The 144,179-nt window shown below is 43.1% G+C and overlaps 1 protein-coding gene across 1 annotated transcript; it reads right to left on the minus strand.

The window, feature by feature from the left end:
* Window positions 1-39,714: 39,714 nt before the first annotated feature.
* Window positions 39,715-111,531, minus strand: CD28 (CD28 molecule). Its single transcript, XM_030209668.1, has 4 exons — window positions 111,274-111,531; window positions 62,064-62,411; window positions 55,258-55,364; window positions 39,715-41,235 (listed from the first exon to the last, which is right to left on the minus strand). Exons 1-4 carry the CDS (start codon window positions 111,326-111,328, stop codon window positions 41,119-41,121), a joined length of 627 nt encoding a protein of 208 aa, XP_030065528.1. The 5' UTR covers window positions 111,329-111,531; the 3' UTR covers window positions 39,715-41,118.
* Between the last annotated feature and the right edge of the window lie 32,648 nt (window positions 111,532-144,179).

The raw sequence follows: 144,179 nt of genomic DNA on the forward strand, positions 1-144,179 counted from the left end.
TTCACAGGATAAATCCCTCCTCTCAGTACCCTTCTCCACCACCGCCAACTCCAGGCTCCGCTCATTCTGCCTCGCCTCACCCTATGCTTGGAACAACCTTCCTGAGCCCTTACGCCAAGCCCCCTCCCTGCCCGTCTTCAAGTCTTTGCTTAAAGTCCACCTCTTCAATGCTGCGTTCGGCACCTAACCCTTACCGTTCAGTGAATCCAGACTGCCCCAATTTGACTGCCCCTATCGGACCGACCGTTCACTTATCTATTAGGTTGTAAGCTCTTTGAGCAGGGATTGTCTCTCTTTGTTAAATTGTACAGCGCTGCGTAACCCTAGTAGCGCTCTAGAAATGTTAAGTAGTAGTAGTAGTATTTGTCCTTTGTGCTTGATCAATCCCACCAAAGTGGCCCTAAACTGTTTAATAAAGCTTTTTCTGATGACCTTTGAGATGGCAAGCTGTCCAACCGGACAGCAGATTTCATAACAAATTCTTATTCTTTTATTTCCTTAACTTTTCTTTAATTCTCTTTTAAATTTTAAGTTGTAGTTCTTTTCCAGTGTTTTATATTTAGAACAATTGTAAATTGTTTTGATTTTATGAAGGGCAGTATATTAAGAAAAGAACACAGCGAAGTTGACAAGATGGATGACGCCAAACAAACTTCTACTGGACTCAGAAAAAAGTTCACAGCAAGAGTTTATTCTTAAAAAATTGGACTCGGCCAGTATATTAAACCATAATAAACTAGACTAAAAATCAAAAACAAAGTAGTAAAGGACAAGATGTCTGGAGACAATACCTAATACATTAAAATAAATTACAATAACAAAGGAAAAATCAAGAGGCAAAAAGAAACCACAAACTGACGATACAGAAACTGTTAAAAGCGTATATGAAAGTGCCAAAGAGAAGTAACCACAGACAGCAGCACAACAAATTCAAACACAGCAGTGATGGGAGATGCTCCTGGCTTTTTACTTTCCCTTCTACCCTCAAGCTCAGCCCCAGCAGTTCTCAAAGAGGGGATAAAGCATAAGCATGCCGCTCGCTGCCAACAAGAGGCTCCCTAGCCCTCGTTGGCAGCTTTTATGCTTCCCCTGTAGCCCTGCCCCTTCCGGCTTCCCAACCAATGGCAAGCGGGTCTCCTGCCGCGTCACCTCGATCGCCGATGGGGAAGCCGGAAAGGAAGGGCCGCTCTGACGCAGGAGCTGCCGGGCAGCAGCCGCCATGTTATGTGCAGCTGCTCGGCATGCCCCTCACCGGCCTACCTTAAGCATGTAGGCACTTCCTCAACACAGAAAATCAGCAGTTTGCTCAGTGCCTTCACATACAGAAAATCATCATCCATGAAAGATGATAGGTCACTCAGCTTAACCCATAGCTGTGAGTTCCAAATGGGAAGGAACAATTCCCAGTCACTTCTGTACTGATGGTCCCACTCTTCATAATGGCACCAGCCACTTTTTGTCTTGTACATTGTACCTTGGAACATTGTTGCCTCAGCTGCCTTTTCCCTGTTCCTCTTTTGGTGTCTTAAGGTTATTTCTACCCCCACTCCTGCTTCTTTGGTCCTTGCATAATCTTTTGGCATGTTGATTCCATAGTTGCTGGGGGGGGGGGGGTTGCCTTCATTAAGTGCATCAGCATGTTAATGCTACTGCTCCACTTACTCCACTTCTCTTTTTTTGGAGGGGGAGGGTGTGGAGATGAGTCTAGCATACTAAGCATCCCATTCCCTACTAGAAGCAGCAGCTTCAGAAAAGTCACAGGAAAGGGAAGTCAGTCTCCAAGCCTGACATACAACCCCTTCACACTTTGATACAGCAGATAAGCAGTCCCTCATTTAGAGCCTTGGAATATTCATGCCATTGCTTCTGATTCTTTGCTCTTCTCTTTACATCATGGGTTGTTTTTGTTTTCTACCTTGACCATCACTCTGAATGCCTAGAGCGTGAAGATTGGTTACACATGACAAAAGTAATCCACTGTTCCAATCTGATTGTTTGTGCAGTCAGGATGGAATCCTCCAGCTGGACTCTGTGAACCTTATTCCTTTACTTCTAATGGCTTCACACTCTTGAACTCAAAGTTCTTATCTGATTCCCTTATAAAAACTTACTTACTATTAATTTATTTCAGTATTTAGGATTTGGTGGAGTATATCACCAATTTTGGGCTTCATTGCCAAACACCTGTGAAGCTGGTGCCTGTTGGGCCACTACTGGCATAAAAGTAACATAGTAGATGATGGCAGATAAAGACTTGTACGGTCCAGTCTGCCCAACAAGATAAACTCATAGCATGGAGAGAGAGGAAGCTTGCCTGACTTGGAGACCAGAGGCTGGGAGTGAGAGGAGCAGTGTCCCAGTACAGTGCGGCCCGCTGATGTCATCGACACGGGCTTGGAGGTATAATATCTGCCTAGCCCCTGTGGAGAGTGGAGAGAAAGCTTGCCTGACTTGGAGACCAGAGGCTGGGAGTGAGAGAGCGTGGCCCGCTGATGTCATTGACATGGGCCAAGAGGTATAAGACCCGCCAAGCTCCTGTGGAGCGGCCGCAGAGTGTGGCCAAAGATGCATGCCCTAAGGAGCATGCCCTAAGGGGCATGCCAGGCCCCTTGATAGCCCCTTTGGAGCCCCAGTGGGGTCTCGGTGAAGCCCAGGGCTATTTGTAAGCTGTCCTTAGCTTTTCTTCCAGAAATTTGCCTCTTCTATTCATATGGACTGTGATGGGGAAACATAAAGCTAAGATCAAATTTCCAGTTGTGAGTACTCCTTCAGCCTTGGATTCCATAGATAGATGTTTGGTGCCTCTTAATAAAGGAAGCTCTCGCACCTTGACTGATGACTCTGGAGCCTCCTTAAGTTCAGGGGAATGGCAATCCACTATGCCACCTAGTGCCTCACTTTTCCTTTCTATATCGGGTTTATCCCAGTAAGGTTTTTGTCCTGAGGAGGAAGGACCTGGTTTACAACTACCATCATTAGGATTATCATCTTATAGTTCTTTGAAGCCAGATAAGTTTCTTTGGGACCCTTTTACTAAGGCGCACTAGCGTATTCAGCTGGCACTAGATATTGAGTCACCCATACGAATATAGTGGGCATCTCAGCATTTAGCGCCAGCTGATTTGTAGCATGAGCTAAAATTGCTAGTGCACCTTAGTAAAACACCCCTTTAGTTTGTGAAGAAATATTGAATGATTTATAGTATCAAAAGCAGCTGATACGTTGAATTGCAAAAGCACAGTCTGCTGCCCCTTACTTAGAAAGTATCTAATCTTTAATGTAAAAACTAAACGTAGGGTCTGTACTGTGTTTGGATCTGAATCCATGTTGTCAACTATGCAGAATATTGAATGATTCTATAAAATGCTGAAGTTGTTTATTTACTGAAAATTCTAGCAATTTTGCCATCCAGGGTATGCTTGCAACAGGGTGATAATTTTCAACCTTTGTCAAATCCTCTCTTGTGGATTTTGCTAAAGGAGTTAAAACCATTTCAGATAAAGATCCTGGGTAGCAACCTGAATGCAATTTTTCATTCACAAACTCAGTTAGCCAGTGTAGCACCCCTGATGGAACTTCCTTCAACAGTTGATGGACATTTATCTTTAAAACAATGATTTCTTCACCTGGGCAGCGGCACTCATAGGCTGCCTGCGCCCTGAACCAGGGATTTCTCTCTGAACCATCCTGCCCTTCAGAAAACAGGAAATTGTGTCAGAATGGGCCGGGATGGTTCAGAGAGAAAGCCCCATGCTGGCCGCAGTTAGCCTGTGAGTGCCGACTGGAAATTATTTTAAGGCACAGGGGGAGGGAAGGAATTACAAATCTTTGTGGGGCTGGGCCAGAAAGGGAAGGGAGAGATGCAGTGGGAGGATGAAGGGAGGGACTGACAAGGGGTGCATATGCAACACAAGCACCTTGATTGGATATGCCACTGATATTAAATCCCATCCTTTGTAAGAACTGGCTTGCAGGGAAGATGTGGAGGCAAGCTGAATTGGTCCCCACTGTTCAGTACCAGGCCTAATCCAGGTACCAGTACTGAATATTCAGGACCTTTACAGCAACCAGCAGTTTATTTATTTATTTGGATTTTGCTCACAGTTTTTTAGTAGTAGCTCAAGTTGAGTTACATTTGGGCATACTGGCTATTTCTCTGTCCCTGGAGAGCTCACAATCTAATCTTGTACCTGAGGCAATAGAGGGTTAAGTGACTTGCCCAAGATCTAAAGGAGCAACAGTGGGATTTGAACCAGCCACCTCTGGACAACAAGACTGTTGCTCTAACCACTAGGCTACTCTTCCACTCCAAGTTCTGCAGGTGGTCCTGATATTCAGTGTTAGTATCTGATAACAAGCGAGCTAAGTTAGGACTGTGTTTTATAAGTCTTACTTTCCAGGTTAATAATCCAGACAATGGTAATGAATATCAGTGGTGCCTAGATAACTTTCAGGTTCCCCACACTTTAGCCCTCGTACCACCCCAGCACTAACTAGAGTGGGCTACAGTGATTAGTAGCATATATTCAGCAGCATTCTCTAGTTAAATGCCACTGAATATCTGCTCCTGACCTGCACAGAGCTAATTAACTGGGCAGGGGCCTTTCCTGCTCAGATACATAGTACTGGACATCAACCCGTGTAAATCTAAAAAGAGATTGTGGGTTAAAGTGATAAATTCTGTGTGTGTTTAAAAGATAAAATGGAGCTTAGCTTTAAAATTATTTGGGCTAGATTTACTAAAAGGCAGAACTAAATAAAGATGTACAGATGACAGGCACCCCAGAGACCTTGGGGAAGGAATTTACCAGTGGGACACTGTGAAACCCAGGTACAAGTTATTTCACAGTTATACGGTGGTGAATCAATGAGAGAGGAAACTACTTGAGATCTAGTCCTTACTGCAATGTAGGATCAGTGGAGGGGGGTTAAAAGTGGTGGAGCTGCTTGTCAATAGTGGTCATAACATGACCAAATTTGTCACAATCATTGGAAGGAGGACATTAAAGAAAAATGTAGCATTTAATTTTAAAAAGTGAGACTATAATAAAATGAGGACATTAATAAACTAAAAAGCAACAAATCACCAAGACTTGATGGTATTCTTCCCAGAGTTCTGAAAGAGCTCAATCATAAAATTGCTAACCAGCCACTAATAATCTCTAGCATCAAGTTTTAAAAAGGGATCCAGCAGTGGTTTTGGAAACTATAAACTCGTGAACATGTATTCCATCCCTTTTATTTTTGTTTCCCTTCCCTGAACCTTCCCCAGCTCTTCTTATATCCTTTCTGAGATGGGGTGACCAACACTGGACCCACCAGGGGCGTAGCTACGGGTGGGCCTGGGTGGGCCCAGGCCCACCCAATTTCAGCCCAGGCCCGCCCAGCGCCAGCGCCAGCGCCAGCCCCCATTGCCGGCCACTGCTGCTTTTCCTGTTGAGCAGCAGGGCCGGCGCTACAAAAAAAGAAGAAGCGCTAACGGCGCTAAGGACGAGAAATGTTTTTTTAAAAAAAAGCGCGGCACCGGCAGGCACTGTCTCGGCAGCCTTAAGGCATGGGCTGCTGAGGCATTGGCTGCTGGCTCGCAGGCTCCTCCCGTCTGCGGGCATGCAGGGCGGGCCTCGTCGAAGAAAAGAGGGAAAACATGGAAGGATGGGGAGAAAAAGAGGAAAAACAGATGGAAGGATGGGGAGAAAGAGGGAAAACATGGAAGGATGGGGAGAAAAGAGGGAAAACAGATGGAAGGATGGCAGAGAATGAGGGAAAACATGGAAGGATGGGGAGAAAGAGGGAATCATGGAAGGATGGGGAGAATGAGGGAAAACATGGAAGGATGGGGAGAAAGAGGGAAAACTTGGAAGGATGGGGAGAAAAGAGGGAAAACAGATGGAAGGATGGCAGAGAATGAGGGAAAACATGGAAGGATGGGGAGAAAGAGGGAAACATGGAAGGATGGGGAGAATGAGGGAAAACATGGAAGGATGGGAAGAAAGAGGGAAAACTTGGAAGGATGGGGAGAAAAGAGGGAAAACAGATGGAAGGATGGCAGAGAATGAGGGAAAACATGGAAGGATGGGGAGAAAGAGGGAAAACTTGGAAGGATGGGGAGAAAGAGGGAAAACATGGAAGGATGGGGAGAAAAGATAGAAAACAGATGGAAGGATGGGGAGAGAAAGAGGGAAAACGGATGGATGGGGAGAGAGACTCTGGATGGAAGGATGGGGAGAGAAAGGGGAGAGACTGGAAGGATGCAGAGAAAGCTGAGAGACTGGAAGGATGTGGAGAGAGAAGGGACACTGAACAGAAAAGGGTAGAGTAATACAGAGACACTGGTTAGAAAGAGGGAGAGAGACATTAGATGGAAGGATCAGGAGAGAGGATAGATGGATGGAAGGATGGGGAGAGAAAGAGGGAAGACGCTGGATGGAAGGGTAGGGAGAAAGAGATGACACTGGACGGAAGGATGCAGAAAGAAAGAGGGGAGACTACTGGAAGGATGGGGAGAGAGAGGGGAGACTGGAAGGATGGGGAGAGAAAGAAGAGAGCTGCTGGATGGAAAAGGAGAGTAGTGAAAGACTGGAGAATAAGAGGAAGGGGCATGAGGAGAACAAGGGTGAGAAAAAGATGAAAAGCCATAAGTAGATGAAGGAAATTAAAGAATGGATAGTAAGAATGAATTAAATCAGGACAGAGAGAGAGAGGCAGAAAAATATTGAAGAAAGCAAAGAAAAAGGAGAGAAAAATGAGAAATGGCCAGGAAACCGTGGCAGAAGAGTTAAGCGAAAACGAAGGAAAGCAGAATCTAGAGACTGGGAGCGACACAATGAGAAAAAGTAAATGGCCATACAAGAAAGGTAAAGAAAATAATTTTATTTTTAATTTAGGATAAAGTAATATGGTACCTGTGTTAATGAAGTTTCAGAGACCAATACTTCCTTCCTTAGGTCAGGCGAGGATACCGTAACAGCATTATACTGACCTGAGGCAGGAGGTTTTGGCCTCTGAAAGCTCATTGAAAAGGGTGTTAGGCTATTAAATAAATTTTCTGAAATCTGATGCACTGAAAAGCAGCACTTTACCCTGTGTGACAAATGCATCTGATTAGCGTGACTAAATTTTGCTGGGAGAGGGGGGTAGAGAGAAAATTTTGTGCCCACCCACTTTGGGTTCAGGCCCATCCAAAATTGGCAGTCTGGCTACGCCACTGGGACCCACACAGGCATGTAATGATATCTTCAGTTTTGTTCTGCTTTCCTTTTCAAATAAACTCTTGATGTTCAGCTTGGCAACTTAATGAGTACTTTTAACATCTATGCACAGCTTTTGCTTCTGTCTGTAGTGACCTTATAACCTGTTTTCCTCTCCTTGTGTTAATGTGCAATAACCACATTCACTAAACCAGTTATCTTTCCTGACATTTCCCCTAGTGTTACTCATGAGGTTCAAACCTTTGCTGAATGTAAAACTATGAATACATTATTTGCGGTTTGCTTTACTAAGGTAAAATCATCAGACATTGTCTCAGAATCTATTATTGCGTTCACAGAGGGAGTAGCATTTTAGCCCACCAAAAATGAACCATTTGAAAGAAAACCAACAAGATTTTCTGTCAAAAATAAAACTTTTGGAAGATTAATGAATGTTTAAAAAATGCAAGCTTATGAAACTAGCATAGTGCTCTCCTTGGGCTACATCAAGGACTTTAGTAGCCCCAAAGCATGTGTTTTTAAAACGTTCCTTGAAAAGTTATCATATTTTCCCAAATAAAACTGAGGGTTGTCTCTCAGCTAATTGTATTTTAATTCCATGGCAATATGTGGGTAATTCTAGAACAGCTCCTCACTGTGGGCTGGCAACCTGCATACTAATGTTTGCCTCCTACAGCACCTGTATCATTTTCTGCTGGTTCAGCATGGTCATTTACGGACCAGGGTGGGTGAGATAAGCACATCTGCTTCTTCCTCTGTACCCTTCAAGTCTACTGTCATGTTTCAGCCTCCTCTTCCAGGTGCTTTTCAGGTAAAGGTAATGCATTTGATATACTGTCTTTCTGTGGTACAACCAAAGCACTTTACATATTATATTCAGGTACTTTCTCTGTCCCTAGTGGTCTTGCAATCTAAGTTTTTGTACCTGGGGCATGTACATGATGCTTCTTTGCTGTTGATGGATCTTCTCTGATGTCTTGGGATGGCTACTCACAACCCTTGGTCTCTTCTGCAGGTAAGAAAACAGTAACACACCATCAATATCGGCATGCCATTAGTCTCTACACTAATGTTTCTTAGTACTTTACTGGAGGCACACCTAGCCAGTTAGTTTTTCATGATTACCACAGTGAAGGCACATGAGATAGATTAGCATGTAATGAGTTTCCATCTTGTGCACATCTATCTCATCATAGTCATTGTTGTAATCCTGAAAACACAATTGGCTACCTAGGTATGCATCTAGTAGAGAGATGAGTAGCAATGCTCTACACACAACACAACCTGAAATGTGCACAGCCATAGACCCTTTCCTTTAACTATCCAGAATATGTAACTCAAGATGCATGTACCACATTAAATGATGGAGCACATGGCTCTAGGCTGGTGCCTGACAAGAAAACTTGTCCTGTGGTCTCCTTTCATCCCACACACCAGCATGGCCATTGGTCTCATGCCTGAGTCTTTAGTCAGTAACTTGGAATGCATTGTATGCATATGGTGACCAATTTGAGGGCCATAGAGACAGTCCTACAGTCATATTGTACAGATATTCAGATAGTTCCCATCACAAAGCAGAAGTGTGAAGTTTGCAACTCTAGTGGAACCACAAGTCTCTCACCTGGAAGTTATGAGGTGCTGTGCCATATGTTCTGCCTCCAAGGATTACCAGTTGGTGGCCTGTCAAGTGTTTTGGGATATGTAAGGTAGTGGCACAGCCACGGGTGGGCCTGGGTGGGCAGTGGCCCACCTAGTTTTGCTTTGGGCCCACCCAGTGGCAGCGCACATCATTAATGTAGCTGGCGGGGATCCCTGGGCCACGCCAGTGTCCTCCCTAGAGTTTCCTCCCCTGTCAGTCTCATCCCCAGAGCAGTCAGCAGTATATTTCCAGCTGCCTACACTAGCACTCTCCCCCCCACCCCACCCCCAGCGCGTGCTCAGTTCAATTGGCACTCCTGCACATGCGATCATGAGGGATGCTGGTTGAACTGAGCATGCACGGAAGGGGGGTAGTGCTGGTGTCAGTGGCTGTAAATGGGCTGCTAACAGCTGCAAGGGTGAGACTGCTTGGGATTCTTCAGCTGGTGGGTCCCGGGAATCCCCACCAGCCAAGGTATTTATTGTAATGCTGTGGGGGCGGGGGAATAGCAAGCTGATAAGGAAATATGGGTCATGCCTACCCGGTTCACCCCCTGGCCCACCCAATAACTGAGGTCTGGCTACTCTACGGATGCAAGGCAACATTGCTGTATAATCTACTGACTAGTGATTGAGACACACCAGCACCCAGGCACTTGACTTTACTCTGTATGGTTAATGGATTCAGCACAGAAAAGTATGGGTCTTGCCTATTGGGAACTAGCACAACTGCTGACACATTTGTCTAAATAGAGACCTTCCCTCCAGGCCAGCTAACAGGCCATCAAATGATGACATATGCTGTAATGTGAGGACGAACAGCATCATGATTGAGGAAAGAATACCTATGAAGAAAGCTCTAGATACATCTGTATAGCAGCCCCCACATGACACTAGAAGTGTCACCTTTCATTGTACAAGTCACAAGGCCTCTACCTTTTAAAGCTGTCATTGAGCTGCACGTGCCAGCCCCTGAGCCTTCCCTCGGCCCTTGTCCCGTCTATTCAGATACAGGAAAGAAGGAAGTCTCAAGGCTGATATGAACAGTGGATATGAGTTGCTGCTCACTGCCAGCAAAAAAATGAAGACTTTAAAAGGCATGGGGGTGCTGGGGGGAGTGAAAATGAGATGCTAGAATGTCTGTGGGGGAGGGGAGAGAGAGATGCCAGGAGTCTTCAGGTGGCGGGACTTGGAAAGCCCACCAGCCGCATTAGAGAAACACCACTGCTGGGTCAGCCTGAGCCCAAAGTGAGTGGATCGGGGCTGACCTGTGGCTACGCCACTGAATGGAAGATGAAGTTGACCTTGTTGCAGATCTCTATCCACAGCTTCTGCTTTGTGTAAGCATTTATTCACTGACCAGACTGGCCAAAGAACCTCTTGCACTATGACGACTACCTCTGATGCACTGAAATTGACCATTCTGGTCAGGGTATGCTTGGAGGCCAAGGTTCTCTGAATAGCTGCACAAATGTCTGGCCTTCTAAAATGGCTGGATGCACAACTATATATAGCCTCTTTTGGATGTCAGAAAGGCAGAGGTTGTACGGCACTATTTTCTACATGTTTCTTTCTGAAATCATTGGCAGCTGTGCATGTGGAAATACATCGCAACTCTATATGAATCATTTTGGAAAAGGGATGGACAGATTTATAGAATACCCTTCCATGTGTATCTCTATAGCATTTAACTACCAAATGATGGATCCTGTGCAGCACTCTTAGCTCCCTATTAGCACATTTGTGTTGGGACCAATTACCTATTTGATATGGCTCTTCGCCCATTACTGTGTCTCTCATGCATGAATTTGCTGGCAACCAATTATTGCAATGAGTGGGGTCATACATGTATCTCACTCTACCATAATATCACCTTGATATTACTCGCAACTTGTATTTGTTCATACCGGAATCGGTTAACGCCGATTATGGTACTATGTAAGCCACATTGAGCCTGCAAATGTGGGAAAATGGGGGATACAAATGCCACAAATAAATAAATAAAAACATGTACTGACCAATGTTTCTCTCTAGTTTGAATAACAGACCCATTTGCAGGATCATTTCTGTAACCACTCATTTGGTCCCCTCTTGCAGCCCCCTGGATTGTTTTATGGATGTAAATATGCTGGTGTGTGCTGTGCTTTTAATCTTGTATATGACCTTGGTTATATGGGGCGGGGCACTTAGGGCTGCTTTTAATCATATGCATAGGGGGATTGGAGCTGTGCATTTAATCTTGTACATATGGTAGCTTTTATTGTGGCCTCCAGGGCTGCTTTTCGCTGTCACGTGTTCAGTTTGTGTTTAGTATCTGGCTTTTATGAAGGGCTCAAAGTGAAAAATCAATATAGAGGAGAAAAGAGAAACAATATACAATTCTTCATAAAAACTCTGGTGACGCTTTTAATCTGACGATTCTACAATAACCTGAGATATTATTGGAACCTTGACAGAGCAATTTTGGGCGAAACTCTGGCCACAGTCGGTGTTGTAACAACTTAAGTTTGAATGTATTTTTGATTTTGTCACTGTATGTTGGAATAGGTTCCGCGATAGCTAGTTTGTTTGGAACTTTAACAAATTTCTCCCAGGGTTTTTTTATGCCGGTGATGTGAGAGTACCCTAAGTAATCCTACCAAACTTTTCTTCCATTATGTGGGAGAGGAGGACAGGGTTCTGAGGCTTTTTCCCCCTAAGGATTTTTTTCTAGTCTATCAAACAATGTGCCTGCTATTTGGATTCTGGAAAGAGTTTTTATGAAGAATTTTATGAAGGACTACCAGGATTATCTAAGACTATATATACAGGGGTGAGAAGGGGTGGCAACAGCTTTGTAAGTGTGGATCACATGAAAAGGTGTTCTGTTGAACGGCTACCTTCAATCTGTATATACAGTACCATCTTGTGCTGATGAATGGTCTTGTCGGGCCTGCCCTAAATATAGCAAGAGATCACCATCGTTCATTTCTCCTGCTGTACTGCTCTCACATGTGGCACTCCTTTTTAGTAGAGGAGGAGTTGAGGGGATGTACAAATGGCATATGCCTGTGCAGCCTAGAGAAGGGCATGCCAACATGGCAGCTACTGTCTGATGAAGGCCTGGAATGTGCATGGCTTCCCAACTATTTGTGTGTGGCTGACCTCTGTGGCTGTCTTATTGTACAACTATTCTATAATAAAGTTTGTTGCATCATAACCAAGCTGTACACTATGTGGTGTGTCAGATATCCCAGACTGGATATATTTTCAGTATAAATGTTTATATAGCCCCACTGGTGTAACCTGGAGTTTTTAGAAGAGTAAAAGTCACTTTGGTAATGCTGGGCTTTAATGTGACTGTGCTTTAATGTCACCAGGATGACAGCATGAGATTCTAAGCTACATTGTTGTGGCAGATGGGAGGGTAAGCCTAGTTAGGTAGGGTGTGTACCAGTGACATAGCTAGGTGGGGCCATGGAGGCCTGGGCCCCCCCCCCCCCCCCTGGTTGGCTGGCGGGGATCCCCACCCCCGCCAGCTGAAGACTTCGTCCAGCGCTGGTCTACGGCAGCACCACAGCATTGCCTGCCCTGCTCTCTCTTCCCCTCACTTTGGGCACGCTCCTTTTAGTGAAATTGAGTATGCTCAGTTTCACTAAAAGGAGCATGCCGGACATGAGGGGAAGAGAGAGCAGGGCAGGCAATGCGGCGGTGCTGGAGACCAGCACTGGGGGAAGTCTTCAGCTGGCAGGGGTTGGGGACCCCTGTCAGCCAAGATGTTACAGCGGTGGCAGTGGGTGGTGGAGGGGGGTGGCCGTGGGGCGGTGACCAAAATGTCCTCCCTCCTTGGACTCTGGCCCCCTCCCACCTTGAGGTCTGGCTACGCCCCTGGTGTGCACTGCTGGGTGTCTGTTCTGGGCATGATTTTTAATGAAAATAGCTTTAGTTAGCTAGTAAGTGTCTGAAAATATGAAAATGACAGTTGTATGACTGAGTGTGAATGCAAGTTGGTGCATTAGTTAGATGTTAGATAGCAAACTTGGTTGTTAGGATGCTCTACAGGGGAAAAAGTGTGTTTTTAAAAAATAACAGTTTATATGAGCACTGATATAAAACAACTTCTGCTAGAAATTATTAAATTAACTAGCAGAGAACAGTTTTAATCCAACCTGAGCTGCCAGTTTAAAAACAGATTAGCTCGGTGACTGAAGAACTGTTCAGTATTAACAGTTTGAAAAGGCTGAATTATTATTTCTCTTGTAGTCAGCTTAAGTCATGTTGGAGGAAGTTTAGCTAATGACGGTTTCCTCTGCTTGATAGAGATTTCTCTGCCATGAGGCAGCCCATAAAACTTTGAGAAGGCAATACTCCAAGCTACATAGCCAGAGAGCTATTACTGCAGTAGTAAAGAAAACTGCTCAGTCTCAGCAGTAGGAGCCACTGCTGCTGTAAAAAAGTACTGAGTTAGTAATGAGCTCACTTTCTAAAGTGAAACAGTGCTCAAGAAAACCTGAAGCGGTGATATTACCAGGCAGCATCATTGTGGGTGCTTAGCTTTCAGTAGGGACCCTGAATTATTGATTTCTTTTTTTTATTGGGCAGTTAATAATTATCTAGTAACTCATACTCATAGAGAGTACCTTCACAGTACAGAATTTATGTGTTAGTGTTAGGGTTTCTTTCCCTTTTAAGTTATTTAATGGTAGGGAGTAGCACTGCGAAGAGAAGAAAAGGATCACAGAGTACATGCACCAGGAGAGCTAGCCAAAGCATGCAAGCATCAAGTCAGTGAAGACAGGGATTTTTTTTTTTTAATTATTTTTAGAGACTGAGCAAAATGATTCACTTAGGACTCATTACTAATGCAAAGAAAAGATGTGAATACATGAGCACCAAAGTAACTTATATACCAAAGAGACTAATTTGTTAATGTGAAATGTTTAGACGTTTTATTTGATACTAGTAAAAAAGGCCCGTTTCTGACACAAATAAAACGAGCGCTAGCAAGGATTTCCTCGGAGTGTGTGAGAGAGAGAGTGAATGTGCGAGTGTGTGTGTGAGAGAGAGTGAGTCTGGGTGCGAGTGTGTCTGTAAGAGAGAAAGAGTGTGTGTGTGAGAATGAGAGTGTGTGCAAGTGCATATGTGAGACACAGTGTGAGAGAGAGAGAGAGTGTGTTTCAAATAGATACAGTGTGTGTGAGAGAGAGAGTGTGTGTGAGACACAGACTCTCTGTGAGACTGAGTGTATGAGACCAAGAGAGTGTATGAGTGACTGTGTGACACATAGAGAGTGAATGTCATACAGTGTGAGACATAGAGTGTGTGAGAGACAGTGTGTGAGAGTGAGAGAGAGAAAGACATTGACTGTGAGAGAGAGAGAGAGAGAGTGTGTGAGAGAGAGAGTGTGTGTGTGACAGAGATACCCCCCCCCCCTCTCTCTGGTGTCAGCACCCCCCCCCCCCCTCTCTCTGGTGTCAGCACCCCCCCCCCCCCCCCCCTCTCTCTGGTGTCTGAGCGTTACTGTGCAGGACGCTGAGCTCTGGCTGTGCTTCAAGGAATTGACCAATCCTATTTAATAGAATGTACCTCCAACATTCTGAAGCCGAGAAACCTCGTGTGGTTGGTCACTTCTGCTTGTGACGAACCCGGAAGTACGTGATGTCAATTCAGGAGATGGATACAGAGAGCAGGAATGCCTCAGCCATACAGTCAGCTTCAGAACATTGGAGGTGTGTTTTATTATATAGGATAGTTAGGTGAGATTTGTGCACAGATAAGAAACATGTATTAGAAGCTTTTGTGACTTAGTATGTAATTTAATAAAAGTCAATTATTTGTATGCATGACTAAGTTTTATTGCTAAAGGTTATTGTTTTTGTCACCTAGTAACCATTTGTTGACCCATCTACCATAATTCTAAAGCGAGATTGCCAAAAACATCACCTGGCATCACCATGACATTTATTAAGGGAAACCACAATCTTGCTACATAAGAGTTCTGGTGATCTCAGAAATCCTGTCCAGCCAACAGAAATGGGAGTATCTAAATGGTATATACACTAAAGTAAGGAGGAACCTAAATTCTGGAGGGAAGTTTGAGAAATGTAAAAGGAGAGCACAGATTCACACTTTGTCTGTTGGCTCTAGCCTCCTGGGTCCTGACCTCTGTGCAAGGGAGAGCTCTCCCATCTGATGCCATGACTTCCTAAGACACAGTATTTATTTATAGCAGTATTTACTAAATTGATTAAGATGGTCAGCTATATAATTTATAAAAGACAGATAGGCACCAGAAGTGTCATCCAGACTTCTGGCCCATATTGTGTGAGTATGTGGAAGCAGGGTATCCAGTTCCTCCCTTTTCAAAGGACTGAAGGAGAAGAGAAAATAATTTTCCAATGTGGCGTCATTTCTTAAAATCTATAGCTGCATGATTTGCCTGTACCCCTTTTAAGGATGAGAGATGAACTACCCACAGCATCCTAACCTCCAAGCATCAGCCTCTGAACTGGTATTGAACTCCCAAATTCCTACAGAGTTATAAGGGCTAGGCAGCTGCCTGTCCCATTCCACTGAGATCATCACAGCTGTAACTGTATCTTTCACATTGCTACTAAGTACAGCTGACTGGAGTGAATTTTGAGAAAGGATAGAACTTCACAGTTCTCAGGAAGGAAGTAATTCATATGAATATTGAACATGTAACCCTGGTCCCACTCACTCAGTTCACAGGCACCTCCCTGAAAGTCCTCCCACCTTCTGCCTGCAGCAGAGGCACTTTTCAGGGAGATCACAGTACATTTATACTGCCTCTGCCAATACTATCTCTGAAGTTAAGTGACGTGGAGGGGCATTTTCGATATGATGTCTAAGTCCGACTTTGGGCGTTTTGCAAAAAAACATCCAAAATCTGAATAGGAAAGAAGGTCATTTTCAAAAACGAAAAATGTCTATCTTTTTTTTCCAAAATAGTGTTTTGAACAAGGTTTTGTGATTTGGACGTTTTGTTTTTTGGTCCGTTTTTGAAAAAAAAAAAATATCCAAGTGCAAAACGCACAAAATCAAGCCATTGAGAAGTAGGAGGAGCTAGCATTTTTAGTACATTGGTCCCCCTGACATCCCAGGAAAGCAATAGGGCACCCTAGGGGTCACTGCAGTGGACTTCATAAAATGCTCCCAGGTACACATCTCACCACTGCTCCCTCATCTTGTCTGCTAAGCTCCCCAAACCCACTACCCCCAACTGTACACCACTACCATAGCCCTTACAGGTGAAGGGGGCACCTATATGTGGGTACAATGAATTTCTGGTGAGTTTTGGAGGGCTCACAGTTTCCTCCACAAGTGTAACAGGTCTGGGTCCACCTGTCTACAGTGCACTTCACCCACCTCCAGGAACCTGCATGCTGTTCTAATGGACCTGAGTATAACATCTGAGGCTGGCATAAAGGCTGGCAAGTAATGTTTGAAATCACATTATTGGGGTGTGGGAGGGGGTTAGTGATCACTGGGGGAGTAAAGAAAGGTCATCCCTCATTCCGTCCAGTGGTCATCTGGTAATTTAGGGCACCTTTTTGTGCCTTAATCATTATAAAAACAGGTCTACCTCAAAATGTCTTAGTTTTAGTCCTGGATGGTTTTGTTTTGTTCCATTATGGCTAAAAAAAATGTCCAAGTGTTAGGAATGCCCAGATCTCACCCTTAACATGCCCCTGACACTCCCCCTTGTGATTTGAATGCACTACTGATGGACATCATAGAAAAACATCTAAAAATTGGTTTTGGACTTTTTTGTGAGAAAAACATTCAAATGCAGATTTATGCCACTTTTTCAACATTTTTCTCTTTTGAAAATGAGCTCCTTAGTGGCCCTTTTACTAAGCTGCAGTAAGCACTAATATGTGCTTACCGCAAGCTAAAAGTTACTACCACTGGACATGCTCAGGCATTCCATGGTAGCTCTGGGATTGGCGCACGCTACCCACATGCTAAAAAATAGGATTTGTTTTTTAGTGCAGGGGGCGTGTTTGGAGGCAGAGAGTAGGCATGCTCTGCGCTAATCAGATAGTGTGGGTAAATCCTGACCGATTAGCTTGGGGTTAGCACATGAGCCCTTACCACCTAGTAAATAGGTGACGATAAGGGTTCATGCACTAATGGCCACAATGAGGAATTAGAAATTGCGGCCATTTTTCAGCCACGCTAAAAGTGGCCTCAGCACACAAGAAATCCACACACTAAAAATAGTGCAGGCCAAGTTTTTTAGCGCAGCTTTGTGAAAGAGCCCCTAAAGGATTTCTACTGCTTTTTGTCAGTTGCGTGTGCTGAGTAGGTTAAAGGGAATGATACCAGCAAGTGATTTTCATACAGTTCTGTAGTGACTAGAGTGGAGGAGTAGCCCAATGGATAGTGCAGTGGGCTTTGTGCCTGCTGACCTGAGTTTGAATCCCACTGCCGCTTCTTGTGAGCTTGGGCAAGTCGCTTAAACCTCCATCGTCCCAGGTACAAAAACATTAGATTGTGAGCCCTCTATAGACCGAGAAAGCACCTGCATATAAAGTGTACAGCACTGCATACATCTAGTAGCACTATAGAAATGATTAGTAGTAGTAACCTAATATTATTGCAATTAGATTATTGAGATGGGAAGGCGGTAGAACTAGAGGACATGAAATGAGATTGAAGGGGGGCAGACAAGAAAAATGTCAGGAAGTATTTTTTCACGGAGAGAGTGGTGGATACTTGGAATGCCCTCCCATGGGAGGTGGTGGAGATGAAAACGGTAACAGAATTCAAACATGCGTGGGATAAACATAAAGGAATCCTGTACAGAAGGAATGGATCCTCAGGAGCTTAGCCGAGATTGGATGGCAGAGCCGGTGGTGGGAGGTGGGGCTGGTGGTTGGGAGGCGGGGCAAATGCAGGGCAGACTTCTACTGTCTGTGCCCTGAAAAAGACAGATACAAATCAAGGTAAGGTATACACAAAAAGTAGCACATATGATTCAAAAACCTTCAACACCATAATCACACCATACTGTTCCCTTCTGGTCTCACAAAACTTGAAAATTCTTGGAATCACCATTGATCGAAACCTCACTCTTGACACCCACGTGAAAAACACGATGAAAAAGATATTCTACACCATGTGGAAACTTAAAAGAGTAAAACCTTTCTTCCCGAGATACATTTTCCGTACCCTGGTACAGTCAATGGTAATAAGTCATCTGGACTACTGCAATGCATTGTACGCCGGGTGCAAAGAACAGACAATCAAAAAACTCCAAACTGCCCAGAATACAGCTGCCAGACTCATATTTGGAAAAACTAAATATGAAAGTGCAAAACCCCTAAGAGAGAAACTTCACTGGCTCCCACTTAAGGAACGCATTGCGTTCAAGATCTGCACGATTGTACACAAAATCATTCATGCAGATGCACCAATTTACATGCTAAACCTCGTGGACCTACCTCCCAGAAACGCCACAAGATCATCCCGCAAATTTCTCAACCTGCACTACCCCAGCTGCAAAGGACTTAAATACAAGCTGGTGCATGCCACTACCTTCTCTTACAAGAGCACGCAGTTATGGAATGCATTACCTACAGACTTGAAAGCAATCAAAGAAACAACTATCTTTCGAAATCTCTGAAAACATTCTTCTTCAACAAGGCCTACAACGAGAACCTATAACCTCACTAAGTCACCTCACCATCCCACTCAACTATGAACACCAACCTCTATAACTACCCTAACAACTCTCTTCTTTCTTCCCTCTTCCCTTCCTTAATCGCTACACATTACTAACTGTATCTGATATCCTGATTCGACAATGTTAATAAATCTATGTAAGCCACATTGAGCCTGCAAATAGGTGGGGGAATGTGGGATACAAATGCAATAAAATAAAATAAAAATTATATTGTTGGGCAGACTGGATGGACCGTGCAGATCTTTTTCTGCCGTCATCTACTATGTTACCACGTTACTATGTAATTCCCTTTATATGGGTTTGAGTTCTGCTAAAATACAGGCTTTGCAGATTGTACAGAATGCAGCAGCTCGTGTGCTTGCAGGAACAAAGAGGTTTGAGCACATTTCTCCTACCTTGAAATGTTGATATTGGTTGCCAGTGAAAGTTTGTGTATAGTACAAAATATTGACTTTGATCCACAATATTTTATGGATTCTTTGACTATGTATGAAGCACAATGAGAACTTTGTTTCACTTTGAAGAAGCAGCTATCAGTGCCTGTTTGTCATTTTTCAGAAATGCAGAATCGCACTTTTTCAATAGCTGAGGGGAATTTGTGGAACGATCTTCCAGGTTATTTGAGATTTTGCACTGACTATCATAATTTAAGAAATTGTTAAAAACATTTTATTTTGTAAAAGCATTTATGGCATAGGGACAAGTCTATTTCTTTGGCAGTTCTCCCTATTTTATCTTTGATAGTTGAGATTTGTGATATTATCAGGCTTATTTTCGAAAGAGAAGGGCGTCCATCTTCCGACACAAATGGCAAATGGCGACAGCTGCCAGTTCACAGCTGTTCTTCATGTGGATCTGTTGCATCATGTGGACACAACGCACATGTAACTATAGACTATACACATGCAAATTGTGATTGGCTAGGGATACACATGTATCTCCATTTTGCTGCAACTTGCATGTCTTTTCCTCCACTATGATACACTGGCATTTTCCATGTGTAAAATCTCTCTATTTTGGAACACCTCCACATATATCTTCCGCTCAAGGTTTTTTTTTTGTTTTTTTTATTTATCTATTCCAGGGGACAGGTATATGTAAATTTTATATCAGATCTACACATGCATACCAGCTTTTCTGAAATGATGGCCACATTCACATTTATTTTCTCACATATACAACCTATCTAGAATGAGCTCCCCATGTGTGCATATATATTTTACAAAATATACACAAGCATTGCAACTCCACCCCTGCTCTTCCTAAAGTATATCCCTACAAATGCCTGATTTCAGCACACACATACAGTATGTTCCTGCCACTTTGTCAGCATGTACACTTACAAAATTGAGTGGCCAAATACACATGTATACGCGTATTTGGCCACTCAGTTTCAAAAGAGCCCTTTTCCAAGTGCAAAATATGTTCTAGATCCAGGAAATGCTTCATAAAATTATCCCATAACATTTATAGTAAAAATGGCAAAATTACTATAACTCATCTAGTTGCAACCAAGCTAATCAACAACTGTGTGAGTTGAAAGGAAGAGGGAAGGGAGTTATGACAACTGCACAGTGGTTAACACAGAGCCCTGTTTTTGGATTATTGGTAACTTTGATTGGCTCAGAAACAGAACATCCTGCCACAACACCTTCAACATTTCTTCATGTGCTTAATGAAATCATACCCATGTGAATGATTCAGCCACCTTTTCCAATCTCTCAGCGAATACTGTGAAAGTGGAAACATTCAACCTTTTCAAACAACAATCTAGTTTGATTATGTAGCAGGAATCAAACATTCTTGATGAGATTTTGTAATTTTTTGATCTCAGACTATCAGAAACTCCCTCTGCTGGGTGTTATACCAGCGCTGCTATTAAAATTTGGTGATAGCTGAAACAGTTTAACAAAGCCAGGGCCAGCACAACACAGTAAGCGGTGTAAGCATGGCAGGGGGACACCACAAGCTGGCCCCGCTTACCTGTTGTGCCAATCCTATATCGCAGCACCACTGGCATGTGCTGTGCTCTATCAAAATCATCTTCTGCAAACTGCAGCTGCTTCTTTTTCCACCTACTGCCCCCCCCCCCCACCACCACCACCATTCCAGCCCCCTTCTTCCACCTACCCTATATTAAAAATTGTCTGCAGAGCAATAGGAGCATGTCTTTCACTTCCACTGCTCTGCCTGCCTCCTATTGTGTCTGGCTGCCGGTGCTGCGGGGCAAATGATCAAAACTCTGGTGCAATTCTGAATAGCGCCATACAAATAGCACCAGAACAGCGCAGAAGAACAATGTCCTAATGCTCAAAGCTAATGAGATGCAAATATAAGTGCACTCATAGCTTTGAGCATTAGGGAGCTCAGCGGAGGATTGTCCTTTGGCATGGGAGGATTGTGCTTGGCGCATGCGCAGAAGAATTCAACGGTAAGCTCAGCTCCCGTGCGCATGCGCCTGGTAAAACCCGAACATGAAGCACACATTGGCGTCTGTTTTCTGTAGCCTAAATATAAGCTTTTAATTTTTTTTTTTTTAGCATGGATGCTTTAAATTTAGATGCAGGAAACAGATGCCAACGTGTGATTTCGCTTGGATCTGCTGTTTCTCACAACCAGCACTTAAGGGTTTCCACTGGCTTTCTTCTGTTGCCAAAAACAATCAAACTGGCATATTTTGCAGAAAGAATCATGAGTGAAGCATGAGAATCATGGGAAATCTTCTCTTCCAACACCTTAATGCCTGCTTGGACCTGGCGTTATTTTTTACAGTGGTAAGGCACCTTTATTTTGGCGCTCTTTTCTGATCATTGGGAAGGAATACAAAATGGCCTCATTTAAATGAGTTTGACTACATGCTATCTGCACTAAGACCTGATACACTCGCTGTTTGCTGCGCTAAACCCCTCTAATCATTCTGCGCTAGTAAATGCGGGCACTAGTACAGCACTAATGGCCTCTAGCACCAGCGTTTAATTTTGATCATCAGCACCTGTGTTAAAGATCAAGTAATTCCTGTTTAAACAGGAAGTAGTTAATCTTTCGTGGTACTGATAGCCAGATGAGATGGGCGGCAGGCAGAGCAGTAGCAGCAAAAGAGGTACTCTCATTGCTCTGCAGACAATTTTTAACTTCAGGGTAGGTGGAAGAAGGAGGTTGAAAAGGGGGGAATGGATGGACAAAGTGGGGTGGGAGGCTAAAAGGGAGCAGTTGGGAGAAGGAGCTGGGTGCTGAAAAGGGGGAACTGGAGCTGTGGACTGAAAAGGAAGGCAAGTGGAAGAAGGATGCTAGAGCTGGGTGCTGAAAACGGGGCAAGTGGGAGAATGGGGTAGAGCTGGAAACTGAAAAAGGGAGCAAATGAAATAAGAGGACTGGAGCTGGGGGCTGAAAAGGGGAAATCTAGCTGAAAAGGAGGGGCAGTTTAGAGAAGAGGGCTGAAACTGGGGGCTGAAGGAGGGGGTACGTGGAAGAAAGAGGCTGGAGCTGAAGCTGGGGACTGAAAAGGAGGGGCAAGTGGGAGAAGGGGGCTGGAGCTGAGGCTGAAAAGGAGGGGGCAAATAGGAGAAGGAGGGCAGGAGCTGGAGCTGGTGGCTAGAAATGAGGGGGCAAGTGGGAGAAGGGGGCTGAAAATGAGGGGCAACTGGGAGAAGGGGGCTGGAGCTGGGGACTGAAAAGGGGGGCAGGTGGGAGATAAATACTGGAAATAGGGGCTTAAAAGGAGGAAACAGGTGGGAGCAGGCCTGGACTGGGGTGGGGGCTGAAAAGGCGGAGGGAGGTTGTTGAAGGAGCTGGAGCTGGAGCCAGGGGCTGAAAATGGGGACAGGTGGGAGAAGGGGGCTGGGACTTGGAAACAGTATTGATTTAGGGACTTGGAGAAGGTGGCTGGAGATAGCAAAAGAGGGCTGATGCTGGCGATTGTAGTAGGAGTAACAGAAATGGTATGATACTGGGAGAAGATTCAAGAAGGGGATGATGCTTGGGCAGGGATAAAGGAAGGCTCAGCTATCAGACTGGGTTTGGGAATGGGGGCGGGAGAAAGGATCTAATGCATGAGCAAAGGGGGCTGGGGTCTAACAAGGGATACAAGGGTTAGGGGCTGATGCAGGGGCTGGACGAAAGAAGAGAAGGACAGATACTGAATGGAGGATGGGGAGAAGCAAGGAGATATGCACAGGAAGGTGAAGATGGAGAGGTAGAGGAAGTTAAGGTGAAGAAAAGACCTAACCTCTTCAGCCTTTCCTCATATGAGAGAAGTTCCATCCCCTTTATCATTTTGGTTGCTCTTCTTTGAACCTTTTCTAATTCCACTATATCTTTTTCTGAGATACGGTGACCAGAATTGAATGCAGTACTCAAGGTGAGGGCACACCATGGAGTGATACAGAGGCATTATAATATTACTGGTCTTATTTACCATCTCTTTCCTAATAATTCCCAGCATCCTGTTTGTTTGTTTTTTGCTGCTGCAGCACACTGAACAAAAGATTTTAGCATATTGTCTACAATGGCACATAGATATTTTTCTTGGGTGCTTACTCCTAAGATGAAGCCTAGCATCAGGTAGCTATGACTCGGAATATTCTTCCCAATGTGCATCACTTTGCATTTCTCCACATTAAATTTCATCTGCCATTTGGATGCCCAGTCTTCCAGTTTCCTAAGGTCTTCCTGCAAATTGTGTTTTGACAGCTTTGAATAGTTTTGTGTCATTTGTAAATTTAATTATCTCACTTGTTCAGATTTCCAGATCATCTATAAATATGTTAAATTGCACTGGTCCCAGACCGGGGGAATCTACTGCTTGCCCTGGGATTGGTAGCATGGAATGTTGCCACTTTTTGGGTTTCTGCCAGGTACTTGTGACCTGGCTTGGCCACTGTTGAAAACAGGATATTGGGCTAGATGAACCATTGGTATGATCCAGTATGGCTATTCTTATGTAGCACTCCACTATTCACCCTCCTCCATTGGGAAAAATGGCCATTTAACCCTACCCTCTGTTTTCTGTCCAATAACCAATTCCTAATCCACAGAAGGACATTGCTTCCTATCCCATAACTTTTTAATTTTCTCAGGAGTCTGAGGAACTTTGTTAAAAGCGTTCTGAAAACCAAGATACACCACATCAGCCAGCTGGCCTTTATCCAAATATTTATTCACGCCTTCAAAGAAATGAAGGAAATTGGTGAGGCAAGACTTCCTTTGACTGAATCCATTCTGACTCTGTCCCATTAAACCATGTTTGTCTATATGTTCAGTAATTTTATTCTTTACAATAGTTTCCACTATTTTGCCCAGCACTGAAGTCAGGCTTTCTGATCTGTAAATTCCCGGATCACCCCGGAACCCTTTTTAAACATCAGTGTTACATTGGCCACCCTCCAATTTTCAGGTACTGTGGAAGATATTAGCAACTTGCTACAGATCACTAACAGCAGATCAGCAATTTCATGTTTGAGTTCTTTCAATACCCTGGGGTGTATACCATCCAATCCAGGTGATTTATCACTCTTTAACTTTTCGATTTGGCTCAGTATCTAGCTTATTTTCAAAAGGGAAGGACGCCCATCTTCCGACACAAATCAGGAGATGGACGTCCTTTTTCCCGAGGTCGCCCAAATCGGCATAATCGAAAGCTGATTTTTTGCGTCCTCAACTGCTTTCCATCGCAGGGACAACCAAAGCTCACGGGGGCGTGTTGGCAGTGTACCAAAGGTGGGACAGGGCGTGGTTAAGAGATAGGTGTCCTCGGCCGATAATGGAAAAAAAGAAGGGCTTCCCTCACGAGCATTTGGTAGACTTTACTTGGTCCCTTTTTTTCCATGACCAAGCCTCGAAAAGGTGCCCGAACTGACCAGATGACCACCAGAAGGAATTGGGGATGACCTTCCCTTACTCCCCCAGTGGTCACCAACCCCCTCCCACACAAAATAAAATTAAAAAATATTTTTCCAGCTTCTATGCCAGCCTCAAATGTCATACCCAGCTCCATCACAGCAGTATGCAGGTCCCTGGAGCAGTTTTTAGTGTGTGCAGTGCACTTGAGGCAGGCGGACCCAGCCCCCCCCCCCCCCCACCTGTTACACTTGTGGTGGTAAATTTGAGCCCTCCAAAACCCACCCAAAACCCACTACCCATATGTAGGTGCCCCCCTTCATCCCTAAGGGCTATGGTAGTGGTGTACAGTTGTGGGGGTGGGTTTTAGGTGGGGTTGGGGGGCTCAGCACCCAAGGTAAGGGAGCTATGCACCTGGGAGCAATTTGTGAAGTCCACTGCAGTGCCCCCTAGGGTGCCAGGTTGGTGTCCTGGCATGTGAGGAGGACCAGTGCACTACAAATGCTGGCTCCTCCCACGACCAAAGGGCTTTGATTTGGTCATTTTTTAGATGGGCGTCCTCGGTTTCCATTAGCGCCAAAAACTGGGGATGACCATCTCTAAGGACGACCATCTCTAAGGTCAACCTAAATGTTGAGATTTGGGCGTCCCCGACCGTATTATCGAAACGAAAGATGGACGTCCATCTTGTTTCGATAATACGGGTTTTCCTGCCCCTTCGCCGGAACGTCCTTAGAGATGAACGCCCTTAGAGATGGTCGTCCCCGTTCGATTATGCCCCTCCATGTCTTCCAGGTTCACCGAGATTTCTTTCAATTCCTCCACTTCGTCGCCCTTGAAAACCATTCCTGGTAAAGGCAGATCTCTGTAAAGACTGCAGCAAAGAATTCATTCAATCTCTCTACTCTGGCCTTGTCCTCCCTGAGTGCCCCTTTTGTTCCTTCGTGATCTAATGGTCCCATGGATTTCCTTGCAGGTTTTCTGCTTCTGATGTATCTGGAAAAGGTGTTACTATGAGAAGGAGGAATAAAATCTAGCTACATGTAGGTAAAAAAGCAGATGAGAAAAATGGAGAATGAAACAGAAGGGTGACAGTCAGAGTCAGAGTTACATATAAGAGAAGAAGGGAAGAAGACAGACAGTGAAAAATAGACAATAGAAATTAGATCCTGGAAAAGGACTTGGGAGAAAACCAACAAGAGGATGTGATAAAAAGAGACCAGGACCAACCCAAGTGGAAAAACAAAATGGTCAGACAAAGGTACAAAAAATTTGATTTTCAACATTTAGAGAGTTAAGATGTCAGCTTTAAAAATGTGGATATCTTGTATTTTGTTTTTACAGGAAGAAACACTTTCCTGTTTCTTGGTTTTTTTGTTTGTTTGTTTTCAGTGTTCCGTTGCTCACAGTCTGGTTTCTTAGGTTTTTAATTTCCTTTTTTTTGTCTAGGTATTTGTTTCTAATCTGCAGTGGTGTACCAAGGGTGGGGGCGGTGGGGGCGGTGCGCCCCGGGTGCATGCCGCTGGGGGGGTGCCGCGCACCTGTCGGCTCTTTGTTTTCATGCTCCCTTTGCCCCGGAACAGGTTACTTCCTGTTCCGGGGCAGAGGGAGCATGAAAACGAAGAGCCGGCAGGCGCGCGGCACCCCCCCCCCCCCCAGTGGCGTGCACCCGGGGGGGGGTTCTTTTGCCGGGGGATCGGGGTTTTTTTTGCCGGGGAGGGCATCGCGCTGCTCCGGGGGGGGGGGCGCTGCACCCGGGGGCAGGGTGCATCGGCGATCCGCCCCGGGTGTTAGCCCCCTAGGAACGCCACTGCTAATCTGTAGTCTCTTATTTTTTTAGTAGGTGGCAGGTCTGTGTTTTCTTTTTGTAACTGTAGAGAAGGATTCTTTTGACATGTAGATTCTGTGTACAGTTATTCTCTTTCCAGCTGGAGGTCTTCTGATGTCATAGAATATTTGCAGTGCTGACTTTCATAGATAGGGTTAGTGCAGTTTATGTGTATTTGCAAGGTTTTGTGTTACTTCTCAGTGTCTGATAGTGGAGGAATTTGTGTTCCTCTCACTAATGTGACCTGAGTTTAAACAGAATGTTTTATACTAGGTAACCAAGATACAACCTCCTCATTGCAAACATTGGATCAGATTTGGGATGATAGTAAGATACTGTCTGTTGCTGAGTTAATATATGAATATGGTCTATCTGCTAAAGATGCATTTCATTATCAGCAATTAACAGATTTTATTACATGTAAGGCTATTAAGGAATTTTTCCTAATAGAGACCATATTAGAGCAAACATTGAAGACAGGATGTGGTAGAGGTGGGATCTCCAGATTATATGGGCTTTGCTGGCAGTGGTATCTCTACACAGAAATATTGGGGTGTCAACAGGGTACCAAGCTAGGTATTGTACTGGCTGTGTTTTTATTATGCTATTCTTAGAAATAAAGGAAAAGTCAGACTAAATTAGAAAGAAAAGTATCTCTATTACTCACCAGCAACAGCACAAGAAATACTATTGGCTCTTGGCATTAGTAGTTTTACAGAACAGAGTCTAACAATAGGAAGGAAGGTTTTATTCTTCACTGTCATACAAAGGTCACAGAACAGAGAGAAAGAAGAAAAAGAAGGGAAGAAAGAAAGAATGAATGAAAGAAAGATTTTTAGCTGTAAAGAATTAGTTCTTACAAGGAGGAGGGGAAGGACATACCCCCCCCCCCCCCCCCCCCAGAAATAGGCTGTGGCAAGGATATGAAACTTCTCTTGCCATCCGGACTATTTCAGAGTCTCTTTAGATGAGCAGTTACTTATATACCCTTCCCATCACAAAGGACTACCTCATATATCACCCAATCAGCAATCCTGCAAGTACATAGATCATTTATCTAGCTCTTAAAATCTCCTATTGTCACGATCTCTGGCTTCTCTGACAGTGAGATAAACGTGAGCCCTTGGGCTACTGCCGTAAAGCGGCAGCAGCAGGCAAACCCTCCCAACCAGAACTGGATTACCAAACAAACAAAGACAGGAGCTGCAGATGCAGACAAACAAGGCAAGAACACACAGGACTAGAGCTTGGAGTGGAACTAAGCTATAGGCAAGCAAAGCTGGAAAGACAGGACTGGACCAACTGGACTTTACCTGCGGTGGCCGCTGTTCCCCAGAGGTTGAGCCCCTGGGTGCGGGCAGCCTGCAGGACTTCAGGATTCCACACAAGACACACGGTACAGGAACAAGCTAGACTGAAGCAGTTAGGGTTCAGAGGGGAAAGGAATAAACATGAGAGGCAAGGCAGAATACTAGGCTAGGACTCACAGACAAATAACACAACACTAGGCAGAAAACAGACAGACTAAGGAACAGGGACTGAAAGCTCTCAAGCAGCCACTAGGAGAGATACAATCAAAATGCTAAAAGCTAAACTACACACAGACTGAACAGGAACCAGGCAAGACAAACAGACAAGAAACAAGACTAGGAAGTAATAAAACGTAAGCTAACCAACATAGACTGAACAAGAAATAGACAAGGAATTCAGACAAAAGCTAAACTAGGCAGAAGTGCAACAGAGCACACCAACTCACCCAGAGACCTTTGGCAATGCAAAGGCAAAGTAGCAAAGCCCACAGGTGCTTAATAAAGACCATCACCTGCTGAGGCTCACTGCAGGAATCCCAAGACAAGTACGGGTGCTGCTTATGGACAAACAAAGCAAGCAATTCTGGCAGACAGAAAGATCCGGACTGGACCAGCCTCTGACACAGGCTTGGGAAACAGCAACAGCTAGTCCATAGCAGTCACTGGTACTGACCACCAGAGGGCGAGGGGAGCACAAACCAGGAAAACAGTCATAATCACCTATTACCTCTCACCAACTTTTAACCCCATGTCCACTCTCACTCAACCCCTTCAGAGATGTGCCCTCTTCCTCTCATACCATCTACAGTCTTCCAGTCATTCACATTATGTCTCAACCTTTCCCCACACTTTATCACCTTTCTCTTTCACTCATTTTCCCAACCCATCAAAATACACCCACTCATACCAATTTCCAGATCTTTACTATCCCCTCAAAATTCCCTCTTCTCTTCCATTTATAATTCCCTGCTCTGCCCCCCCCCCCCCAACACTCTCCCACTCAATCACCAAGACCTAGTCATCTTCTGCTCTGTTCTCCTACCCCCTCCCCGAGTCCCATCCATCTTCTGCTTTTTCCAGGGTCTCCGGTCCATTTGATATTTCTTATCTCTCCGTGTCCACCCTCATTCCATCTGTGTCCCTAAATGTCCTAACATCTCCTCTTTGTGTATGTATACCTGCCCCTTTCCTTTCCCTCATGTTCAGCACCTGACCTCTTTGTCCACTTACACCCCCTCCCCAAGTGTTCATGTTCCTGTGACTTATCCCTGCACAGCAGACATTTGCTTATTGCATTTTAAGGCTCCAGCTGCAACATATACCATTCCTAAACTGGCTATTTACTTGTTTACTGCCAGCTAGCTTTTGCTAGCTCAATTTTAGAAGCAAATTAATGCACCGACACTGGACCTGGTTTACATAAATAAGATTTTATTTGCTTGATGTCGAAGTTAAAGGCACAAAAAATTACAAGGTAATAGCTTTTCATAAAATCTGGAACATTTATACAACCTGCCGAAGCATTGATTTGCTGTTAGATGTTTTTCAAGGCATGGTTATTCATCTTAACACTTAGTAGAGGAGATAATATTTGTGTTATCTTCCAAGTGGGAGAGGAAGGGGGGAGGGAATTATGAGTGGAGTAAAGTCAACAGTATTGCACATATTGAGGGGAGATTCTATATATGGCGCCTGGAAAATCCACATGGAAATCATTTTTGCCTAAGCGCATTCTATAAGATTTAGGCGCAGTATATAGAATAGGCTTAGTTGATATCCCAGTGCCTAAAACTACATGCATTCATTTACACCAGCAAAAACATGGCGTAAATCTCTGTGCGTAGATTTATGTAGACTGGGTCATATTCTATAACTATGTACCTAAATTTGGGAATGCCCATGAAACGCCCATTTTCCCGCCCATAGCCATGTCCCTTTTGAAATGCACGCTTTACAACTTAGACGCAGTTCATTACAGCATACGCTTAGCGAGTTATGTGTGTAAATTCTAATTAGTGCTCATTATTGCTTGTTTAGTGCTGTTAACAATGCTGATTGGCTTGTTAAGTCAATTAAGTTACGTGCATTGTTATGGAATATGCTTAGATTTAGGCACGGAACGCTAGGCACGATATATAGAATTCAGCAGATTGTGCTTGTTTTAATCATTGTAAAACTCAATAAAAAAAATTTTTTCAAAAGAAATGTGGTGCTAAATCAACCCCTTTTTGTGAAACATATTCTGGTAATGATGAGCTTGACTCATCCCTACTGAACCTAGATTATTCAACTCATTTACAGTCAGAAGTTATTCACTTCCTCAGATGAATGTTTATTCATGTACCCTGAAACAGGCAGTTGAAAAGACATGCCTATCTTAGTAAAGTGAAATAAACCCCTTTTAATTCCATTTGTTAATCTCGGCTTTGGTTTCTGGCATATAACACATTTTCACCTTTGTTAAAATTTGCACGAGGGTCATGATCCATTTTCAACCACTGGAACAGTAGGTCAGTGTCTGAGGGCCCACAGCAGTAGGGGGCCCAGTCTCTCCTAGCCTGCGGTAAACTGCTTAATTGTTTTTTTTGCCCGGGTCAGGAAGTCGTCCACTCTAATGTCACACTGCTACTGTAGTGCTGTGCTCTGCTGCTCTTTCTCCCGTCGGTCTCGCTCTCATTACTCCCAGTGCCCCTGTGGCAAGCAGTCTGGCGCCACACTGAAAAATGTGTGCCAGTGCCGCAGCTCAGCTGCCAGGTTTCCTCCACTGTAGCTGGCTGCAGGAGAAGATGTTATTGGGCCCTCGCTGCCTCAATCACCCTTCAGTTGAGCCCCCCAGACAGACCTCAGGTCTCCTCCACAGCCCCAAACAGGCACAGGAGCCAGCACATGGAGCACAGTCTGCAGTGCTCTCTAAATCTGTATCTGCCACCATGTGCACACAAGTTTGGGAAAATCAAGCACAGCTGTCCAGGTAATGTATAGTGAGTGTAATGCTGGTGGTGGGCTTCTGGGTGGAGGTGGGATCTTCACTGCATAGGGGAAAAAAAGGTATGTTTAATCATTAAAAACCTTTTTTCCTCCTAGGCAGTGAAGAGCCCACCCACACCCACAACCCCACCAACAATAAACGTTACTATTTGGTGGGTGGAGGTGGGCTTAGTGCCCAGGTTAAAATTTTTAAAAGGTTGTATATGATTTTATGTTGGTGGGTTTTTAGGTGGGGATGGTCTCTGTAGTGCCCATGTTAAAATTATTTTTTTTAAAAGCTTTATATTTAAAGTGGATGGGGTGGCGGCTCTGCAGTGCTCAGGTCATTAATAAACAAAAGGTTTTATATTTAATGCTGATGTGCCTCAGGATGGGGGAGATGCCAGACTATGGGGGGATGGGTAAGGGGTAGGACAGGGCTGACACTAGGCTACAGGGAGGGATGGAGGGGAGGGTAGAGAAGGGAAGGATTGATGCCAGGCTATGGAGATGGGGTTAGGGTAGAGAAGAGAAGGGCTGATACCAGGCTATGGGGATGGGGGTAGGGTAGAGAAGGGAAGGGAAGGGCTGATACCAGGCTATGGGGATGGGGGTAGGGTAGAGAAGGGAAGGGCTGATGATGTGCTACAGGGATGGATGGGGGGTAGGGTAGAGAAGGGAAGGGAAGGGCTGATGCCGGGCTACAGGGTTGAATGGGATAGGAAGGGGTAAGGTAGAGAAGGGAAAGACTGATGTTGGGCTACACGGATGGATGGATGGGAGGTAGGAAAGGATGGGTAGGGCTGATTCTGAGCTATATATATGGGGGAGGGTTAGGAAGGGAAGGGTAAAGCTAAAGCCGGGCTACAGGGATGGATGGGTGGTAAGAAGTAATGAGTAGGGCTGATGTCAGGCTACAGGGAGGGACGGGGGGAGTAGGGAAGAGTAGGGCTGATGCAGGACAATTTAAACATTTTGATCCTTTATTCTGTAATTGATGAGGGTTGATCTGTGTTCTGCATGTGACCTAGGTGAAAGATTCTTCTGGCATGTGGTTTGTGAGGGGATCTATATCAGTCTGACTTGTTTGGCTTTTCCAATGGGACACATATTGCTGTTGTGTATATTCACCGCTGCCTTTTTAAAGGTGCTGTTACTGATATTTGTGTGTTCAGAATTGGTGGTATTAAGGTTTGCAACATAGGCTCCAAGTATTTATGTGGTTTATGTTGATGCAGGACACTTGTTGAGCAGAATGTTCATTAGAAAGCCTTCATCAAGTGCACTCTAAGGCATTATTTAGGAGTATCCCAAGAAATGCTACTCACACCTATATATATAGTGCCCACCCATACTAGCTCTGGGCCCACCCAAAATGTCAGGTCTGGCTACGCCACTGGAACACTGTCAGTCCACCCCTAGTATGAAGTCACTCTCTTGTTGTCTGTAATATTAGGAAAGAGCAGAAACAGTGTTTCTCAACCCTAGCCAATTTGGCTGTCAAGATAGCCATAGCAAGTAAAGATGAGATAGATTTACATGTTCTACCTCTATTTCACACAAATCTCTGTCAGGCATATTCATTGCAGATATCCTGAAAACCATTCTGACTGGACCAGGCTTGTCCGAGTTCAGTCCTCAAGGGCCACAAACAAGCTAGATTTTCAGAATACTCTTACTGACTATGCATGAGAAAGATTTGTATGCCCACTATCTCTATTGTATGCAAATCTATCATGCATATTCTTTAGAGATATATTGAAAATCTGGCCTCCTTGTGGCCCTCGAGGACATAACTTGCACAAGCTTGTGCTAGAAAGGGGGTCCTTAAATTAGGACAACCATCTTGGGGACGCCCATGCTGCTCTTACTTGGGCGTCCTTCTCAGTATTTTCGAAGTTTTGCATCCCATTGTCAGAATGGCACCAAAACAGGCACCCACCCGCAAAGGTAATTTCACTGTATCCTCTGCACTCCTTCCACAGTTCTATGTGTACCCACCTGCCTGTGTGGCTCTCTTGCACATCACTCTCTAAAATGCACTGTACTCCTCTTCTCCAGCTCTGTACCATCTACAATCATAGTAACATAGTAGATGACGGCAGAAAAAGACCTGCATGGTCCATCCAGTCTGCCCAACAAGATAACTCACATGTGCCACATTTTGTGTATACCTTACCTTGATTTGTACCTGTCTTTTGATGCTGTTAAATAAAAGGGTATTTGGTGTCCACAGTTGATAGGTTTTAACACTGGCATGATACGCTATTGAATACGCTTGATATAATTGTTCCTGTGAACACAATAAATAAGCAAAAATCTAATTATGCTCCTTGGTTCTCTGTTTTTCTCTGATGTTATTAGACAGGCTAGGCAAGAATTAAGAAAGAAGAAATAATTGTGGAGAAATGATAGCACTGATTGTAGGTTGCATGAATATTGCTCATTCTAGCTAAGTATAAGGAACTTAATCTGTCAGCAAACAAGATAAGTTATTTCTTCTGCTCCATCTTGTCCGATTGAACAACACTACCTGATGGTTAACTTCTGAACAGCAAAAAGCTCAAAGTACTAGTTCAAAGTACTTATGTAAAAATAAATGTATATTTTAATACTTAAGCAAAAGTGAAAAACTGAAGAGAAGGTAAAATTATGTCTTACCTGATAATTTTCTTTCCATTAGTCCCGCAGATCAATCCAGAGACTTGTGGGTTTTGTCCCTCCACAAACCCTGGCATATGCTGTCAATGTTGACCGATTGCTGCCTTCCTGCAGGTGCACAATCACCTCCTCTGAATAACCCTTTCTTCTCAATCTTGACCTTTCAAGAGCAAGGCCATAATACCAAAGGGAGAGGGATCCTCCATTGTTACAGAACCCTGAGAGAGAAGGCCTCTGAGATGGAAACTGAAGCGAAGGAGCTATCTAAAGCCGAACCAAATTCACCATCTACAATCAGATCTGTGATTACCTGCTAATGCCATTCTTCACCATCTGTTTCCTGGGTCTTCACATGTGGGCCTATGTATATGAATGCTGCAAAACAAAACTGGGTTATTTTGACCAACACTCTTCCGCCCCTTTTGCTATGCAGGTGATGACACCAGTCAGACACAGAAGCTGGTCTTAGTGGGCACTAGCCCCAGCATGCTGAAGGGCAGATAGAGCAGCAAACCAGGGACACAGACAAAGGTAACAGGGCACTGAACCACTCTCAACTTTCTCTCCCAACAATGATCTCGCCACTCTCCAACTCACAAAATCGCTAATGGGTCTAAAGACGACTTCCCCCTTACCCTGGTCGCTTTTATTTTAGGTCTAACTAAGGACGCCCATGTTCCCGCCCATGCGAACCCATTTCGCTAGCTGTTATACATTAGAGGCTCCCATCTCATAATGCCGCCCATAACATGCCCCCTGTGGGGACATCCGTAGATGGGCATCCTCGTGCTGAGGACGTCCTTATGGCCCTGTTTCAATTATTGGAATTGGACGACCTTCTTTCACAGGGATGCCCATGTGCCTTTTCTGTTGCTTTTTGGATGCCCTTCTCTTTCTAAAATGAGCCTGATAGTTACAGAATACTGAATTTCCACACCCAACTTGGGCACCATCATTTACACCAGATTTCAGCAGGCATAAGTCTAACATGCAAAGTTAGGGCACTGGAATTCTATAAATGGCCATACCTTTTATAAAATCATGCATAGTGCTGATCTTTTCTGGCACTCATTTTTGAGCATGATTTATAGAATTCAGCCCACTCTATACTTTCTATTGTAATCTACATATATATATAAGTACATATAAGTATTGCCATACTGGGATAGACCATCAAGCCCAGCATCCTGTTTCCAACAGTAGCCAACCCAGGTCACAAGTACCTGGCAAGATCCCAAAACAGTACAATACATTTTATGCTGCTTATTGTAGAAATAAGCAGTGGATTTTCCCCATTTTAATAATGGTCTATGGACTTTTCCTTTAGGAAGCCATCTAAACCTTTTTTAAACCCTGCTTAGCTAACTGCTTTTACTACATTTTCTGGTAACGAATTCCAGAGTTTAATTACACGTTGAGTGAAGAAATATTTTCTCCGATTCATTTTAAATTTGCTACTTTGTAGCATGGCTCAACCATCTACACATTACAAATATGTTTTTGGAGTCCTGCCAATAGCTCTGACTATTATGCACATTTCTATGATGTCCTCATTCATGGGCAAAACATGCATTTGGCAAGATCATAATCTAGAACCCAAATGCTGCAGGGAGTGATTCATGTTCTTGTATTTTTCATAAGGTTTTAGAGGTTGGACATAACTTTACAGACAGTAATTAGTTATACTAATAGCTATGTCACAGTTATCTTGCAATAGTTAAAGTAAAGGATAGTTTCTTTCTACTCTCTCTGGAAAGCAGATGTGCAATGCCTACCTACACAGTACCTTTTCCTAAACTCAGTAATTTTGAGGGATATGAATCAGATGATGAAAGAAATTATTCACTAACTGAACACTTAAAAATTGACATTTATTCATCTTTCAAGCCTATAATCTTTCTTATTTATACAATAGCCTACTACATTGCATATTCAGATGACTTTCATGGTTGTAGGAGGATTTAGTCATGAACAGGAGTTGCCTACTCAGTTAGAAACATATTGGGCCCAAAAAAGCTGAGCTCCTACATTTAGGCTCCTAACTCAGACTCCTAAATTTGTACCCTATTTGTAGCCAAAGTTAGGAGCATAACTTTTTAAGCTGGAAATTCAGCTTAATTTAGGGGCTTCAGAGCTATGCTTATAAATTTAGGCCTCTCATTTATCAGTGTAGGAGGCAGTTCTATAACAGAATGCCTTCATGTAGGCAGCCTAATAATGCGGGTAATAAGCGTATTCTATAAGGACAATTGTGCATGCAAGTGTCCTTATAGAATACTAGTGCAACCCAGCATCAGCATGTTGAAATGTGAGTGTAAACATTTATGGGTCACATAAATGTTGGCACCTAAATGTCACATTTACATGTGCAACTTACAGTATTATATAAGTTGCCAGCATGTTAAGAACATAAGAATAGCCATACTGGGTCAAACCAATGGTCCATCTAGCCCAGTATCCTGTTTCCTACAGTGGCCAACCCAGGTCACAAGCACCTGGCAGAAACCCAAATAGTGGCAAGATTCTATGCTACCAATCCCAGGACAAGCAGTGGCTTCCCCATGTGTGTCTCAATAATGGACTTTTCCTCCAGGAACTTGTTCAAATCTTTTTTAAAACCCAGACACACTAACCGCTGTTGCCACATCCTCCAGCAAAGAGTTCCAGAGCTTAACTATTCATTGAGTGAAAAAATATGTCCTCTTATTTATTGTAAAAGTATTTTCATATAACTTCCTTGAGTGTCCCCTAGTAGAGAATGACACGGGGACAAACGGGGACAAAGTTTTTCCCCATCCCCATGGGTTCTGTCTCCATCCCCGCCCATCCCTGCAGGTTCTGTTCCTGTCCCCACCCCATCCCCACTCCGTTCCCATGGGATCTGTCCTCATTTGTAGAAGCCTCGAACAATTATGATTTTATATTTAAATCTTTTTATTAAAGTATAAAAAGGAACAATATGCTGTGCAACTGTTGTTTATAAATCACAAATAGAAAACAATAACAGCGAGCAGCTATAATAACCCTCCTCACCACCACCCTCTACCCTTCCAATCGCAACAATAGCTGATTTCTACTACCACAAGGAATCCTAATCCACCCTGTTAAAATGTCCAGGGGTGCAAAATACAACCCGTTCTGTATGCCCTAGAGGGGAGAAATATGCCCTATGAAGCACTGTTATGATTTTTTAGTCTGTGGATGAATAAGAAGTCATCAACAATCTCAGGATTCAGTCTAGCTCTCCTGTCTTCCACAGTCCTTCCTGAAATAGAAGATATCTTCTTAGAAGATATGCTGGTAGCAGGATGTGCAGGATCCCCATGCAAATTTTGCTAGTTGTGGCCAGCATGTTTGCTTGTTTTTTTCCAAAAAATCAAAATATTGTCTGCATCACTCAAACAAAAATAACAGTCCAGTTCATTAACAGGCTTCAAAGTAGAAAATGACACAGGGACAAAGTTTGTCCCCATCCTCATGGGCTCTGTCCCCGTGGGCTCTGTCCCTGTCTCTGCCCTTCCCCATGGGATCTATCCCTACCCCGTGCCCGCAAGCTATGTCCCTGTCCCCATCCCCGTGGTTACTGCAGGTCCCCGTCCCCGTGTCATTCTCTATCCCCTAGTCTTTGTACTCTTGAAACAAGTAAAAAATCAATTCACTTTTATTCGTTCTAAACCACTCAGGATTTTGTAGACCTCAATCATATCTCCCCTCATCTGTCTCTTCTCCAAGCTCAAGAGCCATAACCTCTTTAGCCTTTCCTCATCTGTCAAGAGTTCCATCCCCTTTATCCTGTTCTTCTCCTGTGAATGCCCTCTAACATTAATGCACTATAATATTTAAGCGCATAATTATAGGAAAGCAACTAGCTGTGATGCTGCTATTTACATGGGTAAGTGTACATCTACCTACATAAATGGCAATATTCTACAAATGTACACATGCAGTAATTGTGTAAATTTAAACTACTTGTTATGGATTGAGAGAGTTAGTACTGAAAATCAGTGCTAAGCTCCTTTTTCTCCAACCTAAGTCCACCCTCTCTCCACCCATTTTTTTACACTCTTACATTTAGGAGTTTAATGACATTTTGGGATATACATTTAGGTACTCAGCCTTAGTAAATTTTAAAAGAGGCTAATTTAAGGGCTTAAGTCTCTAATCTAGGAGCATAAATCCTTTGAATATAGGACCCATTCTAATTATCCCTAGTTATATGAAAGAAGTTAATCATATTAAGGGTCTGTTCATCAAGATCTTTTCTCCTCACTCAACCCTGTTTTTAATATACTACACTTTAATTAAAACCAAGGACCAGATGTACTATGTATTTTCTCCTTGGACATGAAAAGGCTGATAGTGGCATAACCAGACAGCCAATTTTGGGTGGGCCTGAACTTAAAGTGGGTGGGCACAATATTTTCTCTCTACCTCTACCCTCCCCCACCTCTCTCAACTCAAAATATAAATACTTTAGCTAATGAGGATTCCCAATTTCTGTCAGCTGAAGACTTGCTCTGAAGTTGGCCAGAACTCCCTTTTACCAAGCTTGGCAGACAGCAGAAATGTCCATGAGCCACCGATCCCAGAACCCCATGTGTGCTTAGTTGTGAATGGCTCAAGGATGCTGCCGACTGCAGAGCTTGGTAGAAGGGAGCTCTCGTTGCCTGTGGAAGAGGTCCTCAGCTGGTGATGCTTAGGGGTTCCCACCAAGTACAGCAAGGTTTAGGGCTGGTGTTAGACATGTTGGGGCCTAGGTCAGAAAATAAACAATGGGGCCCCTCCAAACCCCTCTCCTGTCTACCTCCCCTCGATCTCCCCACTTGTCAGTACTATCTCATCAAAAGACCCTCACCAAATATAAAATAAAGTATCACAATTTTAAAATAAAAATACATAGACAAAAAATGAACTAGGTACCCAAAGAAGTTAAACTCAACATGTACTGCAACACTGGAGAAATAAACATGGAAATGCTTTTCTTTTTCTAGTGAACACAATATAAAGACACCTGCTATGTACATTTCCTAAAGCTAACATATTTTAGTTAATAAATTAAAAATAAAATGTTTTTTTCTACCTTTGTTGTCTGGACATTTTATTTTTCCATCATGTTGTGATCTAGTTTGTCTTTTCTGCTTTTCTGTCTGTCCTCTGCTAATTCTCCTTCATTTGGCTTCTGTCCATATGTATTTTTTCCTCTCTCCTGTCTTGTCCCATTCCCTCACTAAACCTGCTTCAGACATATTGATCTTTCCTTTTTGGCTCTTTCCTCTCTTAGTTTCTTTTCTGTCTCTTTGTCCACTCAAATTTCACCTCTTTCTCACCCTTCTCCTTCTTTGCACTTTTCAGCTACCTATCAAATTTCTATCTCCTCTCACTCACTACTTCCCCAGTCTTCCATTCCCTCAGTGGTGTTCCTAGGGTGGCTGACACCCGGGGCAGATCGCCGATGCGCAACCCCCCACCCCCCACCCCACCCCCAGCGAAAGGACACCCAGCGCGACCTCCCACCCCCAGCGAAAGGTCACCTCCCCCCTGCGAAAGGACACCCCCCAGGTGCATTTTTACCTGCTGGGGGGTGCCGCGCGCCTGTCTGCTTCACTCGTTCCAAGCTCCCTCTGGCCCGGAACAGGAAGTAACCTGTTCCGGGGCAAAGGGAGCACGGAACGAACGGAGCAGACAGGCACGCGGCACCCCCCCCCCCCCCAGCGGCATGCACCCAGGGTGGACCGCTCCCCCCCTTGGTACGCCACTGCATTCCCTTTCATCTTTAATCTACTCCCCATTACCATATTTGTAAACCCTGTAATCATTGTTCTCCTCTCATTCATTCCCCCCCCCAAACACACACACACACTGCCCTCTCTCATAGGGCTCCACCATTCCCAGCTTCTTCCTCCCTCCACCCTTCTAGCTCAGCATCTGCTCCCTCTTTCTCCCCTCCCCACCCTCATAGCCTGATATCTCCCTGTCCTTTCCATTCCACCCCACCCCCAGCATCTTCCTTCCCTTTTCTCTTCCCTCCTGCCCCCCTTCCCCTGTGGTCCAGCATTTCTCCCTCTCTCTTCCCTCCCTCCCATTGTCCAGCATCTGTCCCTCAATCCCTTCTGCCCCTGAATCTAGCATTTCACTCGTTCTACCCCCCCCCCCCATATGCATCTCTCCTTCCCTCTTCTCCATCCCATGTCCAACATCTTCTTTTTCTCTTCCCTCCTCCCTTTCTCCCATTGTCCACTATTTCTCTTTTTTTCTCTTTCTCTCCCCCTATCCCTTGTAACCTAGTTCCAACATCTCCCCCCCCCCCCATGCAGCATCTCTCCCTCTGTCCCCTCCACTGCCATGTCCAACATTTCTCCCTCTCCACCCCCTATACAGTATCTCTCCTTCCCTCCTTCTACTGCCATGTCCAACATTTCTCCCTCTCTTGCCCCTCTCCCCCCCCATGCACCATCTTTCCCTCCCTTCCACTTGACCCCCTATGTCCAATTCTCCTTCTCTCCCACCCAGACCCACCCGAGACTACGCTACTGATGTAATAAAGTATAAGAGGCTTTGTGCACAGCTTAGAGCAGTTTCTATGCACAATTATCTGTGCACTTCGGCCAACTTATGCTTAAATGAGCTTTGTGCATGAGCAAACTGTACACCAAAACTCATTTAGACATTATTCACAACTTATTTAAATCCCACGATAATGAAGGTAGTAACTAATAAACCAAAGTTGCAAAGAAGTGCACAGAAGTTTTCTAAGCTCGTTCTTTTGTGGTAAGTATTGATAAGAACATGCCTGTTTCTTCTCTTTTATGAAAGTATGAAGGACTGTCAACTTTTTTCTTCTTTTATTAAGGGGTATGGGTAAAAAACAACACAGGGGAATGATGAACTGAGGTGATTCTTTTGCTGCATGCAAGGGTAAGTGGGGAGTGCCACAGCTGGTAAAGGTAAGCAATGTGTTCAGCTACAGATAGTTACTTGATATCTTTATGCATGATATATACCAGTGTTCTTCAGTGTAAAGCCAGGGGGCCAATGGCGGCACTTGGAGACCTCTGGAGTGGCCCTCATCATCATTCTGTCTTTTTTTTCTGCTACTCTCTGCCTCTCTAACCAAGTTCATGACAGAAAGAGGGATGTGGATGGGAGGCAGAGCCACATGCTTGAAGGACAAGGCATTTTTCAATAGGTGAATTGGAAATGCCCATTTCCTTGAGGATATGCTCAAGAAATAGTTTGAAGGCGAGCTGGTGGGGTAGATGTCATTGATATATACTGGTCAGTGTTGTGACCTCGCATGGGAAGATATTTGGTGGCTCTCCTTCAGCTCATTGGATCCAAAGTGGCACCAACTTAAAATTTAGTGAAGACCACTGGTATATTCATTTCTAACATTTCAGATTCACAAGTCTCTGTGCATGCATCTCCAGGTCCATATACAACCCTATGTAAACAAATGATTCTGTTGCTGATACATGACTGATGTATGCACTTTTCCATGCTGATTTCTTAACTTTCTTGTGTTTGTGCACATTTTTATGAACATAATATTTGCATATGATTTTTTTAAGTTGCATTAGGTGCAAGAATTATTTTCAAGCAATGGTCCCAACACACAGCTTATTACATCAGTTCCAAAATAAGAAAGATCTTTGAATACATCTGGCTATGGTCCACCTGTGAAACCATTTGTCTCTCCTCCCTGAAAATTAACCTATGGATACAGGTTCTTCAACAGCAAAATTTAGTCATCTAATAGCAAGCTAACATACATGGGTGTCAGATACAGTAACAAACATTATCCATTATTGTTCTTCCTGCCTAATCAGTTCAACCAGTTTCCAAGTGTTTCAATAAGATTTCATAGGATGAATTTAGCTTGTATTACAGGTTTTCTTTCTATGTAAATGAAATTGGTTGACAGTTAAGTATTGTAATGCTAGGAATACAGATTATACAAGAAGTCAATATTGTATGTAAGGCTCAATGGAATTTGGGATTTCCTCGAGTTGGTATGTAGGGCTGATAATATTTGTTAGGTCTCCGTGGTGTCGTGTTCATATAGTCACTTTGATGGAGCTTGGTTTTCTTGCTCTTCTGCTGTAGAATAAAAAAAAAGGAAAACTTGAAATAACATCCACAATTGGTAGCTCAATACAGAAGCAGAGATTGTATGAACAAGTGGAATGTTTATATAGCAAAACAAGACAAACGGGCCCTTCTACTAAAGTATGCTAGATCTGGGAAAACGTTATAATGCGGAACTTTCCTGAGAGCTAAGCCTAGATTTTATATAGAACTGTTTCTATTAGTGTGTAGTACCTGCAAAATGTTCACTCAGGGGCACATAGTGTCCATTTAGGAAGTGCTAAGCACTGTTCCCTCTAAGCTGAGTCGAGTCCTCCAACTAAATTCCTATCAATGGGGGGTGATGCTTCAATATTGTATTTTCCATCACTAGGGACAGGCAGGTTCCATGGTGTCCTGCAGAGCTTGCCTATCCATCACTATTAAAAATATGATGTAAACACCCCTCACCCTTTGATGTAGTCTAGGCAGCTGCCTAGATTAAGCCCAGTAGGAGGACAACAGGGGTGCACACTATTATTTATTTGATGGGACCAGGGCAGGACTAGGACATATCTAGGAGGTCAAGCAAGCTCTGCAGCAGACCTTACACTTCACACAATGATGGAGACCACACCAGTTCTTTTGCTGAAAACCAGAATTTTAACTGTCCTTCAACTGATGAGGGTACAGCTTCAACCATTTCTATACAGGTGGCCAACTACCCTGCTTATTTTCAAAGGAGAAGGGCGGCCATCTTCCGACACAAATCGGGAGATGGCCGGCCTTCTCCTAAAGCCGACCAAATCGGTATAATCGAAAGCTGATTTTGGCCGGCTTCAACTGCTTTCCATCGCAGGGCTAGCCAAAGTTAAAGGGGGCGTTTCGGCAAGGGTATAGAAGGCGGGACGGGGACATGGTTACGAGATGGCCGGCTTCGGCCAATAATGGAAAAAAGAAGGCCGGCTCTGACGGCTCTTTACTTGGTCCATTTATTTTTAGGACCAAGCCTCAAAAAAGTGCCACAACTGACCAGATGACCACCAGAGGAAATCGGGGATCACCTCCCCTTACTCCCCCAGTGGTCACCAACCCCCTCCCACCCAAAAAAAAACCAACATTTTTTTGCCAGCCTCTATGCCAGCCTCAAATGTCATACCCAGCTCCATCACAGCACTATGTAGGTCCCTGGAACAGTTTTTAGTGGGTACTGCAGTACACTTCAGGCAGGCGGACCCAGGCCCCCCCCCCCCCCCCCACCTATTACACTTGTGGTGGTAAATGGGAGCCCTCCAAAACTTACCTGAAACCCACTGTACCCACATGTAGGTGCCCCCTGTTACCTTTTAAGGGCTATGATAGTGTTGTACAGTTATGGGTAGTGGGTTTGGGGGGTTTTGGGGGGCTCAGCACCCCTAGGGTGCCCGGTTGGTGTCCTGGCATGTGAGGGGGACCAGTGCACTATAAATGCTGGCTCCTCCCATGACCAAATGGCTTGGATTTGGCCGGGTTTGAGATGGCCGCCATTAGTTTCCATTATTGGCAAAAACCAATGGCGGCCATCTCTAATGCCAGCAATCTCTAAGGCCGGCCCAAATGTTGAGATTTGGCCGACCCTGACCGTATTATCGAAATGAAAGATGGCCGGCCATCTTGTTTCGATAATACGGTTGGGTATGCCGCTCTACGGGGCCGGCCTTAGAGATGGCCGCCCATATAGATGGCCGGCCCCGTTCGATTATGCCCCTCCATATTAGCTTTCTCCTCTCCTCCAAAACACAAACATTACAAACAGCTCCTCCTTGTTCTCCTTGTTACACAAAACCCACTCCCCATCATGGTGAGGGCTTGGCTTGGCTTTCACAGTTCATTTGCTGTTATACATAAGCAGATGTTAACTGTTATCAAAAGCCAATTAGATAGTAATCACTTACAGGCTCCTTGGTATCTAGGTAATAGACACTCTGGTTCTGCAGCAAGGCTGTTTCAGATGTTAAACAGATCTTTTCTCCTCCTGCCTGCTATGGTTATAAGTTGCAGGGCAGGCTGCCTGGATGTCACCACAGGTACCCTGAATGAATTCCTCTCTCCTTCTTCCATGGACTAGAAAGGGGAGGAAGTTCCCCATACTTTCCCACTAAAACAAGCCAGCAACCGGGTTTCAGGTCTGTTACCTGTCCCTTGGTCCTTGAATCCTTCCTCCTTTAGCAAGTGCCTATTAATCCCAACTTGTGGGAGTATGACAAGCTGATTCTGCATTCAGGATTTCTACATCAGGCTGGACAGGAGGGATCTCCCTCTTGGCATGGGTCTGAATAGCTAACCAGAAATGTATTACCTCATAAATAGCAGTGCTAACTTTGCCCGGTTAGCTATGCGGGTGCCAGCTGTGCATATCAGCTGCCACTTACATAAATATGGAGTTACAGCTTATTGGAGCACCAGAATGAGGCTTGGAATTCACAGTGAGAGACAACTGGAAGAGCAGGCTGACACTTGGAAGAGTAGCCTAGTGGTTAGTGCAGTGGACTTTGATCCTGGGGAACTGAGTTTGATTCCCACTGCAGCTCCTCGTGACTCTGGGCAAGTCACTTAACCCTCCATTGCCCCTGGTACAAAATAAGTACCTGAATATATGTAAACCGCTTTGAATGTATATCAAGTCCCATTTCCCTTTCATTAGCCGAATAGTGAATACGACCCAAAAAACTGCACACACTGCAAGAAAGTAGCCCAAAAATCGACAAACCCGCCAACACCAAAACTTTCCTACCACTAGTCTTCATAACTAGCCCAGTTAGGCAGGAAACTTGCCCAACAGGCAACACTGGTATTCAGTATTGCTGTAACTTCCTGATTGTCCTTCCATCAGTGCCCCTAGTGACACGCACTGATCCTATTGGTCCCCTTCCTTGCCCTCCAGCCTTGTGGGCTATCTTTTTCTCTCCCCCACCCTGCAAGGCAGAATCTTCATTTTGACTTAGAGCATACAATACTGCACTGCCCTCTCTCCTCTAGGAAAGCAGATTCTATTTTCACCATTCACTTTCTCTTTTGCTCACCTCCTTTAGACCCAACTTCTCAGTGTCCTCAATTTATTACCCACATAGTTCTAGCTGTACAATAAATTAACCCATTCTTCATTCTATTAACCTCACTGAAATACTGTCAGCCTGTCAGCAACTATGAATATCCAGTTGAAAGACTCTTGCCCTGTGGGTGTTGGGGTCCAAGTTTAACTGGCAGATTATCAATGCATGTTCACATGTTGTGAGATCAGCACACAGTATATCCAGACCTACTGGCCTCAACACACAGGGTATCCGCTCACAGCATTACAACTTCAACTATTATGACTGCACATTCAAATTGTCTCTATTGTTAAAAAAATATCCTCTATATGTTTTGGTTTTGATTTAATTTAATGGTATTAATGTTTATTCCACTTATCACAAAAGGCATCTTAACATTTACATTAAAAAGGCAAGAAGGAGGAACAGAAAGATTAAAGGAAGAAAGAGAGAAAAATTACATTTCTTGGGAACAGAGGGAGGAAGATAAAGATTAAATGAAAGAAGGGGATGAGGAAACAGGGGAGAGTAAAGCAGAGAGAGAAGAAAAAAGAAAAAGGCAATGAAAAAGACTTCATTTCCTTTTCCAGTTACAGAAAATGCATTTTAGCTTTATATTTGTGAACATGAGCCTGAAAGGCATGCAAACTATAAAAAAAACTTTAGAGGGATCATCTGGTAGTAGTAGTCTGCCCCAGGTCCCATAGAAATAGAATGGACCTTGTGGCATATAGCACATGCTAACCATTAGTAAATGACCCCCTATTCATTTTATCAGTCCTGTTGGCTGAACATGGCTAGAGGTGCATGTAAATTTAATCATGTAGCCCTTTTACTGAAAGAGGGACATTGGTTGCTTATTTCATACAGAACTGCATATAAAATTTTGACTCCTCCACAGGGTATTTTATACACGTATGCCGATGGTTCTCTTTTGTCTCCTTATTCCCTATTGACCAACAAGAATATTCCATTCCTCACAGCAAAATTTCTTAGATATACCTTCAGACAGGTGGAAGTGGCCAAGATGGAGGCATGACTCCATTGAGCAGTGGCAATCATGGTTTCTCTCTACAACTCAATTTTTCTTAACATACCTTCTTCTTCGAAATGCCTCATACAAAGAGGAAGGGGATGGTGAGGGGTGTTCCTTTGTCAGCCCAGGCATCATCCCCATGTAGCAAAGAATGGACTGCTATATCACCAGAGCCCCGATGGTGAGGAGCGGAGAAGGTTTTCTGGCTGTGGGGCTGACTGAAGAAGAACCAGCCCACTTGTGCTCTAGGACCACTTTGTCCTCTCCGGAGATCAGTTCACCACTGTGTCCGGCTGAGTTGTCAATGAAGTCTATGGAGCAGCATGAGCTGAAAAATGCAGTACTAACTGCTTCAGGTTGGGGAGAGATGCTGGACCATTTCAGCCATAGTTCAATGAATGGAGGAGAGGCAGTGGTTATGCTTGCTACTACAGAATTGAATTCCACCATCAAGAAATCAGTTGAAGAAGTGGCTTCTTTATCTTCAAGAGTTGGAAGTCTGGCTAAGACAGTGGATGATTTCAATAATGATTTGTCAAGCAAAATCCAGAATATTCAAGGCGAAATTGTTCTGCTCCAAGATTTTAAACAGGAAGCAGTTAAAGATTAGACTCTGCTTCATAGAAAGATAGAACAATTAGACAATTTCAACAGATGGCTAAATCTCCAGATATTGAGTTTTCCAAAGGCCCAGGGCATTTCTTCTTTAGACATATTTAAAAAATACCTAATTGAAATTCTTAAGTATTCTTCTGACAATATTCCCCCAGTGAAAATGATTTTTCATATACCATCTTTGTCAAAAAATGCCCAGAGTGTAGTCATGACTATTCAAAATATTTCATCAATATTGGAGGACATATCTGACATAACTCAGAGATCTACTTTGATTGTGAGTTTTGCCTTTCAGCAAGATCTGAATGCATTAATGAAAATGAATTTCCTTAACATACAAGCTTTATTCCATAGGCAAAGGATGTAGACATATCCCTAATCAGTTAAAATCCTTCTTGGACATGAAGAAAATTGCTTCATTTGGTCCGTGTTAAAAAAGAGTTGGGTGTCTGCATTAATGCCTTTCCTCTAGATTGTTTTTTTTTGTTGTTGTTGTTTTTTTGCTTTCTATTTGACCTCCCTATCTTAGGAATAACTCCCCCCCCCCCTTAAAGTGGTATAAGAAAGAAATCGAGAGCCCCTTTTGCCAAATGGCAGTAAAAGGGGCCCTGCGGTGATGTCGGCGTGTGGGTTTGCCACGCACCAAGGCCCCCCCTTTTACCACCGCCCCGAGAAAGGAAATTCTGGGCAGGGGATAGAAATGGCCATACGGTCAGTGAAACACCTACTGGGCATCCATTTCCCCGGTGAGCCATTACCGCCACCTACTTAGGAGACGGTAAGGGCTCCCACACTCTTCAATGCTGCCTTCGGCACCTAACCGCTCGAGAAATATAAAATGCCCCAATCCATCCACCCTATCAGATTAACTGTTCACTCGTCCTCTAGATTGTTCACTTGTCTTTAGATTGTTCTCTTGTCTTTTAGATTGTAAGCTCTTTGAGCAGGGACTGTCCTTCTATGTTTGAATTGTACAGCGCTGCGTAACCCTAGTAGCGCTTTAGAAATGTTTGTTAGTAGTAGTAGGCTCCCACACTAACCCGGCACTAACCATGCCAGAAATGGTGCGTGGTGGGGGCAGTCACTACTGCTAGGCTCCTGTGGTAGCCCGGCAGTAGTGCCGAATCACCACGTAGCAAGCCTGCGGTGGGATTGTTGCACTTTAGTAAAAGGGCCCGTGAATGTTTTCTAGTAATATGATTTGATTGCTATGATGTTATTACTTATATGTATCTCTGTAGCAAGTGGATACTTGTGATTGTTAATCTTAAATTCCAATCAATAAAAGATGTTTTAAAAAAAAAAGAATTTCTTAGATATCTTCACAGAAACATATTGGGTTAAATATCATTCATAGTGCTATTTTAGTGTTTTGGGACCAACACTGGAAAAAACTCCAATCTCACTTATGTTTTTAATTTCTTTATAAATTTTTGATATAATAGTTCTAATCTTATTTCTATATAGAGGTACTTAGATCTTAGATTTATCTGTTGAAAGAGTTTGAACATAAAAAAGGGGCCCTAAATAAGGGGGTCTTTTACTTAAGCATGCTGGCGTTTTTAGCTAAAGACACCCATAGGAATACATGGGTGTCTTTATGGTTTAACATGTGCCTATTTTTAACTCATGATTAAAACGCCAACATGCCTAAGTAAATGACCCCCTTAGTTCCTTATTTTCTTACTCCTGTTACTCTATCTTATCTATCTATATGTTCCATCTATGCTGTCTATCAAAGTGTTTTATTGTGTTTTGTGTTGATATTGTACTATTATTTGAATATTTTTACTGCTGTAATTGTCTGTTGCTTATGTTTGACTTATTCTTGCTGTACACCGCCTTGAATGAATTCCTTCAAAAAGGCAGTAAATAAATCCTAATAAGTAAATAAAGACTAGGTTCAGAAGAATTATTCAATTTGCTGTTAGACCAAAGGTTCTGGGGGCAGCACAGGAGCTTGGACCCTCAGATTTCTTTGGACTTTTCTATCCTATTTTATTTTGATTTTATTTATATACTGCTAATGTGTTAATTTACGTGTATATTGTTATTATTTATTTCTGTTTTTCATTCTCTGGTTTGAGCTGATAAAGTATCTTGGTGGTACACCAGTTAGAGGTATAATAAGAATGTATTAAACTTGCAACTGGTGCCTTGTAATTTCTGTAATATCTCCCTTTGGAAAAGGATTGCATGCCATGTAATACAGTTCTCATTTCACTTTCCCCTCATATGAGTTTCAAATTGAATTGAAATAAGCCCATTGCTGCTTTGTCGTAGTTTGCTTCAAATGCCTTTCAAAAGGAAACGCACTTTGAACTTATTTTTCTGGATGTTGAATGAAGACTGTGTTGTGAGTTACCTGTTCTACCCCACCATCTAGTATTAACGGTACAGCAGAATGCTAAAAATTGATTGGCTGTGAGTGCCCTACAGTCAATTGCTTTTGTTACCCCAAACAGGTTTCAAGCAGGTGCAGAAGATATACATCAATATCATCTTCAGCATTCAAGCATTATTTCTAGGTGAGGTGCATTTTTAGTTGCATAAGTAGAACTTTATTGTTTGACACAGAACTAGACTAGCAATAAAAGAGGAAGGCAGAAAAAATATGAAGAAAGAAAGACAAGAAAAGCTTAACAGGAGTCCTTTACCTAGCTGTGGTAAAAAGTGGCCTGCAGTACTGTGGGCGTGAGGAATTGCTACATGCTGAGGCCACTTTTTATCATGGCCGTAAAAAGGCTATTTTTCTATTTATACCATTAATGGTCATGTGCTAATTTGACAATTGGTGCACGGCCATTTAATGCCTGAGCCCTTACCGCCACCTATTTAGGAGGCAGTAAGGGCTCGTGAGCTAATCCAGCAGTAATCGGGCAGTACACGGCGATGGCCATTTGCTGCCCAATTACTGCTGGGAACGCCTACTCCCCACCCCCGCATTATAAATTATTTTCTAGTGCGGGAAATGGCACGTGGCAAACTCAGTACTATTGCCAGAGGCCTAGGCATGCTCAGCGGTACTGCTGTTGGCCACATGCTACCCGTGTGGTAGCCTGCCACTTGATAAAAAGGCCCTTAAGTTTGACAACTCTGGCCGGACCTATTCATTGAGAGGGAAGAGTGGGCTAACTGAAGCTCATTTAAACAAAACAATGTCAAAAAATCACTAGGAATTTTATAAATCCTATTTTCAAAAAAGTGGTGTGGCATCAATTACATTGAGGAAAGAGCATAATAACAAAATGCATACAAAATTCATTCATTTAGATTAATTGAACATATTTCCTTGTATTTATTTCACAATAGTTTGGTTTTCTGTACGAAGCAGGGTCTCAGAAAAATCTGGAGCCTCTGCTCCTAATATGTGTAAAGCAGAATTTGGAAAGGTGTTCATCTAACTAAGGGGTCCTTTTACTAAGCTGTGGAAAAAAGGGCCCTGCGGTAGTAGTAGGGGCTATTTTTCCCGTGCATCAGGGCCCTTTTTATCGCAACAGGTAACCCCCCCCCCCCAAAAAAAAATGGTCACACGGTAAGATAACCCTTACCGTGTGACCATGCAGCAGGGAGCACTTACAGTCACCCAGCAGTACCAGGCAGCGTGTGGCGATGCCTGATTACCGCTGCTGTTAGCACCGTGCTAGGGAAAACAATTTCCTGCAGCACCGGAAATGGTGTACGCTCCAGCCGGAACAGTAGTGATGGGGGCTGTTTTTGCCACACACCAGGGCCCTTTTTACCGCAACGGGTAGGAAGCCCCTAAGAAAGACATGGCCAAGCGGTAAGATTAAAGAATTGTTTTCCATAGCGCTGGAAATGGCGTACACTCGAGGCAGGACTACTGCCAGCGGCCACATTGGGCTGCTGCTAGTTGCAGGTTGCCACACGGCAACCCTTTAGTAAAAGGGCCCCTTAGCCAAGATCACAAGGTGCAGCAATGGAATCTGAGCTATGCTTAGCTGGTTCTCAGCCTGGTGCTCTAACCACTAGGCTACTCCTCCCTAGAGGCCAACTGAACATGGATCCCTTTATAAAATACACATAAGGTGATGGGAAAACATGCCAATTTGTCAGCAAGTAGAGTAGTATCAGCCATTTTACAAAAAAAAAAACAATTTAAAAAAAGAGTGATATAACTTAAGACTCTGTATATGGTAGCGCTTAAAAGTGCAGGTGGCAAATTTTGCCACCTTCTTGTGTAATTGGCAGCCTTTGTGAATGTAAGTAGCAGATTTTACAAAATTGCTTGCCCAGTCCATCAATATCACCCTTTTGACTAGTCACCTTAATGTTTTTATGAAGATAATAAAAATATTTAATATTAAAAGCCTCAAAAGTAAGCTGAAGAGTATCCTTAATATACATTTTAAATAGTTTATGAGGGGAAAGAAAATGTGTAACTGGAAAGTTTAAAAATCTCAAATTCAGTACTCTATAATTTTTTTTATTTTTATTACATTTGTACCCCGCGCTTTCCCACTCATGGCAGGCTCAATGCAGCTTACATATTGTATACAGGTACTTATTTGTACCTGGGGCAATGGAGGGTTAGGTGACTTGCCCAGAGTCACAAGGAGCTGCCTGTGCCTGAAGTGGGAATTGAACTCAGTTCCTCAGGACCAAAGTCCATCACCCTAACCACTAGGCCCTATAGTAACTCAGGGGTCTTTTTACTAAACTGTGGGAAAAAGGGCGCTGCACTAGTGGCTGGGCTGTTTTTCCCGCATGCCAGGGCCTTTTTTACTGTAGCAGGTAAAAAGACCCCTGGCACACATGGCCATGCGGTAGGAGAACTCTTACTGCATAGCCATGCAACAGGAAGCGCTTACCCCCACCCATTGAGGTGGCAAGAAGGGCTCCCGCGCTAACCCGGCGGAAACCGGGCAGCTCGAGGCAGTGCCCGATTGCCACTGGGTTGCCGTCATGCAAGTCATTTACAGGGGTTTTCTTTTTCCCCCGAAAATGGTGCATGCTTAGGGCAGGTCTGGTCACTTTGGGCCAACGGTAATCCCCAGAAAAGTGAGCAGTAAACCCGCATTGAGCTTACCGCCACTCTGTAAAAGGGCCCCTAAGTAAATGTAACTAGTTACTACACTTAAGTAAAAGTTCTGTTACTTTTACTTGTAAAGAAGTACAGGAAAAATTTGTTACTTTTACTTTTACCGAAGTAATAATTTTACCAATTCTTACTACTTTTACCTAGCTACTCCTGATGCTTGCAGTTAAAAGTAAAAAATGAAAGTGGCAGAGAGACCTAAAGGATGATTCCTTAGTAAACCAAATGAAACAGCAAAACCTGGAACAGGATTTTGTAATTGCAAATCTTGTCACACAAACAGTGGATCATCTCATCTTAAATTTTGGTGTTCAGGGAATACAGCCTATGACAATAGTAGAATTGTGTGTGCTTGTTGAACTGGTTACTAGTCTTTAGCCAAACAGAACAATGATGAGTTTGGTCACTTTAAAGCAGAGATGATTCTGAAGCTGGTTGTAATTCTTGGAGAACAGACATATGTTTCTGTTACAACAGACTGCTGGACTTCCCATGGAAAATTTTACATTAAGACTGAGCTCATTGTCTTTCTACCCAAACCCTCTTCTCCTCTCCCTCCACTCTCCATCTCGGTTGACAACATCCTCATCCTTCCCGTTTCATCAGCCCGAAACCTCGGAGTCATTTTCGACTCCTCCCTCTCCTTTTCTACGCATATCCAACAAACAGCCAAGACCTGTCGCTTCTTTCTCTATAATATTAGCAAAATTCGCCCGTTTCTCTCCGAACAGACCACCCGAACCCTCATCCACTCTCTCGTTACCTCTCGCCTTGACTATTGCAACCTACTACTCACTGGCCTCCCACTCAACCATCTATCCCCCCTTCAATCCGTCCAGAACTCTGCCGCGCGTCTTATCTTCCGCATGGACCGATATACTCACATCACCCCTCTCCTTAAGTCACTTCACTGGCTCCCGATCAGATACCGTATACAGTTCAAGCTTCTCCTTCTAACCTACAAATGCACTCAATCTGCAGCCTCTCATTACCTCTCTACCCTCATCTCCCCTTACGTTCCTACCCATAACCTCCGCTCACAGGACAAATTGCTCCTATCTGTACCCTTCTCCACCACCGCCAACTCCAGGCTCCACCCTTTCTGTCTCGCCTCACCCTATGCTTGGAATAAACATCCTGAGCACATATGCCAAGCCCCCTCCCTGCCGATCTTCAAATCCTTACTTAAAGCCCACCTCTTCACTCTAGCTTTCGACACATAACCACCTACCTCTATTCTGAAAACCTATACTGCCCCATTTGATTTACTGCATAATTGTCCTTTAGATTGTAAGCTCCTTTGAGCAGGGACCGTCCTTCCTTGTTAAAAATATTATTTAAAAATTGTACAGCACTGCATGACCCTAGTAGCGTTTTATAAATGTTAAATAGTAGTAGTAGTAGTAGATAGTCTGCTTGTCTGGCCTTAAGACTGAAGAGTTTCCATACATTTGACATTCTTGCATCAGTTCTTGAAGATAGTCAGAATTTGCCATCAGATGAAAAATAGGCCATCAACAATGATTTCAACTTTGTGAAAGCCTTCTCTGTAATTGGACAGCATGGCAATGATAATCAAGATGAAGATTCAAGTGATGAATTAGCACTAATACTAATGCAGATGACAATGACAACAATGATGATAAAGTGTTCTTTGCTATAAGGAAGTGTTTCAGACAGAGATTCCTTTGATTAATAACTGCAGACTCAGTTAAAAGGCATCAGTAATATTGCGGCCTGGCCTGGTGAAGGAATTTTTTATCAGCCTGAACAATCCACTTCCTCATAGTACAGTTGTTGAACACCTTCTTAGCTGTGGTGGATTAAAGGCTCACAAGCGCATTCACATGAGTGACAGTCATTTTCAAAATTTAGCTTTACTAAAAGTGAAGTAGATTGAATTGTAGAGCAATAAAATTGTTTGGATAAAAATGTTAACAATAGTTGCATTCATTTTAGTTATGGTACCTTTACTTTTTACTCAAAAAGTATTATATTAGACAATAAAGGTTTTACTTTTATTTAAGTAATTTTGTAATGTATTCCTCATTGTACTTTTACTTAAGTACTTTGACCTAGTACTTTGAACAACACTGCTTAAATTACATGCTCGAGACATATTTTCCAATTCTTCCATTTGTAAATGAAGTAATAAACTGTCCATAGTAGAAGCGACTAATGCAGATTGACACACAGTAATTTGAGATTCAGTTTTCTCCATTTTCTTATCCATTGTTGACAACCTTGTATCCTGACCAACAAACTTTGCAGCAGTTTCCTCAGTAAATTTACTATATAAAGACAAGTAAAGTCTTATCCATTCTGATGACATCAAAGACATCTTTTAAAGAGATATCCTGTGTTGCAGTCAGAGAAACCAAAGAGTCTTTAAAGGTCTTAAAAAGAATCGGTGAAGGTATCTTTTACCAAAGCAGACTAAACCTCGACAGCACCAGAGGAATTGAGAGATGAACTGTCTATCGGGGCAAAAACCCCTGGGCTCAAAATGCACCCATCAAATGCAGCATAACCTTCTCTCACAGTACAGGTTGAGGGGGTGGAGTTCTACCGCTCACCCCACCCCCCTCCCCCCCGAGAGAAACCTCAGGAGATAATGAAGTACTCACAAGTTACAACAGATGTTGAAATAGGCTCCACAGCAGCATTTTAAAACTCGTGTAGGCTTTTACTTTCTAACTGCAGTTCTCATGTATCACAAGATCAATAGTCAAAATGTTCATACATGCCATTCTGTGAGTTTAAAAATGCTTGCAGTCCTGGTGTGGGGTGGCTGATCAGCTACTAAGGAGGGAAAGATGCCTTGGAGTTACTGGCAGAGCCTATCCAGAGAGTAAGGAGAGAATAAAACAGCCTAGAGACTGCTGGCAGAGCTCATTCACCAAGGAGAGTAAGAAGCTCTGAGGCTCCTGAACGAGCCCATTTTTCTGGCAACTGAAGAGTAGAAAAAGTGACCCAGAAGCCTCAGGCATGGACCATCCTGCCAGCAGCTGAAGAAGACAGGAGGTGGCCTAGGAAACCATTAGTGGCCAAAGAGGAAAGGAGGAATTATAAAGGCCACTGGCAGAGACCACCCAGGAAGAAAAGAGGAAACCCTGAACTCCCATGAGTAGCAGAGGAAAGAAAAACGAAGAATTAATGATGGAGGGTATTGGCAGTTGCTAGCCACAGCATAGGCTCCCATGGAAGCAGGGGGAAAAATTGGGGGGGGGGGGGAGGCAGGAAAGAAGGGTACCATTTGATGCTTGGGAAAAGGGGATGAAGGCAAACACAGTTACTGTGTATTTCATTTCTTTATTTTTAAACTTTTTATTGGGGAACAGAACACAGTACAACAGTAATGGGGGAGGAGAAATTTGCAGAGTGCTGGGGCAGTTGCAGAGGGATATTTTTTTGGGGGGTAAGGGCAGTTTGCAGGGAGTAGTTTTTGGAGCAGGGTAGTTTGTGGGATAATAGGGCAGTTGCATAAGAAGATAGTTTTGGGAGTTTGGGATAAGTTTGCAGGGTGATGGAGCAATTGGGGTAATTTTTGGAGTAGACTATTTTGTGGGGTGATTGAGAAGTTGCATGAGGAGGTTGTTTAGGGGGTTGGGGGCAGTTTGCATATTGCGGGACAGTTGTGGGGTTAGTTTTTGGAGTGGGACAGTTTGCGGGCTGATAGGGCAGTTGCAGGGGGGCAGCATTGGGAGTGGTGCAATTAACAATCTGGTGGGGCCAATGCCAATATAGTTTTGGGGGATGAGATAGTTTGCAGGGTGGTGGGGCAGTTATGGGGTAGTTTTGACTTGGAGCAATTTGCAGTTAATGGGGCAGTTGTAGGAGATTTTGTGGGATTGGAGCAGTTTGGGGGGTTAGGAGAGAAGAGGGTGAAAAGCAATTTCAAATGAGAAATTCTCTAACTGCTAAATTTCACTGTATGTTCAGTTTCTTTGCTACAGAAGATGGACCTCCTTCTCTCACAGAAATGCATTGTGCCATTTTTGGGGGGTGGGGAGGGGGTTGTCTGGAACTCCCAGTCCAAGCTGGCCCATTTTTGAATTTGACATGACTTTTTACTGGTTTTTCCCACAAGCCAAATTTAAGCCCCCAGACAGACATTCTTGACCCCTCTCTGTATAATTCTTTTCAACTTACATTGGATTGGAAAGAATAAAAAGGAAAGAAATGTATTATATCTATATTTTCCCTGCACACTCCTACTAGACCCAGCTCATGGCTAACCATGACTGAAAGTAAAATAAAAAGATAATCCTTACCCAGCAGTAACAGCCGGCTGCTGTCATTAACACACTGTAAAATACCAACATCCCAACCAAAGCCACCATCAACAAGAAAGGCTTAGGAGGTTCACAAAACAGCTTCTCTGAAAGAAAAGGAAAACAGTGTCAATGTCTATTGAAACCACATAAGCAGTAAGACTGACTTCTTCTCCAGTACTGATTTTAAAAGAGCAATGCATAACCATTTTTTTTTAGCACTTTATACTAACCAACTTGTAACCCTTCCTTGCCTCTCTCTAACTTTCCCCTTCCCTCCACTTTCCCCAGTTTCCTGGTGCTTGAATCATGGTTTTAAAGCAACTTGTTTCACTGTGGGCTTTAAATGTGATATTTATATATTATTTTTTTCCAGGAAACAAAAGGGATCTTTTACTAAGCCACGGTAGTGTTTTTAGCTCGCTTTAGAAATCAGCTGCCAGTAAATGCCGAGACCCCCGTAGAACACCGCCTGTGCTAGGGGTACTGAATCTCAGTGGGGGAGGGGGCTTTATTTGTAAAACATGGAGTATGTTGGGAAGGTGCAGCACCATGGGAATGGTCTGCAACAATTATTTAATTCCCCACCTCAGCCGTCTTTTGCTTTACAGTGTTCTCTTTGTCAGAAGCACCACAGCACTTACTGCCTCCTCTTGAGGTGGTGGTAATTGTGGCCATGCTATAGGCAATCAGGATAGATCAGTGGCATAGCCACAAGTGGGCCTGGGTAGGCGAGGGCCCACCCATTTAGGGTTCAGGCCCACCCAACAGTAGCACACATTTAGTGGTAGCTGATGGGATCCCAAGCTCGGCCAGCTGAAGACTGCGAATGTTCAGTTTTCAGAGCATGCCTGCACCAGACTGCCAAGGTGGAAAGAAGCGTTTTCCCACCAGCTGAGATATTTTTTGGGTGGTGGTTGGGGTGGGGGGGAGAACAATTGGTGTCCACCCACTTCTTCCCTAGGCCCACCCAAAATCTGTTGTCTGGCTACGCCCCTGGGATAGATAGCATTCAGTAATGACCTGCACACTAGATGTCAGGCCAGACCACTCCCTTGCTCAACCTCTGCCCTGCCCATTGCTACCTCAATCAGTTAGCAAAACATTTTTACAGTGTAGTCTGTCTTAACATATGGTAAATGTTAACACAGGTCAGTGCTAGCATGATAAAACTCACACTAGCAGCTCAACACAGCTTGGTAAACAGTCCCAAATGCAGCTGTTTTAATACTTAGCTCCCAGTGATCCCTCACTATCCAGTCCAGGATATCGCTGTTGGCCATGGGAACTATGGTGCTCAGCAGCACTGTAACAGAAACCCTTTGGTTTCTAGGAATGGGAAATTTTTATTTTGTGACATTTCCATGTTGTTTCCAGGAATGTTCATTTTTTTTCCTGGCATTTGTTCGTTACAGGGTCTATGTCGTTGAGAGTATGCACACTTTGCACTACTTGAAAAGACAGCACACACCTCCTAAAGGGTGCACACCTTTTACAAATAGGATGCACTATCTGCACAGTTTGCATGCTTTTCCTGATGGTGAAATTCCCCCCCCCCCCCCCAAATAATCAAATTCCAGTTTAAAAATATGCAAAGGTTAGCTAAAGAATTTGCCCTTACTGATAGCGCAGGGCCATTCAGCATTGAGAGGGTGCACGAAAACCAAAGGCGGCCTTGTGCTGTGATAAAGTTCACCACTACTCGCACAAACTGGAAATACTTTGTGGGTATTGTCAAAGGAGGAATTCGCTGACTTACGATGGTGTGCCTATTCAAATATACCAAGATTATTCAGCAGCTCTGCAGGATCGTCACAGGCAATTTACCCCTATTTGTGCAGCCTTGCATGAGGCAGGTCACCAATTTATGCTGTTATACCTAGCTACATTAAAAGTTTACATCAATGGCCGCCAAAGCATCTACGATTCACCTGATGCTACAAGTTTGTCAAGAGCAGCGGGACGAGTCTCTGATGATAGCGACTTGATGTACTTTATCTATTCACAGGCTATTTTGCCCTGGCTACTTTAATCACTTTTGTTCATTGCTAGTATGCTCAGTTTATAATAAGGTCTCCTTGTGCATTATTGTAGGGACAGGTACTTCTCACTTTCTTGGCTTTTCCAGGGACACACGATTGCTTTGGGGGTGGCGAGAGCACAGGACATTAAGCATTATAACTGGTCTGATTCTTTTTCACTTCGCATTGCTGTGGCAGGAAACTATGAGGGATAATTTTAAGGGGTATTGGAGAGGGAGGGAGATAATTGTTCTAAGTGGGTGTTGGAATTTATGAAGTTCTTTTATTGCTTCTTCTTGGTTCTTAATTTTGGGGGGAGGATTTGGAGATTGGATTTCAATATGGGGGGTCATTTTTAATCACACACTCTTTCAGGATAACTGTGCCTTTCTATGCATGTGTAATTTGTGGGCACTGCTTTTGAACCTGGGTCTGGGGTGGAGGCTGGGCACACTGGTTCCCTTTTTACTGTATTTTATTTGTCTCTGTTTATTTCCTGTTTTTGAGGGGCATTGGCCCCTAGCTGCAGGATAATCACGTGGAACGTGAGAGGTGTGTCCTCCTCCATAAAGCATTCAAAATATAGCTGCGGTGTCAGGGGGCAGACGTGGCTTGTCTGCAGGAGACACGCCTGACAGTCTTGGAGCACGCAAAGCTGCAACAAAGCTGGGGGGGGGGAGATCATTTTGCTTCTTCAACAGGATGTAGAGGGGGAGTGGCTGCTCTTTTACATAAGTCCCTGGCTTGCACAGCAGAGACTGTGATGAAGGATCCATCTGGACACTATCTGTCTTTATGGCTATGGCTACAGGGTCGTGAACTATATCTATTGGTGGTCTATGGCCCAACTCCTTATGTCAAGACCTTTTATTCTTCCCCATTACAGCAGCTGTTCCCATATATGGAAAAATCACTTATAGTAGTTGGAGATTTTAATCTTATGGATCCCATGGTGGATAGTGCACTGGTCTCATTGAGTTGACACGGGAGAGGCATGTTACCAGCCTTTTGTAGATCCCTAAATCTTGTGGATATGTGGCGTCTACTGCACCCGTTGGAGTTAGATTATACACACTGGTCTCAGGGTCATGACTCCAACTCTCAGATAGATTGTATTCTTCTCTCTAATAAACTCTTTCCATTCGTCACAGAAGCTGTTATAGAACCCAAGAAGGTCTCAGATCATGCTCCCATGTGGATAGATCTGGAGGCCCCTGTGCAATATGAAATTACTACAGGGTGGAGAATTCCCACTTACTTATTGTATGATTCAGACTTTCGGACTTACCTTCTCCATAAATGGGAGGATTTTCAGATGTTTAATGCTCAGCATATGGATCAACCAGAACTTTATTGGATTGCAGCCAAAGCTGTACTGCGCAGAGATATTATTTCATACAATGTAACGCACAATAAAAATCTAACCTTGGAAACACAACTTAAACGAGCTAAGAGGGATTATCTCAGAACTCCCACCCCTCAAAAGAAAGAGTCATATCGCTCGACACAGGTAGCCCTCAATTCTCTTATCTATGCACAAACGGAGCATTATATATCAAAACTTGGTAATAAGCCCAGTAAACTACCAGTGTGCATTGTCAAAACATGGGGGGGGGGGGGCAATAGGACTATAGCCTCTTTGTCAGACCCTTCAGGATGGGTGATCAATGCTGTGGATGGTATTTCTCGCCAACTGCAAGATCACTTTCATACCTTGTATTCGAAGCCCCCTAATGTAGATTCCTCATTAATCTCTCATTTTTTTAGATAAAGCAGCTATGCCCCATTTATCAGATGAGGATAGTCAATTGTTTAATGCACCTATACAGGCTAAGGAACTCCAATTAGCAATTAAAAAATTAAAATCTTGTTCGGCGCCGGGCACTGATGATTTCATAGGAGAATTCTACAACTTTACGTTCATACTATATGTCAATTATAGACTTAGGCTCCTTTCCTATGCATGGGAATGTGTTTCTTATCACCTTATTACCTAAGCCTGGGAAACCCCACAAAGAAGCAGAGTCCTACAGACTGATTTTGCTTCTTAATGTTGATGTGAAATTTTTAGCTAAAATATTGGCCACTCGTTTGGTGCCACTGTTACCTTCACTGATAGACTCCGCCCAGGTAGGCTTTCTTCAGGCTTTCCAGTCAGTTTTACATGTCCAACAGCTGGTCTTGTCTATGTTTTATTACACTATTAACAATATTCCAGCACTGTTGGTCAGCCTGAATGCAGCCAAGGCATTTGACCAAATCCGTTAGCAGCATCTTTTTCAGGTCTTGGCTCAGGTGGGAATTGGGTTTGATTTTATAGAGCAATTCAAACCCTTCATGTTCTACCCCAAGTGGAATTGCTTATTAATGGTGACCGTACTCCCTTGATAACCATTTTCCGGGGTACGAGACAGGGATGCCCCCTCACTCCTCTCCTGTTTGTGCTAGCTTTGGAGCCCCTTCTTTGGGTTCTTAATGCAACTTCACAGATACCTGGGTTAGATCTTTTGGGTTGGCTCATTAAGGCCTTAACATACGCTGATGACATTATGGTATTCTTAACCTCTCCTCAGTCTGCGTTGCCTGCTTTACTTGACCTAATTGCTCATTTTGGGAGTTTTGCAGGTTTTAGTATTAATTATACCAAATCTCAAACCCTGCCTCTCCCTGCTATGGTGCAACAGGAATCGGTTGGCCCCTTTCCACTAACATGGGTGGACACTAAAATAAGTTTTGGGAGTTTGGTTGATCTGTCTGATTTGTACAAAATTAATGTTTTACCGTTACTGTTAAGACCTAATTGCACCTCTGGAAGTCTAATCCACTCTCATTATGGGGTAGAATACACCTGTTTAATATGATCCTAGCTCCCCACTGGCTGTATGCTTTTCAGATGTTGCCGTTTTTTCTTCCTAATCGTGAGGAAAGACAATTACGGGGACATCTGCAGGATTATCTCTGGCTGGGAAGAAGCCACGCTTACCCTTGACAATAATACAGACACCTAAAGCTCATGGTGACATGGGGTTGCTCAGCCTGCTCAACTTGATGGTAGCATGCAAGATGAGGCACATTAACGATCGGTACCGGGGAACTGAGTGGTTTTCCATTACTCCCATTGAAACAAATTTACTTCCAGGGGTGCACTTTAGTCAGAGTTTGCATACATCTAGCATGCTCCCTAGTGGCAGCTTTAGGAGATGGCCTCTGCTGCAGCCCTCTCGAGAGATTTGGAGGTGGGTGTGCTACAGATCTCACTTTTCACCATACATGACACCTTATTTGTCTATTTGCAATAACCCAGCTTTTCCTCCAGGTTTGGCCAATAACATTTTTTCAATATGGGCTAGACGAGGATTAAAGTACTTGTTGAAGGTGGTTACAGACGAAGGAGTTATAAAGACCTTTGATACCTTGCAACGTGAGTTTGGCTCAGCTACTTCACATTATTTTGGTTATTTACAGCTTAAGCATTATCTTGCTTCACTACCAAGGACTGATCTCTGAGGATGTTCAAGAGACTTTAACGGACGCGTTTTCACTGGGATCTCAACAATTGGTACCACTTGCCTATCATCATTATTATTTGTACTACATTACTGCAGATTTGGACTATGCTTTGTTGGCGAGGAAATGGTCCCAGGACCTTTCTTGTCAACTGTCCTTGGACCATCTGAAGGATTTTATTCTAGGCATTCATAAAAGGCAGGAGACTGTGGTGTTGCGTGAGATGTTATATACATTTGCTTTTCGACTCTATATTCCCCTCATAGGGCCTACAAAGCCCATACTGTTCTGCAAGACATTTGCCTTAAATGTGGTTATCCTGCTGCAACCTTGGGGCATTTGTTTTGGTTTTGTCTCAGGATCACCACTTTTTGGAACACAATATTAATTGCTTTTGATACCTACTAGGGTTGTTCAGTTATACTGAAACCACTTGTATTATTTGGGCAATACCAATATACAGCACCTGTGCCCAGAGGTTTTAAATGATTTTTGCAAAAATCTATCATGTATGGTTTAAAGACCATTTTGCATCACTGATTGGAACCTGCAAGCCCCATGTTGCAATCTTGGCACTCCCTGTTGTTATTTGCTTTAAGGGTGGAGCGACAAGGCATATCTAATTTTGATATGTAGTTTGAGCGATGATTTCAAGAAACTTGGGAACCTTTTTGGTTAACCTTATCTGCCCAAGTTTACAGTCGCCTGCTACATTTTTAAATCTTCTGGTTTGTAGGGACTGGCCCTCTTATGAGTATGTGCAGGGGAGGGGAGCTGGTTGGAGGGGAGGGATGAGGGGAGGGATGAGGGGATGTTTTGCTGTGGATATATAAGAATTTTGTTTAGTTCTGCACAAATACTTGTTCGTGTAACTTTTGGCTTACTAAAATGGTTTCAACATACTGTACTTGGGCCGGAAGGCTATAAAAACCCAAGCCCCTGGCATACTGTCAACTTATATATCGTCAAGTTTTATCATGCAGTCTGCTGTTTTAACTTGCTAACATTTCTATTCACTGTTGCTTAGCCTGGTACTTTTGATGGCTACATAAATTAGTTTATCATCTTTTCTCTTTGCTCTGCACCAGACCCTTAAAATCAGTGTCCGTCCTCCTTTCCATGCCCTTAGAATCCATCTCTTGTTTTGCTGATTTCTTCAGTATCTTACCATTGCAAATGACTAATCGCTTTAAAATTTTGGAGCTAAAACAACATGGTAAGGTATTTATGCCTTTCAGTTATGAGTCTTAGGTTGGTTATTACAGTTTCCTACCTTACCTTTCACATGAATAACTGTTCCGTTGTCTGTGGTGTACAAGTAGGGAGGTGGATACATGGTCTCCAACTTGCAGAAGTAAATATCTGTATGGTTCACATTTAGGTTTCTGAGGTGAAAGGTCACTTTCTCCTCATCCTTAACTACAAAGCAGCTAATTTTATCATTTGATTCGAAAGACTGGTAGGAGATATTAAAGGATCCAGCACAGATTTCGACTGACTTGCTTGCTCCTCTGCGTAACGAAGCCCGAAATTCTTTTGTTGTTTCCTTGCAATTGCAGTTACAGGTAAGATTCACACTATCATATACCACAAGCACAGGTGACTGGCCAACTGAAACGCTGGTTCCTGGGAAGAAAAAGACAGCTTTTAAAATGAATACCTGAATGGTCAGTTTGAAGGCAATTCTCTAACAAGGCACTTGGTAAGAGTCTATTCTATAAAGCAGGGGTCCTCGAATCCAGTCCTTGATGCCACAACCCAGCCTGTTTTTCAAGATTTCTACAATGATTATATATGAGATCTATTTCCATTCATAAGTACATAAGTAGTGCCATACTGGGAAAGACCAAAGGTCCATCTAGCCCAGCATCCTGTCACCGACAGTGGCCAATCCAGGTCAAGGGCACCTGGCACACTCCCCAAACGTAAAAACATTCCAGACAAGTTATACCTAAAAATGCGGAATTTTTCCAAGTCCATTTAATAGCGGTCTATGGACTTGTCCTTTAGGAATCTATCTAACCCCTTTTTAAACTCCGTCAAGCTAACCGCCCGTACCACGTTCTCCGGCAACGAATTCCAGAGTCTAATTACACGTTGGGTGAAGAAAAATTTTCTCCGATTCGTTTTAAATTTACCACACTGTAGCTTCAACTCATGCCCTCTAGTCCTAGTATTTTTGGATAGCGTGAACAGTCGCTTCACATCCACCCGATCCATTCCACTCATTATTTTATACACTTCTATCATATCTCCCCTCAGCCGTCTCTTCTCCAAGCTGAAAAGCCCTAGCCTTCTCAGCCTCTCTTCGTAGGAAAGTCGTCCCATCCCCACTATCATTTTCGTCGCCCTTCGCTGTACCTTTTCTAATTCTACTATATCTTTTTTGAGATACGGAGACCAGTACTGAACACAATACTCCAGGTGCGGTCGCACCATGGAGCGATACAACGGCATTATAACATCTTCCATTGCGTGCAAATAGATCTCTTTCATATTCATTGTGGAAATCCTGAAAACCAGGCTGAGTTATGAGGACAGGGTTTGAGGACCCTGTGCTTTAAAGGAATATATGTGCCTATTTTACTTATAGAATATTACAATTACAATAAAACTTACATTATGCCAAATTTTAGATCAGTGTAGATTACAATATATAATAAGCTAAGCCAACCCTAGGAAACAGCATTATCCAAAACTTACATTGAATTAACATAACCCCTAAAAAAGTCAAAAGTAGCTAATTAAATCAGTCATTCATTCATTTATCTTTTATTGTTTATTGGTTTTGTTATATCAATTCAAGATGCAAAGCAAATTTGAAACAGTTTATGATTCAAACTAAAATGAATAAAATCAGGAAAGGAACTCCATAAATAATAGGAAAGAAAACACACAACTCACACATAGGACCATACACCATAAAATCATGAAGAGAATCAAACACACAAAAAACACGCACCAAAGGAAAAACTATTTATTCATATAGGAGCTAAAAAACTCATAGCAAACAATCACTTCCTTAGTTGTGCAGGTATCCCACCTGCTGCAGAATCCAGCTGATAAAAGAAGCATTTAGGACCCAGACATTTAGGCACAAACTCAGAACTCTATGGCTTGAATAAATACTCATGGTTAACCATTACATGTATATTTAAGTCAGTTATTCCCAACCCAGTCCTCGGGACACACCTAGTCCCATCCCCCCAAATTGATATATGGTGCCTTAAGCTGTGTGCACTAATTTGGCTCGCTGACCGGTCACTGTATCTGTAGCGCATGAGCCCTTACCGCTAGATCAGTGGGTGGCGTTAAGGGCTCAGGCCGGTTGTAGGCGTGTGCTGGTTTCAGTTTTACCACATGCCCTTTTCCCGTCCCATTAAAAAATCCTTTTTTTGCAGATGTGGTAAAAACTGGCCCGGCGTGCGCTCAAAACATGTGCCTACACTTTTACTGCAGCTTAGTAAAAGGCCCCTTTAATTAGTGCATACATATCAGTGGCGTAGCTACTATGGGCCACGGGGGCCTGGGCCCCCATAAATTTGGCCCTGGACCCCCCTGCCGACGACCCTCTCATCCTCCCTCCCGCCGCCAACCCCTCCGTTGCTGTCTGCTACCTTTGCTGGTGGGGGACCCCAACCCCCACCAGCCGAAGTCTTCTTCAGGACGTCAGACTCAGAAGCAAAACAAAGGAAGAAGACTTCGGCTGGCGGGGGTTGGGGTCCCCCACCAGCAAAGGTAGCAGACAGCAACGGCGGGTTGACGGTGGGTTGGTGGCAGGAGGGGGGTTGAGAGGGTCGTCAGTGGGGGGGGTCAAAGTTGGTGATGGCGGCGGCAGGGGGTGTCGGCAATGGCGGGGGCGTGTCGGCAATGGCGGCGGGGGGGGTCGGCGGCACCAGGGGGGGCTAAAATATGCCCCTTCACCTCGGGCTCTGGACCCCCCTCCCGCCGAAGTCTGGCTACGTCCCTGATACATATTAGCACCTTTGTTATAGAATTGCCACCTTTAGTGGTAATACTGCAAAAAGAGTGCCAAACTTTAGGTGCCAGCAGGGCATATAAATGACTAGAATATCAGCATGTATGTGTGTTTGTATGTACATAATCCAGCTACACACTATTCTATAACATGGTGCCCAAATACAAAGGTACATAGGGACCCTTGGACTAAAGTTTAGCATGGGCTAACAGAATTAGTGTACATTAGTGTGTGCTAAGCTTTAGTGAAATGGCCTCATACTTTGCAGGTCAGCACTCACATGGGCAGAGTCTAGACGGAGACTGGATAGGCTGCACAATTATGTCAGTATATTATCAAATATTGTAATTTACTGCATTCTTTTGACATTTAGGCACAAGCATTACAAGTTTGCCTATAATGCTAGTAGGCCTAAGAACATAAGTGTTGCCATACTAGGACAAAAGAAGGTCCATCAAGCTCAGTATCCTGTTTCTAACAGTGGCCAATCCAGGTCACAGCAGCCTGGCAAGATCCCAGAACAGTAAAACTGATTTTATGCTGCTTTTCCTAGGAAAAGGCAGTGGATTTTCCCACGTCCATCTTAATATTGGCTTATGGACTTTTCCTTTAGGAAATTATCCAAACCTCTTTTAAACCCAGCTTCATGAAAAGAGAGATGCTTTAAAGGAGACCCTGTCAAAGACTGCCCTAACCCTCAGTTGTTGAAATAGCTGGTAATCCAGAAAGGGGTAAGGCATGATCTTCCCCATCCACCTATTTGCAGCCCTAGTTCCCCAAAAAATCTCCATATTTAGTCCACAGAGGGGCTCGTTTTCAAAGCACTTAGGCTTACAAAGTTCCATAGGTTCCTATGTAACTTTGTAAGTCTACGTGCTTTGAAAATAAGCCTCAGAGTGAAGCCATATCCACTAAAATAAAAATGGTGGAAAATGTTTCCTAGGAGACCCTGCCATCCTCTGTGCTACCCAAGCTTATCTCAAAGTAGCTTTCCAATAAGCGGAGAAGCAATTCCTACATTTTCATCATGGAAAATGGTGCTAGTTGATTCCTAAGGCTAGTTTCATTGTAATGGGGTGCTGCTCAGCACACATCCACATCTCAGTACTGTGTAGACTTCACAACCAGGAGGCATAGCAGGTGTGGGCTATCCATTCTCTGTAGCCTTTTGAAAGGAAATATCCAATTTCATTCCTTCTGTGGCTCAATTTATCATTTCTGGTTGTCTTTTCCTGTTCAAAATCACTACAAAATGGAAAAAGGTTGATCCTAACAAAAAACATTTCTCACCCTTTGGCTATGTTGATCCTCTGTTTTAGTGGAAGACATTTATTTAGAGTCCCATGTGTGTCGTTATGATAAGCTAGGGTTACCATATTTTGTCCCCCAAAAAGGAGGACACATGCCCCGCCCCACCACACACCCGCCCCGCCCCCTTTCACATCCCGCCCCTTTCACACCCTCGCTCCGCCCCTTTCACACCCTCACTCCGCCCCCTGTCACATTTTCCCATTCCCCCTGTCACATACCCCGACGCCCCCCCCCTCCCCGTCACCCCTCCCCTTACTTACTAGTGCCCTGGTGGGCTAGTGACCTCTTCCGCCTTCGGGGCAGGAAAGAGCCCCCTCTTTCCTACCCGGAGCGCTGGCCTGCATGCATCCTGTTGCTGATCCTCGGCGCCGATTCAAAATGGCCGCCAAGAGTTGAAGTCTCGCAAGTTCACTTCAACTCTCGGCGGCCATTTTGGATAGGCGCCGAGGATCAGCAACAGGAAGGATGCATGCAGGGCAGCGCTCCGGGCAGGAAAGAGGGGGCTCTTTCCTGCCCCGAAGGCGGAAAAGGTCACTAGACCACCAGGGCACTAGTAAGTAAGGGGAAGGGAGGCCAGCAATCTGCTCGTTTGTCCGGATTCCTGGACAAACGGGCAGATTGGCAAAACCCGCCCGGTTGCCCGGACATGCCCTCAAAAAGAGGACATGTCCGGATAAATCCGGACATATGGTGACCCTATGATAAGCTGCTTGTCTTCAGAGAAATCAACTCTTTTTACCTACAAGTGTTCTCTCAAGTCAGCAATTCAATAGTCACACAAAGACTTCATCCATCCCTTTGGAGTTTTCCAACACTCAGTCAGAGCTATCACATAGATCTAAGGACGAAAAAGAAAAAACTCTCTGAGCCCTTGTTCTTCACTTCCAGGCCTTGAGGGCCACAAATAGGTAAGGTTTTCAGGATACCCCTCATGAATATGTATGAGAGAGATTGGAAATCAATGGAGGTCATAGGCTTGCAAATCTCTCTCATGCATATTCATTAGGGAAATCCTGAAAACCTGACTTGTTGGTAGCCCTCAAGGACAGGGAGTGAAGAGCAAAGCTTTAGGCCTTTCCAGTAAAAGATTCCTTCTATTCAGGGCTGAACATGATCGTATCACTCATGTGTGTAACTACTCACTGCTGTCTTCTGAGAACATCTGTTACAGGGAAGCAAATTTGTTTTAACTTGAATGAACAATATATTTTTAATTGGATTATCCAGAAGTATAGCAATCATTTATTTCTTGTCTGCATGCATGGACTCCGATGTGTTTCACCAGTGTAATCTGGTTGGAAGTGTAGAATGTTTACCTCCTTCAGAGCATCAGTTAACTGTGAAATTAAGTTACACGTACTACTGCTTCAGTGAGTTAATGATAATACCTTTGGAGATTTCATTTAGTTACTTCCTAGATATAAAGAAAGAGTGGTGTTTGAGCAGGAAAGGAAATAACCCACAGCCAACTGAGATAAAATGTTTTCTTCACTTTAAAAACTAGGGTTGATAGCATGAATCTTGCTAGTTTGGGGGATTCTGCCAGGTACTTGTGACCTGGATTGGCCACTGTTAGAAGTAGGATACTGGGCTAGATGGACCATTGGCCTAACCCTGTATGGCAAATTCTTATGTTCTTATGTTCTGAAATCATTTTAAATTCCTTGTCTAGTAATATAAGCCTTAAATCAATTATTTGCAGAAATAATAGCAGTATGTAGAGGTCCATAATCACTTTATTTGGCCATTGGCTTACTTAGAATATTATTTAAATGAAACTATTTCCAGTAATCACAATATAGGAACCAATAAATAATAATTACCACTGAGAGAACAGAGAACTGGCATTGTAATGCATTATAGTGTCAACAATAAGTGAAATTTACACAAAAATTTTAATATTACTTTCATAACAGGATAATTTTAGAAAAGTTTTCTATGCAAAAAAAAACCTGGTTTGACATGTAGAAAGTTGTTTATGCAAAATTTGCCATCATATGCAAGTATAATAGGATACACAGGACATGATAGATAGATAGATAGATAGATAGATAGATAGATAGATAGATAGATAGATAGATACGATATTTCAAAATAGCAGGACTCCTTTTATTTTTCTCTATAACAAATGTGACCCACTGAGTGAAAAGGAATCTAACGTGGGGTATGCATCTTATTTATATCACAAGATAGAGTGACATCAACATAATCCTGAAAAATTTCAACTTCCAGTATGGACTAATTAGGTCTTTAAAAATGAGAAACATTTATCAATAAAAACATAATTAACCCCAGAATCACTTACAGTATCCAACTTTAGGTAGCTGCAGTTTTTAGGCTGTAGAGCGTGAAAAAACATCAAAGCTGTGAAAAACAATTGCATAGTCCCATTCTACTTCACAAAACTTTCAAAAATGAAAGTTGTCTCTCCAAACTTTTATAGCCTTTATCTCTATTTGCAATCTCAACATTTGGTACCTTTTCAGTCAGTGGGTCACAAATATATGACTGAGCATCCAATAATAAGACTTGTCCTATGATAAAACTATAAAATGATCATGTGACAAATGTGTAGTGTGATAAATTTTTCTTTGCAAACATCATATATTAAAGGTACTTCAAAACATCATGGGGTCCTTTTACTAAGCTGCGGCAAGAAGTAGCCTGCGGTAGTGTGAGGGGTGTTTCTGGTGCGCGCTAGGCCAGTTTTTACCCCATTTGGGAAAAAAGGATTTTTTTTCAATGGGCCAGGAAAAGGGCCTGCGGTAAAATTGAAACCAGCATGCGCCTATTTACGGCTTGAGCCCTTAATGTCATCCATTGATCTAGCGTTAAGGGCTCATGAACTACACGTGCGGTGACCGGCTGATGCACGTTAACTGCCGATTAACACCGATAATGTCGCACACAGTAGGAAAGAAAATAATTTGTTCCAGTGGTATGGACGTGTGCCAAATCTGAAATTACCACCAGGGGGCGTGCTAGCCTGGCGGTAGTCGCATTTTGGCACATGCAGCATGCGCATAGAGCCTACCGCACCTTTGTAAAAGGGTCCCTAAGTGAGGAAATGGAAATGATAAATGTGAATGCTAAGAGGGGCGTTTTCAAAACAATGTCCAAGTCAGAATTGGGTCATTTACTGCAGGATTCTATATATGGCGCCTTAATTTCCATACAGAAATCGAAGCGTATTCAATAAAAATGTGTGTAAATAAATTGGTTAACTAACTAATCAGCACTGTTAATTGGATGTCAACAAGCAATTATCAGCACTAATTGACATTAAATAAGATTTATGCACACAGCTCGCTAAGCATATTCTGTAGCATGTAAATGGCATTTCTAAAATCTATGCGTGTTGTTCTTGAATACACCCATTCTGTACCTAATTTAGGCATCAGGATTTTTGCCAAGTGAAACATGGCGTAAATAGCCACAGCTACGTTTGGTCACGTGGAGAGGCACTCGGCATTATTCTGTATTCCACATGGAAATTTAAGCCTATTCTATAAAATGTAGGCATACTTTACAGAATATGCCTTGGCGTATTTCTTTCCCATGCAGAAGTTTCAGGCACCATATATAGGATCTAGCCTTTGGCTTATTACATCCAAAAAATGACCATTTAGAGCCATTTTTGAATGGAAGAATGTCTAGGATTCTCTTTGAAAATGGCTCAAAATGGAAGGTTTTACAGAGAAGAGCCATTTTCCAAACTGACACGTCTAACTTATAAATGCCAAAAAAAAGCAGGCACAAGAACGTCTGTCTGGCATCATTTTGAGAGAAATGGCCACAATGACGTCCCTGCAGATCAGAGGAGCAACCTAGTGGTTAGTGCAGTGGACTTTAAACAATGGCATCCAGGTGCAGATGGATTTTTTTGGCCATTTTGAGACATTTGTGTACTTTGAAAATAGGCACCTAAGAATGTTATGTTCAAAATCAATTTGCACAAATCTTTCTTACAAGAGATGCCAAGGTGTCTTACAATCTATTGTGAGAATCAGAGAAGCCACAGAGCCCAGAATGCAGGGGGGAAGAAAGAAAAGCCAGAGTGGAAAAACTACAGATCCCAGAATGCATTGCGGGAGGGGCGGAGGCAGGAGCGTAGAGAACACAGATTTCAGACTGCCTGGAAGAATAGGAGGGAGGAGGACAAACGAGTACCTGAGCCACATGAGAGGAAAGGAGAGGGGGCTGATTGGGAGGTGGAATCAGCTGAGGAGAGGGTGGAACACCTGAGGGAGGGGGTGGAGAATGGGGGGATGGAATGGGAGAAGTTGGAGCAGGTAGGAGGAGAAGGTGTGGAAGAGGAAATGGAGGTGGGAGAGGAAGTGGCTGGAGAAGAAGAGTGACTTCTAGAGGAGCCCAAAAGTATCAGAAAAGAGTAATAGTCAGGAGAGATCCGGCGGGTGGTTGTCAAGAGGTAAAGTGTTGACAAGTGAGGGTGGTGGATCTTTAAAAGCCTGGCTAAGCTGTGCTGGGGAAAAAAAGCCTAGCTAAGCTGAACGGTTTTGAGGCCTTGCTGAAGAGGGCGTTGTGGGGAAGCCTGGCTAGCAGAACTGTGTTTAAAGCCTGACTAGCTGAACTTTGTGGGAAGGCTGGGCTAGCCGAGCTGTGTTTGAAGCCGGGCTAGCGGAACTGTGTTTAAAGCCTGACTAGCTGAACTTTGTGTGAAGTCTGGCTAGCCGAGCTGTGTTTTAAGCCTGGCTAGCAGAACTGTGTTTAAAGCCTGACTAGCTGAACTTTGTGGGAAGGCTGGGCTAGCCGAACTGTGTTTAAAGTCTAACTAGCTGAACTTTGTTTAAAAGACCGGCCAGCTGAACTGTGTTGCATCGCCGTGCTAGCGGAACTGTGTGGCAGTGAGAGCGAACTGCACGGACGAGTGTGGAGTCGGAAGCAGACAGCACGGATAAGTGAGAGAGACAATTACGCGGCCGGGAGGAGCGGCTGACACTATCTTTACATGGAGTAGGTCTGTGAAGTGTTCCAGCTTAATAGCAGATCTTCAACGTGGTCAAAGACATCAGTGGTACATGTGCTTCAGGGTCAGCCACTACCACAGCAGCATTTCAAATTGCTGGTAATGTTGATTTTACAAATAAGTTTCTTCAGTCCACCAAGTGACCATTGTTTCTCAGGAAACATTTTAAGAAACTTTTTTGCTCATAACATTATGGGGTCCTTTTACTAAGCTGCAGTAAAAAGTATCCAGCGGTAGTGTAGGTCCATGTATTGGGCGCGCACCGGGCCAGTTTTTACCGCATGGAAAGGTACAGGGGGAAGGAGAGGGGGGCTGCTAGACCACCAGGTGCTAGGGGGATTAGGGGGACTGGAGATTCACTGGACCTCCAGCCCCATGTCACTGGCTTGGGGAGGGGGGGGGTCGGGGCTCCTCCAAGGGAGATTTTGGGTTTGGTTCTGTTTGGGGAGGATTGGGAGCCTGCTAGCATGCAAATGCATGCTAGACAGGGCTCCCCATTCTTCCCCAATGCTCCGCAAACCCTAATGCCAGCTTCAAACTGGCATAGGGTTTGCTGCAGGCAGCGCGCCAATGCTTGGCGTGCTGCCCACTGTTCGTTGGGGATGAATAAGCAAATACTTGTTTAGCATGCATTTGCTTCTGATCATCGACCCCTAGGTTAGTCGATTGGAGACTGGGTGGGACTGCCTATAAATCCTGGCAGAGACTTTTCATTTTGTTGGCAAAGTATGCAGCAAAATCATTGCAGTTCAGTTGTGTCTGGACAGGCTGGTTCTGTTGTGGGGGTTTCAGTAGGCTGTTTACAATGTTGAACAGGTGCTTGGTTGAATTGGTAACCTGTTTGATGAATTGAGAGAAATATTGTTTTTTGGCTGCTGTTAAGGCTTGGCTATCATGTGATTCCTACACTTTAGCTTGTCCTCCTCCAGGTGAGATTTACGCCATTTCCTTTCCAGTTTCTTTCCTTCATGCTTAAGGGTCTGAAGTTCTGGATAAACTAAGATGAGCATTTGTGAGTGGGGCATAAAACGTTTTTTAGTGGTGATGTTTTCTGTAAGGTCTTAGCTAGATGTGTATTCCAAATATCAACCTGTTCTGACACTGTAGCTGTCTTTTCATTCACATATGGATAGTCCAAGGCCTCTAGGAAATTATCAGCAGTCAGCTTTTTCTTGTCTCTGACCTCCTTCCAAGGTCAGTCTTAGGCAGGGGCGACAGGGGTGGTCGCACAGGGCCTTGCACCTCCAGGGGCCCCGCGATGCTCCTTCTTGCTCCCCGCCATTGCCACGATCTGACTCCTTGTCCCCCTCCCCCGAGCCACAGGGTGCCCTCCTGGCACATACCCGAAGCCACCCTGGTGGTCTAGTGGAGTCTTCGGGGCAGGAAAGATCCCCAGTCTTTCCTGCCCACTGCTGGCGCTGACCCCCTTGTTGCCACATCGCTCTTTAAAAATGACTGCCAAGACTTCCAGCGGCAGCCTCACAAGTTTTGCTTGATTTGTCTTTATTTGAAATAAAAAAAATGTTTAAAGCACATCTTGTCAACAAGGGGTGGGGCTAGGGGGCCCCACCAAACTGGTCTGCACAGGGCCCAACAATTGCTAAGACCGGCCCTGTCTCCTTCCAAACTCTGGGAGGTGCCATTTGTTCCAGGTGGTTACTTATGGGCCAATGATCAGAAGCAAACACAGGCACTAGAGGGTATTAGCGCCATACTAGCGCCTGCATTTGCTGCTGCCCCATGATCAGAGCCTCCGAGCACGTGAATCAATGTGCTTGTGGGCTCTGAACGCAACTAGCATCTAAATGCATGCAAAAACAGGGCTATTAGCGCAAGTATCATGCAAATGCATGCTAAACATATTCCTCCCCAATGATCAGTGAGCAGCACGCCAAACATTGCACTCCGTCCAAGACAAACTCTACACCAGCTTGGAGCTGACTTTAGGGTTTGCAGACCATTGGGGAGGAATGGTGAGCACTGTCCAGCATGCATTTGCATGCTAGCAGGGCCCCCATTCCCCCCAATGCAGCCCCCCCCCCCCCCGCAGGAGCAGGAACCCCGACCCCACCCCCCAGCAACACGGGTGCTGGAGATTCGGCAGATCTCTATTCCCCCCAACCTCTAATTCAAGTTCAGAGAGCTGGAGATCCGGTGGGTCTCCAGCCCCCCCTAACCCCTCCTAGCATCCCCCCAAGAAAATCCCTGCTGGCCCAGTGGGCCATGAGTCAAGCTGCCTTTACAGTGGTCTAGCGGCCCTATTCCCCCCCCCCCCTTCATACCTGTGTTGGAGGAGGGAGGTAGACTCAGTGGCGTAGCAAGGGCGGGGCAGTGGGGGCGGTCTACCCCGGGTGTCAATGGGTGGGGGGTGCTCCGTCCACCCCCCCCCCCCCCCGGCGCAGTGCCTCTCACTCCCCCCGACAGTCCCCACCTGCCTACCAGCTGAGCTCCGGCCGGCACCTCCAATCTGCAGCGCTGCTGACTTTAAATGAAGAAAACCGTCTGGTCGTTGGCCCTTCACTCACTGAGTCCCACCCTCGAGGAAATAGGAAGTTATATCAGAGGACGGGACTCAGTAGTGAAGGGCCAACGACGAGACGGTTTTCTTCATTTAAAGTCAGCAGCGCTGCAGATTGGAGGTGCCGGCCGGAGCTCAGCTGGTAGGCAGGTGGGGACTTTCGGGGGGAGTGAGAGGCGCTGCGCCGGAGGGGGGGGGTTAGGGTCCACACCAGGGGGGGGTGCCGTTCCACGCCGGGGGGGGCGCCGTGTTGCACTGCACCGGGGGGGGGGGGGGGTGCGCACAGCTGCGATCCACCCCGGGTGTCAGCCAAGCAAGGAACACCACTGGGTAGACTCCCTCCTCTTCCAGCAACGCCGCCTTGAAAATGGAGGTGCCCAGCCTTGCCCAGAGAGCATCCTGGGATGCACCAGGCGGGGCTTCACACCATATAAGGGAGACACATAGCCACTGGTAAACCCTTGCTTTCATGTTTCATTTATTCCTAAGATGTCAAGATGCTGTTCATGGATGACATCATGGATCACTGAGGATGTCTTTGCAGCCGATAAGGCATTCACCAGTCCTATAGGTTCCAAGGGTGGTCTGGGGGTGCTGGGGGTAACTTTGGTATGGTGATGAGGTGATCTGTTATGTAGGTGTTTGACCTCTTGCAGTTTCTCTTTTCTTCGCTTGGTGATGATTATAGTTTCCTCTCCCACACATTACTGGGATCCCCAAGCTCTCTTGGTCTCCTGGATCAAGACACATTCCTTGTGACAGAAGTTTCTTAGGCAAATTTCACTGAGTGGCACTCTATGGATCAGGGTTCTCAGCCCTCTGCTTAAATATAATAAAGCAGAATGAGCTTTGCAACAATTTAAGCTCTACGGAATAGAAGAGAAATAGAATGAATGATGGGAACTTTAATTGTTTTGTTTTATTTAACCACAAACTGACTTTGCTAAAATGAAATGTTGCCCAGCACTTCTGATTTAAGATGTCAAAAATTTGGTGAGAGCAGGAAGCAGCTGCTGTGGTGTTCATTGCTCAGAAAAGAGAGAGAAAGAGCAGGAAATTATGTGAAATGTCTATATCCAGGATCCCACATATGTTTTATTGCAACGTTTCTCAACCCTTTTCTGAAATTCTGGTTTTATGGATAACCATAATTAATCTGTATGAAATAGATTTGCAGACATTATAGACCCAGTGCCATGCAAATCTATCTCATGTACATATGCACTGTGGCAATCCTGAAAAACTGACTGAATAAATATGCCCCTAGGAGGATTTGGAAATATGGATTATTAGGGCACATGTCAGAGAAAGAAGCAGCTCAAGAAATGGCAACCAATAAAAAATTTATTTAACAAAAAAAAAAACAATCTTTGGTAATGAGGTGTGATATGCACTATCCTACCACAGAGATGTTTCAATCCTCACCCAATATGTTTTGGCAGCTGGACTGCCTGCATCAGGGGCACAATCAGTCTTTATAATAGAAACAATAGATGAGGTACTCAATGCTTAAAGATTGCCTACACTGAGCTCCTCGAGGCCAGTGTGAACTGCTTCCAAACTGATTCCAAACTACAATATAAATGTTCATTTTAGAAAAAAACATGTTGGACGATGATTGAATAAAAGTAAACTCCACCACCAAGGTGGAGGAACAAAGGAACCACTACAGAAAACTCCAAGAGAGTAAAGAAGAGTAGGGTTGTCGATGAGTCTTCCGATACAAACTCAGTCAAATAGATGACAAACAAGTATATATTGTGAGTTCAACACTGCGAGCATGTACAATCAAACTAATTTGTATAGTAAAAGCAATAAAAAGAACTACTTAATATAACACCAGAATAAAGATTTCACAGTCAAGCACAGAGTTTGTTGCCCTTTCGCTGGCAGGCTCCTAAAGCAGGCAGTAAGAAGGAAACACGGTTCATGTCATCTATTTAAGACTGACTGAGTTTGTATTGGAAGACCCATCAATATCCCTACTCTTCATTACTCTCTGGGCGATGATTGAAACATCCCTGTGATAGGATAGTATATATTACACCTTGTAAACAAAAACTGCTTTTTAAAATAAATTCTTTAGTAAGGCACATGCCATGCCCAAAAGTCGCATCCCACATATGCCTTTTAGGAAGAACTAAGGTCTTGTTTACCACAACTCCAGTATAGTCTTCCATATTTCCACACAGGAGATGTGATTTCCTGTATTATAAAGAATACTATATAAAACAATCCATTTTAACATTTTTTTAATGCTCTTTGGGGGTAAGATTCTGTGCTGGCAGTCACCGCAGTAATCTAAATATCAGCTACAGCATTTACATATAGTTAATGGCACTGAATATATAGGACTCAATTCTGGAAATGGTACCCAGCTTTGGGCGCTATGGACATTGCTTATTGGACGTTGTTTATAGAATAGCGTTTTGTGCCGGGATCCTTGCCTAATCTTAGACATGAGGATTTACATCAACTGAAACCTGGTGTAAATTCTCACACCTAAGTTAGGCAAGGATCCCCCAAATTCTATAACACTGAATGCAAATTCCAGAGCACCCCTGATCCACCCATGCCCCTCCTGTGGCCATGCCCCCTTTTCAGATCCACACATAAAATTTACATGCAGATCCTGGCACCTAAAGACATGCATACAAATTTTAATTAATGCCAATCAGCACCCAATTATTGGCACTAATTGACTCATTTATCAGTTAAATTGCACACACAAATTGGATGTGTGCCCAAATTTGCACCCACAATTTTGAGCACCATATATAGAATTAGGGCCATAGTGCATTGACTACCGCCACTGCTCTTGCTGCACGTCCTCGAGGTACTTAAATGGAGGCACCCAGTTGTGGAATTACTATCATAATTCTTGAATAGCCGTGAGTAAAAAGTTATACATTTTCCAGCTGCTGAGTTAATCTATTCATAAAGGCATGAATAAATGCATAAAAGGAGATGGGATCTGATATACCATCTTTCTGTGGTTACAAGCAAAGTGTTTTATATATTATCTACAAATACTCAGAAATAGACTTCCTGAGCCGGTACGTCAAGCTCCATCATTGGCTATCTTCAAATCTAAGCTAAAAGCCATAGGCGTAGACTGGGGGGGCGGGGGGGGGGGAATGCCCCCCCAAACAACGATGAGGCGCCGCCGCGCCATTAGTTTAAAAAAAAACCACATCCAGGCACGCGCTTCTCTCCATCCGCTTGGCTTCCCTGCCCTCTCTGTCTGCGTCCCACCTTCCTCTGATGTCAGAGGAAGGCGGGACGCAGACAGAGAGGGCAGGGAAGCCAAGCGGACGGAGAGGAGCGTGTCCGTCTACCCTCTCTCTTCCTCCCTCCCTCCGGCGCAGGCAGCAGTCTTTTTCAGCATTCCTGGCAGCGGTAGCGATGTACACGCTGCCTTCGGCTCTGCCCCAAAGCCTTCTCTTCAAGTTCCTGTTCCCGCATAGGTGGGAACAGGAACTTGAAGAGAAGGCTTCCGGGGCAGACCGAAGGCAGCGTGTACATCACTACCGCTGCCAGGAATGCTGAACAAGCTGAAGACTGTTGCCTGCGCTGGAGGGAGGGAGGAAGAGAGGGGGTAAACGGAGTCATGATCTTGGACCTCGCGGGGGGGGGCAGTAGAAGGAAGATGGATGGAACTGGGAGGGGTGGGGAGCAGAGGGATGGACCAGGAGATGGATGGGATTGGGAGAGGTCAGGCACAGCAGAGGGAAGGAGCAGAAGATGGATGGGACGGAGGGATGGTGAGCAGAGAGAAGGAACAGAAGATGGATGGGACTGGGAGGGGTGGGGAGCAGAGGGAAGGAGCAAGAGATGGATGGGACTGGGAGGGGTGGGGAGCAGAGGGAAGGAGCAAGAGATGGATGGGACTGGGAGGGGTGGGGAGCAGAGGGATGGACCAGGAGATGGATGGGATTGGGAGAGGTCAGGCACAGCAGAGGGAAGGAGCAGAATATGGATGGGACGGAGGGATGGTGAGCAGAGGGAAGGAACAGAAGATGGATGGGACTGGGAGGGGTGGGGAGCAGAGGGAAGGAGCAAGAGATGGATGGGACTGGGAGGGTGGGGAGCAGAGGGAAGCCTACTGGAAAGAAGACACTGCATAAAACAGAAGACACTGGGACCAAAGCGAATAGAAAAACTAAATGATCAGACAACAAAGGTAGATAAAAGTATTTTATTCATAATTTATTAATTGAAATGTCAGCTTTTTGAAATGTGCATCTGTGATATTTTGCCTGTAGATTTCAATTCCTTCCTCCATATTAGCATATTCATTTGCATATGTATATATGCAAATGATATGCTAATATGCTCCGCCCATTCTTTGCCCCCCCCCCCCAAATGAAACAGTCAAACTACGCCTATGCTAAAAGCCCATCTTTTTGATGCTACTTTTAACTCCTAACTCTTATTCACTTGTTCAGAACCCTTATTTTATCATCCTCACTTTAATATTCCCTTATCTCTTGTTTGTCCTGTTTGTCTGTCCTAATTAGATTGTAAGCTCTGTCGAGCAGGGACTGTCTCTTCATGTTCAAGTGTACAGTGCTGCATACGTCTAGTAGCGCTATAGAAATGATAAGTAGTAGTAGTAGATACTTACTTTGTACCTGGGGCAATGGAGGCTTAAGTGACTTGCCCAGAGTCACAAGGAGCTGCAGTGGGAATCAAACCCTATTCCACTGGTTTTCAGGCAATTGCACTAACCACTAAGGTACTCCTCCACTATAAATGCATAAATGAAATAAATGTATAACATCCTTTGAAAATTGATCCCTTTTATTGTCATGCATCCAAGAGAAAAAAATAGGTAGCGTGGAGGGGCATAATCGAATGGGCGCCCAAGCTTTCCTGAGGGCGTCCTCGCAGGATGTCCCCACGAAGGGACGGGGAAACCCATATTATCGAAACATGATGGGTGGCCATCTTTCATTTCGATAATACGGTCGGAGACGCCCAAATCTCAACATTAAGGTCGACATAAATGTTGAGTTGGTCGACCTTAGAGATGCTCGTCCCTGGTTTTCGGCGATAATGGAAACCGAGGACGCCCATCTCAAAAATGACCAAATCCAACTCATTTGGTCGTGGGAAGAGCCAGCATTCGTAGTGCACTGGTCCCCCTGACATGCCAGGACACCAACCGGGCACCCTAGGGGGCACCGCAGTGGACTAACTGATGCACTAACTGAACGGAAAAAGACCTTCCCTTACTGATCCCATAGTGATTCGGAAAGGAACGGGCATGCATGAAGGAAATCGCATGCAAATGAGCTGCTCACTGTTAGCTCATTTGCACATGGGAAGCCAGTGCAGAGCAGCCAAGCATTATGCTCTGCGCATGCCAAAGACGGCTTCATACATGCAGACAAGTTGCGTGTATAATAGCCGTCTACAACCTTAAATAAATTGCCATCTACAACCTTAAAAAAGCACAAGTCCAGGTGCTTGTCAGAGATGTCTTTTTTTTTTTTTTTAGTATGGGTGAAGGACGTCCAAGTGTTAGGCGCCTTCGCTATGCCTCTGTCCCTGCAACGGGCAGTTGAGGATGTCCAAAATGTGGATGTTTCTGTGAGAAGGATGTCGATTTGGGCGACCCTGAGAGAAGGATGCCCATCTCCCGATTTGTGTCAAAAGATGGGTGCCCTTCTCTTTTGAAAATAAGCCTGATAGTAACATAGTTGGTGACTCATAAATGCAAATAAACAAATAAATAAATAAAAAACATTGTCAACCCCTCTACGTTATTCTCCTTTAAAAACCTTGATTATTACATCAGTATGCTTCTGCATGATTTAGCAGAATTGCTGCAGTGATTTTTGTCATGAGGAAGACCCTCTAATTGCAGGTGAAACAGGAAAGTTGAATTTCCCTTTCATTCAAAAACCACCACCTCCGGGGTCTTCCGTCTATTCTAGATGACACTATAACAGACTGAGCCGTGAGCAGAATGTGGCAGGATGCACCTCACCTTGCAAAGCACAGGAAGCTGCAAAACTGAAATGTACAGAAATAAAATAACACAGGAAGCCACAACTTCATGTAAACTCTTTGTAGGTAGTAGGTCAGGTAAAACAAAAGAAAACAGAGTCCTGTTTAGGTAAGAAACAGAAATAGAATTTGTTTCATGAGCACAGAAAAGTTGCACATGTAAATCTTCCACAAAAAGAATTAAAGGGGTAATTTTATTAAAAAAAAAAAAGATACTACTATTTACACAACAAATATGCACATAAATGACCAGAATATAGGCATATACATGCATTAACTGTGTACATATGTGCATAAATGCCAGGAATTTGGCTATATGCTAGTCTGCAATTACCCGGATATCTTTGATAGCACATAGTTTTCAGGAAGGGCATTCACATGGGTGGAGTCTGGATACATAATGTTCAAGATACACACTTAGGGCCCTGTTTAATTAGGCGCGCTAGCTTTTCTAGTGCACGCTAAAAATTAGCATGCACTAACACTAGAGACACCCATAGGAATATATGGGTGTCTCTTGCATTAGTGCAAGCTAAAAACACTAGTGCACCTTAGTAAACAGGGCCCTTAGAATACTATAAGTTATGGGCTAGATTCTATATATGGCACCTGAAAATTCCACATGGAAAAAAATACACTTAGACCTATTCTCTAAATGTTACAGAATAGACTTAAATTTCCATGCAGCATATATAATACACCGAGCGCCTCTCCACGTGAACAAATTTAGTTGTGGCCATTTATGCCACATTTTACTTGGCATAAATCCTAATGCCTAAATTAGGCGCAGAGTGGGTGTATTCTATAATAACGCGCATAGATTTTAGAAATGCCTATGCCCCACCCATGGCCACACCCGCTTTTCAACTATGCAACTTAGAATTTACGCACACCACGTTACAGAATACGCTTAGCGCATTCTGCACATAAATCCTAATTAATGCCAATTAGTGCTGATAATTGTTTAACATCGAATTAACATTTGCACTGGCTCTATGGCTGGTATAAGTGCTCATGCCTAAACGCATAAACAGGAAGTTATTATTGACCGGAGATTATAGCTGACCTGTGATGAGGTGAGTGTGTAAGCTTAAAGGCGATGAAGAGTTGAGCCTTTGAGTGACACCACTGAGCTCAACGAAAAAGTGAAGAAAGAAGTAGCTTCAAATGTGTTTAACTTCCTTTATAAAATATGCACATACTGTATGCATGAAAACAAACCAGAGAAAACACAAAAAAGAGTCCACACTCCACACAAAGCAAGCAAAAAAAAAAAAGGACAACAGCAGAGTAGACAAGATAGGCTGGAGATCTTTAATGAACAGTTCTTCAATCTGACTCGACACGGATTGTGTTTCAGCGACAGGGCCCGCGTCAGGAGTCTGTAACTGTCATATAGAAAAAAGTCTGGAAACAAACTAGACCTATATCAAATCAATCAATCACCTTTCTTAGTAGAATAGTCAACTGCATATATGAACAGCTGCAGAATCCAGCTTGACATCAACAATTTGCATCTAGCAATTCTCCTGCCAAACACATATAGGTCTATATTCTCCATTTACAGACTCCTGACACAGGCCCTGTCACTGAAACACAGTATGTGTCGAGATAGATTGAAGAATTGTTTATTAAAGATCTCCAGGCTATTTCATCTACTCCACTGTTGTCCTTTGTTTGAAAACAAACCAGAACATTATGGGTCAATATTCAACCTGTGGCAGTAAGTGGCTGGCACTAACCCTGGATATTCAATGCCAGCACAAGCAAAACTCCCGGTATTGAATACCCAGGTATAATCACTGACCTGGAAATTAATCGAACACCTGCCGATATTCAGACTGGTGCCTGATTAACTTGCCTCAAAACGGGACCCTTTTACAAAGCGGCGGAAGGTCTACCCCGTCTGCAGTGTGTGCCAATCAACACTAGCAACCAGTTAGCGTGCCCACCCGACGGCAATGTCGAAGTTGGCATGCACTGTTTCCTGTGGTAGAAAATATATTTTTATTTTCTACCACAGGGGTGTTCCCAGCGGTAATCGGCAGCATGTGCTGCTTGGGTACCGTTTGTGTAGCGCATGAGCTCTTACCACTAGGTCAATGGATGGTGGTAAGGGCTCAGGCAGTAAATAGCCATGCACAATTTTTAATTCTAGCGCACGGCCATTTACTGCCCCCATTGAAAAAAGCCTTTTTTCCCAGCCACGGTAAGAAACGGCCCAGTACTTGCCAAAAATAAGTGTCCACACTACCACAGGCCACTCTTTATCGTGGCTTAATAAAAGGACCCCAATGCTAGGACAGCTGTTTTGCTGTCCTAACTTTATTTATTTATTTATTTATAACTTTATGGGGTGCTTAGCCAGTTAGTGGACTGAAAATCATCACTAACCAGCCAACTCTGCCCTAACTCCAACCTTGGACCTCCCATGGTGGTTTTGGCATAGGCAGTTAGAGGGCATATTCAGCAGCACTATGTGGTTATCCCCAGATGGGCCGGCATAAGCTATTTAAATAGCCAGGTATAAGCATCAAACAGTCTACAGACATATTTGTTTGTAGACTGCTTTATTGCTAAGTTGGGGTTTGTGTTAGCTCATGCACTCTAGCCTTTGAATCAGGTATAAGCATATGCATGTACTTTCCATGGAGACATTTTGAAAAATAAGCATACACATACTTTCCTTTAGAAAACTGGCACAACTTATGTTCATCTCTGCCACAGAAGTTAAACAGCATGTTATAGTAGGATGCTGCAACTGCCCCTTCACATTTACAAGCTGAGCTGAAAAATATGCTGGTAACCTTGGGTAATATTAAATCAATAATGCATAAGTTTGTTTTTAATATAATTTTCAGTTTACAGAGAAATAGATCATCCTTTGACATAAAGGACTATAAATAAGAAAGAAAAAAGTAACAGATTTCCATACTGAGAAATTAATACTTAGTAATGACAAATATCACCATGAAAGCTAGAATGATCAAGGCCATAAATCAAACAATTATATGAAAAATACAGTTCAATCAATCATAACTGTCTGAAAGGGCAAAATAACAAGAAAGCTGCAACATAATAAGAAAGAGACTGCTTCTTATAAGTCCGATAACAGAGGAGATATTGAATGATGACCTTGGGCAGAATCTGACTGAACGGTTTGGTTGCTTGCTTTTCAAGGAGCAAATCACTTGATCCAGGTCATCTAAAATACAATTTTTTTCTGAATAGCACATTTTGCATTTGGCAGGATAAAGATGCTTAACTCTAGTCCCCAGATCAATGATGTCCCTTATTAACCATAAAAATCTCCTTCTTCCAGACTAGATGGTCTAAGTTAGGATACAAAAGAGGCAGTGAAAACACCATTAGTGAACAGATCAAGTGAAACCAGACCAGGAGAGACAGACAAACAGTATGACAACAAACAAATTTAATGAGAGAAAACATAAAACACAATAAAACCTGTCAGGTCCAAGGAACAGCAGGTAACATACAAAGCTTAAAGCAACAAAAGGATCATCCCTTCTTAGGAAAAGCAGTATGGAAACAGTACAAAGGAGACTAATTTAGCAGCAGGATTTGAAATTGACATTGGTCTGGCATGAGCTAGATTTAAAACTTCAAAAGGAGAGGAGAAATGAGATGCTGGAAATGGAGGGATATGGGAGAGGAGATGAGATGCTGCACATTACAGGAAGCAGCAAAGGGAAGGGGAGATGCTGGATTATAGGAGATAGAGAAGGGGAGATGATGCACTGGATACCTGAGGAGCTTGGGGGAGGAGGGAAGGGAAGGTGAGAAGAAAAGGGGACATCAAAGGAAAATGGGAAAGGGAAATGCTAGCTACCTGAGGGTAGGAAGCAGGGAAGATGATGGTCACCTATGAGGTAGTGGGGAGAAGAGCAGATGCTAACTAAGTGATATTAAAGAGAGGGCAAGATTTATTTAGCCCTAGTATGTTAATCTCATTATGAGAACACTTTTTTCTCCTTGAATAATTATGGTATAATTTTTTAGAGGGTTCATTATTTGTGTTTCTGGCTTAGAGATGTACTGGGAATAATGGATAATATGATATTAGGTTGAAAAGTGTTAAGAGTTATAGCCATGTTCAACTAGCATATAGCAGAGCACCAAACATATAGAAAGAGTTATTAGAAACTAGGAAGGGACATATCTTCCACGAGGAGAGTAAATGACAGAGGAAATCTTTAACCTGTTCCATCCTTCATTGTCATATTAGAGGAATTTGGTGGCATGTATCAGGGCCCTGGAAAAGAGCTTCTAGAACTGGAAGAGGGGTATCAGCAACCTGGACCAAACACTAAGGGGCCGATATTCAGACTGCGGGAGTAAGCCAGGCTGACTCCTGTGGTGAGCGCTAAGCCCAGATATTCAATGTCAGGCTGTTTCCAGTGAACGGCATTGAATATCCAGTTTATTGTTAGCCGGTTTCAACTTAACCAGCCAAGTCAATATTCAGCACTAGCCAGTTACACTGAAAATGGCCAAAAATAGCCCAATGTGGCTGCCTAACAGCCAGCAATGCACTGAGTATTAGCAGATAGCCAACTATATAGCTGGTTATTTACTGAGCGCTGACCACGAATACTCAGCAGGAGGTAGCTAGCTATCTCCCACTAAATATTTGCGGATATCCAGTTAAGCACTATTTAATTGGCCAGGACCTGTTCCTGGCCAGTTAGGTAGCTCTGAATATCAGGCTGTAAGATCCTAAGTAATACCACAGCTGGTTCCGTAAGTTCTGCTGAGGCCCCCATGGAGAGAGGAAGTATGAAATGACCCCCCACCCCCACCCCAGCAGCCAGCCTTTCCTGGCCTTTATTTCAAAGTCTATAAGTCTGTGATAATATATCATAAGAGTGGAGGAGTGGCCTAGTGGTTAGGGTGGTGGACTGGTCCTGGGGAACTGAGTTCAATTCCCACTTCAGGCACAGGCAGCTCCTTGTGACTCTGGGCAAGTCACTTAACCCTCCATTGCCCCATGTAAGCCACATTGAGCCTGCCATGAGTGGGAAAGCACAGGGTACAAATGTAACAAAAACAAAACATGAATATATTACTTATAGTCTGCTTAGGGAATTCATATTGTTAGGCGATGTTTTCCATTTTTTTTTCAACAATAGTGTACTCAAACGTGGTCTACAACAAGTTTTAATAGTAGGAGCCACATACAAAGGTACTCAAAATACCGCTCTTTCCAGGACCATTAGAATGTTAGTAGATGTTTCAATCTTCACCAACATGGTGTAATCATATTCCATCATAGGTTCCTCATCGGTCCAAGTTATTTTAATCCTTATTTAATCGTATAATATTTTTCTGCTTTCTTTTTATCTTTTTCTTAAACTCTTAACTGATATACATATCAGATCATGAATGTAATATATGCCCACATATCTTATTCACACTTAGTGAGCACATACTTCTTCACGGTGAGTCAGTCCGACATAGTGCCATGTTTTACCTCTAAGCTGCGTCAGGGAAAGCGACTTCACTTAGCTTTCTTTGGCAGATACATCTAGAAACCCTTTCATCAAATACAAGATTCATAATCTGATATGTATATCAATTAAGTTTTTAAGAAAAAGAGATAAAAAGAAAGAAGAAAAATATTATACGCTAATTGGTTAGCACTTGGCAATGTAGCTTGGCTAACCAATTAGCACAGAATACACCTACTCTCTGCTCACAGTGCTGAAAAATAAATAGTTTTTAGATTGAAAGTACATACATTATTTCATTTTGACAATCCAAGAAAGTCTACATAGCTAAAATATGTGTACTTAATTTATTTACTTATAGCTATTATATTCTACAGTTCCAATCAACAGATCATACAACATGGATTCAATACAAACCATACATAAAAATAAATATCCACATACATATGTAGAGAACCTATGGTCCTACTATAGGGTGCAAACAGTGACAACTATATACCCTACCAAATAATAGGGTACAGTAATGAATGCTTACCTTAGCCAAAAAGGGCTTAGCGTGGGACATGCTCAGGTATTCCATGGTAAGTTTTTAGCACTGTGAGCAGAGAGTAGGTGTGTTCTATGCTAATCGGTTAGCCAAGCTACATTGCCAAGTGCTAACCAATTAGCGTGTGGTTAGTGCGTGAGCCCTTACAGCCTACAAAATAGGTGGCAGTAGGAGCTCACGCACTAATGGGAAAATTAGTGCATGGCCATTAATAGAGAAAATAGAAAATGCTGCCATTTTACCCTTGCTGTAAAAATGGCCTTAGCGCATGGGAATGACCCTTATAAGGACATGTTAAGACCACTTTTTACTAGAATCTGGTCAAAAGCCAGAATGTGTTCTTCCCTTGCTCTGAGATCACCAATTGCTAGAGAAAAATATTTTTCACAGTGACCAATATTCTCATCAGCAAAGGAGACTTGTTTTGGAGGGAACTTCCCCAGGGTGTATAACTGTACAGAATTCTAATCCTTGGCTTTGGCCTTTTGCCTTCCCAGACTAATGACCTGCATGTGACGGGAGAATCATCCAGTCCAAGGGCACTAGCCATCTAAACCTATGCAGTTATAGGAGATAGAAACATCTGGCTACCCTAGTCAGGACTGTCTGTAGGGAGAAGTATAGCAGCAATTATGATAAAAGGGGTTTCTGTACTGTGAAGGGTACCAATGGTAACAAGGAACCTACTGCACCCACTCTTAGAGCTAAGAAGTAAAGGAGAAGTTGAGCATAGTAGTGAATTTCCAGCAGGGTGACCAGGACCATCTATTATCTATATCAGTTCCTGGAACAGCTTCTGAGACTGAAGAAATAAGATCCACTTACAACTGCAAGCTTCCTGGGAATCAACTCTTCCAACCAGGACCGAGCTAACTGAGCACTACTCTGGAGTCTCAGAATCCCCAAGTCTCTCAGCACATTTAACAACAAAGACTGCTAAGTGATGATCATCTTTGATGCTACTTGACTCTAACTCCCACACTGTTATAAGGAGAGCTAGACAGAGGATATCCACATCTTCTCACAAGGAGTAAAGGATACAATGGTAGTGGCGTGTTTATACAAGGGACAGCTTTGATTTTTACTTCTGATTTTTGGACTTTAAAATAGTGAAAAGCAGCTAGGAGCTGTGTCTTACTACAGTTCTGTTTGCTAGACTGAACTCTAGAGGAGGGCCAGCCCATCCTGACACTAACCTTGTCAGGATGGACTTTTGCCCATAGACTTTTAACTTCTGCTGTTAAAAGTCTATGGGCTCTGTTTACTAAGCCACGCTGTAGGAGCACAAACCTTTTTAGCCCGCACTAACGCTAGAGACACCCATGGGAATATAATGGGTGTCTTTATCATTAATGCACACTAATTTTTAGCATGTGAGTGGAGGAGTAGCCTAATGGTTAGTGCAGTGGGCTTTGATCCTGGGGAACTGGGTTTGATTCCCACCGCAGCACCTTGTGACTCTGGGTAAGTCACTTAACCCTCCATTGCCCCAGGTACAAATATGTACCTGTAGATGCTACGTAAACCACCTTGAATGTAGTTGCAAAAACCACAGAAAGGCAGTATATCAAGTCCCTTCCCCTTCCCTACAACATGTCTTAGTAAACAAGGCATGTAAGTCTAAGAAGTTATAGACTGTCTGTAGATAAAATTACTAACTTCTTGACTACCTCAGAGAGTATGTTTCTAGTTTCTACTAGTGTTTTCACAGACTCATATTATAAAGGAGAATCCTGTATCCAGCTTGAGGCACAGCCTCACCAGCCTACCCACCAGCAGAGGCGACACCCTTCATCCATGAACACCAAATATAAAGGCCCTTTTACGAAGGTGTGTAGACGCTTACGCGCATCCAACACACATCTAATTTGAACTACCACCCGGCTACGATATGCCCAGAGTGGTAATTCCATTTTTGATGCACATCCAAAACACACGGTAGAAAATATTTCTACTACGTGGCACTTACCCGGCAGTAATGGGCAGTGTACGTGCACTGATGATTACCCCCCAGTTAGCGCGTGAGACCTTACCACTAAGTCAATGGGTGCCGGTAAGGTCTCAGGCCAAAAATGGACGCATGCTGGTTTTAATTTTGCCACACGTCCATTTTTGGCCACAAAAAAAGGCCTTTTTTCCAGGCACGCTGAAAAATGGACCTGCGCACATCCAAAACACACGCCTACACCAGCACAGGCCACTTTTCGGCGCACCTTAGTAAAAGGGCCGTTTAAATATTTATTAAGCAATTCTGCTTGATGCTCATCAGTTTGTATCTTTTCTTCTGCTTCTCCCTTAGACTCTCACTCATGCTATTTTTGCACTTCTTCTTGTCACTATTAACATATCTAAAATCATCTTGTCCCCCCATTTTACTGTTTTGACTGTTTTTAACTCCATTGCATCTTTGCTTTCTTGATTACTTTACCTGCTTCTTTTAGCTTTTCCAGATACCGTTGCTCTTTAAGCAATCTCTTGTAGTTTATGAAGAATAGCTTTGTTTTTCTTATCTTTTCATCTACTTCTTTCATGAATCGTAGTTTTGCAGACTTGTTACTAGCTATACTCTAACTTCAGTGTGTTCATAAAAGATATGCACGTTTCTAATGGTAGCATCTATTGAAAGCAAATTTTTTTCCCTCTGTGTAGGCTATTTTATCTTTCCTTTGAACTTCAATTAGATCATTCACTTGGGAAAATACTGTAGAAGCAAAAATTTTATTTACTCACACCTTTTCAATAGTAGCTCAAGGTGAGCTACAGTCAGATATACTGGGTACTTCTCTCTCCCTGGAGGGCTCACAATCTAAGTTTGTACCTGAGGCAATGGAGGGTTAAGGGGTCCTTTTACAAAGGCATGCTGAAAAATGGCCTGCGGTAGTGTAGGTGCGGGTTGTCGGCACGCGCAGAATCATTTTTCAGCGCACCTGTAAAAAATGCCTTTTTTGCTGAAAATGGACATGCGGCAAAATCAAAATTGCCACATGTCCATTTTGGATCTGACACCTTACCGCCAGCCATAGACCTAGCGGTAAAGAATTTGGGCGGTAATGACCTACACATGTCAGATGCCACTTGGCGCACGTCCGCTATGAGCGCCAGAAAAAAACTTCAGACGCGCATACTGCACGGGCGCCAAAATTGAAATTACCACAAGGGCCACACGGTAACCGGGCGGTAACTCCAGTTTGGAGTGCGTTGTGTGCGCGTAGGCACCTACGAGGCTTAGTAAAAGGGGCCCTTAGTGACTTGCCCAAGATCACAAGGAGCAGCACTGGGACTTGACCTGGCTACCTCTGGATGTCAAGAGAGGTGTTCTAGCCACTCCTCCACTCTACTCTGGTTGATAAATGTGAATCAAGCTGAAATCTACCTGTTATAAGTTCAACTGCAACTGTATATCTCATGCCCCTGACAGTCATAAGACATTGCACCAATATATTGTTAATATATTTGTAACCATCACCCTTTCGATGGCAATCAGGGAACAATGACTAGGCCAATCACATTCTCTACCACCCCCACTATCCCTTCAGAAAATGACAAACTGAAAAAGCGTATTTCTTTATATTTTCTATTCTGTCTTCCTGTATTTCTAGTGTTGTGTCATTTGCCGTATGAACTGAGTTCTTTGAAATGTATGAGCGACTTGTAACTGTATGTTAAATGTGGTGTGGAAAGGGCATACAGGAATTATATGTGCAATTAGTTATATGCTAGAGAAATGAGTGCATTTAAATGCTCTTTGATTTTTTTGAATAGTCAGAGTAGATGATTCATGCTTGTTAATATAACTGAGCTCTGTGCCAGTAATGTGTATGTTTTCATCGCCCAACATTCCTGGAAATATATAATCACATAGATGTATAGTATGTGTTTGAGTAGCTGATATATATATACATACTTTCTATATTCATTTAAATCTTTCTACACATAAAACACATGAGGCTGTGCATGGAAAAATATTGGATGTTTGGGCAATTTTTAGACCTTTTCCCTACTTTTCCAGTATTTTTCTTCATTTCAAACCTTCATCGTAGTAAAAATAGGAAAATATACAAGTTGAGATGTGACACAGATTGCAATGGCAACCATGTAGTCTATATACTAAGATATACATGTTTAAAGTTATATATAGGAAAGACGACACGGGCACTAAAACAGTGCTTGACTGATCATAAATTCAATATTATACACCAACGTAAGGAAGCTCCATTAGTGACCCATTGTATGGAAAAACAGCACACGTTTTCCGATTTTAAATGTATAGTGATAAATCAGACGAGGGAATCGATAAGGGGAGGGAATAGGGATCGAGCTCTAATACAAGCAGAACAGCGCTGGATCTTTAGGCTAAACACTATAATACCAAATGGTTTGAATGTACGTGAAGAATAGAAAGCATTTCTATAAAAAGGAAATTACAAAATAAAAAGGTAAAATGACCAAACGATCCAGGTGATTGAGAGAAAGTCCCTTTAAGAAAGAAGTCGATAGTGATTGGATAGGTGATCGGGTTGAAGGTTTAAATACCCTGACGCCATTTTAATTAGGAGTCCCGCAGAGGAAAAAGGCAGAACCCACACAAGGTAGGCTTCTTTAAATTAATCCTTATTCATAAGGGTTAGACGGTTTCCTAAAGGACCAGTCCATAAACCGCTACTAAATGGACTTGGGAAAAATCCACAATTCCGGGAATAACATGTATAGAATGTTTGTACGTTTGGGAAGCTTGCCAGGTGCCCATGGCCTGGATTGGCCGCTGTCGTGGACAGGATGCTGGACTCGATGGACCCTTGGTCTTTTCCCAGTGTGGCATTACTTATGTATTTATGTACTTATAAGATAGCTCTCCGTGGTCCACTCTCTAATACTGTACATTTACACTTTAATCTGTAGGACAAGAGTAGTAGTCAAGGGCACGACTCCTGAGGAATAGGTTTGAGAAACGGCGGCTTTCTGTTGAGCATTCCCAACTGAACATTCTACAGCCCAGATAAGTGTACAGCCATTATAACTCTATAAAATAAAAAAAGACAAAAAACTATGTACAAAGAAACATAATTGAGAACAGCAGAGGTTTTTAAGACTGATGACGATTCTGCACCTTATCCCAATTAGAGCAGATAATCATCTGCAGAGGAGAGGTAGCAGCCTGCAATTTGAATGATACGTGCTAGGGCGCATGAACAGAATCTGAAGGCTTTTCCTCCAGCAAATGAAGAGGAAATTACTTGAAGAGAAAATTACTTGCATTCATATGTACTACATCGTAGTAAAAACAAATTTAAGGTGTAATATTCAGCCCGGGGTGGTAAGCAGCTTATAAACTGCTCACAGCTGCAGGATAAACTAATCCCAGAAATTCAATGCCAGGGCATATGCAACTCCCGGCATTGACTATCTGGGTAAAGTGCTGAACTGGAAGTTAACCGGGCACCAGCCAATATTCAGACCGGTGCCCGATTAACTCTGCACAAGACGTTAGGACAGCCTTTTTGTTGTCCTAATTTTTGGGCCCATTTACAAAGCAGCGGTAAGCACCGTGTGCTAATCTAGATCTACCGCCAGGCTACCGCAAGAGCCTGGAGGTAGTTCTCACCCTAGCACATGCCTCTTTTGGTGCTACAAAATTGTTGTAGCACCGGAAGCTCTTACTCCCATCTCAATAGATGATGGTAAAGGCTCCCCACTAAAATAACTATGCAGTAAGTGGTTCACTTACTGCTTGGCCATTTCTGTTTCCCAAAAATTGACAGCCTTTTATCCGCTGAGGTAAAAGGGGACCTCAGCATGCATCAAAAACACACTGACACTAGTGCAGGCTCCCTTTTACTGCAGTTTAGTAAAAGGACCCCTTTATGCACTTAGCCAGTTAGCACACTAAGGGCCCTTCCAAGGAGCAGCGGTAAGCCCAATATTGGCTTATCACTCGCTCTTCCAGGACTATCGCCAGCCCAACGTGGCCACCAGGGGTAGTACCACCCTGAGTGAGTGCCATTTCAGGGGAAAAAGAAAACCCCTGGAAATGGCTTGCACGGCGGTAACCCTGTGGTAATCAGGCATCACTGCGTGCTGCCCGGTTAGCGCGGGATCCCTTATCACCATCTTAATGGGTGGCGGTAAGGTTTCCCCACCGTATGGCCATGCGATAAGAGTTCACTCACTGCATGGCTATTTTTGGTGGGGGCTTTTACCGGCTGTGGAAAAAAAGGCCCTGACGCGCATGAAAAACAGCCCCTGCCACTACCGCAGGGCCCTTTTTCCTGCAGCTTAGTAAAAGGACCCCTATATATCACCACTAGCTGGCTAAGTAATGGCTCCATCCCTGGACTGCCAGTAACCTAGCTGGTTAGGGAATGGTCAGTTAGTAGTGATATTCAGTGGCACTAATCCATTAAGTGCCACTGAATTTTGACAGCCAGCCAGCTCATCAGGGTTTAACAGGGCAGGAGCCCCTCATGCCTGGTTAAACCCCATTGAAGACTGACTTCTTAATGTGTGTTAAAGAGTTTTAGTGCATGCAATGCATTACATCAATTTTGTATACAATAAAATTACCGTATTTTTCGGACTATAAGACGCACTGGACCATAAGACACACCTAGGTTTTAGAGGAGGGAAGTAGGAAAAAAAAATTTTCCTTTTTCCCTCCTCTAAAACCTAGATGCTCCAGTGCGTCTTGTCCGAATCCCTCCCTCCGAGTTTGGGATCGCCCTCCCCCCGGCCCTGTCACCACTTCTCCCTACTCACATCACGCGATCTTCCCTGGTGGTCTAGTGACGTCGGGGCAGGAAAGAGCCCCCTCTTTCCTGCCCAGCGCGCTGCTCTCCGTCCTCCTGTATGCTGCCTGACGGTCTCGGCAAGATTCAAAATGGCCGCTGAGAATTGAAGTCTCGGCGGCCATTTTGAATCTCGCCGAGACCGTCAGGCTGCATACAGGAGGACGGAGAGCAGCGCGCTGGGCAGGAAAGAGGGGGCTCTTTCCTGCCCCGACATCACTAGACCACCAGGGAAGATCGCGTGACGTGAGTAGAGAAAAGTGGTGACAGGGCCGGGGGGAGGGCGATCCCGAACTCGGAGGGAGGGAGGGAAATCTCTACCTTCGGACTATAAGACGCACCCCTCATTTTCCTCCCAAATTTGGGGGGAAAAAAGTGCATCTTATAGTCCGAAAAATACGGTATTAAAACTGCTAATGAACTGAATGCATGCTAATAAATTCATATAGATAGATAGATAGATAGATAGATAGATAGATAGATAGATAGATAGATAGATAGATAGATAGATACACACCTATACCTATCTATCTATCTATCTATGATTCTGTTAGCATGCCTTAAAATTTTTAATTAATGTAAAATCAATGTAATGTTCATTAACCTGTGGACTAAAAAATGAATGTCATTTGTTAACATTTAAACGTCATTTGAAAGCACATTTCTTGTATCTGGCATATCATGTTCCTGCTGGTCTTTGATTTATTGACTATCTAAGAAGCTTAGCGAGTCTTTTACTAAGCCACGATAGCATTTTTAGCTCACGGTAGAAATCAGCTGGCAGTAAATGCCAATATGCCCATAGGAACATAATGGGCTTCTCTGCGTTTACTGCCAACTGATTTCTACGTGAGCCAAAAATGCTACCACGGCTCAGTAAAAGACCCCCTTTTAGCTTTATTGTAATAGTTATGTTAAAGGATCTATTGTATTTGTTTTTATGTGATTTATATATGTTTTGTTGTTCGCTGCCCTGGATAAGGGTGGGTTATAAGTAAAAAATCCATTCCAATTAACTTATGAATGAACACACATATGATCAATCTGGTTTTATTCTAAGCCACCTGGTTGCTTTTCATGGTCTTTGTGCTATATATCAAATAAGTAAGTAAACAAGTTTTAGTGCATATTTAAAGTATTGTATTAAACTGAATGTGTGAACAGAACCAAAAAAATTCCTGAAAACTGGGGAAAAGATTCATAGATTGCCCAAACTTATGTGTTGTCACTAGCAAAATTAGACCCGGGTATCCAATGCCGAGCCATGCCCAAGCACCAGCACTGGATAAGCAGGTTTCAAGTTATATTAAAATTTAATATACTGCTCATAGGTAACCATCTAGGTGGTTTACAATTACAATTAAAAATTATAAAAAGTTTGAAAAGAACAACAAAATCAATAGTACAGTGCAAATATGAAGTACAAAGTAATAGAGGAAAAATACATTATGGGCTAGATTCTATACATCACGCCTCGATTTCCGTGCAGAAATCAAAGCGCATTCTATAGAGTATACTTTAATTTAGGCATACATTATAGAATATGCTAAGTGCTGCTCTGTGTGACTAAATTTAGTCACAGTCAATTACACCAACTAAAACCCGGTGTTAATGCCGGCGCATAAATTAGGTGCGGAGCGAGCATTCTGTATAACAATGCACATACATTTTAGAAATGCCCATCGGCCGCCTATTCCATTCCCATAGCCATGCCCATTTTTCAACTATGTAACTTAGAATTTACGCCCACCACATTACAGAATATGCTTAGCAAGCAGTGTGCACAAATTCTAATGAATGCCAATTAGTGCTGATAATTGCTTGTTAATTGCTATGTCATGCATGGTTCCACGTTAGGAGTCACGGACCAAAAAAGGGATCTAGGTGTTGTTGATGATACGTTGAAACCTTCTGTTCAGTGTGCTGCTGCGGATAAGAAAGCAAATAGAATGTTAGGTATTATTAGGAAAGGAATGGAAAACAAAAATGAGGATGTTATAATGCCTTTATATCGCTCCATGGTGCGACCGCACCTCGAATATTGTGTTCAATTCTGGTCACTGCATCTCAAAAAAGATATAGTGGAATTAGAAAAGGTGCAGAGAAGGGCGACGAAAATGATAAAGGGGATGGGAAGACTTCCCTATGAGAAAGGCTAAAGTGGCTAGGGCTCTTCAGCTTGGAGAAAAGGCGGCCGAGGGGAGATATGATACAGGTCTATAAAATAATGAGTGGAGTTGAACGGGTAGATGTGAAGCGTCTGTTCACGCTTTGCAAAAATACTAGGACTAGGGGGCATGCGATGAAGCTACAAGGTAGTAAATTTAAAACGAATCGGAGAAAACATGTAATTAAACTCTGGAATTCGTTGCCAGAGAATGTGGTAAAGGCAGTTAGCTTAGCGGAATTTAAAAAAGGTTTGGATGGCTTCCTAAAGGAAAAGTCCATAGATCCTTATTAAATGGACTTGGGGAAAATCCACTATTTCTGGGATAAGCTAGAATAAAATGTTTTGTACATTTTGGGGATCTTGCCGGGTGTTTGTGACCTGGATTGACCGCTGTTGGAAACAGGATGCTGGGCTCGATGGACCTTTGGTCTTTCCCAGTATGGCAATATTTATGTACTTATGTACTTATCCAATTATCAATATTGGTTAGCTTATTAAGGGCCCTTTTTATCAAGGGGGCTGGTACTGGTGTCAGCGAATGTTTTACACGCGCACCGAGGACCCCTTTTACCGCAGCTGGTAAAAGGAAAGTCTCGCCTTCTTGCAGGAAATAGCCATGCGGCAAGTAAAGCACTTGCTGTGCAGCCATTTCGGAGGGGAGCTCTTACCGCCACCCACTGAGGTGGCAGTAAGGGCTCCCACATTAACATGGAGGTTACCGGGCAGCCCGCAGCACTGCCCAATTACTGCTAAATACACTCTGGCGCAACAAAACTAAATACATTTTTATAGCAACAGAAATGACGGCGCACTAGGGGTGGGAAGGACCGCCTGGCTGCTGCGGTAGCCTGGCGGTACTTCCTGTATAGCAAGCGGTAAGTCTACTTTGGGCTTACCGCCGCTTAGTAAAAGAAGCCTTAACTGATTAAGTTATGCACATTGTTATGGAATATGTTTGATTTCCGCACAGAAATCGAGGCACAATATATAGAATCCTGAGGTATGGGGATAAAAATTATATAATAAAACTAAAAGTGAAGAGGAGAATAGCAGATTCCAAGTTGCTGTGTACTATTTCATATCGTGATATATAATGTCAAAAATTATCTTATGCATTTGAAAATAGAAAAGTTTTTAATGTTTCTTTAAATTGTGAGAGAGAAGATACTAGATGTAGATGTAAGGGGAGCATATTCTAGGGAGAAGGTCCACTGACACTAAAAATCTTACAGCAAATAGTCTCAAGGCAAATTTGCTGGTGAATTGGTACAATGAGACAATTATGTTGTGATGAATGGAGAGATCTGGCTGGTGCATATGGAGTTAGATAGCGAGAAAGATAAAGGGGTTGTCCAGAGTGATAAATCTTATAAGTCAATAGTAGCACTTTATAAGTAATATGATGTGAGAGTGAAAGCCAATGTTCAGATCAAAACAGACTTCCCGTAGCCAACAGTACTTTTCTGCATTCAAGTATCCGCATAAGACACTTATGTGGGTCTAAGGTGAGTATTGAACCTGCATAAGGGTATCTGGTCAGGCTCCCCCCCCCCCCAATTCCTATCCTCATCCCTCTCTCCCTTCCTCTCCCCAAGAGCATCATACCACTCAACATGGAACCCTTACCCTCCTCATCCCCTGCTGCTACCCTCCACCCCCCTGCCAAGCTTGCCATGAGGCTGCTACTAGAGGTCATGGCAGCCAATTTGGATCTGGAGCTGCAATGAATAGGAGCAAGTGGAGATCACTCCTGCCCTTTGTACCCTAGGCCACCAGAGATTATAAAAGTAGGTCCAGGAGGCCTACAGGGGGTGAGGAGGGTGGTCTGTCAATGTTGGAAGGAACAATGCTCTTGGGGAAGGGTAAGGAGGAGGGATCGCAGTAGGTTTCAATGCTTTTGTGGAGGAAGAAGGGGATCACAATGGAGGCAATGCTCTTGGTAAGGGAGGGAGGGAAGAGGCCAATAGGATTCTTCAGGCCACCATCTGGAAGTTATCCGAGCATCAGCTGCCAGTGCCCAGATAGCTAACCAGGCAAAGACAGGACTGTTTTTTATGTGTACCTATCTTGGCACTGGCACCAAATATCGCCAGTGTCTGGATAAGTGCCAGCTCCACCCCTAGACCACCCTGGCACTACCTGGTTGTGTAAAGACAGTCAGTACTGATATTCAACAACCCTACCCAGTTAAGTGCCACCGAATTTCAACAGATAACCTGAAAGAAGAGACTGAACCGGGCAACGGCCTGTAAAGTATTCCAAAGCAGTGTTTAAAGGGAACACTTCTACTGAATTTCCCAGCAGAAAGAGTAGCAATGACTTTTTAAAATTGACTTTTACCTGGAAAAATGCATCTTTTGTTGAAAATAGGTCAAGATTCCCTGACACTGTCTACTAGTGTTAGGTGATAGAACAAAAGGAACACATTTCTTACAGCTAACTATCCTATTTTTTTCACAGGTGTACTATTTTAAAATATCCTAAATAACTATAAAAACTAACTGAAGCTGTAAATTCCAGGCTGGACTTTTGCCAGCCTGGATCCAAAACAATATACTTAGAACTGGAAGTAGGTAAAAGACACACATATATTTTGGTAGTGAGATGTTTGTAGGCATATCTGATCATTAAGTGGAGGGTGATTTCAGAATATACCTTATGACTATACATCAGATATATTTGTATGCATGCCTCAACTATTTGCAAATGTATGCATATTTATTTATTCATATTTATTAGGGGTATCCTGAAAATCAGACCAATTTGCAGCCCCTAAGGATTGCAGTTTAATATCTCTGATGTAAATGGAGAGTTTCTGGTATTATATCTTTTTTCAGCCGAAGATATACATTTTTGTCTAATATCTGGTGAATACCTGCTTTAATGAGTTGTATGCATTTTTTCAGATATTTTTCCCTCCAGTGACTATAAATAATATGAGTACAATGAGCCCTCAGTTATGCAAATCATTGAATTATGCTTTTGCTCTGTCGTGTAATGAAAATCATTTAGTTGATTCTACTCAGTGTGTTTTCTACTTGACAGAAACAAATAATACAAAAAGAAATAACTGGAGTTGGGATAATTAATTTACCCAGCAACTTATTAGGGATCTGCATTTGTCCGTGCAAAAAAGGCCTTTTTTGGATAAGTGGAGAAGGCAGTAGGAGAGACGCTGGACCCAGGAAGGGAGTGAGAGAGAGGGCAAAGGGGGTAAAGGGTCATGGATTTGATATGCAGCTTTTTTGTGGTACAACCAAAGAAATTTTGAGAGAGAGAGGTATGCTATTCCATGGGGAGGGAGCAGGGGAGAGAAAGGAAGATATGCTGGCCCCAGAGTGGGGGTGCAGGAGAAAGGGAAGAGAGGAGGAGAAGTCAGACAGGGGTAGGAATAGGGACACAGGGGAAGGTGCTGGACAACAGATAGGAACAAGGAATGACAGTGGATGTGGAGAGAAAAGAAATATTAAATGGACAGGAGACCCTGGAAAAATCAGAAGATGGGTGGGACATGAAAGGTGGGGAGAAGGGAACAGAGCATAAGATGGATGGGAGTAGGGAAAGAAGGTGAACAAAGCAGAAGATGGATGAAAGTAGGGGAGGGGAGAAGGGAAACAGAGCAGAAGATGGAGGGGATTGGGGGGGAAGAATATGGATAGCAGAAGATGGATAGGACTAGGTTTGGGAGGAGAAGGGGAACAGAGCAGAAGATGGCTGGGACTTGGTGTTCAGGAGCAGAGCAGGGAGTTATGGATGGGAGAGAAGGAGTGGAAATTGCAAGGGTATAGCAAGTACTTGGCAATTGATGGGTATCTTAGGTAAGAAGACGGCAAGCTACAGTGACATTTACACATAATATGCCCATTCCCAGCATGCTCCTGTCTTTTCTGCACCTCTCTCATGCATGTTGAAGGGATGGAATAAGGGATTTAGAACATATGTCAAGCTGTCAGTTTGGTGGGATTCCCAAGCAGCAAACTTATCCAACAATGGCAGCAGTAATTATTAGGACTGAAACAGCAACAACGATACCTATGTAAAGGCAACACTTCAAATATTTGATTAGGCCCTAGTCCAATAGTATTGCAGGATTTCCCAAACCTGTAGTAGGCACCCCAAAGCCAGTAGGAATTTTAAGACTCTACAATGAATATGCATGAAATCGATTTGTATGTTTAAGAGGTCCAATGTATGCAAATCAACCTCATTCATATTCATTGTGGAACACTTGACTGGTTATGTGATCCCCAGGACAGGTTTGGAAAATCCTGTCCTATTGGGAAATATAATAAATCGGACTGCTAAATGTTAATTGCACTCAACTCTATTTCATGCACAAAGCACAGACTTTCACCAAATATAGAATAAATTACCACAAATATGCTGACAAAAATTGAAATAGAAACTCCAAGAAGCTGACTTTGCATGCAAAGCAAAACTAGAGAAGTAAACAGCTCAAGTCCCACAGTCCCCCTCCCTGAAGTGAACAGTAAAGTGCAGAGCAGAGTTAGTAATAAGAACAGACCAGCAACACCTCAGTATTTAAAAGATGTAAATACACTGACTCCAATAAACAATTGTTGTCAACTTTTCTTTCTAGTGAATTTCTTGCCCATCTCCCAACTCATTTCTTTCTCCCACTCATAGTGCCTCCTTTTCCTCTCTTCCAAATGATTTCATCTCTACATTCACTCTCCTGCTCCCCCACCCCAAAAATAAACTTCCAGTATTCTATCTCTAAGTTTCTCTCTCACCACAGTGTTTTCTCTCTCCTCTCAGCCTTCCCTCATCCCTCAATTTCTCTAGCTCATTCTCTCTCACTCTCCACTTCTCCCATCCATTCCTTTTTCACTCCAATACCTATTTTCCCATCTGGTCAGCTCTTCAGCTAGTCTGTCCCACTTTCTGAATCTCCACCTCTGCAGTTGGATCTCCATCAGTCTCTCTCCCACCTCAACCAAACTCCTAGTCTCTTTCTTCCCCCAATTATCCAATCTCTAATCTCTTTCCTTTCAGCCAGTTCCCCAGTCACTCTCTCTCTCTCTCTCTCTCTCTCTCTCTCTCTCTCTCTCTCTCTCTCTCTCTCTCTCTCTCTCTCATCCAGCCCCACTGGTTTCTATCTCTAGCCCCTCAACCAGTCCCTCAGTCTCTCTCTCTCTTCAGGTAGTCCACCTGTCTCTTTCTTTCTCACCCTCAGTCAGTCCCCCTTTACTCTCTCTCTCTATCCAATTTTAACCAGTCCCCCATTTAATCAGTCCCCGTAAGATCTTCTCTCTCCCCTTCTTTAGCCAGTCTCAAGGGTCGCAGTTCAAACTGTTCAGATAATAGGAGATGCTGCTGAAGATTTACAAAACAGGAGTTTAAAGCTCCAGTATACAAACTTAATGCTAACTAGGCGTCCTTTTAAAATCAATATCTTGCCATTTCAATTATTTGTTAGAGTACCTTGGGAAATGAAAGGTTTATTCAAAACATGTGATCATAAAACACAGGTTTATCTTATCCCCGGCTCTCTCTAAAACATATACTTGTCTTGCCTGTCTTGACTGTTGTGCCATTCTGTCTCACATGTATCTGTATAGTGCTGTGTACACATTTCCTTGGATTCTATATACCCAAATTTACGCTCCCAACTATGTGTGCACATCAAAGATGCGCATGCAGTACATTGATGAATGAGCTCAGAAACATCAATAATTAGGTGCTAACAGCCAATTTTTGGTGTTAATTGGCAGTCTTAAATATTTGCTCATGCATTTCACTGTGTGTTATTCTATAAAGTAAGGCACCTAACTTCAATTGTGCATTCCAGGGGCATTCCGAAACGTTGCAGGTGGATTTACAGAATTTGTCCAAAGCACACCAATGTCGGGTGTCAGCATTTACACCTGTTTTTAGCAGGCATAAGTGCAGTGCCCAAAAGTTGGCGCTGGATCCGTGCTGAACGTTATTCTATAAAGGGTGCTCTCCCTTTATAGAATAGCGCTTACCTCTGGATTCTACATAGCATGCCTAGAGACCCGCGCCAAAATTCAAGCATATTCTCTAGCAATGTGCCAATCAGTGTTCCTAACAGCACTTAACAAGCAATAATGAGCTCTAATTGGCAATAATTAAAATTTACACCCACAGCTCGATAAGCGTATTCTTTAATGCAGTGCGCTGAACTTGCAGCCAAAAAGGGGCATGGTTATGGGTGGGGAAATGGGCATTTTGTGAGCATTCTGAAATTTACATGCATAGTTATAGAATATGGCCCAGTGCACCTAAATCTACATGCTGGGATTTACGATGCACATAATTTTAGGCACTGGGATATCAACTAAGCGTATTCTACATACCGTGCCTAAATCTAGGTGTCGTTTATAGAATACGCTTAGGCAGGGCCACCGAGAGACTAGGCTGGACCCGGGGCAAGTCCGCCCTGCCTCTGCCCCCCGCTGCCCCGCCTCCGCCCCCGCCGCTGCCGCCCCTCCCCGTCGCTCCCCCTGCCGCTGCTGCCCCCCGTCGCTCCCCCCGCCGCTGCAGTCCGCGGTCTCACCTGCCTGCCTCCATGGCTCCGGGACCCCTTCATTCAAAGCGGCGGTCGCAGATCGCGTCTCTTCTGGCCTTCCCTCCCTGTGTCCCGCCCTTATCTGATGTAACTTCCGGTTTCCGTGAGGGCGGGACACAGGGAGGGAAGGCCAGAAGAAAGGCAATCTGGGACTGCCGCTTTGAATGCAGGGGGCCCAGAGCCTCCCCTGCCCCCCCTTGGCGGCCCTGCGCTTAGGCGGAAATGTTTACCACTTGGATTTTTTAGAATCCCCTCTTAGCGCTCAACTTAATGCCAAAATTCTGGGCACTAAGTTATTAGTAAATTTGCACACCAAATCCATTACAGAACACTAGCATAAATTGGCAATTACACACCAACATTTAGGTGCTCCCACTTATCCAACCACAGGCATAAATGTGTGCACTTAAATGTGGCATCCTGTGTACACAATGAACAATATTGTATAAGCTTCATGCATTGCTTGGTGATATGCCCATGGCCCACCCTTGTAAATGTTCCCCTGGACCATTACCAGGGGCGGCCCAAGGCAATCTGCTACCTGAGGCAAGGGATGAGATACAGCAAAAGGTGAGGGCTAAGATGGCGCTCCCTCCCCACTGGTCGTGGTCTGGCATCTCCCCCCTCCTTCAAACCCTTCCCCAAGCCTTCTTTTGTTTTCCAAAAGAGGACTGTGGCAGTGATTCCCATAGACTGCCCTGCCACCAGCACCGGCCTTTTCTCTCTATTGCGGCCCACCTCTGAGGAAACAGAAAATTATGTCAGAGGCATGCCACAATAGAGAGAAGAGGCTGAAGCCAGTGACAGGGCAGCCAATGGGAATCGCTGCCACCGCCATCTTTTAATAAGCTCAGGGAGAGGGGACTGAAGAAGGAAGGAGGGAGACCAGGGCCAGTGTGGGGGGATATGCCGCTCCCAGAAGACTGCCTTCTGAGGCCCCCGCCTCAGGTAGCCTAATGGTACAGCCGCTACTGGCCGTTACATGCTAGAACCCTTAGGCATCAAGTGCACTTACACGCATTCCTGCCATTTCACCCCCCATTTTGACATGTAATTGCTATTGCAGCATTGAAGTTATGACCCAAATTAGTACCTAGCTTTTGGTGCACTTTATAGAATATAGTTATGCCTACTCTGAAGTACATCTCCTATTTTATTTTATGCTTTTAACATGCATTTTAAAAAATATGTGCATAAGTGTAGACCCTGCCCCCCACGAAAGCCAGGATATATGCACATATGTTTATACACATATAAACATGTATTTCAGTAACAGAAAAGGCTGGATTTACATGCAGAAATGTCTTATCAAATTACCCCCCTGATGGACAGGTCTTATTCCTTGGAACCTACCTCCTAGTCAAGAAAGACAGGGCCCACAAACAGAGGACCCTGAGTAAGATATCAAGATCATGACTGCATAGATTTATGGTAAATGCAATAAAACTGAGAAGGGACAACTTTTAACAGAGCACCATTGGATACATCATTTTATTCTGGAAATGTTTCAAGGAGAATGATGGTTAGATAAGTTGTCATTAGTAAGTCATTTCTTGCACAGTGTGACCTTGGCATGTACTATCTACCAGTACCAGTTCTGCGAATATGAGAGATGCATTTTCCAGAGTGTAAAGCCTAGATCAGAAACTCTCATTATGTGAGCAAAATGAATTTGTTAAAGGTATTAAGAACAGTCTCAATAAAATGCACTTCCAGGCTGGACTTGAATCTGGCAAGAGAGGGAATCTGGTCACGAGTTCAGGAAGGTCATTGCAGGCATTTGATACAGCCAGATGTAAGGCACAGAGATGAGATTCGGGTGCAAAGAAGAGCAGCTTGCCTAGCATCTTATTCTATTACTATCTACTGCTGAGTTCACAACAGTATTTGAAATCCACCTGATGGGCTGAGTGCAGCCGGAGGTTGGACCCTCAGAAAAAGGTATAACTTTTTGGTCATCATTTATTAATTTCTGTGATTCCAAACTGCCCAGCAGAAAAATCTGATGTAAAATAAAAGTTAGTGTGAGCTGCCCTAAAAAAAGCAGTCAAATTTCAGCTGAAAACGTTACATAAAGCAGTTGCTGTATTAGTCCACTTGAATATAGAGAAATAGAGGTTAAATAAATAAAACAAACACAAAACACCTAGAGGGTAAATAATTAAAAAAAAAAATAACAAAAACATAATAACATAGTAGATGATGGCAGAAAAAGACCTGCACGGTCCATCCAGTCTGCCCATCAAGATAACTCATATTTGTTGCTTTTTGTGTATACCCTACTTTGATTTGTACCTGTGCTCTTCAGGGCACAGACCGTATAAGTCTGCCCAGCACTATCCTCACCTCCCAACCACCAGACCTGCCTCCCAACCACCGGCTCTGGCATAGACCGTACAAGTCTGTCCAGCACTATCCCTGCCTCCCAACCACCAGTCCCGCTGCCTACCACCGGCTCTGGCACAGACCGTATAAGTCTGCCCAGCACTAAGGAATGTAAGGTGATATATATTTTATTGAACAATACATTTCAATCCCTATTTTACATAGAATGTAGATATCAACCCCCCCCCCCCCCCCACACACACACACACACACACCCTAGCCTTACCCCAAAATCAGCACTATTTAAGCGGCCAGGAATGGCTCCTGGATGGTTAAATAGTGCTAAGTCGGATAAGCACTAATATTCAGTGCACAGAGACAAAAACTTCATAATAACACCTTTTTCAGGTACATCAGAAGCAGAAAGCCTGTGAGGGAATCCATGGGATCGTTAGATCATGAAGGAGCAAAAGGGACACTCAGAGAGGACATGGCCATAGCAGAGAGATTGAATGAATTCTTTGCTTCAGTTTTACAGAAGAAGATGTAAGAGATATACCTGTACTGGAAATGGTTTTCAAGGGTGATGATGGAGAGAAACTGACAGATATCTCAGTGAATCTGGAAGACGTACTGAGCCAAAATCAACAAATTAAAGAGGGATAAATCACCTGGACTGGAAGGTATACATGCAGGGCACTGAAAGCACTCAAACATGAAATTGCTGATCTGCTGTTAGTGACCTGAACATATCGTTAAAATCATCCATTGTACCTGAAGATTGGAGGGTGGCCAATGAAATGTCGATTTTTAAAAAGGGTTCCAGGTGTGATCCCTGAAATTAAATGATCGGTAAGCCTGATTTCAAGGCCAGATGAAATAGTGGAAACTATAATAAAGAATAAAATAATGGAACATATAGACAAACATGGTTTAATAGGACAAAGTCTGAATGGGTTTGGAACTTTTGCCTCACCAATTTGCTTCATTTCTTTAAAGGCATGAATAAACATGTGGACAATGGTGAGCCAGTTGATGTAGTGTATCTAGATTTTCAGAAAGCTTTTGATAAAGTTCCTCATGAGAGACTCCTGAGAAAATTAAAAAGTCATGGGATCGGAGGCAATGTCCTTCGGTGGATTGGGAATTGGTTATTGGGCAGAAAACAAAGGGTAGGGTTAAATGGCCATTTTTCTCAATGGAGGAGGGTGAATAGTGGGGTGCTGCAGGGATCTGTACTAGGACTGGTGTTATTTAACATATTTATAAATTATCTGGAAATCGGAACAACTGAGGTGATTAAATTTGCAGATGACACAAAACTATTCAAAGTTGTCAAAACATGCAGATTGTGAAAAATTGCAGGAAGACCTTAGGAAACTAAAGACTGGGCATCCAAATGGCAGATGAAATTTAATGTGGAGAAATGCAAAGTCATGCACATTGGAAAGAAAAATCTGAATCATAATTACCTGATAAATGTTGCCATACTGGGACAGATCGAAGGTCCATCAAGCCCAGCATCCTGTTTCTGACAGTGGCCAATCCAGGTCACAAGTACCTGGTAAGATCCCAAAACAGTACAATATATATTTATGCTGCTACCCTAAAAATAATCAGTGGATATTCCCCAAGTCCATCTTAATAACTGCTTATGGACTTTTCATAAGTCCATAAGCCATTTTCAGCTAGCCAATCCTTTTTTAAACCATGCTAAGCTAACTGCTTTTACCACATTCTCTGGCAATGAATTCCAGAGTTTAATTACACATTGAGTGAAGAAATATTTTCTCAGATTTGTTTTAAATTTACTATTTTGTAGCTTCATTGCGTGCCTAGCCTAGTACTTTTGGAAAGAATAAACAAGTGATTCGCTTCTACCCATTCCACTCCACTCATTATTTTATAGACCTCTATCATATCTCCCCTCATACGTCTCTTTTCTAAACTCAAGAGCCCTAACCTCTCTGGCCTTTCCTCATAGGGAGGATGCTAAGGTCCACCTTAGGAGTCAACACTCAAGAAAAAGCTCTAGGTGTCAATGTAGAGAATACACTGAAATCTTCTGCCCAGAGTGCAGCGGCGTCCAAAAAAGCAAGCAGAATGCTAGGCATTATTAGGAAAGGGATGCAAAATAAGATCAAGAATATTATAATGCATCTGTAGCATTCCATGGTGTGACCTCACATTGAGTATTGCATTCAATTCTGGTTGCCGTATCTCAAAAAAGGTATATAGCAGAATTAGAAAAGGTTCAAAGAAGAGCGACCAAAATGATAAAAGGGATGAAACTCCTCCCGTATGAGGAAAGACCAGAGAGGTTAGGGCTTTTCAACTTAGAAAAGAGACGGATGGGGATATGATTGTCTATAAAATCCTGAGTGGTGTAGAACGGGTACTTTCAAAAAGTACAAAGACCAGGGGACACTCAATGAATTACATAGAAATACTTTTAAAACAAATAGGAGGGAATATTTTTTCATTCAAAGAATAGTTAAGCTCTGGAACTCGCTGCCAGAGGATGTGTTAACAGCAGTTAGCATGTCTGTGTTTTAAAAAGCTTTGGACAAGTTCCTAGAGGAAAAGTCCATAGTCTGCTATTGAGATGGACATGGGGGAAGCCACTGCTTACCCCGGGATTGGTAGTTCATGGACTGTTGCTACAAATTGGGTTTCTGCCACGTACTTGTGATCTAGAATGGCCATTGCTGGAAGCAGGATACTGGGCTAGATGAACCATTGGTCAGACCCAGTATGGCTATTCTTATGTTCTTATGAGGTAGCCGGTTATCTCCGCTGAATATTAGCACTTAGGCCCAGATTCTATATATGGTGCAGCGAATTATGTACATTAAATTGGGCAGGTACACAATTTACACACATAACTTAATTGAGTAATGAGTCAATGAGTGCTGATAATTGGGTGATAACCAATTATTCATTCATTCATTTTTAGTATTTATATACCGTTTAGACCTAAGCGGTTTACAGTTTAATTTTACAGGTACTGGGTCTGTCCCTAGTGGGCTCACAGTCTAAGTAGTACATTGCACTACTGTTGTACCTGGGGCAGTGGAGGGTTAAGTGACTTGCCCAGGGTCACACAGAACTGCAGAGGAAATTGAACCTGGTTCTCCAGGATTTCAACCCACTGCCAACCATCAGGTAGCAGTGGGAATTGAACCCAGTTCCCCAGGTCCACAACCCACTGCACCTACCATTAGGCCACTGTTAATTGGCCCTAATTATGATTTATACGCATATCATATTCTATAACGATGCACTCATAAATCCTATTGCATGTAAATATTTGGGGTCATGGCTAGGAGCATTTCTGGGGCGTTCCGAGGGCGCTCCCAAATTTTATGAATGTAGATATAGAATATGGCCAAACTGCGCCTAATGTAGGTACCGGTTTTTATGCTTGCATATAGCAGGCATAATTGCAGGCACCTACAGTTAGACGTGGTTTATACCCTAACAGTGATTCTATAAAAGATGCATACCCCTTATAGAATCGCACTAAGGAGTATGTTTACTAAGGTGCATTAGCATTTATAAAGGGCTTTTAAAGTTAAGGCACATTAAATGCTAACACTTATACATTTCCTATGAGCGCATTAGCGTTTAACACGTATCAACCATGTATGCACATTCAAAACGCTAGCACGCCTTAGTAAACATACCCTTAAATGCGTTAAATTTTCAGTGCCAATTTTTAGGCGCTACTTATAGAATCTATCCCTTAGCACATAGTGGCTAACCAGCTATATCTCATGATATAGTCAGCTCTCCGCAAATATTCAGACAGTGGCCAGCTAAGTTTAGCAGCCAAATCAGACTGGCTAAATAGCAGTCCTATCTTTGGCCATTATAAACTTAACTGACCAGCGCTGAACATTAAGTAGCCAGTTAAGTTTGAGCTGGCCAAAAAAAAATGGATATTCAATGTCAGTCACCGGAAACGACCCGGCATTGAATATCCAGGCTCAGCTCCGCCGGTGGCAGCTAACCACACTTCCTGCCACCCCAAGAATTGAAACATTCAGGTTTCAATGTGTTCAACACTGTTGTATTTCAGAAAATAATCTGCTGACACAGTCTTTTGTTAAATGCTTGCAGGAGTGCATGTGTATTTCCCAACCCATGCAGCAGGAGCAGCTATTTTCCAAATATAGACATTGACACAATGAACAGCACGGACCCAGCAGCTTCCTCGTGGAAGTGCTGACATTTTCATGTGTTGTTGCACCATTTTACAAACCCACACACGAAAGTGCCACCAATGATCTAGTGATGCTGCAATTTTAACACAGTTTCATTTTGGAGGTAGACAAGAACTACATGGGATTAAGGAGAATGACTCCCTTAATCCCTCGTGCAAAGCCCTGGCTCAAACAAGTACTTTTCTTAAACCTATTTATGCCATTGAGCAGGTGTAAAAGTTGATGTGGAATGTTTTCCCATTATCCCCCGCATTCTATGTAACACGTCTAGAGATCCATGCCGAAAGTGGCGCAGATTCTAAAACAATGCACGTAAGCTAATGAGTGCCGATAGCACTTAACAAGCAATAATGAGCACTAATTGTTAGACGCACAACTCGCTAAGCGTATTTTGTAATGATGTGCGCTGCGCTAACGCACGCAGGCAAAAAAGGATGCGGTTATAGGCGGGGAAATTGGCATTTCATGGGCATTCCGAAATGTGTGTGCCTAGGTATAGAATACGGCCCAGTGAGCCTAAATCTATGTGCCGGGATTTACGCCACGTTTTCACTGGTGTAGATTTAGGCGCTGAAATATCAACTAAGCATATTCTATGGAAATATCAACAAAGCAATTATGGAATACGCTTAGTCAGCACTAATTTTAGTGCCAATGTTTTAGGCGCCATATATAGAATCTCTCCTTATGTGTGTATTCCCTTTGCAAAATGAGAAATGCACATGTAGATTTTAGTCCCACCCAAGCCCTGTTCAAACCACACCCCCTTGAAATCTCTATGTCGTGTGGATTTCCATGTGTAAATACCTGGCTTTTTGAAATCAGTTTTTATATGTGTATGAGATATACACATGTAAGGGGTGTCGTTACCAACATGGGCTACTGTCAAAATGTGTTATTTTACTGTTAACCACAGTTAGTAGTAACTAGGTCTCATTGCATAAAATGGGACCTGTGATAAAATAGCAAGAGTTAGTGGTAAAGTCTTAACAGTAGCACGTTAGCAACCTTACCCTAAATGCCAATATTTTCACACTGAAACCACATATCGGCCTTCTAAAAGAACCCTTTTTTTACTAGCCTTTGGGAGCTAAATCCCCTTCCTCAGGTCAGGACAGAGCTGAAAGCATGAAATCCTGTTTTTCTTTTCTGCTGTATGCTTCATTTGTCCTGATTAGATTGTAAACGTCAAGCAGCAACGGCAGAGGTAATTGTGTAACAGGGCAGCTGTGTCAAAGTTGGAAATAGGGACTGTTTTAAAGCAATTTTATGAAGGCAACAGAAGCACCTATGTGCCTTTACAAAATAGACAACCTGTTGCTTGCAAATACTTACACACAAATCCACACCTACTCTGAAGAAAGTGTAAATATGCCCATCTGAATTCTGCCCCTGTTTTACCCAAACTGTGCTCCCAGGCATGCCTATTTATTTATTTATTCGGATTTATTTACCACCTTTTTGAAAGAATTCCCTCAAGGCAGTGTACAGTAAGAATAAATCAAACATAAGCAATAGACAATAACAGCAGTAAAAATATTCAAATAACAATACAAAGTATGGCGTGGAAGGGTATAATTGAACAGGGACGAACATCTCTAAATGCGCCCATCTCTAAGGACGTCCCGGCAAAGGGGCGGGGGAACCGCTATTATTGAAACAAGATGGGTGCCCATCTTTCGATAATACGGTCGGGGATGCCCAAATCATGAAATTTAGGTCGACCTTTGAGTTGTCCTTAGGTCGTTTTTGAGATGGTCGTCCCTGGTTTTGGGCGAAAATGGAAACCAAGGACGCCCATCTCAAAAACAACCAAATCCAAGGCATTTGGTCATGGGAGGAGCCAGCATTCATAGTGCACTGGTCCCCCTCACATGCCAGGACACCAACCGGGCACCCTAGGGGGCATTGCATTGGACTTCACAAATTGCTCCTAGGTGCATAGCTCCCTTACCTTCGGTGTTGAGCCCCCCAACCCCCCCCAAACCCACTCCCCACAACTGTACACCACTACCATAGCCCTAAGGGGTCAAGGGGGGCACCTACATGTGGGTACAGTGGGTTTGTGGTGGATTTTGAAGGGATCACATTTACCAGCACAAGTGTAACAGGTAGGGGGGGGAATGGGCCCGGGTTTGCCTGCCTGAAGTGCACTGCACCTACTAAAACTGCTCCAGGAACCTACATACTACTGTAATGGAGCTGGGTATGACATTTGAGGCTGGAATAGAGGCTTGCAAAAAATATATATATTTTTTTTTAGGGTGGGAGGGGGTTGGTGACCACTGGGGGAGTAAGGGGAGGTCATCCCCGATTCCCTCCAGTGGTCATCTGGTCAGTTCGGGCACCTTTTTGAGGCTTGGTCGTGAAACAAAATGGACCAAGTAAAGTCAACCAAATGCTCATCAGAGACGCCCTTCTTTTTTCCATTATCAGCCAAGGACGCCCCAGTCCCACCTTCGCTATGCCTCCGACATGCCCCCATGAACTTAGGTCATCCCCGCGATGGACTGCAGTTGAGGACATCCAAAATCGGCTTTCGATTATGCCGATTTGGGCGGCCCTGAGAGAAGGATGCCCATCTCCCGATTTGTGTCGGAAGATTGGCGCCCTTCTCTTTCGAAAATGCCCCTGATAGTATATTACTTACAATGTCAACACAAGATATAATAGAACATTTTAATAGACAACTTAACGTATAAGCAAAGATGGAACATACAGATAAGAAAGAGAGTAAGAGGAGTTAGAAAATAAGGTGACTAATTTAAAGAAAGTTGCACATGAGGTCAGAGAGATGATTAACTATTATCTCAGCTAAGGTAGTCATGGATAAACATGTCCTGCTGCAGTATATGCAGCCTGTGTCACTTCTTGTGTGTGTGTGAGAGAGACTAAGAAGTTAGTGACTTCTTCCATTTTGCCTATGTGCAGTCTGCCTTTAAGTAGACGCTATCTTCCACCATTCTTACTTTTTATGCCTATACACCCTGGCACAATTTTTTTCTGCATATAAAACATGCTTCATACCTGGAAAACATTTTATAAAATTACCCCCATGTGTCTCTGTATAGCAATCCAGCTATATAAGTCTTGCTATGCTATGCTATAATTATTATTTATTATTATTTCTAAGACTTGCAGAACTCCTTTCAGGTGAAATAGTCCATCAAAGCTGTGTATATTGAGTAGAAAAAAAACAATAATATATAATAAGAAATAAACATAAAGAAAAGGAGTAATAAATGAAATGTTGCAACACACTCATTATTTTTATATTTTATTTTTCTAATTTACATTAAGTACATCATTAAAAAAACGATCAAATTGTGAAAAAGAAAAGTTTAGCAAATAGAAAAAAAAGAATTACACCAGAGTGCAATAATATCATGAGAAAGAAAAAAAATCTTACATCATCCACAATAATAAGGTAACATATCCAGCCAAGATCAGAAAAATGTTACAAAAGAAAAAGAAAAACACTCCAAAGCACATCATCTGCTCACCAGCAAACCTAGCCAACCCATCAGTATGTAACCTCTGAGAATCACAGTAAAGGTGCAAATTAACTGGCCATGAAAGAAAAGCAAAATAAAAAGGCTTTGTTTACCTTTTAGTAGAGCCAGAGGAAGGAAGCCAAGAGTCAGAAGTATCCTGAGAATCATCTTAATGGTGTGCTGAGAATCTTGGCCTCACCTCGCAAAGAACAAAGACCTAAACTGTTGCCCAAGTAGTAGACGTGAGACTGTTATTCTCAAGACTTCTTCAATCTCTCTCACTTTAGTCGTCTCTGTCTTTTAATGTCTCCTTGACATCCATTCATCTGCTCATTCCATCTCTGTTTCTGAGCTATATTAATTGCAGAAGCACCTCTGGTATGCACGAGATTGTAACATTTCACACAGGAAATAGAACTTGATGATTTAACCTTTTTTCCTGCTGAAGCTTTCTCACTCTCATCTTCTTCTTGCCCTCCTGTAGGCATGGCTTTTGATTGACACCTCTATGGAGATTTTTTTTTCTGTACCCATGCTAACCTCCCATTACAATTCAATTCAAAGAAATGTTCATTTGACTTACAAATATGGCATTTTTTATGTATATTTAATTGTTTTTATAGTGATGATGCAGAATATTCTGAAATGACAACCACAGAAAAAGAGTCCTATGCATGAAAGCAGTCAGATGAGCAAACAGTGGGGGTGACACAAAGGATGATGCAGAACAAGCAAGACACAATGGACTCAAAAAGTTCACATCAGAAGATTTATTCAAAGTAAAAATGGACTTGACACAAATCATGTTTCAGCCACAAAGGCCTGCTTCAGGAGTCCCTGTGAGTCGTAGTTATATGGCTTCACAGCGTTCTGCAAATATCGAAGTCAAAAATCCTGGGCAAGAAGTAACAATCGCAGGAGCGCTGTCAAACAAAGTCAAGGCTAGTTTGCAGATTTTGGAAATGGCTGCATTCCACTTTCACTTCAAAACATAGGTGACTAAGATCACATTCACAGAAGTAGAATTTTTGAACTGCCATAACTTTAGAAAGTGATTTCAATCCCTTCCTGCAGCATTCATAAAAATTAACCAAACCCCAACTGATTCCTAAACATAATATATGATAAAGCCCTCCCAAACATTTTCTTTTTACACTTCAAGTTTTTCAATGTTAAAATAAAAGGAAAAGACCTCAGTGGCTCTCATATTTCCTTAATAACGAGACCACCATCATCAAACCTTCTCTATTTTTTGCTTATATTCCTCTAGTGCAATGTGTAACACCTTCAATATTAATACAAATAGTGAATCATTTTCCCATATATTCATAAACCAATAATATAACACGGTTCAGTTTCTTTAAACATGAGCCTCATAACTAAAATACTTATCTTTATAGACTACTGCTCTCAAGCTGAACAGAGCTGTCCATTTCACTGATAACAGCTTCCTGGGGAGCAAAACCGTCCACTCTATAACGATAGACTGGAGAGTTGAAACCTGCTCCTGGTGGGTGGGCCTGAGTCCAAAGCTGGTTGTCCCCAGCACACCCAGGCACACCCATGGCTATCCCAGTGTAGAGCACAAGAACTTAAGAATCATCATAATGGGCCAGACCAAAGTATCCTGCTTCCAACCATGGACAATCCAGGTCACAAGTAAATGGCAGGAATCCAAACAGTAACTAGATTCCAGGCTACTTAACTACCATCTCCACCCCCACCCCCCACCCCCAACCTGGGATAAATATTAGCTTTTCCTGGGTCTATTTCTGTAAAGGCCTATTGACTTTTTTTCCAGAAACTTGTCCAAATCTTTTTTTAACCTCTGCTACATTAACTGCTTTTACCACATCCTCTAGCAATGAGTTCCAAAGTTTAACTATGCATTCAATGAAAAAAATACTTTCTCCTATTTATTTTAAATAAATTTACTTTCTTATGGCATGGCCCCCAGTCTTTGTATTTTTTGAAACAGCAATTTATGTTTATGCATATCATTCATTATTTTTTAGACCTCCTTCATATCTCCCTTCCCCATCTCTTCTCCAAGCTGAAGATCCCTAGCCTTCTTAGCCTTTACTCATGGGAGAGTTGTTCCATCCCCTTTAGACTTTTGGTCATTCTTCTCTGTATCTTTTCTAATTCTGCTATTTCTTTTTTTGAGATGTACACAACATTCAAGGTGATATCATATTTTTGTTCTATTCTTTATTTCTTCTTTTATAATTCCCAACATTCTGTTTGCTTTTATGGCTGCTACCACATGGTGAGCAGACAATTTCAATGTATTGTCTGTGATGACACCTAGGGGTCCTTTTACCAAGCTGTGGTAAAAAGGGCACTGCGCTAGCGACAGGGGCCATTTTTTCCGTGCACTGTGGCCCGTTTTACCACAGTGGGTAAAAAAAGATTGAAAATAGCCATGGCCATGTGGTAAGATTGCTCTTACAGCATGGCCATGCGAGGGGAAGTACTTAACATCACCCACTGAAATGGCAGTAAGGGCTCCCACGCTAACCTGGTGGTAAGTGGGTAGCTTGTGGCACTGCCCAATTACTGCTGGATTAGCACTGCGCTAAAAATTACAGCCCTATTTTCTCCAGCACAGGAAATGGCATGCACTGGGGCTGGAACTACCACCAGCTACCGCCAGCGTCCATGTTGGGCCAGTGATAGCTCCAGATTAGTGTGTAGTAAGTGCACATTGGGCTTACCGCTACTTTGTAAAAGGGTCCCCTAGATCCTTTTTTCTGGATAGTGTGACAAAGCTAGCACTCGAGGCCCCACAGAGAAGCAGCTAATCCCTGAACTACGGTTCCCAGAAGCCCTTGCAAGCAGGAGAGAGGAGGGTAGCCCCAAAAGGGTGGAATGGATTTCCAACCCCAGCAGGGGGAGCAGTGGCTCAGTGCTAGGGGAGCCAGTTACTCTCTTCCCCACTAGAGGGAGAAGGGGAGGTGAAGCTCAGTCCCTTAGCTGCATCACCAGTATATAATTTCCTCCAGCTGTGAGAGGGGGAGAGACTTCTGGGTGGCTCCCAGCCACCAGGAGGGAGAGGAAATTGATTGAGAGAGAAGCTGCCATGGAGTAGGTGGAGGATGGAAAGGGCCTGCCACTGGAGCTTCCCTGGGGGGGAAGAGTAAGCTGCCATGGAGTGTGAGAATGTAAATGTAGCCCTGTCCAGCACATGAAGGCAGTGGGAGAGGACATAGGGGTGTGGTGCTGTGAGGTAGGAGGAAAGCTGCCAGCTCTGTTTGGTACAGGGTCCTCCTGCCCTGGGTGCTGTGAAGAGGACAGGGGCATGAGGTATTGGTTTCCTTTGAAGAGACTGTGAAAGGGTTGAATTATTGGGATGTATAGAACAGCAGGCTGAACTTTGACTGAGCCCTTCTGAGGGAGAGCGGAGGTAGTACAAAGGAAGTGGGCCTGAACTGTTAAGGAACTGAATGTTGGCTGGAATTGTGAACCCAGCCTGAACCCTGTTTGTGAACTGCATTTCAATTTTGAGAGTGGAACTGAATTGAGAATAAAGCACTTTAGTCCTAAGTCCGTATGGCAGTCTGGTTCTTTGCTGGAAACCTGTGAACCTATCCAGGCTGCCAACCCCAACCCAGAGCGGAGGAAGCGGATCCCTTTACAATAGTGAGACTTAGGTGGAACCTAAATGCCTGATCTCTGCGAAACAACAAAACTAAAGTACGTAATGGACATAATTCAACTCTTCCGCTGTACGTTTCCCTAAATGTGACTATGCCACATGAACTTTATGCTACCACAACATCACTTTGTATTTGTTCTCACCGGAGCCAGCAAACGCCCTCCAGTACTATGTAAGCCACATTGAGCCTACAAATATGTGGGAAAATGTGGGATACAAATGTAACAAATAAATAAATAAATAAATAAACTTAGCACCGTGTGGCTATAATTTGACTTATTATTCTCTATGGAGACCTTTTACTAAGCTGCGGCAAAAGGGGGCCTGCACTAGTGTCAGCACATGCTTTTGATGCACACTGAGGCCCCCTTTTACCATAGCAGGTATAAGGCTGCCTCTTTATTTTTTTAAGAAATGGTCATGTGGTATGTGAACCACTTACCACACGGCCATTTCAGGACTGAGTACGGGCTCCTGTGCTAATCCGGCGGCAACCGGATAGCACGCGGTACTGCCCGATTACAGCTTGGTAAACATGAGCACTGCAAAAAATAGGAATTATTTTTTAGCCCGGCAGTAGTTCCCATTTGGCGCATAGTAAGCTCACAGTGGGCTTACAGTCACTTAGTAAAAGGGCCCCTATGTGAATTTGTTCACTTTGAATTTCATCAGTCATTTCAATACCCAGTCTCTCAGTCCTGAATGGTCTTCCTGCAATTTCACTCAATCCATATGAGATTTAACAATTTAGGATAATTTAGGGGTCTTTTTATATCCCGTTCAAAAATAGCCTAAACGAAATAACTAACGAAATCAATCAGAGCCTCCACATCATGCACTCTTGGGCGGACTCATTCAAGTTAAAACTGAACGCAGAAAAAACTCAATGTCTGGTTCTCACATCCCAATACAACACAAGCAACTATCCTACTATAACCACACCTTACTGCACACTTCCCATCTCAGAAAATCTGAAAATTCTGGGAGTCACTATTGATCGAAACCTCACACTCGATACCCATGTGAAGAACACAACGAAAAAAATGTTCTACTCAATGTGGAAACTCAAAAGAATAAAACCTTTTTTCCCTAGATACGTCTTCCGCACCCTGGTACAATCACTAGTGATAAGTCACCTGGACTATTGCAATGCTCTGTATGTAGGATGTAAAGAGCAGACCATTAAAAAACTCCAAACAGCCCAGAACACCGCAGCCCGTCTTATTTTTGGAAAACCCAAATACGAAAGTGCAAAACACCTAAGAGAGAAACTACACTGGCTCCCGCTCAAGGAACGAATTGAGTTCAAGATCTGCACGACCGTATACAAAATCATTCACGCAGAGGCCCCAATCTACATGCTGAACCTAATAGACTTACCACCCAGAAATGCCAGAAGATCAGCCCGTAAGTTCCTCAACTTGAACTTCCCCAGCTGTAAAGGAACCAAATACAAACAGGCATACGCTACTACCTTTGCGTACAAAAGCACACAGCTATGGAACGCACTACCCAAGACCCTGAAAACCACGGACAACTTAACCAACTTTCGCAAAACTTTGAAGACATTTCTCTTCAACAAAGCCTACAAAAATAACCCTTGATGAATTAAACTACAAACCTTTGAAGACATTTTTCTTCAACATAGCCTACAAAAACAATCCTGATGAATCAAACTACTCCGTACATCACTCAAATGCTCTAAAACACTTCGACACAACCTTACCCATTACCTTCTAAGTAATTCCTCTTTTACTTCCAATTCATTACCGACTGTATCTAACACTATGTAACGATCATACCAAATTAACACCCTGTAAGCCACATTGAGCCTGCAAAAAGGTGGGATAATGTGGGGTACAAAATGCAATAAATAAATAAATAAATAAATAAATAAAAAGTGTGCTATCCAGTTAGCGCACGTTTTAGTGTGATCTAATCATTAAAACATGGCTGCGCTAACAGCTATGGTAAACTAATAACAGTCAGTGCAGTAAAAATCAGCACAGGATGGTGCACTGATTTGGTGGCATAGGCATAGCTTGGGCATGGACTATATTGCAGTAGTGCACATAGGGGTCCTTTTACTAAGCTACAGTAAAAGGGGGTATGCACTAGCGTCAGCGTGTGTTTTTGATGCATGCTGAGGCCCCCTTTTACTGCAAAGGGTAAAAGGCTGCATTTTTTTTCTGGAAAAGAAATGGCCATGCGGTAAGGAAACAGGAAAAGGGAGTTCACGCTTTCCACAAAAACACAAGCACAGCAAAACAAAGGTGGAGGCAAGACTGAGCCCAAAAGACCAGCCCAAACACTAAAGTAAGAGCTTCAAAACAAGTTTATTAGGACCCAACACAGTCCCTGTTTCGGCAACGAAGCCTTTTTCAGGGGTAGAGTAGCATAAACAACAGCAGCAACACCAAAAAAATATTTCTCAGCACATCTATGTTTTTGGCGTTGCTGCTGTTGTTTATGCTACTCGATCCCTGAAGAAGGCTTCGTTGTCAAAACACGGACCGTGTTGGGTCCTAATAAACTTGTTTTGAAGCTCTTACTTTAGTGTTTGGGCTCACGGGCGTAGTTTGACTTTTTCATTTGGGGGGGCAAAGGATGGGGGGGCACATTAGCATATTCATTTGCATACATTTATAGTTCATACATATTCATTAGGGTTATCCCCCCAAAAAACAGCTCTTTCTCCCTCCCTCCCTCCCTCCCTTCTTTCCTCCTTACCCAGCACTCCCTCTTCCTCTCCAGTAGTATTTCCCCACCCCCTTTCCCATACCATGCCTGTGTTGACCTTAGAAATGCATAGGCTCTATATGTAGAAATGCAGTACTGAGGAGGCAAAAAAATGGCTGACAATTGACAGCAAATAGTTTCTTACCTTACCGAGTAATGTCTTCAGATGGGTAGTTAGTTCCATGAGTTACAGGAATGAACCTCACTCATAAATCAGAGTGCACTGCTTGGTGATTATCTCGGTCTCCGATGTATTGCCGATGCTCTTCTCTATTCTTTTTATTGTGTCAGATCTGCATCTTCTAATCTACTCTTAGCTATTTCCTGCTCAAGCTGATGAGAAGTTTTCTGTTATTATGGAAGGTTTCCTTTGCACATTTGCCCTTATCAAAAGTCATCCTAAAACTGGTCTTTACTATTTGTAGAACTATCATGAAACTGACCATCTTAAGAGCTGTACAGCTTAAAAAATCTAAAATCACACCTCTGGAACTGAAGTTAAACATAGCCCAAAGAGTTCATACAGCATGCAATAGAGGCCATTTTTTTTGTGTGTAACAATCATAACAACGAATATATAGTGAAAAAAGCAAAATTTAACTTAATGTAAACGCAGTCGTCTTTCTTTCCTGTTGGCATAAACATCCACAATCTTCTCTGGATTTAGCTTTGCTGTTAAGTCCGCTTCAATGTGAAGAAAAGCCAAAGCCGAAAATCTATCTTCTCTAATAGTTGAACGCATCCAGTTTCTGATCCGTCTCATTGCTGAAAAACTTCGTTCTGATGTAGCTGTTCCAACAGGGAATGTTATCGCTAACTGAATGAGTTTGTAGTAGTTAGGATATATTATTGGAGTCACTTCTTGAAGTCTTTCAAAGGTGACTGGAGTTTGAGAATTGTTAAGAATATTCATTTCTGCAGCCACAAGATGAGGATTTATTTTTAGAAGATCTCCATATTTCTGTAAGAGTGGATGGATGCCAGTTTTGTCACACCTTAAAACAGAGTCACAGGCTTCAGTAATTTTCGTTGATTCTTTTGAGAATCGTCTGTCTAATTCAGAAACTATGGCATCTAAAACAGGGAAGTACAACTGCTCACGCCACCTATTTCTTTCTGTGGTTGATGTAGTTTGTGTTTCATATTTACTTAGTGTCTGCCCTTTGTGTTCTCTTTGACCCAGAGTTGTTGTAACAAAGAAATTGGTAAGAGCTACTGAGGTTTTACAAGCTCTTTTTCTTTTTGTAGAATCCTCATCTGATACTGCAATGTTGTGACTTTGACAGAATGCCATGATTTCTTTCCATAAATCATTCCAGTCATCAGCTTGTCTGCATTTCTCAAAGTGTGTTTTCAGTTTTTCTATGAGAGAGGAAGCTTTTCCAAGTGTGATATTAGTGCTCTGAAGTCCTTTATGGCAACATGGATAATCTTCAATATGTCTTCAAAGATAATCAAACATGCAATGAATGATACTATAGTCATGTGATGATAAAGGCCACTTGCTTCCACAGACCACTTTTCACCTTTTTCTGTCAGATCTTTTAGACAATTCATGATGGCAGCATATTTTGTTTTAACTGCAAGAACACTTCTCCACTTATGTGCCCAATGTGTTTCACTTGGTTGCACAATCTCTTTCTGCTTTAGACCTAATGCTTTCTGCATGTCAATAAACTTTTGATGATTGGTCGGCTCAACAAAGACAGAGTAAAGTTTATCAAGTACAGTTAGAAATCTCACAATACTACGATTTACTCTGCAGCATTCTACAAGTACTAAGTTGAGTTTATGTGCCATGCAATGAATGTATACTACAAACTGGTGGTCTTCTTTCATTCGCTGCTGTACTCCGGTCACATGTCCTGACATAACACAAGCACCATCATAAGACTGGGCAACAATTGCAATATTTTGCATTCCACTTGTTTCCAAACCTCTCTTGATGGCAGTATAAATCCCATCTGCATTTCGGGAAGATGAGCAATCAATAAAGCATAGAAATCTCTCTTTAATCTCAAGTTTCTCTGCATTTCTGATACAAACAGAAAGCTGTTCTGTCTTAAAAGACCTGGCCTCATCTGCCATTATCACAAAGAAGCCTGTTTCATTCACTGCCTCTACAATTTGTTTGCAAACTAAATCTGCACAAATCTGTACAATTTCATTTTTGAATTCTGGGCTTGTGTAACTAAAACAACAGTCCTGCATTTTTTTTGGAAACTTGTATCATAGTTTGAAAAAAAATCACAGAATTCACGAAAAATTCCTCTAAAATTGGAATCTCTTCCTTCTTCATGGCCTTGGAAAGGTAACCCTCTTTAACATTGCTTTTGACTCGTAACCACTTGTAACCACTTGCCTCCACTTACCCTCCTCTCCTCCTTCCTGTACACATTAATTGATTTGATTTGCTTACTTTATTTTCTGTCTATTAGATTGTAAGCTCTTTGAGCAGGGACTGTCTTTCTTCTATGTTTGTGCAGCGCTGCGTACGCCTTGTAGTGCTATAGAAATGCTAAATAGTAGTAGTAGTAGTAGTTGAAAGTAATTTAATAATATTACACACCTTGCAGAGGTAATCCCTGTTTCTCTGGACTGCATTCTTATGACTCTCAGAAAGCTTTGCTGCTACTGATCCAGCTTTTTCACTCTGTTTGAAGCACTGCCACTTCTCCATGCTTTTCACATGTATCTGAGAAAATCCATGCTTTGTCAGTTTTTCTGAGATTTTCTTCCAATCTCGCACACCTGTTTTGATGAATGAGTCCTCAGCATAGGCTGTTTCAGACTGGAAGTGTCGACGGGGAAAGCAGAATGCAGCATCTTGCTCAATGGAGTATTCAACCCAGGGGAATTTTGCATAATGAAAAGATGTAAATGAACGGTTATACTTCCCAAACATTCTTTTTGGAAAATCATGCAGATGTGGTTGATTTGGTCGATTACATTTTTCTCCAAGGTCTGAAGCAGCAGCTGGCCTTCTTATATCAACTGTACTTGTACTCGGTGCATCTAAGAGAGTAGCACTGATGTGGAAGCAGCCAGGGCTTGCTCTGGAGTTGATGCTAAATGCTCATGGGAATCAAGAACTGGTAGTTCAGCACTTGCTTTCACAAAAACTTTCTAATATCCATTTTGCATTTGATACGTCAAAAGTTTACTCTCTGGTGTATTTAGAGAAATCCAACAGGTTCAGAATAGAAGTACTAGATTTCCTTCCTCTTCCTTAGCAATCGCAAAGTCACACCCTAAAAAAAACATTAATTTTGATGTCACTGTGGTAACAACAATATTAATTTAATTTTAATTTATTCCATTGTCTTTATAAACACTAGGCTTCCCAAGGCAGATTACAACCAGTTACCAGACAGTTAAGATGAACACATCAGGAAACAGAATATATTCTCACTGAAATCTGGCCATCTGGATTGTATAGAATAACATTGAAGAAAAATGAGCACAAACTACATAATTTATAATTGCTGTTTCTAGCTAGCTACAATAATTTTTGAAGTTGTTTTAGTGATATTCAATTATTTATTTTCTCCTCCACCTTGTAAGGCACTGCCTACCCAACAAAAACAGTGTTAGACTTGTTAAAGATGGACCAACAATAAAGAACGACAACGTGGATGCAGGCAGCAGCTCACAGGTTTGCTTGCTGTGTTTTGTGTGAATGGTGACAGCTGCACGGGGGAGTGAAAACAGAGATTTTCCAAATGGCTTCCTTCCTTCTCTAGTTGCAGCGGCGAACTGGTGGGGGGGGGGGGGCAGTAGTAAAAGCAGCAAGCAGGCAGGCTCGACTCCGTCCTTCGCTTCCCTGCCCTCTCAGCGACCCGCCTGCCCAAAAGGAAATGACATCAGAAGAAGGCCACTGCAACTTCAGGTAAGAAGACTAAGTGACTAAGTTGTTTGGGGGGGGGGCAATGCCCCCCCTCGCCCCCCAATCTACACCCATGTTTGGGCTGGTCATTTGGACTCGGTCTTGCCTGCACACATGGTATGTAAACCACTTACCGCGCAGCCATTTCAGGGGGAAAGCACTTACCGCCACCTATTGAGGTGGCGGTAAGGGCTCCCACGCTAACCTGGTAACCACTCTCCCACACTAACCATTGGGTAAGTACCAGTGCTACAAAAATAGTGTGCACTGGGCATGGGAACTACCACCAGGGTCCTGCAGTAGCCCAGCGATAGTTCTGGATTGGCACGTGACAAGCCCATTGCCACATGCCAAACCTTTAGTAAAAGGGCCCCATAATTATTATACACTAACAGTCAAATGTGCTGTTAGCATAAATGCACTTATCACCACCTCAAGAGGGGATGTTAGGGTACATCTGCAGTAATCGTGCTTGACCCTAACGTACATTAGTGAACATCGTCTGTGGGGTAACTGCAAGGAGAATGCTGGACAAGCCCCCAAATGTTACTGCACAGCCTTTCAAATTACCAGGTGCTAGTTTCTGTATCTAAAGTATAATAAGTGCAAAAAACTACTGCACTTTAGTAAAGGGTCCCCGTGTCATCTGCAAATTTGTTGACTTTCTCATTGTTCCTGTTTCAAGATCATTTATAAATACGTTAAAATGCACCTGTCCTAGAACAGATCCCTAGAGTATTCCATTATTACCTTCTTCCATTTATAAAATTGGTCATTTAACCCTAAGTTCTGTTGTCTATCTTTTAACCAGTTCTCAGTTGACAACAGGACATTGTCCCTACCCCAAGGCTTTTTAATTTCTTCAGGACTCTTGCATGAGATAATGTGTCAAATGCTTTCTGAAAATCTAGATACACTATTTCAACTGGCTAACCTTTATCTACCTGGTTATTCATGTCTTCAAAAAATATAGCAGATTGGAGAAGCAAAACTTCCCTTGATTAAATCCATTTTGACTTAGTCCCATTAAACCATGTCTATGTGTTCAGTAATTTTGTTCTTTTCTAATAGTTTTAGTCATATTTACCGGTCTGTAATTTCCAAGATCACCCTCGGAACTCTTTTAAAAAATTAACATTATTTGGCCACCCTATAATCTTCAGGTGGCATATCAATTGTAATAAGTTACAGATTACTAATGAATCTGTAATTTTATTTTTGAGTTCTTTCAGGACTCTGGGGTATATGCCATTCAGGTCAGGTGATTTGCTGCACTTTAGTTGGGTGATTTGTCCTATTACATCTTCCAGGTTCACTGAGACTTGTTTCATTTCTTCAAAATTATCATTAAATAACTTTTCTGGCATGGATGGTTCACGTACATCTTCCTCAATAAAGGCTCAAGCAAAGAACTAACCCTCCTGTTTACTGAGTCACGCTGCAAAAAGGCACTTTTACCGTTGGTGATAAAAGGTGGCCTCAGCATGCAGCAAACCTGCATGCTGATGCCAACTTGTGCCACTTTTTTTCTTTTACTTTTATCCAAATTACATTACAAGTATCCACTTGTGACAAGAAACCCAGAGTAAGAAGCAAAATTATCAATCAGGAAATAAAACACTGACATAAATGTAACTCTTCCTTAGACCACGGAAGCAGCAAGAAAATTAAAAGGAAAATCAGAAAAAAGAAAAAAAAAAGAACAAAGACCCAAACCTAACATAACCCGTTGATTACTACAATTACCAACAATTATGTTGTTACAACATCTCTAGGTACACTCTTCACCCATTTAACTCCTAAATAACATACAATACATTTACATGGATATGCCAAAGGAAACATTGCACCCAGGGCTTTGCCTCTTTCTCTAAGATCCAAAAAGGATTTTTGTTGTCTTGAATAGTTTTAGTTACATCAGGATAGATCTGTAACTTCTGACCACAAAATGATTTCTGAGCATTTTTAAAATAAAGTCTCATTACTGTATTCAAATCTTGTTCGAAAAAGAATGAATTGTAATACAGAGAAAGCAGTATACGCTATCTTGTGCTCATGTACTTTAATATATATAGGCAAGACAGTCAGAAAAGTTAAAACAAGGATGATCGAACATAGGACTAACATTGGGAGAGGTAATGTCACTGCACCAATAGTACAACACTATATTGATTTGTCTCATACCTTTTCAGATTTGAGTTTTATAGTATTGAGAACTGTCCAATTAGGTTGGCATGGAGGTAATGTAGACAAGATACTGTTAAGACATGATTTTTGAGTTAGATACCCTCTCCCCAGCAGGATCAAATGCTGAACTGGAATTAGTTGTTTTCTTATGAACACTGTTTATATGACTGGTTTAGAGGATTATACTGTTTGAATTTGTATTTGTATTACTTGTGCCATGAGGTACTGCTGCATATAGATGTATTTTATATTTTCTGATATTTTTTTTATTTTCAGGATTTTGACCACATTGTCATTATTTCTTTATTTTTACTCATCATATTTTTTCAAATTTTGAACAGAGCTGCCTTGGAATTAATGCAGATTTTATCTAACTGAATCATGCAGAATATATGAATATATGGTTGTCCCATATGTTTTAAGATATCTTGTTAGGTTGACCATATAGCAGCAGTTGGGTTTTTTGAAGAGAGGGAACCCTTATTCATGGTGTACTATCTTTTTTGTTATCTTCCCCATAAATGTTTTGTGTCAGTTTTTCTCTACTCCAGGTGGAGAGCAACGGACATTTTCTCCATACTATGGGACTTTTTAGTACTATCATTTTTTCATATGCACTATAGTCTTGTATTAGTCATGTACATCTTTACATCATCGGTGACTTTTGCTCTGTTTTTATGTTAGTTAAATGGCTTAGGGCCCCTTTTACAAAGCGGTGATAAGCCCAAAGCGGGCTTACCGCTCGCTAAAAAGGAAGTACCGCCGGGATACCGCAGCAGCCCGGCAGTACTTCCCACCCCCAGTGCGCCGTCATATCCATCACTACAAAAATTATTTATTTTTGTAGCGCCAGTATGTACCTAGGTCAGTGCGGGAGCCCTTACCGCCAACTCAATGGGTGGTGGTAAGGGCTCCCCCTGAAATGGCCACTCAGCAAATGCTTTACTTGCTGCATGGCCATTTCTTGCAGAAAAGCAAGACCTACCATTTACTCAGCTTCTTTCTTTAATGTGTCTTTGTGAGTTTGCATGGTCTTGAAAACTAATTTACAACAGCTACTTTTGATGCCTAGGTTGATGCAAAGGGTTTTCTCTAACATTAGTACAGCTATTAGAATTCTACATTGCACATTTTGAAATGAAATATTTGTGAAATAACATTTATTTGTACTGGTGTAGTTTATGAGTTGCACCCTGCATAATATTCCTCTCTCGATGATCAATAAATACTGAGTTGATCTTCAAATGTTCTGAATATAGGTTAAATAGTAGGAAACAGCTTTAGTAGCGGTGATAGGAGCTGACATTTCCATTCCATACTGTGTGTTTCACTTTACATATACTCTGTATTCAGTCTGACAGTTCACTTAATTTATTAAATAGCAACTGATAATTTAAATCTATTGAGAGCTATAAGCCAAGATCGTATGGAACCATCCCATCAAAATCTAATATTAGCCATCATTATCCTGCAGACACATGTGCCATTGGATAATATTGCTTAAATAGCTCCTTTCAAATCTAAATTACATGTGTAATTGAGACACTTAATTTAAATTGTTATTGTAAAATTTGCATTAAGAATCCACTTGCTCAAGCAATAAAACTGACGGAGCAGTGAGAAACTTCTGAGCATTACCACGTCATTTGAAAAAGATAACAACTATATCATGTCTTAAGTTCCTCATTTTGAACAATACATTGGATTTAAGGTATGCAATAATGGTTAACAGAAGTGAGTGAGTGTGACGAACAGACCAGGAGTAATAAGCTGGGGAAAGATGTCCAAACAATAATCTATCTCTTGCAATAAATCTATATAATAACTCTTTTTCTACTTTGACTTATCTTCATTGCACTCAATGATCAAGTCTTATTAAGCATTGGCAGTGCCCACTCGTATGGCAAGAATTTAAGTTCCCATTTCCTGTGTGCAATGAGCCCTCCATATCCTACAGGCAAAAGAATAATTCAGTCTTTACCTACAAACAGAATGTTTTGCATAATGAGAGATACAGCTGGAAATTAAGAATTTGACATTCTAACAAAAAGGGCTATAGCCAGAAATGTGGGGGCTCATTTAATGTAACCTCCGCCTCAGAGAGTCAACCACACCCTACGTTGCTATTGTAGTCTATCCAGCTTATTTTCGAAGGAGATCGCCGGCCATCTTTCGACACAAATCGGGATATGGCCGGCGATCTCCTAAAGCCGGCCAAACCGGTATAATCGAAAGTTGATTTTGGCCAGCACCAACTGCTTTCCATTACAGAGCCGGCCAAACATCAAGGGGGCATTTCGGTAGAGTAGTGAAGGCGGGACGGGGGCATGCTTTGAGATGGCCGGCTTTGCCCGATAATGGAAAAAAGAAAGCCGGTCTTGACGAGCATTTCGCCGGCTTCACTTGGTCCCTTGTGTTTCAGGACCAAGCTTCAAAAAGGTGCCCCAACTGACCAAATGACCACTGGAGGGAATCAGGGATGACCTCCCCTTACTCCCCCAGTGGTCACCAATGCCCTCCCACTTCAGGCAGGTGGACCCAGGCCCATCCCCCCTACCTGTTACACTTGTGGTGGTAAATGTTAAGCCTCCCAAAACCCACTGTACTCACATGTAGGTGCCCCCCTTCACTCCTAAGGGCTATGGTAATGGTGTACAATTGTGGTGAGTGGGTAAAGGAGGTATGCATCTTGGAGCAATTTTTGAAGTCCACTGCAGTGCCCTCTAGGGTGCCTGGTTGGTGTCCTGGCATGTGAGGGGGGCCAGTGCACTACAAATGCTGGCCCCTCCCATGACCAAATGCCTTGGATTTGGCTGGGTTTGAGATCGCCAGCCTCGGTTTCCATTATTGGCGAAAACTGATGCCGGCCATCTCAAACCCGGCCATCTCTGACATTGGCTGGCCCCAACCGTATTATCGAAACAAAAGGTGGCCAGCCATCTTTGTCGATAATACAGTTTGGAACTGCTCTTTGCAATGTGGCCAATACCTTAGGTACAGCTCTCTCTTGGTGAAGCAAAGACACATATGGGATATAAAGGGAAATTCTAAATGAGGACCTATGGGAAAGGAAAAGCAAGAATAATGAAAGAAACTATTAAGTTTCCACAATCAAGTCAAACTTTCACATAACAAACAGAAAGACAAATATTTTTTTTCCTTTTAAAAACCCTGACAGGATCTAGTTCACAAAACTAAATCAGTAACAAGACAAATACCAGATAAGTATTAATACAATTTTAACTCTCTCTTCTAAATAGCAAAAATAAAAAGGGAACGGATAAAAGAATTCTAAACAAGGAGTTATAGGAAGAAGATGAGCAAAAGGAAAGAACCAGGCACACCCATTAAAGGGGGGCCGACCACAACCGGGCTGAAGGCCAGCAAAGACAGAAGTGTGGGGGAGGGTACAGGGAGGGCCTAGCTAGAGAGCAGAGGTAGTAGTGGGAGGGAAACAAGGGGTAGCAAGGGGAGGGGGCAGGAAAAAAGGGGAGGAGCAAGGGAGGAGGAGAGAGGAATTTGAACTGCACAGGAAGTCCTTTTGAATTTGGAAGCAGGAGAAGAGCAACCCTGGGCAGCAGCTCCTGAAATTTTTACAGGCACATGTTTTGTGTCTGCCCTGGGCAGAGCTTGTGCAGAGTACAGCCAAAGAAGCTCTTACAGCAGAGCACGATATTCCAGCAAATTGAGAACAAATTTTATGGTATGTAGACATTTAAAACTTTGTGCAAGGCATTTTAGCTTTCTCCTGCCGACCCCCATTTAGTTTTTCCAGGATGGCCGGCCATCTCGGGTTAGCTGCCTATCTCACGGCATTACGTGCACTAGGCTAGAGTCCCACATACGCTGCCCAAGGCGCATGGCAGATGGATTTGCCACAGCGCGGTTGCCATTTTTGGCCGGCCATGCAGTGCTCACAATCTGCAGTGCATAGCACGGCACTGAGGCACGACTAGGAAGACCTTGTGCACAGTACTGAACCGAGGCACAAACTATCTCAGGGAGACGAAAACACCTTTAATGGTACGTCATTTTTGCTCTTCTCCTGCCTCAGCGGCACACCGCACGTTAAGATGCGGTGATGGCCGGCCACTAATAATTGGCCAACAGTTACGCACTATACAGCAACGGACCTTCGAGCCCCGTTGTGGCTAGCCACGCCGTGTTATCTAATTTGAAAAATAAATGCGGTATAAGCCGTCCATGCCATTACGGCGACGGACCTTAAGCCCCGTTATGGCCGGCCACACCAGATTTTCGATGTAATGCGGCAAAAATGAGTGCAGTATAAATCGCTCATGCTGTATAAGCCGCCCAGGCCACGCAGAGCTATACAAGCCCCATTGTGGTCTGCCACGCCGTGTTATCTAATTCGGTAAAATTTAGTGCGGTATAAGTTGCCCATGTTGTATAAGCTGCCCATGTTACGTAGCACTACGGCCATGCTGTGTTTTCTACTCGGTCAACTACGCTTCATCCTAAACGTTACTTACCGGCGCCATGTCTGTATGATTGGTCTGCCATGCGATATTTGAGATGCGGGTTTTTGCAGAAACGTCCACATTGCGATCCTCGCTAGTCAGGGTCTTCTCTTGCGGGCCACTTAGGGGGAGTCCCAAATTGGCGGGACATGCGCTTCGCTACGCGTTGTAATTGCCCGCCCATACAGTCGGCCATTAACCTACAGAGGCACGTACGGCATCGGTGAATTTCGATAGGGTGGCCATTTGCATGAGTGCCGATTGTAAAAACGGTGGCCACTTTCAATACACCGCCCATTCTGACTAGCAGTAAAATTTGGAAAAGGCAGCCAGTTTTATGGCGCTAAAATTCACTAGAATGGACATTCCAAATACAAATTTAACCGCAGCGGCCACCTTGGATACCGCACGCATTTGTGTCTTTGACACACGGCATAGGCTGGAACAATTGATATCATACCGTTTGGTGCCAGCATAGCGGGACACAGTACTTAGGGGCATCAGACAAACATATCGGTTACAGTATGCTACTCTCAGCTGCCGTTAGGACCAGGTCCACGGGGGGAAGGGTTGGTACAACAGTGTTAGTCCTAGAGGGCCATGTGCACTTAGCGGCCATTTTGACTAGAGCGGCCACGTGGACTAAAGCAGCTAATTTGAAAACGGTGGCCATTTTGATAGAAGGACCACCAGTCTTACTGATTTATCTGCCGGATTTACAGGGGCCTGGCCATTTTAATTTTAGCAGCCCATTTTGCATACGGCAGCCGTTTTGACTACCAGGCCAAATTTGAATGTAACAGCCATCGCCCGTGGGGCTTTAGGCCAGCCATTTAAGGAAGGGCGCACTGCGCAGACAGCACGCAGTCGGATATGTAGCTGTGAGCAAGGAGGGTACAGTTTACACAGGCACCATAAGATGCACGCAGCGATTGGGGAAGCCGGCGTCACCACAATCAGTTATTATGAGGTCATTTTGCTTTAAATTGTCTATTCTTTTAGTCTCTCCATTGCAGTAATGTCATTATAGTGTGCGAAGGAGACATATGCACCAGCAAGGCCAGCCAAGCGGCCCACCAAAACTCCGCCAGCTAAGACGCGGAGTGCTGTGGCCCCAGACCTTAGAAGTCACAGTGGACCTACACCACAAGCACAGATAGTGCGGGGGCCTGCAAGGGAGGTAGTAGCACCGCAGACTCCACCTCCATAGTTGCGGGGCTACCGCCAGTACCGGCAAGGGGTAAGTCTAATGACAGCACCACACTCCTTCCAGCGCAGACGCATGACATAACTAGATATGCAGTATGGGACGATAAGAACGGGTAACGGAGCCCAATATGGCAGGACAGAATGCGGTTGTGGCACCGGTCGGTGCACAGGGGACCAGTCAGGATGTGGGAGTACTTAATCACAGGAGCGATGCATTAGGTACCGTTCTCACAATACAGGTGGATCGATATCTTCTCCCTTCTTCTGTGGGAGTTGCATGAGGAGGGTACCATAGGCAGGGATAGCGTAACAGATAAGAAGCCCAAGATATTCGGGTCCTTCATGGGCTGGTCGGAGGCTGTTCACATACTTAGGACACTCAGCTGTTGACATACTCAGGACACTCACTATAGTGAAGGAAACGGAAAGGGGCCCGGACTTGGTGTGGGATATGGAATATAATTTTAAAAGTGCATGAGATATTTAGGGGACGGGCATGGCTTAACTAAGATATTAAATTTACAAGAAAGCAGTGCAGACAATCCATTCATATCGGGTCAGCACCAGTGGTAGTCCTGTCAGGCAATGCCGTCAGGACAAAGGCAGGACGGAGGCAGCGGACATTGCACCTAGCACCCGACACGCCCGTGCGGGCAGGCATGCTGCAGGGCAAGGCAGGCTCCCCAGAGACAGGGAACAGCAATCTAGTAACACGGGACAGGGTACTGAGGGAGCTAGCGCTCCCCCCATCAAGCTTATGAGACAGGAGAAAGCAACCTATTAAATCAGGACAGGGTCCGGAAGCCATCAAGCTTCAAGGTTAGCCCGTTACCCTGACAGAACGGGTGCATCACCACAGGTTTCCAATCAGGTTGCATGATTCCATATTAGAGGACAACACCACAGTGACAACACTACCCCAACAATGCATCCTCGATTCACATGCATCGACAGATAGCTGCAGGCAAGATTACCAAAGAACTATTGCTAGGCTGCATAGCGGGGCTGTTTGAGGACCCGCCCTTCAAGGCAACAACAGTGTCTCCGCTAGGCATAATACCAAGGAAGGAGCTGGGGAAAGGTAGGCCCAGTCGTAATTTGTCCCGCCACATAGGAACATCAGTAAATGACTACATTGACCATAGCAGTTGTACAGTACAATATGCATCTGTAGACAATGCCATTCAAATAATTCGGCGGCAAGGCAACTAGGCACATTGGGCTAAGGTGGACGGAGATTCGGCTTTTCGCACCTTGCCTTTACACCCACAGCCCTTTCCCTTGTTAGGTGTCAGGTTCCAGGAGAGGTTTTATTGCGATAAATATGTCCCCATGTGTGGCCACATCTAGTGCGCATACTTCAAAGAGCTTAGCATGTTTGTGCACGGGGTAGTGGAACAACTAGCCCCCGCTAGGTCTCTGGTCCTCATCTGGAGGACTTCCTGTTCAAAGACCGGGAATCACAAGAGTGGACGGATGTGTTACAGGTCTTTATCCACTTGGCACAGAAATTGGACATCCCATTAGCCGTTGAAAAAACAGTAGACCCACGGCGAATCCTTACATTATAGGTATTGAATTGGAACTAGATGTTCCAGACTGCCGGCTGACAAAATTGATAAGCTTGCCAGAGCGGCGAATACGAGGTGGCACTGTAAAAAAGCAAGGCTGAAGCAGGTACAGGAACTCCTGGGTCCAGTAGGCTTCGCAATAAGGGTGATTCCCAATAGCTTTAGCAACATCGGGAACAAACAAAGCGCATTTTCATCTCAGACGTACACAGGACATCAAGCGAGATTTAGCAGGTTCTTGGCCCATGGGATTTCATTTTGGCACGATTCACCCACTCTCACGGAAACCCTGCATTTTCTTTACAGATGCGGCAGATTTACTTCCAGGGAGCGTGGTGCGCAGCAAGCTCGGGTTTCAGCAGGGACCACGTAGGATATCATGTTTCCTGGGGGGACCTGGCATATCTCACAAGTTAATTGTAATTCCCTCAGACAATATGGCAGTAGTTGTCCGCCATGCACTTCCCACAAGTTATGTGTGCAGACAGATAGTTCCGCAGTGATTACAGCTAAACATATACCAGGCAGGGAGAATGGTTATAGTGGATGCTCTTTCTTGTTTTTAGAGCGCAGACCCGGAAATGGGACCCGATGCTGCGATAGTTAACAGATATCTCGCGGACAAGATACACAACCGCACATATAGTCAACACTTAGAAGAGAAGGGTGGTACTGATATATTCCCGGCCCCCCGGCATGTATGAAGGGAATTAGCAGAAACCAGGTCTCAATCATGTTCGCAGCCATCAGTTTTCTCGCCAAAGCGGTGGCTGTCCAAAATCCATCTAGGTCATTTGTTGTCATGAGACTGATGAAAGGATGGGGCAGGCCGGGAGTACCCTACCCAGGTAAAAGAAAACCCAGTACCGGCAGGGAAATGGGCCGTCTCTTTGCATCATTAGAGGAGATAAGTGACACTGAGTTTGAGGGCCGTCGAGTCAAATGCGCATTCTCATTAGCTTTGCATGGTGCTCTGCGAGTCAGTGAGTTGGTGGCTACGTACAAGCATGCCCACCATGGCATGTCCCTCTTAATACGTGACGCGGCCATTACAGCCGCGGCAACTGACCTACTTATTCACAAATCAAAATGGATCGGAACGGACATGCCCTGTCCTGAACCTTTAAGCCGACTTAAAACAAAGACCAAAGACCAGCCTGCTGATTCATACACTATGTACAGTACCCACTCATTTAGGATTAGGGCAGCTACGGCAGTGGCAGCGCTAGGAGTGTCCATAGAGGCCATCAAAAGACTGGGCCGATGGCGACCTAATGTATATAAGCGCTACATCAGACCCATCTAGTGTATACAAGCGGTACATTGGACCCATTAAGGCATCCACAGCAAAGTGATAATGGTTGCTTGCACTGTGCTAACATGTTGCTTCCCATTATATTCTGTTACAGGTATCCATATCCAGAATGAGCTGCAGCGGATTTGGATATGCAGTCACTCATCACTTGTATGTACATTGGGCACAGGGAAAGGCGGTGGGCGCATAGAAGGGCAGCAGTGAGACCGAACAGTGAGAGCCTGGGTTGTCAGAGCGATAGAGGAGCCAGGGCGATAGAGTAGCCATAACAGGGTATAGGTAAGGGAGGGAGGCTTCAGGCATTCTTGTGTGCATTAAAAGTCATACGATCCCACATGACTTGCGAATAGATACAAGCCATAGCGTTAGGGCATGACCGCAGCCAGGAGGGGTGGGGGACCACGGCAAACGAGGTGTCGTTGCCGTGGCCTGTGGCGTTAGACTACAATGTTTACGCACAGCCAGCAATGGGTACACAGCAGCTTGACACATAACAGTTACAAGTTTGGGGTAACTACTGCTGCAGAAAGAGTTGTGTGGAAAATTATCAAGTTGATGCAAATGGTAGGCTTGCATGTGAGCAGCCTTGTTATAAGGAAACAACGTGTATACAGCTTGTCTCCTGGCTTGGGCGGCCGGGAGGCCTAGAACGTCATTTTGTAAATGTGGTAGGTGCCTCCTTCAACGGGAAACAACGTGTATACAGCTTGTCTCCTGGCTTGGGCGGCCGGGAGGCCTAGAACGTCATTTTGTAAATGTGGTAGGTGCCTCCTTCAACGGGAGACACCAAGTGACATCGGGTGCTTGGAAAACAGCACAGGGGGCCACAGGGGCTTGGTACGGCTTGGCCTGTGGCCCAGAATATGCAACTACGTGTAGAAGCTGTGTACCCGGGTAGAAATGCATGCTGGCATAATGATTAGTAGAAGATGTAATGTAATTTGTTTAAGTTGTAACAATTTTGATGTTCCTGGCTGCGGCCAAAATAAATCCAATTCTATCGAAGATATGGCTTGTAGTGTGGTATTGAAGGGGGCGGGGGTTGATACGTCTGAGTGTGTGCCGAATGCCCGAGTTGAGAACCAGGCACACCCATTAAAGGGGGGCCGACCACAACCGGGCTGAAGGCCAGCAAAGACAGAAGTGTGGGGGAGGGTACAGGGAGGGCCTAGCTAGAGAGCAGAGGTAGTAGTGGGAGGGAAACAAGGGGTAGCAAGGGGAGGGGGCAGGAAAAAAGGGGAGGAGCAAGGGAGGAGGAGAGAGGAATTTGAACTGCACAGGAAGTCCTTTTGAATTTGGAAGCAGGAGAAGAGCAACGCCCACCCGCCCACCCACTTGAGAGGCAAGATTTGTCGCAGCGAGGCGTTAGACTACAATGTTTACGCACAGCCAGCAATGGGTACACAGCAGCTTGACACATAACAGTTACAAGTTTGGGGTAACTACTGCTGCAGAAAGAGTTGTGTGGAAAATTATCAAGTTGATGCAAATGGTAGGCTTGCATGTGAGCAGCCTTGTTATAAGGAAACAACATGTATACAGCTTGTCTCCTGGCTTGGGCGGCCGGGAGGCCTAGAACGTCATTTTGTAAATGTGGTAGGTGCCTCCTTCAACGGGAAACAACGTGTATACAGCTTGTCTCCTGGCTTGGGCGGCCGGGAGGCCTAGAACGTCATTTTGTAAATGTGGTAGGTGCCTCCTTCAACGGGAGACACCAAGTGACATCGGGTGCTTGGAAAACAGCACAGGGGGCCACAGGGGCTTGGTACGGCTTGGCCTGTGGCCCAGAATATGCAACTACGTGTAGAAGCTGTGTACCCGGGTAGAAATGCATGCTGGCATAATGATTAGTAGAAGATGTAATGTAATTTGTTTAAGTTGTAACAATTTTGATGTTCCTGGCTGCGGCCAAAATAAATCCAATTCTATCGAAGATATGGCTTGTAGTGTGGTATTGAAGGGGGCGGGGGTTGATACGTCTGAGTGTGTGCCGAATGCCCGAGTTGTGAGGAAAGTGGTTAACCTTCCATAGTCAATTCAAATTTACAAAGAAAAATCAACCAAACTTAAATATGAATAAGAATTTCTATATTTTCTTTCAAAAACTCTGACTGGACCCAGTTTACAAAACTAAGGGCTCTTTTGTGGCAAATGTGACAAAGCCCATTCTAGGCTGCATCGTATTTGCCACAACAGGAATCACTAGCACGGTTTAGTAAAAGAGGCCTTAAATCAATAACAAGCCAAATATCAGATAAGTGTTAATGAATTTTGACTCTCTTCTAGCATTAACTTAAAATAGCAAAAACACATTCTGATCAGGACTGATCCTTTGTTTTATTTTGTTTTTTCTCTGTCTGCAGGAGCAACAGTCTTAATGGAAACAAAACTACAATAAGTAACTTTCTCTATTTGTTTCCTCTTATGTCTATACTTTGTCTGTCTGTCTCTCTTTCCTTTATGTGTAATGTCTGTCTTAATGTAGTCTTTGTCTCAGTGTTGTCTCACTGGCCTTTCTTTGTTTAGTCTGCCTTTTCCTTTCTTGTATCATCGAAGCTCTTGTCTTCTGTATCCTTCTATCACTGTAGATTCCTATTCCCTGACTTTACAAAATCAATGCAAGGAAAACCCTAAAACTGACCTATCTGATCTGAAATTACACCATTTTATTCTTCCCCACTCTAGATAGTTCCAGAAAATAAAAAATAATAGAGGTCCCACATAACCTTTTCACTCAGGTTTAAAGCATCCACATCTTCATCTATTTTGTTCTTTTCTTATGCCAATTAACAGCAGAACATCAAAATATTTGTTCACACTAAAACTGGCCAAATCTAGCTGTTCCCAAACTTCAGTCAGAACAGGCTTTCTATGAAACTGGACAAGAAATTTCCCTCAAAATAATAATAAACACGGTTCCTTCATGTTCAAAGGATTCATAGCAGGTTTGTAAGTTCTAAAAATCAAACCAGGTGTCCAAAACCTATCACAGTACTTTTAAAATTTCTCTGCCACCTTCCAAGCTTTAGTTAATAGGTTTCTTTTTTCATAACAGTGATCTTTACATTTTCCCTCTAATAACAAAGGGCCTCTTTTACAAAGCCACATTACCAATTCTAAGTGCGACAAATGAGAGGATGTCTGTTCACTTCCTATGGGCTTCCTCCCACCTTCTGCGTGGGAATTGCTAGTGCAGCTTTGTAAAAGAAGCCCAAAGTTACTGTCACCATTAACAATTTAAATACAATTGCTAAACATTTTCAGGCTCTGCCAGAGCCAGTTACTGTCTGATAGTAATAAGCACAAGACATTTACCCCCCTGGTCACTAAGTCGCTCAGCAATGCCGACACAGCCCACTCAAAGTGAATGGGCTGTGTCAGCATTAGTGCACCGGCAGCCACTAGCGAAGCTTAGTAAACAGGTGGGTTAGTTAGTTCACAAATTTCCAACCCTTCCCTTAGCTCTTATAAAGAAAAGATTTTGTTTTAAATTTTAAAATATCCTCAACGCGGGCACTCGACACGCACTCAGATTCTCAGATTTAACTACCCCTTGCATTACTTATTAATACACTAGAGTCCGCTTTTTGACAGAAATTGGAATTTATTTAGGCCACAGCCAGGAATAGCGCTGCTCTTTCTCTGCTCGCTGGTCACAAAAAGACTGCCTCTCTGCAACTTTCTTCCCACCCCTCCTTTCTCCGTTCCTCCCCTTTCTTTTAACCCTTTCCTTACTTGCGTTACATGTAGCTGTTCTGTCCCTACCCTCCCCGTAACCCCTCCCCCCTTTTATCCTCTAATCCTCGTTGGCCTTCGACCCGTTTGTGGGTGGCGGGAGGCCTGGTTCTTTCTTCAAACTTTTCCCTTTTCCCAAAGTCACCCAACAATCATACTAATCTCTGAAGCCAAAAACACCTGCAGGCTCCAAGAATTTAACTAATACACAAATAGTTCTCAACTCCTAAAAAACAACCTTTTCCAAAATCACTAAAATTCTCTTTTTCTCACACAGCACACAAGCACACAGCTTGCTTCCACAGCTCTGCTCACCCAACAGATTCTGGCAAGCAACTGTAGCCTCTAGAATGTTTACCCTGGTTACCAGGGCAACCAGCAGGCATAGGACCCTTTTACTAAGGCACATAGGCGCCTATGCGCATCCAACATGTGTCAATTTGGAACTACCACCCTACTACCACAAGCCCTGGGCGGTGATTCCATTTTTTACGCATGTCCAATATATGTGTTTGAAAATATTTTTTACTTTCTACCACGTGGCGCTAACTGGGCAGTAATTGGCAATGTACACATGCTGACAATTACCGCCCAGTTAACGCGTGAGACCTTACCACTAAGTCAATGGGTGGTGGTAAGGTCTCAGGCCTAAAATGGAGCGCAACAATTTTTATTTTGCCATATGTCCATTTTTGGCCCCACCAAAAAAAAGTCTTTTTTTTGCAGGCACGCTGAAAAATGGGCCTGCATGTGTTCAATACATGTGCCTACAACAGCGCAGGCCATATTTCGGTGTACATTAGTAAAAGGACCCCATGTGTACACCATCACCTGCTGTACCATTCTAGTCACACCATGAGAATAAATAAAATATTGTTTCCTTTTTCCCTGCTGCACAACTATACAGCTTCCTGAGCACTGATGCACATGCACACTCCTTCTCACAGCTTCCCAGAGCCACGGGACTTTTCAGAAACATTTCAGCCCTCTTCAGGGAGGCCCCATAAGTCCCACAAGCATTGAACTGCACCTGTTTCTCCCAAAACCTCAGCACTGTGTCAGAGAATAAAAAGACTGGAGGAAAAGTCCATCTGGAAATAAGGAGGATCATAGTAACTATAGACTTGTAGCTAATGCTCCAATTTTTTGAGAAGATTCTGGAATCTATAGCGGCGATGCAACTGACGGATTATTTGGAAGATCATAATATCTTACTCCCATTACAGTTTGGTTTCAGAAAGGGTTCCAGTACAGAATCATTATTTGGTCTGCTAGTCAATGACATCAAGAGACTTTGGAATGCAGGCCAACAAGCTATCATCTTTCAATTCGATCTTTCAGCAGCATTTGATGTAGTGGACCATGTTATATTAATGGATATGCTGGATGAGAATGGAATTACTGCCAGAGTTTTTTCTTGGTTGCAGGGTTTCCTGAAGAGCAGATCTTATAAAGTGAAATATCATTGGGGCCCTTTTACTAAGCCACTTAGGCACCTATGTGCGACCAATGCGCGCCAAATTGGAGTTACCACCTGGTTACCACGTGGCCCTTGTGGTAATTTCAATTTTGGAGCACGTCCACTACGTGCGTCTGAAAAATATTTTTTATTTTCTGGCACATGGCAGCTACGCGCGTCAAGTGGCATTTGATGCGCATAGACCATTATCTCCCAATTACCACGTGAGACCTTACCGCTGGGTCAATGGCTTGTGGTAAGGTCTCAGACCCAAAATGGATGCGCGGCTATTTTCATTTTGCCACACGTCTGTTTTTGGCAAAAAGGCATTTTGTGTAGGTGTGCTAAAAACTAATTCTGCGCGTGCCCAAAACACGCTTCTACACTACCGCAGGCCATTTTTCAGTGCACCTTAGTAAAAGGACCCCATGGCTCTTTATCGGGTTTGTGGAGAGTTATCAGTGGGGTGCTGCAGGGTTCCCTACTGATCCCGATTTTGTTTAATGTGATGATGTGTTCTTTAGATAGATTTCTCTGTGCTTTGAAAGAAAATTATTATATCTATGCAGATGATATCACGCTGCTTTTTACAGTTGATAATAAGGAGTTAGTGCCAATGCCATTGATTCAGAGTTGTATGAAAGCGGTGGAAGCATGTGTTTATACTTATCACTTGAAGTTAAACACTGAAAAGACCAACATGGTTGGGAACACTGACTCCACCGCTTAATAGTATAACACCTTTTGCTTAAAAAAATGTTGACCTGAGGAATGAGTCAAGTTTAAAAGTGCTTGAGGTCTTACTTGATCCTTTGCTCTCTTTTGGAAATCAGTTTAATTCTTTAACTAAAAAAAGTTTTGAAAGTTAAGACAATTGAGAAGAATTTGAAAATACCTTTCTTTTAATCAATTTGGTTTAGTAGTTCAAGCACTTGTGTTAAGTTAACTTGACTACTGTAATTTGTTGTATACTAGTTATTCAAGGTTATTGGTCCGCAGATTGCAAACACTTCAAAATATGGCAGTGAGATTAATTTGTCAGGCTTCGAAATGGGATAGTGTGACCCCTTTGTTAAGACAATTACATTGGCTTCCTGTGGAGGCAAGATTATTGTTAAAGTTATGTGTGTAGGTATATTTTATTTATTTTGTAGCATTTGTATCCCACATTTTCCCACCAACTTGCAGGCTCAATGTGGCTTACATTATGCCGTAATGGCCATCGCCATTTCCGGGTAGAGAATTACAAATGGTATTGCTGTAAGGCGCTTACATGGTAGAGTAGAATACAAAATGGTAATGCATAGAAGTACTGATTAATAGAGTAAATTAAACATGTTATAATATTTTATATGGGTTGGCTCCTGCATCAGTTTCTTATCATTACATACATTGAGAAAGGGCCTTAGAGTGAAGAGTCAGTTAAAGCTTAATTTTCCCTCAATGTTATGGGTGAATTATAAGCGACTATATGCTCTGTCTATTACCTATCAAGCAGCTAGTATATAGAACTCCTTATCAAATGCAGCTAGATTAGAAGTTAACCATTCAAGATTTAGAAATAAACTGAAAGCCTGTTTATTTACCCGGTATTTAGGTAATTAAGTCTTGAATCTTTTGTATTATTATGCTGAAATTTGGATCTCTCTACTAAATGCAGTTAGATTCAAAGTTAAGGGGTCCTTTTACAAAGATGCACTAGCATTTTTAGCGCATGCTAAAAATAAGCGTGTGCTAAATGCTATGTTCCTTTGGGCATCTCCAGCATTTAGCACACACTAAAAGCACTAGCGTACCTTTGTAAAAGGACCCCTTACTCTTTAAGTTTTAGAAAAAAACCGAAAACCTGCTTATTTACCCAGTATTTTGGTAATTTAGTCTTGAATTTTCTATATTATTATGCTGTAACTTGTTGGTTGACCTTATTTTGTAATTCTCCAGTCTGATCGACTGGTTTAGTTTTACTGTAATCTACATTGAACCATCTAGTAAGTGCAGAACATAAATGTAATGTAATGTAAGATGGAAGAAAGAGAAGTGATTTCTTTTGAAAGGTCTGATGTAGTTTTTGACAATGCTGGGCATGAATCACAGAAGGTTATTTATATAAGCACAAGAATAAATTGGGAGGTAGTGGAGTTGGATGAGACCTGAAGAAGAGATTTTGTCAACAATGTGGTTTAAAAATGTACCTTTAATGGAAAGAACCTATGGAAGAAGAAAGCAATGAGCTGGTTTCTATGCAGGACTGTTCAGAAAAGCATCTCCCTGAGCCATTGATGAAAGAAGTTAGTGAAAAACAATTGTTTGAGGCAGAAGCCATATAGAGAGATCTTTCAGCTGGAGAATCTCCTTGTACTCTTGAACTGCAGGAGTTGAAAGAAAACCTGGTAGCCTCAATGCAAGCTTCCCTGGAGATGGAAGATCTAGATCTAGAATTACATTTAGAAGAAAGAAACAAGAGTTCAAACGGTGGAAATGGGGAAGAAAATGTTTTTGGTGGACAGTCAAGTATATGGAGACTGGGGAAAAGACACTGCTGTTGACAAATTCCCACAAGATTCACTGGTTCTAGAGGAGAAACAACAGGAGAACAAAGGAAATTTAATTGGAGAAGAATGCTCCAACAAAATAGGAAATGTGCAGAAGTCAATGGAAGGAGAGAATATAGAGACAAGTAATGAAGAAAACAATTTTGGGAACATGGGAAGACAAGAACAAGCTGCAGAAAGTAAAGAAAAAAGACAAGTATCAAGTTATAATAAAGAAAGTATGGATAAGAAAGAATTCTTTTTGCCAGAGAAGATAGAATGGAAGAATGAACAGAAGCAATCCCTTAAAGCATAGGAAACTGTGCCGCCAGAAATTCCAGTGAAAATACCAAACTTGAAGTTTTTCCACTAAATAGAAGACTTCTAAACCAAAGGAGTTTTAGTTGGATACACCTTTTCAAACAGCTGATGCTAATCTTTTGCCTGACTATGATTTGTTGGCTTGGTGTTTTCCAAAAGAAGGAACCAAAACTCTATGTCTTTTGCTGACTATGATTTGTTGGCTTGGGGTTTTCTAAAGAAGGAACCAAAACTATATGTTTTCTCAAAAGAACTGATTAGAACTTGAGAATAGATCAGGCATATTCATACACCCAGGAGATAAGTTTTAAAAAGAAATGCAGACCCTAAAGTGTTTGACTATATGAAAAGAAAAAAAGAACATTTTGTGAAGGCAAAATGGGTTTCATGGAGCATATGTTGTTCAGGAGAAGAGTTCTTTTTACATACAAAATGAAAACTGTGAAAAGCTCTCTTTTCTGGAAAAGTAAAAAAACTGTGAAAGACAGGAGAGAAATCTTTCTGGGGCTGAGAGGACTGGTCTCATGAGGAAATGGATTGCTACATAGTGAACCGCAAGGAGACTATTATAATGAGAATTTTGTAAGTGACACATGCAGGAAAATATGTTTAGTATTTAGATGTATAAAATCTGGGATTTTAAAGTGAATAAGTAAAAAGCAGGTTTACAGTATACCTAATAACTGATGATGGTACTGACAAAAGAAATAGTGTTAAGGATAAAAGGCTAAATGAAAGGTAAAGAATACAAGAGATCTGAGTATGATGAGTGCGTAAGAAGTCTAGGGGGTCTTTTACTAAAGGCTAGCTTGAGTTATTTGCAGCAGGGCACATAGGAATAAAATGGGTCCTGCTGCAGATAACTCAAGCTAATATTTAGTAAAAGACCCCCTTAATGTGTAGAAAATGGAATTTGGGAGTGAAAGATAAATGTATATGAGTGGAGTTTAACGGAAAAAAAGCTAAAGACTAGTGATAAAGTTCATAGTAAAAAAAAATTATGTGGAATGTGATAACTACTTCAAACAAAGGCTATAATTCTCGCTTACTGATTTACTGTCAAGACCTATTATAGCAAGAAGTTAAATCAACCTAAAACTATACATAGCATAAATTACTACCTAATATTTTTTGTATTTTCTAACGTCTTTGTTTACAAAGACGTGCTGTAGGCGCGTTAGCATTTTTAGTGCACATTAAACGCTAGCATACGTCAAACACTAATTTGCCTATAGGAATGTATTGGCGTGTGAGTGTTTAACGCACCTTAACTTTATAGGCGTGTTAAAAATGCTAACGCGCATTAGTAAACATACCCTTAAATATGTTAAAATATGGAGGAAAAAGATCTACTACTCTACCAATGTGGTTTACCAATTACAGCTTGCAACTTGTTTTTTGCTTTTGCAAGGAGAGCTTTCTCTTCATCAATCTTAAAAAAAACCTCCATTTCTGCAAAATCAGTAATATTTTATTTCGTTCAGTACATTTTCTTCTGACAATACATCATGAGCTCGCTATTTTTTCAAACTCAAACTTATAACTTGTTACTTATCTAGCCAATTGAATCTGCAGATTTCATCAAGTAGCTCAACAGAGCACTGCTGTTTCACCGGGACTTTTTCAAGAGCTTAGCTATTCATGATTGCCCGTTTGTTCCACAAGCAAAAGTTAAAGGTTTGTCATTCAAATTTAATGCAAAATACTGCTTACAGACATTCTATTTTCAACATATACCAGTGCAGGTATGAAAAATGTACTGAACGTAATAAAATACATTACACCTTATAGGTTCAATCTATGAAAACCTCAAAATGGCGCTTGCCGATTTACTACTACTACTACTTATCATTTCTATAGCGATACTAGACGTATGCAGCACTGTACACTGGACATGAAGAGACAGTACCTGCTTGACAAAGCTTACATTCTAATTTGGACAAACAGGACAAATAAGGGATACAGGAATTACTAAGGTGGGTACTGAACTAGTGAGTAAGGGTTAGGAGTTAAATCAGCATCAAAAAGGTGGGCTTTTAGCCTAGATTTGAAGACGGCCAGAGATGGAGTTTGACATACTGGCTCAGGAAGTCTATTCCAGGCATATGGTGCAGCAAGATAAAAGCAATGGAGTCTGGAGTTAGCAGTGGAGGAGAAGGGTTCAGATAAGAGAGATTTACCCAGTGAACGGAGTTCCCAGAGAAGAGGGTAGGGAGAGTTAAAAGGATGCTGAAAAAAAGCAGTCTATCAGAATGTAGGAGGTATTTAAAGCGATATATTCAGGTTTTAAGGAACCTGATAGTTCTATAGAAATATCTTCCAATCAATCCGGGCATTATGTCCTTTAGGAATCATGGATTGAAGTTTGAATATCCAGCACTGCTCCCTCTGTGTCAGTTTCTTACCCCTATCCCCACCACTTAGAGGGGGACATTTACTAAAGGTTAGCTCGAGTTATCTGCAGCAGGTCCCATTTTATTCCAATGGGCCCTACTGCAGATAACTTGAGCTAATCTTTAGTAAAAGACCCCTATAGATTCCTTTATTATATCAATAACCCAACATCTAAGTGCTTCAAAACGATGTGGAATTTCTTTACAATGAGCTACCATAGGTGCTTCTATTTTGTCCAGTTTGTGCTGGGGGATAAATCAAAGAACGAATGGATCTTATTAAATGAAGTTACTTGGGATATCTGAGATTGAAAAGTGAGCTGTGAGTCTAATATTACTCCTAATATACGGGTGGTTTATACCTGTGGAATCGGAGTTGCATCCAATAAATAGGAGAGGGAAGGCATATATTTGGCTGGTTGGAAAAAAAGAAGTAATTTAGATTTATGTGGGTTTAGAATGAACTTATGGTATTGTAACCCTAAATAATAAACTTAAATTTCTGATTAACATCAATATTTTCTTGTTTTTCTGTGGTACAAAAGGGATATAGGATTTGGATGTTGTCTGCATATGCAAACATATACAAATCCAGAATCTGGGCTAATGTTAGAAGGGGTGAAAGAAAAATATTAAAAAGTATTGGGGATAATACTGATCCTTGGGGAACATTGCAGTCGACTGTATATGATTCAGAAATGGTATTATTAGTGGAAACTTCATAGTGCCTATTTTCTAGGTATGAAGTGAACCAATCAAGTGCTAGATCTGTTATTCCTATATCATGTAATCTTTCAAGCAGTAAAGTGTGATCTATCATCGCGCAAAATTAGAAGAACTGATTTAAATTTGTCTAAATGAGTATGAATGAAGGTAGTGATACCCAATAATGCCATTTCTATACTATGATGGCATTGAAAACCAGTTCAATTTGGTTGCAAAACAATGATATTAGCTATAAATTAAGAAAGTTGAGATAAAACAGTACGTTCAATGATTTTTAAGAGCAATGGTATGTTCGCAATTGGACAATAATTTGTTGGATCTAAAGATGAGCCTTTCTGGTCTTTGATTTCTGGTCATATTATTGCACGTTTCAACTCCATTGGCATCTGGCCTGATGCAAGAGAGCTAGTTACAATAGAATAGATGAGTAGAATAAATGTTGACAGAAACTTCTGAAGAATTGTTAATTCCTGGTTTTCCCCCTGCAGACGCCCACAGCAGTTTAGATTAAGAGATCCCTATAGGCCTCTAATACCACCTCATGGGTTTCCCACTTTTTTTTTTTTTTACAAGGGATTAAAGCACAAAGATTTTCTGAAAAGGTAAGGTTGCAAATTTATTTGGAACATCTCATAATACTGTACCAATGCTACAAGGAGTGCAAAAGGAAAACCTGCACCTGGGCCCATCTGATCATTGCTCCATACATAAAAAGAATTGGTGTTTGGAGTAGACGTCGGCATCAGCAATTGCTATGGTGGTGGAAGATGGAAGAGGTCCATAGTCACCTGAGCAGCTAGGGAAGGGA

Source organism: Microcaecilia unicolor, chromosome 7 (genome assembly GCF_901765095.1).
Source record: "Microcaecilia unicolor chromosome 7, aMicUni1.1, whole genome shotgun sequence".
NCBI classification, from domain to species: Eukaryota; Metazoa; Chordata; class Amphibia; order Gymnophiona; family Siphonopidae; genus Microcaecilia; species Microcaecilia unicolor.

Bases quoted from the DNA above. Each gene is read 5' to 3' on its own strand.
- CD28 (XM_030209668.1), bottom strand. From the start codon at position 111,328: ATGATTCTCAGGATACTTCTGACTCTTGGCTTCCTTCCTCTGGCTCTA. The intron at 62,412-111,273 runs GTAAACAAAGCC...TTTTCTTCCCAG, and splicing joins TCCTCTGGCTCTACTAAAAG to GAACCAGCGTTTCAGTTGGC. The intron at 41,236-55,257 runs GTAAGGATTATC...TTTATTCTACAG, and splicing joins CAGCCGGCTGTTACTGCTGG to CAGAAGAGCAAGAAAACCAA.